This window comes from Haemaphysalis longicornis, unplaced genomic scaffold (assembly GCF_048455015.1).
Source record: "Haemaphysalis longicornis isolate Haplotype H1 unplaced genomic scaffold, Haemaphysalis longicornis Haplotype H1 scaffold_7, whole genome shotgun sequence".
Taxonomy (NCBI): domain Eukaryota; kingdom Metazoa; phylum Arthropoda; class Arachnida; order Ixodida; family Ixodidae; genus Haemaphysalis; species Haemaphysalis longicornis.
This window is the reverse complement of record NW_027526422.1, coordinates 31711279-31825091: the sequence shown is the minus strand read 5'-3', so window position 1 is coordinate 31825091 and position 113813 is coordinate 31711279. Positions and strand designations below refer to the sequence as shown.

Genomic DNA, 113813 nt, shown 5'->3' with positions numbered 1-113813 from the left:
GGCTACGGGGCACGCCTTAGTGGAGTGCTGGGAAATTGCACTGTTCTATGAATTCTACTTTTGACCATGATGCATTGACTATATCTTTGCTAAAACAGGTTCACATTTTTCTGCCGAGGTTTTAATAATTACGTTCGGTTAGTCCATTTAATTAAGTGTAAATGATGCTTTTCAGAGTGTTTAAACAGTAAACAATTCTGTATGAAGTTTCCCACTTGTCGCACACCATTCATACTCCCCTTTAGTTGGACACGTTTGAGGACACTGCAGGTTTTCTGCTAACAGTTGCAGTCTGCATTATTCTCTTCCCACCTGGGCCAACAGGAAATTGAACACAAGAACTCTATTTGTCCCAAGGACTTCACTTAAACCCGCGTATCACCAGCCATTTGTAGCATGGTGCAAACCTAAGTGATGAATGCAAGTCAGCACGTTGTTTAGAAGGAACAGTGCACTGAAAATTGCACTTAATGATGGGAGCAAGATGCGTCTTTTTAATTCAGTCATTTTCATTGTAGTTTTTCTTTTTTTTTTTTTTCGAGTAAACCGTGACTGTTATTTTTTTCTTGCATGCATGGCTACATAATCAGTGGTCGCAGGTTTGTAAGGAAAATAAATACACACAGCTGTCAAAAGATGTGGACACAATTTATTATTAAGTGTACATGGGTACTAGGTTTGTACCTTAAAATTTATTTATATAGTACTCAAAAAAGAATGATTTTACGTGGTGTTATCCTCTTACAGGCAATAGTTCATTGTATCGTTGTCTGCACAACACAATCACAGCGTAGGCCTGTCTGCACACCCTCCCATCATGCTGCAAACCTGCAACGCTGAAAAGAAACAAAATAAAGAAACAAAGAGTTTTTTAACGATAAGTTTATCATTTATTTGACAAGGAAATTTCAGCATGGGTTGCTAAGGCATTTTGCTACAAAAGGCACTGAAACAGGGCAGATGTTTCATGCAGTGTTACTGTGGATCGACCTTTAGAGCACCTTGTGTGAGAAGAGCTGGGTAGTCATGTATACGATGCACACCAACAGCTAGTGGGAAATAGCTGTGTATTCTTTCAAGACATGCCAGGCAGACAGGACGAGAAATAATCGAAGCGTTTCACATTTGAAAACTGGGAGACTATTGTGTTAGCCAAACGATGATAGCGCTTTGCCTTCTTAAACCAGCACATGCCGTGAAATGCGAGTGCAGCGTCGAACTTGATGTTCTTCCTTTATGCAACTCTGTTATCAGCTCGGCTGTGGTCCGTAGTTGAAGCTTCATGTGTGTCAAGTAAAAGGCTTTACGAGTGTTCCCTATGGGGGGGGGAGGGAGTGTGTTCAAGTGGAATCGGAATGCTGTGTTCTCTCTCTTCCCGTCTCTTGATGCCCACGTTTAAATTCCATGCAAATTCCATGATTAAACTAGCTGTGAGTCAGCGTGCTCGTCTCATCTGCTTCCTTTGTCCCCGCTTTTTCGTGCTTTAAGATGACACCACAGCACCCTGTAGCAAACAATATTTTTCAATGGAGCCAAGCATTCATCGTATTGTGCGATAGTGAGCTTGGGCAAGCCAAACAACAATGTGCATAGTGAAGCTAATAAGACTCGAGCCTAGAGGTTGGCTATGCTATGGCTAGCAAAAAATTAGCAACTGCAGGTGAAGCTGTGTGATGAAAAAGCTTTCAAAGTGGGACTTACTGCAATAACTTCTTGTGTCAGAAGTTACTGTGGTAAGCACTCGGAACTATAAAAACCAACTTGATGTTGGCCACTTAAGTCCTACCGTAGTGCGGTTGCTTGGGCAAGAAGTTTTCGGCAGCAGGCACGCAGACTTAGGCGGCACCGGGCTGCGACTCATCGCCGACATGGTGACAGCGCTAGAGCACACCCCGACTACCACGCAGGTGGCAGCCCTGGTGCTACTTGACGTCAACGGTGCCTTCAACAACCTCCAGCACCCCACCATATCCCTGGCCATGGAGGAGGCCAGCATTGCGGGCGAGCTGTGGGGCTTCGTCGAGGCGTTCCTCATGGGCGGTGCAGATGCAGGTGGGCAATGCACTGTCGGCACCCCGGCCACTAGATATGGGCACCCTGCAGGGCTCAGTCATTAGCCCCTTCCTCTTCAAACTGGTCACAGTGGCGCCGTCAGACTGCCTGCCCAGGGTAGAGTGGGCACAGGGTGTACATGTCTGTGTGCACCGACGATGTGGCCATGTAGGTGCTGGGCCCCAAGGCGGGCTGCCGAGGCGTCATGCTGCAGCTGCAGGCAGCCCTGGGCGCAGTGCGGGCCAAGCTCGCCAATGTCGGCCTGCAGCTGTCGGCCCCCAAGATGGAGGCGATGCTTCTTCACCCAGACACCCAGGGCGCTGCAGAGTCACATGCCAGCAAATCGACAGCGAGCAGCTCGGGTGGAAGACCAGGATGCACTACCTGGGGCTCTTGCTGGACCACCGAGATGACTTCTGCCAGGCCGCCAAGCTGCAGGGCCAGGATGGCCACCCCGGCTTTGCGAAAGATGGCTGGCCAAGAACACGGCTGCTCCCAAAAGACAGCCCTGTGGCTGTACAATGCCTCGGGCGTGGGTCTGCTGATGTATGTGCTGCGCTGGTCACCTTGCGGAAACCAAACTGGTAGCAGCTGGAGGGTGACCACTGCAAGGTCGTCCGTCCTGTCACCAGAACGAACTGCAGGAAAGCCAACTTTACACAATGTGTTTCACAAAATGATGGTGATGATAAGTGAAGGCACATCAAGCGCCTCAAGAAAAAAAATTGGCTCCAATCCATTCTGTGAAGGTGGTTGGAAATCAAAGCTTTAAATGACACCCACAACAATCGCCCGTGCGACGTGACTTGATATCGAAGTAAACCCTGGACCCAATACAAAAGTGTTGCTGAAAGAACTTTGTGAAGGACAGAAAGCCATACAATCAGACCTTGGGAAACTAAATGACAGGCTTACGAAGTTAGAAGAAGTCATAGAGCTTGCAGAAATCAAGCAAATAGTATAACTAAGTTGCAAAAGACAGTTAGCGATATGAACAAAGCTTTGGAAAAACAAGAAGACTGAATAATTTAGAGGATAGATGCAGGTGGAATAGCCTAATAGTCTTCGGTATTCCAGAGAGTGAAAAAGAAACCCCAGGTGACCTCAACCGGAAGGTCATAACAGAAATTTTTGAGCAAAAACTTGGTGTTACTATAACATCACTTGAACAAATTGGAAAACCACCCAGGAAATGAGCTTCTGCAGAGAACACACGACCACGTCCAGTCATATTAAAGCTTTACGATTACAACGAAAAGCATAAAATATTTTCGAACTGTAAGAAATGAAAAGGTACGAGTTTGTCTGTTGCTGATGACTTCTCTAAGAAAACTTTGTGCAAGTGCAAGCTTCTCTGGCAATCTGCGTTGCAAAAAAAAGAGAAGGGAAAGAAAGTGCACCTAGAGCGTGATTACTCATCGACAATGATCTCTACTGCCGGTACTTTGCTAAGGACACTCGAGTGAAAATTCGCCATGTCAAGAAAGATTTTTCCCACAGCAGACGAAGATTGACCTGATCCCCTCCCACGAGCAATGGATCTGACGCTTATCAATTTTAGCGCGAGAAGTGTAGTAAACAAAATTGCACAAACAGAGCATATACTACTCAGTCATGATTTGCAAATAGTTGTGGTTATGGAAACCTGGTTATGGCCAGAAATTTTGGACCACGAGCTGGTACCACCGGGTCATAATGTAATACGTACTGATCGTGGATCTAGAGGAGCTGGAGTGGCGATAATATTTAAAGAAAATATCGAGTTCATCCAGCTACCGGCATCCCAAACTATGAAAGCGCTTGGTGTGAAATTAACTTTGGAAACACGCTCATTTTACTAGGTGAAATATACAGACCACTTAACTACGTAACTCTTCCATCAAGTACCTTGAGGAACTTCGGTAGTACTTGGATAGCGCTAAAATGCGCAGCCAGCGACTAATACTGGCTAAAGATTTCAACTTGCCACAAATAAATTGGGGCACACTTAGCATTAATTCATACCAACGGGCGGATAGTGAACTTCTTCTCGATTTGGCTTTCTGTCATGACCTAACCCAAATCGTAAGAGACAGCACACGTGTAACAGAAGTTGTGCAATCTGTCCTAGATTTAGTATTTCTTGATGGCCGATTTGCAGATTATGATGCTGTATTAGAAAACGGAGTGTCTGACCATAGACTTGTGTCTTACCATGTCTCTGTTCTACTGAAGACCGATGTACAACAACCAAAAGTTAAAAAAAAAGTATCGCATATGTTCTGGACTTTCAAAATGCAGATGACATGAGTATTATTGATTACCTATCCTTTCACTTGGATAGTATTTGTTCAGGGGATGACGTCGACACTTTATGGTCAAGGTTCAAAAATATAGCATTGCACTGCGTCAGGGCGTTTGTGCCTGTATGGAAGAAAGCAAGAAACAAACAAAACCCACGGATTACTCGTCAGCTCATACAACTTAAGGGTAAAATAAGGCGCCTAAGAAGGAAACCACTAAGGGATCGTCAAAAGATAACTGAGCTTTCTTCGTTACTAAAAACCCAGCTTAAAGAAGCTAAATTAAAATATTATGAAGACACGCTAACAAAATATGAAATCTTCTCCTCCACAGTTTTGGCGTCATCTATCACAGACTGACAAAGCACAGAAAAATATTGTTGTTAACAATGAGGTAATATCTGACTATGCAACAATAACGTCTTGTTACAACAAATACTTTCAATCTGTGTTCTCACAAGAATCACAGCTCAACGGCTGCGCATCAACATTAAGCTTTTCATGTATGTCAGACAAGCCTGAGGTCGAGATAAGCTATGAAGGTATCGTATCGCTTCTACTAAACATCAATAATAAAAAGTCTGTCGGGCCAGATGGCATACCAAATGCATTCTTGCAGAGATATGCAGAGTGTGTTGCTCGGTATCTCGAAATCTTTTATTGCGCATCACTTTCCCAATCTTCGGTGCCGAAAGACTGGCTTGTGGCGAAAGTTGTCCCGGTGCATAAGTCAGGTGACCGCCACAAAATTGAAAACTATAGGCTCGTTTCACTAACGTGCGTGTGTTGCAAGCTTTTTGAACATATAATATCAAGATCCATTGCTATGTATCTTGAAAACACTGGTGCCTTTTTCCAAAATCAACATGGTTTCTGGCAAAAGCTTTCGACTATCACACAACTTACCGAGGTAATAAATGACTTTTCTCTAGCCCTAAATAATAAAAAGAATTCATACACGTGCCTCTACAAAGAGTGGAACGAGAGATTCTGCCAGCCGTTACTTGGAATTTGTGGGGGCGGCATCCCGAACGCAGAAGCATCGGCTGTGGTCGGGCTCGAGCGGCGGACGCCGCTGCTGTAGCCCAGCCATGCGTCGGAAGAAAGAAAATGGATAGGAGCGTGTTTCAAAGGGTCAGACAGAGGAATCTAGCCATCCTGATGTGCTAGCTTGGGGATACACCACCGCGTGACACAAGCGTAGACACCGAAACAATTCGGCATGTGAGCTTAGTGATTCCCATTTATACCAATTTAAACTAGTTAGTTTAGTAAGTTTGAGAATTGTGAAAAAGCTGAACAAACTTTTGTAATCACTATTTATCAGGACCAATTGCTCCTTCCACCTTTTGTAATACCTCCTAAAACACAACCAAATTGGTATTCATCAGGAGTCCCATTCATTGATTGATTGATTGTGGGGTTTAATGCGCCGACGCAACGCAGGAGATGAGGCGCGCCGTAGTGGGGGGCTCCGGATTAATTTTGACCACCCGGGGATCTTTAACGTGCACCGAAATCTCGTACACACGGGCGTTTTTGCTTTTCGCCTCCATCAGAAAAGCGGCCGCCGCGGCCGGGAATCGAACCTGCGACCTCGTGCTCAGCAGCGCAACGCCTTAGCCACTGAGCCACCGCGGCGGGTAGGAGTCCCATTCATGGCAAGCAGTGCACAAAAGGTAGCGTCTTTCTAGCGGCCACATCTAGTGGTCTCCACATTTTGTTTTCCCACCCTTCAAACCCATCTTCAACGTATCTTTGCCGTACGACCACTTAATTCCGTCGGGTCCAGGGTACCCAGGAGGTGCTGTTGAATAAGTTAATCAAGCCGTGCGAAGGAAGTGCACAACAGACGCGAAGCTGCGCCAAAACAGGCCCAAAACAACAAAGCCGTACCACTGACGAGCAGGTACCTCCGCGTGGGGAACGCTGGGTAAATCTGCTGCGCCATCTACAGTGTGCTCCGTGAGTGAAAGCCCCCCGCCCCCGCTGCGTTGGGAGTTTATTGTCCTGCACGCTGCGAAAGAACCGTTGGCTGGTAGAGGCAGAAAGCTTTGCTTTAAAAATGCTTCCCGTGGCAGGCGTCAAACCTGGGTGCTTCGCATTATGAAGCCGACGCCTATCCTATTGCGCCATTCTGACACGGTTGAAGTTGAAGAAGTTTGGATTTTGGGCTTTGACTTTGGCTCAGGTTGTATGGGAGAAAGCTTTGCGTTTTAACCATCTTTTTTTTTTAAGAAAAGGGGCTTTGATTTTTTGAGGAACTCCTTCCCAAGTTTGCATCCTGACTTCACGGGTGATACAACCTATCATTTGTCTCTCTCTCACATGGCAAATAAATTTTACTTGACAGGTCTGTCTTGATTTGGTGCATTTACGTGCACCATAATCTACAAGAAGAAATACCCGACATCAGTATCATGGGGCATGCTAAAAATTTGTGTCCAACTTTGTGAAATGCTCTGGTCTTATGTTTTTGCTCTTATGTACTGTACTTGTTAGTCCTTGACACGTACCGCCCAGGTTTGTATATGAAGGGGATGCGGGACCATTCCTGCCACCCAAGGACGGTGTCCCCATCGAAGGCGCCCGACTGCTGAGCGGTACCTATGGCATTGTTGAGCGGGGCCCCCGTTCGATGAGTGGGAGAAGACTGACGCGCAACACATGTTCTTCATTCGAGGGTGACTGCAGCAGCAGCAGTGTTATCCAGTGTTTGACGCAAGTCTTCTTCCTGCGGGCAGTCAGAAGCTGTAACAAGTCTGTATAGTGTATATATGGAATAAAATTATTGTGCAGAATGTGCTTTGCGTGCTCTTTTTTTTTTCTTCTTATATACGAGGCACCCGTCTTCCTGTAAGCAAATCGTAGCATACTGGAGCATGAAGGATATTTCTTGCCATTTCGCAGCTATTACTGTTACTTGGGTTTGGAGCCACGGGTGCTTAGGGAGGTTTGATTCGGGTTCGCAAAAGCCCGACAGGGGAGGGGGGTGAGGAGCAGCAGCAGTACTGCGGAGAAATTTAAACATTACAAAGAGGCAGTCCCCCTCCTAGCATCCTTGCTGTTACTCACGATTGGGGGCAGCTTTGCTAGTGCACTCGTCTCCAGGTGTAGGCCAGGTGAAAAACATGATGTGTGCATTATACACACAAGGAACTTAAGGTTATTGATTTGTGTTGAGTTGTATTCTGTGAACGTGCAGCTGGGGCGAAATTTTCAGTTTTGTTTGGGCCACGTTCGTGTCAAAATGTCCATTTTGAGGAAGCCCGGATTGGCTGAAAGCAGACGATCTGGATTTAATGCAGCTCAAGCAAGGCAGCAGGGCGTCGGTTTATGCACATGTCATTGGTCAGAGGCCTTGCCAGTGCGCTACGTCACGATTGAAATGAATGTACGATGGACATTTTCGAAAGGGGCACAGCTCAGAATTGAATATTTTAAAGTGAAGGTGCTTTCAGTAGCGTGGAGTTCACATTGGAATAAAAATTTCAGTGAGAAGCGATTCCAAAAATGGTTCGCAGGGGGAGGGTCTTAAATATGCAAGTTCTTAATCCTTGTGGGACTGTCGCGTGGCAGGGATTCAAATAACCTTGCACGTGGGTGGGGTGTACAGATACAAGCTTCAACAGGTGGAGAAAATTTCACAGCAAAGCTAACTCTGAGTGGCGCTTCAACTGGAATCTACTACTACTACTACTACAGTGTAGCCCGGTTATAACGAAGTTGGCGGGAACCTGAAATTTCTTCGCTATAACCGCTTTTTCGCTATATCTGGACTATTATAAGACCGTTATAATTGGGACGGGAAATCAAGATCACTTCGTTATAACCGCTATTTCGCTGTAAGTGGGTTCGTTATAAATGGGCTACACTGTACTACTAGGTGATTTGGGTGAAAAGGAAAGGAAGTGCACTGGGGATATTATTGAGCCCAACTGGGGGCTCACCTGCATACAACCCAGTTCCGGTGGGAGGAGGAGGAGGGGGGATGAAAGATCCGAGAGGAGAAAGGGGGTGATAAAAGAGATAGGTAAGCTAGAAAAGGAAAAGCGTGGAGCCTCTACGTAAAGCTGAGCGACGGACAGCAGACTGCCGTATACAGGTGCTGGCTGAGCCCGGCGACCTCCAGAGCAGGAGGTGGGGGAAGACGTCACGGCGGGCGCCATCAGAGCCCGTCGGGAAGAGCAGTTCATCGAGGCGCTGGTGGGGCAGCCAAAGACGCTGGAGCGAAGTCTGCAGCACTCCTCGCTGTGCTGCAAACTCTGGGCAGGAGCAGATCAGGTGCTCCAGCATCTCGGGCTCGGGACAGTGGGCACAGGTGGGGGAGGCGCAGCAGCTATGGCAGTGCAGCCGGGCTGCCGCGTCACGACAGTTGAGGCACAGCCGGAGCAGCAGGCTGCGGGCGTCTCTGCTCAGACGCCCCGGGAGGACCCGACGGGCCTGGCCACTCACCACTCGGCGGTCTGGGTGCATGGTCAGGGCCAATCGGGTCAGCTGCTGGCGTGCGGCGTCAAAAGCTGTGACGTCCCGGGAGACGGGGGTGTCCTGCTGGTGGGCACCCTTGGCCAGGGCGTTGGCCTCCTCGTTCACCGGGATGCCCATGTGGGACGGCAGCCACTGCAGTCAGACGCTGCAGCCGCCAGAGGCCGCTGCGCGCAGCTTGGCCGCCAACGAAGTCTCCACGTACCCGCTGGAGCTGGATGGCTGGTCTGCCGCCCGCAGTCGCAGCATAGCTGGCCGGGAGTCCGTCAGGACCAGGGCCTCGCTGTCCTGGCCCGCCCGCTCGAGCAGCAGGTCCTCAACTGCATCTTTTCTGGGAATTTCGTCGTCGATGTAGGGAAAAAAAAAAAAAAAATCCTTCCTCTCCAACCCCTCTTGACGTTAGTAGAGGCATTTCTTTTGCACAGCTTCACTTAATGGTGCATCGAGGGTGCCGCAACTAAAAATTACCGTTTGTTGCATTAGACACAGCATCTAATTAAGTAGCATTAACATTTTCATTTTTCCTGTTTTGCTGCTGCCGCGAGTTAGCACATTTGAATTACTAATAAATGATAATAATGCATTGTTATACACGATTTTTAACCTCGATTCTGAACATCACTTCTGTTTTCTCCCTATTTATTTTTAATAAAGCTTTTCGAGTGCAGTTTCTTAAAAGCAAGACAATGTCGGCAGACCTTCGATTGTAATAACTATACTAGAAGAGCGAAAAGTTTCCGCTGAGAAATTGGAAGTGAGGCTACATAATTATTTACAGCAACTGTCTCGTGGGGGTGGGTATTGAGAAGTATGCTCCCCTACGAGACAGTTGCTGTAAATAATTCTGTAGATACGTTTCCTTGCCACACTTCCGATTTTTCAGCGGAAACTTTTCGCTCTTCTAGCATAGTTATTACAATTAATCGAAGTAGCCGCGACAAACGGTAGACTTCCGCTAACGGGACGCCACGAAAGCCAGACCAGCTGACCTACAGCGGCGGCGCCGGCACAATCCGTGCCACCGCCCGTGTCGTCTTTGACCCAGAGAGGAGCACGCGGCCGCACTGCCCGCAACGTTGGCCCGCACCACCTCGAGCCCTTGTCATTCGCCTACTGCTCTACATCCACCTGCGGTCTATTTCAAGAGCGAGCTCCAGACCTGCGTCTCGTTTCGGTGTCGCGGCACGCTTGTTTGGAGAGAGGAAGAGTACATAACGTGTGAGGCTCGCCGACTGTCGCTTGCCGCTGTCCCGCTCCCGTGCTCCGTCTGCTTCGGCCAGCCCCACTCTACCGTATTTTAGAGAAGCAAAGGTCTAGCTTTGCCTGTAGTGCCAGAAAAAGCGTAGTGGCGGCGTCGTGAACTACCCAGTACGCCCGCTTGATGGCGCTGTAAACACGGCTTTGTAAACATGGCGGATGCTTTTTGCACAGGCCGCTTGAGCTCCTTAATAACATGGCTGCCCTCGCACGGCGGCCGCCGGCTCGCTGCTCCACGGCCGGACTCGACTCTCCTCCTCCCGCGCGCGAAAGGGGCGTCGGGTCCGGCCGTGGCTGCTCCTGCTGGCTCCTGGCTGGCACGCTGGTCGCGTGTTTACTTGCGCCGCGCTAGTGAAGTGATGTTACGCCAGGTGACCAGATGGCCTCGACTGGCACAGACCACAGTGAGCAGCAAGTGAGAACAAATCGTTTATTGACATCCGCAAGTTTACAGGGGCCAGGACATCATTTCATTTCGATCGCTGCAATTGTACGTCGCTTTCGTGACAACATTTTTTTTTTTTTTTGCCATAACAACTCGTTCACTTGCGCTAAGATTTCGAACGAAGGGCACAAATGAAGTATTGACGGCGACAACGGTTTCCTTTGCACCGTCTTTCTAGCGGAGTGCATAACACTCACCTTCTGTTGGAAGAATCGAATATTCTGGCCTCGACAGCTGCCTTCCGATGCGGAATTTCCCACATTTGTCATTCCACAAGCACTCAATTCCCGTGTTTTGCCAGTCCTCTCAACAACTGATGGACGCAAAAGCACATAACAGCAATAACAGTCACGAAACCGGTGCTCCGCGCACATTGAAACGGTCGGCCGTTGCAGCGGTTTCAATTTGAATTGGCGGCTTTGTGGTTGCGAATTCAGAAACGAGGTGGTGCACCAGTCGGCTGTTCGTAAAAAGTTGCGTACATTTTTGCTCAACGGATGTTTGATGCGGAACTTGTTAATAGTATTTTTAAATAACACATTGTAAGCGAACTGTGTGGGCTCTTTGAGTCACGGAATGAATGTTTTGTATTCTATACTAAAAGTAACATTTTGCCTGCGCCGTCTGGTGGGCTTGATGGTCGAAAACAGCGCTTTAGGTTGGTCACGTGGGGCGTCGATTTTTACGCCGCCTATAGGGAAGACAGGGAACGTCCAAGCTTGAGAGGCCGACTCTACCCCCGCTCTGTTTGAGAGTGCTCGCGTATTCGCCAGGGGACGCTACCGACGCTACGTTGCCGGCCGTGAAGTCGGAGTCTCCCTTTCCTCTTTTCTCCCCTCTCCTTGTTCTCGAACGCTGTGCGCGGAGCCAGAGCTGGCAGAGCAGCGGCAGTTCGATTTTTCGTCGTCTGCTATGTAGGCCTAACAAAGACACCGTCCGTTCGCCGCTCAGCAGCCAAGCTCCATCGCTCACTCGCGCCATGGCAGGTCGCGTGCTGTCAGCGTTGCAGGAGGCGTGAATCTCGGCGCTCCGTGTGCGGAATTTCGCGATTTTCCATGCGTTTGCGGTTGGTCACCCCTTCTCCGTGGTTCTTCACACGCATCTACTATTCGCAATCGACGTGTTCCGGCGTCATGAAGTGTGCTAACCGCAACGGCAAAGTACGTGCCTTTGCAGCTTTCTGTCTGGTCACCTGCGCCGCTCTCGTGTGCTTCTACTACTACTCGAAAAACGCGCAGGAGTCGTCTGAGCTTCATCTGCGCCAAAAATTGTATGGCGATGCTCGGCGGCAGCGCGATTCGTCGGACGTTGTGGACACCAAGGCGTCGAAGTCGACTTTCGCGTGGCCCTGGGCCAAGAAGGAGGCGGCGTGGTCTGCAGCCGGCGACTGCAGTGCTGTGAAAATGCGACGCGATGTGGATATTTACACGCCCGACGTGTACCCTACACTTAACTTCAAGCCGCAATCGAGGACCTATTGGAACCAGACCTTCGAAGACCGCTATTACGAAACGAGGAGCCAGTGGGCCAAGCTACCGCTAGAGGTGAGAAACCAAACTCTTCAGTTGGATTTTTGTCTTGCAGCGGCGCGTCAAATTGATGCACGATCAAGCAGCCGGGTCTTTCCCGCCGCGCTGTCGCTATCTCTCCCCGCTAGCGGAAGATGCAGCTGCTTGCCTGCTGCGCGAGAAGACGACGGTGCACACATCGCGATATCTCTCTCGAAGGAGAGACGGTGAAATTTCCGCGTACTGATATGGGGATGAGTTAACTGATAATGCAGCACGCAGAAGTAATACCGTAGCTTTTGCGAGCTCGTATGTAGAATGCCGTGTACTTAAGAGCGTCACAAACTTTAAAATTGAAGGCGTCAAAAAAAAAAAAAAAAAAAAAAGGAACGCGGTAGTGCCACTTAAAATGACAATATCGAGTGTCTTATCCTTCCGTTTTACCATATAAACTGTGTTCTTCGGGCGACTGTTTCGACTGGGGATCGGGAACCATTGAGCCGTCACTCACCAGCTGATGGCTGAGTTGAGTGGCAAAGCGGTTGTTTTTCGGCGATATTCTGAGATGTTTGTGTGGCAGCGGCGGATCGTCGTGGGATTCGATTTGGTCAATGTGCATCGGCTGTCGGACCGTGAAAAAGTACACTGCAGTCCTCGAGAGAATGTGGTGGTGGAAGCATCGCTGAAGGCACTTGTGGAGATGGTCCGTGTGCCCTGACCTGTGCGTTGTCGGTGGAGAGGAGCCACGGCACCACGATGGTGGTTCATAACAAAAATGTGAGAAAACCTAAGCACCTCACATGAATTGTCAAAGCGAAATGTCCGATTGAATTCACGCCACGGAGTTCTGCTTGTGATTAAATCGGTGCAGGTTTCTTTCTTTTTTTCTCTTCGCATGTCGGCTGCAGATCGGAATCGTTTCGACCATATTGCTGGGAAATTCTGCTGCAACCCAGAGCGGCCTGACTCTCTGGTGACTGTTGCGCCGGTGGGCGAGGCTAGCGAAAGTAGTGCTTGACGTGTCGCTGCCGCCGAAGGAGGAGGAGGAGCAAAACTCCATTATCAGTGAAGTCGAGCGAGTTCGTTGACGCCGGTCTCTTTTCCACGTGGCTCTGCGCGTGCCCAGGCGTTGAATATCAGCGCAGTCTTTTTCAGTGGTGTGAAACACGCGCTATAAGACGCATCGCAGTCACGTGGTTTTCGGGGCCGTTTTGCTGTCACAGACGCCGTCGACGCCGGCATTTTGCCTTCCGTTTCGATACTTCCGCCTCGAAACTTGAGCTTGAGACTTCATGATGCACACTTGTATGAAACATAGTACTGTTAAACCTGGATATAACGGAGTTGACAAAAATTCCCATTTTTTCGTTGCTTGCAGCTTTCGAGTTAAAGCTCACGGGAATGAAGCAGAAACGAAACCAATATGCCAGGCATAATTGATGCTGAACTCACCCTTGTTCAAGGATATATTTCACGCTGAAAACCGTGATTTGCGCTTGCTGCTACTACATGGCCCCCGAATTCACAAATGTAGCTATATCACATTTGCTTTTTGATATTTTTCGACGCCTTAACGCGTTTCAAGAACCAAACTTCTGCTGAAAGGGCGCCTTTTCGCGAACAATATGCTCTTTTCTGCAGTCAGAATTGTTGAAGGGATGCTAGCTGGGACACTGTACCGGGCGCTGACGTTCTTCTTTCTAGCCGGTGGAGACGGCATTTAAAATTGCGAGCTTGTCTTGAACAGACAAATATTTTCGTATTCAGGCAGCAGAAATCGTCCACAAACCCATACCGCAGATATCAGAGGTCGCACGCGACTATACACGCCGACAGGCAAGCCTAGCACCTAACCTACACCGCACTCACACGTGGAAACGCACGAGAGATTGCGGTACGGGCGAAATTCGCTAAATTAGTGCATTTCACCAGCCGATTTTTCAGAACGTAGGGCAAAAAACCTTTACTCATCAGCGTAGCGAATTCGTTACATCCAGATTAATCGTCGAAACTCATTCGTTACATAGAGGTCGCAAACACGTGGGCTTCAATGAAGGTGGACATGGGGAATCGAAAAACTTCGTTAAATCTAGGAATTCGTTACATAGAGGTTTGTTACATCCAGGTTAAACTGTAAATTCAAGTGCTGTCACGCGATAGATCGGTCCACTGTGTTGGCAAGCTTTGAGCGCAGCAATATTTCCATTCTGGTCGGTAAAGTAATAAAATATGGCGGAAGATGGGTGAATCTTTCAAATGGCAGGGCATAGCCTCCTTGGCAGAGTTACTACCGTAGCGTCTTGCAGAATGCACCAGAGCTAACGAAACACCTTGTGAACACATGTTCCGCTATGCGCTTGATTTTAACATTTGAGCTACTGTCACTCGCTTTGCTCGTCACACTTACAGCGCATACTTGCAAGCCGCTGTCATTACCAGCGCGCCCAAGGCCGCAATTTCTTCCCGCCGCTTCGGGGGGTACTCAGTCGGGTGTCGTTTCCGACACGAGCTGCTTTCTTTGTTTCTTCGCGCCAATTCCCACACCATTGTTCGCAAGTGTTGAACGTCTAATTACCGGCCTGCATTTAGGCCACTTGCTGCTCCCGGGACTGTTACGACAGTAACGTTTTAACCAAGCGGACGCCGCTCCAGCCTCTTTCGAACGACCTTGATGCATACCAGGGCCTCACTCTCGGGCGCAGCTGGAGCGAGTCTGTTCGAATGCATTATCGCCGTACGCAGCTGCTGCTTGACTGGTGGGCACTCGATATCTGTCGGGGCGGTTTTCGTGGGAAAAGTTCCACCGAAGAGCGTTGAATGAGATATGTGCAGTCATGACACGAGAAGCGCGGACTTCAAGCCGGTTGCAAGGGAATGGATGTATGCACGTTTCTGCTTTCCTGCGCATCTTTCTGCTTCGCAGAGAATGGAAAAAAAAAACTGGGGCTGGTTGATAGAAATCGACACTGATTTGTAGCGCGGTCAGATATGAACTCAGTCTGGTAGCAATCCCTCCGAACGTGTACCGCAGAACACGCACGGTGCCAGAGAGAACGAACGCAACGCGGCCGCTACGCTTGTGCCCGTTGTGTTGTGTCCAGCTGTGAACGTTCACTGCAGAGGAATGGTTTCAGAGCGAACGGTCTACTACGCCATGTCTCTCGCAACGTAATTCATCGCGTCGCAATGACCTTGAGTCGCCCAAGCGCAAGTGTGGCTGGTGTGACGTAACGCCACGTGATCCGCAACGCAGAGGGACAAGGGGTCGCAGATGCGGTACCACGTGGTTAGGCGAGGGTCTAAAGGCTGCTTCGCCGGCGCTGATAAGCAATGATAATCGCACTCAACACCTTCCCCGTGGTTCAGCACGTCCATTTTCTCGATTCCCGACCTTGTAAACTATACAATACAGTTCCGCAGAATCTGGTGTTACTGATGGCGACGCACTGCCAAGGCCCGCACTGCGATTTAAGGTGTAGTGCTCTGCGCATGCGATCGGTTAACACAACGAAAACGCCGCCTCCTCCTTGGAGTTGAAGTTTCTGCGCACTAAAAGTGAAAAAAAAAAAAAAAAAGAAAAGGGTGGGGGAAGGTGGGCGGGTGTTTAGCGCGCCGAAGCTACACCTGCGATATGGTTCCGGATTAATTTGGACCACCTGACGGTTTTTACCGTGCGCCGAAATGTCGACACACGGGCGTCCTCGCTTTTCGCCTTCATTAGAAAAGCAGCCTTCGCGGCCAGGATCGAACTCGCGTGCTTGGGCTCAGCAGCACAACGCCACAGCCACTGCAGCCGCCACGGCGGGTAGTTGGAAGCTAATGCAAATGCGTTACCCGAACTCATTCGCGTGGGACGTTATTCGGCATTCTCGTGTAGCGCCAAAGTAATGACATTAACATTTGCTCTAAATGACATCAGAAGGTGATTTGTTTCAGAAATTAAAGCGCATAAAACATTATAGACGCATTTACATTTTTATGCTGCGGTTATGCGAGCTTTCTAATCGTCGCTGTTGTCATTATGCGATGAAATTTCTCTCACCCTGTAAGCTCGCACGGCCATACCGAATTTCATTAACAGGTAATGTCTTTCGCTTTTTTTCCGTGTGACAGGGCTATTCGCCGTGTGAACCCGTGCGGCCGTACCGATCGATTGTCATTAATATCTAAGTTCATTCGCTTTGAATGACGTTTTTATCGCCGCGCAGTTCTCTTGCAGGGTCAAAGCAAATGTCATTAACAACTAATGTCATTCGCTTTCATTGATGTGTTTGCCTTGCGATAGGAGTATCTGTCCCCGGCAAATACATGCCTTTCAAACCGAACGACATTAGTTGTTAATGACACTTGATTTGAACTGCACGGGGAAAGAAATGCCATATGAGAATGATTAATAATAGCAGGGACGATTAAAAAAAAATCTCGAAAAATGGCAAAATGCGTCCATCATGTTTTTATAGGCTTAAAATTTCAAAAACAGATCACCTTTTTCGGAGTAAAAAATGTATCCCTGTTCTGCAAGTGACATCAGTAGGCTTCGCAGGCTGAGACAAGCGGCACATCCGTATTTTGCTAGCCGCGAATACGGGAGAGCGTTTGCGAAGGTGATGTTGGCCTTCTTTTCTGTGTAATTGAAACGCGGGGGGAAATGCTGATTTATTGATCGATTGATTGTAGGGTTTAACGCGCCGACGCAACGCAGGCGATGAGGCGTGCCGTAGTGGGGGGCCCCGGATTAATTTTGACCACATGGGGATCTTTAACGTGCGCCGGAATCTCGCACGCACGGTCGTTTTTGCTTCTTGCCTCCATCAGAAAAGCGGCCGCCGCGTCCGGGAATCGAACTCGCGTCCTGAATGCTGATTTATATGTAGTGCTCTTCGGTTCATTATTAAACTCCCTGTTTAGTGTCGGGCATGCAGCTGCGTGCTAGAAACGACTCATGCGAAACTGAAAATTAATTGCTTCCGACCACAACTGCAGTGCTGCTGCTGCAAAAAAGCGCACGCAGCAACCTCAACACAGCCTTGTCTGAAATCTTTCGCATCAACTTAGTCTGTCAAATTTATTTTTAGCATGGATAAGCATGTTTATTTTGAGATTTCGCGGCATAACTATTACAAAGTAAAGTAGACAAATCTCCTCGCTTTGGTCGCACTGATGGGACATTTCAAGGCAGCATTTTAAATCCGTTTCTCTACATTTGTGTCTCCACCGACTTTTCCAGTATCTTGTCGAGGAACGTAACTACTGTAGGATCAGCGTAAAGTTGCGCATATTTTTCTCATTAAAAGTCGTGTGCGTACGATGCGGTGCCCGTTGGGCAGATTTTGTTGCCACTCTCGCTGCTGTACGGTATTATCTGCTTTTTGTGGTGAAAATTACGTATTTCGTACAAGCGCAGCGACAGCAATGGAAATACTTTTGCGTATTCAGTCCGGCGTGAAGACCGACTTTGGACTTTGACTCGCGCGCAGTTTGCACTTTTGATAGCTGCGGCTTTGACCCTTCGCCATTTGATTTCGCACGAAGAAAGCCTTGCGTTCAACCGTCGTCGTCGTTAGACTGAGGGTCGTATAATTTTGCGTATCCATGCAACCCTCTCCAAATCCAAACTGCTTCAACCGTGCCGGAATGGCGCGGTCAGATCGACGTCGGCTTCATAACGCGATGGACCTAAGTTCGCTTCCGACCTCACGAGGCGTTCTTTTTTTTTTTTTTTTTTCTCTGGAGGTGCTTCCACGATCACCATCATCGTCAGATAAAGTTGGCTTTTCTGTCGGGCGTTTTAGGCACTCATGTACGAATCAGTGAGACATAGAAGCTTCGCTTCAAAACACCGCACCGCCCTCCCCTGTTTTCTTTTCGTTCGGGATTTTGTTTGGGCTCTTTTCCCGGTCGCCTCAAAATATTGGAGACCAAGGCACACTTCGGGAGGCGGAACTGGTGTTCGAAACGAAACTCGCTCGAGGCGGGCAAAAAGTCGAGGCTTCACTTAATCGCTTTATTGTAGTCTCTTGAAGGCAGCGTGCAGGAAAGCAGGTGTATGTATACAGACGGCGTGCCTAGAAAGGCACGAGCTGCAGTTCATAACTCATTTTCCAGCCTTTTTTTTTTCCTTTTTGAAAACGCGTCAGTGCGACGTCACCCTTCGTGACAGTGCCTGTCACGAAGGGTGACGTCGAACGCGCGCGTTTGGCGTGACGTGGACAGACCTATGTTAGCCTGAGCTGTCGCTTGGGCTGTGTGCAAAAGGTGTCAACTTGTACAGCCGTGGATAAAGTAAAAGCGAGCACAAAAATACGAGCATGCAAAATCGAAGAATGGGGCTCGTAGAGGTCACATAATGACGCGGTTGCGGTATGATTGGAAAGTGACATTCCCAACCTTTCGTACTGTTATGAAGCCATTAAGAATTGCGTGAAAAGAAATTTTACAGTTTGGGTGTCCTGGTTCATATTTTGGCGTTCGCATTTCAGTTGTCCATGACTGTACATGGGTGTCTAATGAGAAGTGCCGGTGGATTTGTCGGGAACCGCTGTAATTTTGGTTTACCTGATCAACCACAGGGAACCCCCATGATGCTTCGCATCCTCATCAGGGTTCCCCACGGGAAGATGGTGTAATTTCTTACCGTAGTGACACCTTCTAGTAGGGGTTGAAAACTATACAGGAGACCCTCGTAAAGACGGACTCGGTTAAGACGAACAACACTTTTGCTCTCTTGTAACATGCACAATGCGTACTTTGTTGAATTGGATAATCCGCTTTACTCGACTTTGTTTCGCGCTTCCGCTAATGTTGAATGAAAGAAAATCGAATAGTGAGGAGACACGTTTCGTTGCGTTTGTTCAGTTTTCCAGGGATGGTATACAAAACTTCACATCTTTGTTGATGCTGCCTTCGTAGCCTCATTGACCTAATCTAAGAACACACTTAAGTTGATCGAGCAACTGTGTTTTTTTAGGAGTACTCGAAAGATGCTGGAATAACACCCACTCGTGTATTCAAGCTTTATGAAACGCGAAAAACAAACTTAGTTATTCGTTGCTTTTAATCTGTAGTCACACCTGACGCATCGCTCACATATACGCCTCGAGCTTCGCGATCGCTGCGTTGCCTGCCGCCGCTTCTCCGCGGCGTTGACGGGATTTGCGCTGCGTGGCTGGTAGGGGCTCGTGCAGTGTTTTGGTTCTGTTTTAATTCTTTTCGCCTTTCCACGCACTAAAAAAACCTGTTATGGTGACGTCTATAGGCAAAGAGTACATTTAGGTCACTTAAAAAGCAGCTGCGTCTTCGTAGAGTACCCGATCGCCTGCAAGAGCTACCCGGGGACGCGGTTCTGCGCGCTTCGTCGCCGCTCTTCCGGGCGTCGGCGACGGCAGCAGCATATCACCCATGCCACCTCCAAAACATCACGCACAAATGAATTCTACTGTCGCCTCGTTTAGACCTGATACTGGCGCAATGAGAGGTTGGCTTCATTTTGCAGCGTGGACAACGAACGCGGCTTCGTTTCGAATATATACGTCGCAGAAAAATGTGTTTCGGGGATGTGATTACCCAATCCCGGACAATAACTAATGCCTATATATAAAAAAATAAACCATGCAAAAATGTTAAATAAATTCCAAGCCTGTGCGTCCTTAAATATGTGCCCACACACGCCATATAGCAAGAACCAAGGCAAGTTAATGAAACCACGGGAAAAAATGCTGTGCAAGTGCGGAATTAAGAAACATAATAGCTCTATACGGAAATGAAAAAAAAAAAAACAGTGCTGCTTCTGCCATGCTAAAGACGTTCGTCGAAACTAAAGCCAGGTAGGGTTCACTAGACCAACTATACGCGAAATGCACTGCTTTTTCGCGAGACATCGGTGGGGGGGGGGGGGGGGGGCACGCTGTGTACAAATGCGAAAATGCGAAGCGGAATCAAGCAATGAACGGTTTAGTTTTCCAACACACAAATTTCGCGTTCACTTTCCTTTTGTTTTTCTTCTTAAACGAAGAGCTGTTCGTACTGCGGACGCATTTTTGGAAGTATACAGGGTAGGCTGTTCAACAGTTAAGCGATGAAAGGTGTCGTTGGAAGAGTGTGGTATGGAATAAGGCCCTCTGATTTCCGTTTCTGTTTTATTCTGCAGGCTCCCTGTGCCATATGACGATATTTAGAAGGAGCATTTAGTCGCGGACGCGGATTATATTCTAAGCCTGTCTCCGCGCTGCTCGCAGAGGATATATATGTAGCAGATGAATGTTTGCGGGCGCTCACCTCCCGACAAGACGACTCTGTCGTGTGTTGATCCCCGAGTATAATTATGCATTGTCCATCGTACTTTTGTTTAATATTTCCGAAATTAACACAGACTGGCTTGTAAATGGTGGTGATCAATATATGAGGTATAATATTGGCAAACGTAACTGGCATGGTGTCAGGTATGAGTGCCGGCGGCTGATTATGTAAGCGCACAAAACCGATTTAAATCGTAGTGTATAGCCGTAGCATGAACAACTGAGGAACCGGTGGTTACGGAGACACGGCTAGTAAATTCAGGTCACTGTAACTACAATCGGCTCCATCATACGCCGGTTCCGCGACGCTGGCCTGTGGCACGCACCTGGCGCCTATACAGACCGAATATACCACACTAAGATCGTGTCAGAAACATTTACACTCTCGTAAACACACCCCATTTGCGAACAGAGGGACTGCTCCACATAAATATGGATTTCAAACGCCCTGAAACGGTAAATCTCAGTCGTGAACGTGCCGCAAAAGCAGCGGCGGCACTGGGGATCGAGCGAGCGCGGACTCCCGCGGCTGCTTTCGAAACGGGCCGCTAGGGAGATTTCAGTGGCGCCCCTACAGGCCGCGCTCGAGGCGTATAGCCAGAACATTAATCGACTCTTTTCACTGCTGTAACTTTTGCGCAACTTTAGACGGAGACAGATACAAAAAGGGACACGAAGACCAGCGCAGTCTTTTTGTATATGTCTCTGTCTAAAGTTGCGCAAAAGTTACAGCCATGGATTCAGAATACCAACTAGCCCGCCTAACCGTGTTATTGCAGTTCTTTTCACTGCCTCCCTCATTTCTGCACGCCCCAGCCGTGTTTTTCCGCAGCCTTTTCTCCACTACCGTATGCGCAGATCTATGCACAAGCTATTCCCCAGTGCAGCGGTGGTGTACGAAACCTTTTGAGAATCGCTAGTTTTCCGCACTGCATAAGTGGGTGGTTTCGTGTTCCGGCCGGTGCACGTCTCACGTGGCTGTCGTCGTTTGACGAAGCTTGTACGCGTGCATCGTGTGCCAGCCGCCCAAGCCGTCGCCCAGCGTTTCGAGCGGGCTCATCGGGGCGAAAGGGCTGCGGTCTTCTTCGGGGCGCCGGAACTGTTCCGGCGTGTTGAGTTCTCACTACTACTAAGTGGTTCACGCGGCCTCACGCGATTGGCTGCGCGCGCGAAACGTCACGGATGACTGCGCGCAGAGAGAGAGAGAGAGAGAGAGAGAGAGAGAGAGAGAGAGAGAGAGAGAGAGAGAGAGAGAGAGAGAGAGAGAGAGAGAGAGAGAGAGAGAGAGAGAGAGAGAGAGAGAGAACAGACTTTATTGTCATCCCTTTTAAGACGAATGTACCGTGCGGAAAAGTCCGGTATCTTCGTCCCATTAGACGGCGGTCAGGAACCCGTGGTCCCTGGCGGCGTCCTCTGCCAGCCAATCACATGTAATACCTGTGCCACACGTACACGAAAAATGGCATTAAGTGTTTAAGGCCTTAAAGGGACACTGAAGTGATTTGTAAACAATGCGGGATTACGAGCGCAAATTGTAGTCCGGAGTCCCTAGGCCCTGTTTCGACCACTCTGAGCGCGTTTACGCGAATTTATTTAGTAGAAAAATCAATTCGAAAATGCTGTCCTCCTCTCTTTACGCTCGCCCATTTTCTGTGGCGTTTTCGTGTGACGTCAGCAGGAGAGGAGCTGGCAATTGACTGCGCTACTGCACGGCTCGCCGACCTTCCGCGAACGAGCCCAGCGTTTAGTCCGCCGGCCGCCGACGGGTCGTCGCAATTCGCTCGATCAGTTGAAACTAAGCCACAACACGTTTGGGAATAGAAGAATGTGCCTTTCTTTACTTCGTTAGTTTGTACACTGTATCTAGCTCCAAGTCAAGGTCGCTTCACACAAGCGCTGCACAAGCGCACATGCGACGCTTCGCTGACTGGTACGCCAGTAGGAAAATATAAGGCCTCTTGAAGGGGGAGAAGAGTCAGCGAAGTCAATATAGGTACTAAGGAAATAAAATCAACTGATATTTTTATCGTACAGCGTAAAACTAGTGTGCGGGAAGCACTTTTTTGCGCTGGGCGAACAAGCACAGCGGTCAGCAGCACGACTACGCATCTGCGAACGCTTTTCCGTCTACGAAATGCAATTGCTAGACGTGAGCTATTGTGGAAACTCGGGGGACGCTTACTGCACGAGCGCTATACAACAAATAGTCGCCTAAGCTGCTTGAAATATTAAAAATAAAAGTGTAAACTGGTGATACATTATATAGCTTATATTTCCGTTATCGGCATCGTCCGCCCGTAGCCTAGTGGTCTGGAGCGCTAGGCATATCACCGGAATTGTTTTGCAAGTCACAAGTTCGAATCCCCGCGGGTACATGCTTTTTTTTTATATAAGTTAACTTTTCCGTATTTCGCCGATGTTTTCTATACTGGGTTCACCTTTTTTTGGGCCGCAACATTCATTGCTCCACGAACTAGTCCGCAGAACTCGCGCAGGCTGGCACTGGCGCGCTAGCGAGTTCTCGTTGGCGTGCTGTTGCCATATGCACCGACTGCATGCAGGCAGTGGGCCCAGGCCAGAATCAACAGACCCTTGGACTGGTGCGAACACGCTTTTTACGATACAGGCATGAGTGAGGCAAGCTCCAAATATGGGGGAAAAGCGCATGCATTTGAGCGTCTGCGGGGACGCGGAGGGCGTTCATGCACTGCGTGGGGCTCAGCTAATGAATGCTACGATTCCAAGCCGTCCTGGGAGGCTTATCTTGTGCATTTTACAGTCGACAACATGGCAGAAGCGCGGTACTACGATTACTGTGATATTGAGAATGCCCATCCAACGATGCCATCGGATGTCAAATATGTTGTTTTACAGAACCGAAGCCGAAACTTGTTTGATTGTTACCTTGGGCATCGTCCAATCACGGTGGCCCCTCCTCCCAACGTCACAGCTTAGTTGGTGCGGCCGCCGCAAACCGCGCATGGTATTTTTTCTTCTTTCGCGCTTTCTAAAATAATTACCGATTAGTCAACTGGATAAACGATTAAAAGTGTGCTAATTTGAGCCAGTCTACGCAGTGCAAGCAAAAACGGGAGCTTGACAAATTCACTTCAGTGTCCCTTTAAGATACCGAATGACATTATTTGGGCGGGCCGTGCTACACGCGAAAACGCGAAGGCACTAAATGTGGTCATGATGGTGATCATGACCAAAAAGAGAGATTCACTCATATTTTAGAAGTCTTTAACATTGAGGAAACGTATTACAAGGGTCAAAACTGTTTTTTTGTGAAAGAAAATGTTCTGAGAAATAGTGTTTTAAAAAAACAGTGTGAGCCATTTCTAAAAGTGGCTTCAGCAGCTGCCGTCACCTGCCAGCGGTAGCCAAATCCGTAAATTTTGGAACACCGAGCAACACGATGTTTTGCCTTTTGCTGCTGTTTTAGTGAACTTGGTCTTCTTCAGAACTTCGCCACCAAGAGAGCAGAAAAAATCGTCTTATTTCAAAGTTCAGCCACGTTTCCGCGTCAACACTCTGGTGCTGAGAGTTTCGTTGGTTTCATTTGGTGCTCATCGCGTTCTAGAGTAGGCAGATTTAAGGTGTTCGTCGAGGCGAATGAATTGTGCGGAACTCCTTAAACAAACAAACAAAAAAATACATTAGAGCGAATGGCATTAGATTTTCGCGTATAGCAGCGAATTAATGGCATTAAAACTTAAGGAATTAAGCACTTAATATCATTTTTCGTGTGCGTGTGGCACGGGTAAGACACCATGCCAGAATTGAACGCCGCCAGAACCGTTCCCCGCACCGCTCCCGAAGGGCCGGCCGGGGAAGCGACTTGCTTGTTTGAAACTGCGGCGTGTTCGTCCGGGGCGCACTCGCCATAGTTCAACGTCACTGAAAAATCAGAAACTACGCCAAGCACAACACCACCCGCGGAAAACCGTCTCACTCCAGTTCCTTTCGACCCAGCTGTGGTACAATGAAGGCTTCGCGTTGCCTCGATTCACCACCTATGCGTTGAATCCGCGCCATTTTTTTTTCCTGTGTAATATTTATATGGCGGCGCGCAGGTTCTTGGTACCATCCGCTGTTCACATCGCCGAAATTTGCGCCAAGTAATCTGTATTCATCATCCACTGCCTTATTAGGACCACGGCAGGACGGCGACCTCTCCCATTGACCTCCAACCGCTCCTGTCCTGCGTTTCTCGAGCCCATTCTTGGCCTCCGAACTTCCTTATTTCGTCCCCCCATCGAGCTATTGGCCTATCCCCTTTTACACCCGTCTCTCGGTATATCCACTCTGGTAGCCCCTGGTGGTCCACCAGTTGTCGTTTCGCCTAGCTCAAGTCCAAGTCCATTTTTTTTTCTTGGGGTTCTGTCGGACGCCCAGAAACTCTAGTTGGAATAAACTAAATAACGTTTTCTGCTCTCTTCTTTCTTTACTTGAACTATGATATCATCTACTACTCGAGTCTGTTCCCTGATCCAGGAAGCTCGTTAGGCGCTTGTATTTCGCCGTGCTCGTCAGGCCTGGGTTTTCTCCCGCGTTTCGGAGCGCGTCCAAAGGCTGCTTTGCAGCGGAAGGGAAGGGGTAAGCTGCATTGCTGCCGTTGCAGCGGCTGCATAGAGCAAGCTGAGCCCGCGCGCTTCTGCAATTTGGCACGGGCCTGTCGTGTGGGCCCGTAATATCCATTCTCCGAGTGCGGGTCCCTCCCATGTCCCTGGTAGGCGACGCGGGCGTCCTCGCATTCCGCGACCGCCCACAGATGTCCACAGCCGCAAGTGTGATGACCATGGCTGCGAGGCAGGCCGCCGCCTGGTCGACCGTCGCTAGCCGCATCCGTCTCCAGTGCTCGCGACATGTCTGTGTGGGTGTTGTGCTCAGGCGGAAGGGGCTGCTAATGATGGTGTGTGTGCACGTCCGGTTGGTTTTGCGGCGGGAAGTGCGCCGAGAAAGATTTGCATTCTTCGTGTGTTTGTCCCGTCTTGTCCTTTCTTGTGTCAGCGCTAAGATTATGTCTTGAGTATCATATAACCAAGCAGCCCGACTTTCCGCCCCTAATCCTTCGTGCGCTCGATTATGTAGTCCATGCCATTTCGTCTAATTGACCTGCGCATGTCAAACACTATAATATACGTTTGTTGCTTGCTGCTGCAAGTTCCCGTGATGCACTGTCGTGGAGTGCTTGTACGAAATACGTTAATGGGGGCAAGCTGCTCAAATTAAAGGTTAGACCTAAGTATGTAATCGTGTTACCGTTCGTTAATTCGATGTATACTTTTTATTGCACAATATTTTTACACAAGCGCGGGAATTTTGGAAACTTGTTCTCGTGGACGATGCATGCACATTAATTGTATGGCCTCTAAAACTGCCAACTTTTTATTGCTCAACTCACTTGTACGCACCTGTTCGAGTGCGCTTTACGTTCATGCTCGGAACACTTGAAACGCATAAAACAGCTCTACGTTTATGAGGCGCTTATTTTGGGCCTTTTTTTCAGCTCTTCAACTGTTCTGTCTAACCTGGCACATAGGCAGATTTGATTGCTATCGTTTATCCAGTGCTTATACAATTCTTTGCCCCTATATTTTGTTTTATAGCGAAGCTGTTAGCCTCTAGATGGTCGGAAAATGTCGTGTCAGGTCCCAGCAGTTCTCGCTTAAGGCGCCGAGTGCATGCGTCAAGCTAATCAGGCATGCAGCATAAGCTCAGAATTAGTTTAACGAAACTACAAAACAAGCATCGAAACCTCATGATGGATGATGATAGGGCGTCTGTGAACAATGGGACCCCCTCCCTCCCCATGTGTTCCTGGTAAAGATTATGTTTGCAGGTTATATTTGAAGGCTAGGCAGGACTAGTGTCACTAAATAGAGCAGTTCTTGCCCAAGACGCCGAGAGCACGCGTCAGGCTAGGCACGGCCCAGCATTTGCCGCCAGAGAAGCCGAGCGCAAGCGGCAAGCCCGCCGAGATGACGAGAAACATTTCATACCCACCCCCATCAGCATTTGTAGTGGTTCGCTGGGCATGTACTCTCGCAGGGCGGGATGGCGACCATTTTTTTTTTTTGGTAGACCAGTTACCACGTCAACTTCATCGTATCACCTCTCGCCATGTACACAACGCGTTGAAATAATTCACCCCCCCCCTCCTCCTCTAACTCCACGCGTCTTTGAACTTTCGAATTCACCAAACGGTAAAGGCCCGTTCACACTTGTGGGCATCATCCCATCCTATTCTTAACCCTTTCCACTAAGCAATAGAATAGAATAGAATAATAGAACAACGCGCCGTCGTTATTCTCACTGCTCTCGCGCAGCACCGAACTGCCCTGCCGAGAGACTCTGCCCACAACGGGTTCGAGAGCGAGCCACGACTCTCGCCGCGAGTGTACGTTTTCAATCACTTCACCGGGAAGCGATACATTTCATAGTACAGGGGTTTATTACGCGGAAAACCACGATACAAACACTACACTGCACTACGCACCTAGCCCCTGGGGCATACAGCCGTCAGCGTGTGCCCAGCCCGTAGTCGGGCAGCAGTTATAATCCGCCGGCGTTGGCCGGCCGCAACGCTCGCTGACGTAGGGGAAGGGGGCTCTCTGTGGCCGCTACACATTTCCAAGCCACTGGACTCGACCGCTCGTCCGCTGAGCTCAGACGGCGCAAGCCGTCACATCGCGGATGCGGGGGCAACCCACCAATGAGTGGAATATGCCCGCGGAGACTCGCCGGGCATCCTAGATAAACGCACTGACGCAAATCGAGGCATGCGCTAATCGACACAGTGGGTGCCGTGACCCACGCAAGTGGGAAACAACGGTCAATGCAAGAAACGGCCAGAAGTGGCCGAAGGGCATTTACGTACCGTGCGATCGCTGCGCGTCCCAAGGGCGGTCTCTCCGGGGAGTCTCCTCGCCCCGATATGGGGTGGTTGGCCCCCACACACTTGAAAGCGAGCGAAAGCGACGGAAATTCGGTCGCGCGACGAAAATTGGTCCCGACCATTCGACAAAAACGATCGTCACGCGGCAAAGCGACGGAATTCCCGTCGCTTTCGTCGCAAGTGTGAACGGGCCTTAAAACCTGTCACTCTTTGGTGGGGGATATTTCCAGCTGTTACTACGCGTACGCATAAACCAAGCATACGCGTACCTCGTCCGCTTTCGCTTTTTCTTTCCCCTTGTACATTTTATCGTCACTCGCTAGCTGTGTTTCTCTCGTCCTTGCAAATCGCCATATGTGTGATTCGAACGAGCTACCCCTATATATCGCTGCGTGCGCTCCCGCGTCCCGACTTGCACACACTGCGCGCGGGTGCCGACCTTGCAACGCCCGAGAGGTGCGATAGCTTTGCAAGCATGCGACGATAAGCGCGTGCTGCCGGAAAGATACACTGTAAACGGAAATACTTTGGATGGGGAGTAGATGGCTTGTCCTCTAGCGCACTCCGTATACGTAGTTTTATTTACTCCCCTAATAGGGACTATTTTAAAAACTCCCCTAAGGGATAGAGATTTATAGTGATCCAGTGACTCCCCACACATCACTTGTCACATTCGCATGTCGCCTTGTACAGGTGCCGTAATAAGTAATTAAGCAAGGATTTGTGAATATCACAAAATATTTGTCTTACTGGCTTTATGACAGCCGTTACCGGTTTACGGGAAGCTTTTTTTTCTATTAGGGAGGACTCCTTTAAACGCGCACCAATGCAGCCAGGCAGTTCCCCGAAGAAGAAATTCCTGCATATCTACGAGACCGTGTTCCAATTACTTTTGGTCGCACCTCGACAAATGAAATGAAAGCACGAAAATATGAACCAGAATACCCAAAATCAAAGAATATGAACAGTGGGGATAAAATCATGGGTCGCTGGTGGTATATTTGAAAAGGCGTACGCTTTCAATATTTGTTACTGTAATAAAGCCACGCGACAATATCACCTACACGGAAAGAAGTCGCATTTTTTTGTGCGTTCTGGCTCATGTTTGCTTTCCTGTTTCATGCGTCCATGACTGTACAAATAGTATATAAATAAATGTTTGACTAACAGGAGTATTTAAAGAGCTGCCGAGCAGAACCTACAGTTTCGGCGGACGCATTTTGCAGATTTCAGTTTTCAAATTTACGCACTATAATCACGACGCCCTTATTTGCCCCTGCCGGACAAATTTCGCGAACATCAACGCATGCTGTGCCGGTTGCGAACAGCGGTCATCTGCGACAGTTCAAGAACTTTACAAGTTTGCAGAGCAAATTTAGATAGGAGAGTTGATGGCTGTGAGTCCGTTCGGAAAGCAGCACAAGAACAGAACCGTGCGAAAGACGTCATCTCGCTCTCCGCTTATTTCCTATTCACCACTGTGTTTTCGTGCGGGATTGTGTTTTCCCGGTTTTCCCCGCAAATCTCTAAGCAGGGAAGAAGCTGTACACCTCGCCTCCAAACTGCGTCGGTGCTCACACCGGCGCTCCTCCATCACATGTACTATCCCAGCGCACAGTGCGACATCTGCAAACAAGGCTCGCCATTTTTCGTAATTATTTTATATTTTTATTTTTTCTTTAGTTTTTCTAAACTTCGTTCGACCAACAATGTCCATTTACGCTATTATAACGATTACAGGTAGAACTTTCCCGAAATCTGCAATATTGTGTATATGGCATGCGGTCTACGTTTTGACATTCTCCGTATTTTTAAGTATCTTTCTTAATTTCTAGTTTTTCAAAATTTCGTTCCACCAATTATCTCCATTTACGTTACTATAACGATTACAGGCGGAACTATCGCGAAATCTGCATTTTTTGGGAAATGCAGGGCGTTACACGGTCCTGGCTGTGGGGGTACTCGGCAAAGAATGCTATACGCATCAAAAGTGTCTGCTGCAGGGCAGCTTGTCAAGTGTCGCTGTCGAAACAGACGACCCGAATCACGGGGGCACGCCCCAGAGGCTATAAAAAGCGCGCCTACTTTTCTCGAAAAAAAAAAAAAAAAGCTGGTGAGATTTGAGGCTGCCTGAATGCAGCGTCCCGCTTACCCGGTTTTCGGGGGCGAGAAATGTCGCCCGAATGTGCTCATTCCGCATCTCTCTTTCTCGCTCCTATTTATTTTCTTACTTTATACGCGCGACGTTGCCCCGCGCACCCTGCGACTCCACCGCGATTCTAATTTATCCCGCGGTTCGGGGCGCGGTATACTTTCTACGCGGAATGCGGAAACGCTCCGGCGTGTATGAATTCGCTGCTTTACGTTTCACGCATCGCTGACGGCGCTGCTTTTCCCGAAAGCTTTGCAAGAGAAGAATAACATCTTTGGAGAACGTCGTACGGGTTTAGTCATCTCTTCGTGGCGTATTATTAATGTATGCAATCGAGCTTACTCGCGCAAAAAAAAAAAAAAAAGGGGGGGGGGGAGGGGGGTAAAAAAGGAAGTAGCGGCATGCTCTGTGCGGAGAGAAACAGTTCTTCCCCTTCGCTCTTCCGCGCAATAAGCGTTTTCTCGAGCGGGAATTGGATCAGGGTCCGTGTTGCACTGCAGTGTCGGGTACCGAACCGATGGACTGAGGGGTGTGCTTGTAACGAGCAGAAACAGGCGCACGGATGCAATTGGAGGAAATGCAATGTCGGTGTGCCAAGCGTTTCGTGCGCGACATTTAAAACGATAGATTTTCTCGGAGGTTTTCTGCTGATAGAACTGACTCGATTTGAACGTGCATGCTTTGTTTGACGAAAACTATATTTGGCGCGAAATTCAAACGGGTATGCTCATTACTGCATCGCGGGCTGTCAACAGCACGTCTCGGAGTTTTGCTGTGTCCGCATGCGTTTTTTATATATCATCATTCCTTGTGCATCAGGGGCCTGATTGGCGCCAAATTAGAATAGTTCTGTGTCGCGCCAAATGCGTGGAAACCGTGCCATAAAAGTAGCTTCCGTGTCATCATCGTATAGCCGTCAAGTCGCTGCGCAGCGCTAATGAACACAAGGGAAGTGTCACATATGTAGGCGGCCTTTTATCAATCAATCAATCAATCAATCAATCAATCAATCAATCAATCAATCAATCAATCAATCAATCAATCAATCAATCAATCAATCAATCAATGCTAATGTGTATTCCCCTGCATTCCTGTAACCAAGCGTACTTTAAGAGAAACCAATGTGACTCTCGTATGCACGTGAGCGGGCGTTGTTTCAGGTACAGTTAGGCTTTGAGGAAGTCGTCGCAGAATGTGATGTGCGCCTAACTTTGGTAGAACATTCGTCCGTGTGTACGTAGGGGGTACGGATCGATCGATATACCCTCCGTGTGGGCGTAGTGGCTACAGCAAAAATCAGAGCAAAATACGATTTCCACAAGCTTCTCGGGAATCTCAGATCTGCCCCTAAGTACAGTAAATTTTCGTTGTGCATAGTGTTTCGTAGTACCCGCCGCATTGTATAGAGATCAAGTCATCTATGCTTTTAACGAAGTATCGCTTATAACGAAGCCAGCTTTCTGCCCCGAAAAGTTGGTTCTAGGGAGAGTTCACTGACGTAACGTTCTTGGTGAAGCTCTTTTATCATGGCCGTCTCAGAATTGTTCTCACTAGCTCCTTCCAAAAATAAATTCCCTGTGTTGTAGTTTCTTTTGCAGAATCTCTACTCTCTTGAATTGCGTTAATTCTCCATACCGCCTTTCATTCGCCGCTGGCAGCTGGCGAAAAACGATCCGCGCCGAACTCTACTATACCCTCCTCCAAAAACGAAGGGTAGATTAGGAAATAGCGTGTCGATGGGTTCTTTTTTCTTTTTTCGAACGCCGCGGTCCGGACAGCGGACTTTGCCAGGCCGGCGAAGTCCGCTGCCGGGAGGGCGTGCATTGTACCTGCGCTGTCGTTTTCAGCGCGCTCGAGCCGCGGTCAGCGACCTGAGAGCGGCGGAGCCCAGTGGTGGGGAACGGCAAACGTTTTCCCCCGAAAGGACTTTTCTGGCTTCCAGCTCACGTGGCTCGAGACGAATCGATGACGCCGCCGGCGAGTCTGACTGCGCGCTGCCGGCGCGCAGCGCTTTCGACGTCGTAGACGCGTAGCGGCCTTGTGTGCGCTTGGATGCACGCTGCAGTAGGGCTTTCCCCGCCGTATAATCCACTCTTGGCGCGCTTTCTTTCCGCCGCCGTGACGTAATATGCGAAACCAGAGCTTCTCGGAAGGCGAGGCGAGCGGGGCCCGGCTTATTGTCCCCGCCCTGGACAGGGAACTCCGGCCCCGTATGATCGCGCCACTACGCAAACGGCAGTGTTAAGAGGAGATAAGCGTAAAATTTACGCTTCAAAGCCGCACCGTGTCCTGAGGGGGTTTCATAAGTCCTCAGGAACAATTTAAACCACTCGGAATTGTTATGTTCACCATAAATACGGTAGTCGCCGGAATTGTACCCGCAACTTGGTCCTCAGCTATACCGAAACTTCTGGCTGTTCTAGAAGTGTGCAGTAGCAGCTGCAACGCGGGGAGAGAGCGATATCAGCTTGTTGTCAATCGCAAATATTGCCCTGGGCAGGTCCCGTATATATGCTTGCGGCTAACCGACGATACGCTTTCAGATGTCTGTGGGCACTCGGTCATTGCCGCCAAGTGTTTCCAGAGGACTTCTGTATCGCAAAGCCGCCTGAGGTACAACCGTATATTTCCTGTTCGGGTCAGTAGGACAAGGACCTTGCTTTTTTCCTCGGTGTCGCCTGAGATAACATTGTTATGAAACTGCAAGGAAGCTCCGTAGCAGGTATACCGGCATCCCAGTTGCGTTGTGCTGATAACTTTATCATTTTGTACTCTTAAAAACCAATCAAGGTTTAACGCACCGTATAGCGCTCGGGAGCATTTTAGACCACGCGTGGGTTCTTCGTATAGGGAAGGAATTGTAAGGACGTATACCCGAAATGATGCGTCATGCTGTCCCTAGAGAGGAACCAGAAAGCTGTCGTTCAAATCCATGTGGTACAAAAAACGAACTACAAGCGCTGGGGGCTAAACGGTGATTGGAGAGCATTTGAGCCTGCCTCTAGTGACAGTGCTAGAAGTAAAACGGCAGTATTATGTACACTCATTAGCTTTTATGACGAAATGACACACGCACAAGGAAGTGCCAAAAACATCATCACATCATCATCTTCCCATGCGCTCTTGCATAATCCCGTCGACGGAGTACTGCGTGTGACTGTTTCGTACACCGCCATGATCATTGCGGCTCAGCCAGCTCGTGACACGTACGGGACGTGCCAACATTCTTAATGAGTTGGCTCGTACATCTTTATTTATTTATTTATTTATTTATTTATTTATTTATGAAATACTGCAGGCCATAAAAATGGCCCAAGCAGGAGTGGGAGGTGGTACAACGATAACGATATGACCAATTACACAGTCGTACAGGTGTAGAGAAAAAAAGAAAAAAAAAACGGAAAAAACAGACAGGTGTACAAAATATTCACAAGTAACATTAATCACACTTCAAAGTAATTTTCCAAAGATTTTAGTACATTTCCAGACTCAAAAATATGGTGCGGCAGTTCGTTCCAGTCTGTTATTGTGCGAGGGAAAAAAGAGTACTTGAAGTTGCTAGTGCGTGCAAAGATAGGTGTGAATTTGTAAGAATGGTATCCTCTAGTAGGACATGAAGATAACGGAGTGAGGACGTGCGAAAGTTCCACGATGCTGTTTTTCCTGGATAGTTGAAAAAGAAATTTAAGTCTCGCTAGTTTCCTTCGGGATTCTAAAGTTGGAATTTTGTTATTAATTATTAGTTCTGTCGGGGAGTCAGTCTGGCGGAAGCGATTGTAGATAAACCGAACAGCTAATCTTTGGACTCTATCAAGATTGTTAATATCTTTTTTAGTGTGCGGATCCCAGACTTCAGAGGCGTACTCTAAACAAGGCCGGACTATTGTGTTAAATGCGAGGAGTTTAGTTTTAGCGGGAGAGCTTTTGAGGGTGTGCCTTAGTAACCCTAATTTTCTACGAGCAGATGAGCAAATCTTTTCAATGTGGCAGGACCAAATTAAATTGTTGGTGATTGTGACGCCAAGATATTTATAACTTTGTGTAAGTAAAATGGGAGTTCCTTTTATACTGTACGAGTAAATTAGTGGTTGCTTTTTGTTATAATGCGCATAGATACAGTTTTCTCGGGGTTTATGTCAAGGAGGTTGTATTATACAACCTCCTTGGTTTATGTGCATGTCCCAGCACTCACACCAGTTATTAACTGCATCAATACTTTGGTTCAATAACACTTGGTCATCTGTGGATTTGACTGAACGAAACAGAAGGCAATCATCGGCAAACAGTCGCATTTCAACACCATGTTTGGCACAGGATGTAATATCATTGATGTAGATTAAAAACAGTAGTGGTCCCAGGACGCTACCCTGGGGAACTCCGGAGTTAACAGGAAGAGGATTGGAGTAGGTACCATTTATATCAACAAACTGTGTGCGAGAAGATAGATACGATGTTACCCATTTAACAATGGTCGATGAGGAGAGAGGCAAAGGAGTAAAGTATGCATATATATATATATATATATATATATATATATATATATATATATTACTGTTATTTAGGTTACGAGTCATGTTCTGATAACGAGGTGACAAGCATGAGCGAACTAAGTATTTTGTTGTGCAATCAGTTGACGATGGGGGTAATGTAAAGATGAAACAGACGAAGATTCCCTCCACGCAGCTTGACACTCGCCGCGTAAAATAAACGCGCTGCCGCGGTCACGCAGCCGTAGACTTCAGAGCCAACCCAATACTGATGTGGGGCACATCACATCGTGCGTTCTTCAGGCGCATGCTGACTGCCAGCGTCACACGATCCGGGCCTGCATGCGACGTATGCGCGCCGGCGCCGTCGCAGCCTTTTCTTTCGGCTCGTTGCCCCGCCGGACGGAGGAGGCGGCGCTCTTGTAATTGAACCGTCCGGCCAGCGCGCCTGATCGGAATTTCCCGCAGCCTCCCCCCCACGGCCTCTCCGCTGACCGCTTTTCGCTCCTTGCGTTGAACGAGGGCGCCGGAAGGGTTTCCGTTCGTGTGGCCGCACTTGTCTCTGCTGTCTGCCCGAAGCGGAACAGTTAGTTTCACTTCGATCTGCCGACTGCATTTAAAGGGGCCACGAAGACAAAATGCAAGTTTGGTTCGTTAAAAAAAAAAAAAAAAGGACTGCTTTGTGCCGATAACAACGATACGGATTTTATCGCAAACCTAAATCATTTAAATAATAGAGATATTAAGAAAAAAGAGAGAAGGCAGCGGCGGCTCTCCAACCACTTTCCGCGGTGTCTCTGTGACGTCACAGAATCTCTTTGGTGCTATTGGCGGCCACCGACCTGAACGACCGCCAAGAAAAAGGACTGGCAATTGCAGAGGGGCCTCTAGTTTCGTTTGATCGTATCGCTTGAATGCTAAGGTGTGGTTAGCACACCGATAACAATGCACGTTTTCAGTGCTGGTTTATATATTACGTTACTTGTGCCTATATTACATCACTGTAGCGCGAAATTTGAATTTTTTTTCGATATTTTTGGTGTTTTTTTTTTTTCGGTTACAAAAACTTCTTTCGTGGTTGCAATAGAACTGAGCGAGTTACCAAAGGCTAGACCTTTCAAGTTGAACAAAGTTGGCCTTGAGCGAGTGGTCGCGGGGGGCTGCATGCAGAGAGCAGTGTTGAGCGAAGCTTGTGTCCATTGACACTATCCCGTTAGCAGTGACGTACTTTCTGCAATGCAAGCGTGGTTTATGCGGTATGGGCGTTGGAAATTTCAGGTTTTGTATAGGTGGTATTCATTGAAAAGTTTAGCTGTTAATTCCTTCGCTTGGCAACACTAAAAACTGCCACGGACAGGGCACAGCCACATCACCATCACCATGGCCGATGGCTTAACTGCTCCACTGCGCCCGCACGCCGAAGAAGAAAAAAACACCGGCGTGCGCCGTCTGCTCCGTTTCAACCCGATTCTCAATGGGGGTGTCAACAGAGACGTTATTAATCGCACTCACATTGGACTCGAGGCATTACTTTGCGTTCGGTGGGGTAGAGTTTGGAATGTCCAACACAAATCATGTGCTTAACACGGACAAGCACCGCCATCCCGCGCAGCCTGACGTAAACAGTAACGGCGCACTCACATAGTTGCCTGCATGCGCGCCTCGCCAGTGAATAGAAGCTATTGGTTGTGGGGTTTAACGCGCCGACGCTACTCAGGCGATGAGGCGCGTCGTAGTGGAGAGCTCTGGATTACTTGCGACCACCTGGGGATTTTTGACGTGCGCCTAAATCTCGACACACGGGCGTTTTTGCTTTTCGCCTCCATCAGATCGAGAAGCATTCACCGCGGCTGGATCGAACCCGCGACCTTGGGCTCAGAAGCACACCGCCATCAGGTTTTGTGTTGTCGAATCCCCAATGTGACTTGGTGTATGCGCTTTGGTGTAGCAGAGGATTCATTTGTCGGTTAAACAGCGCATGGTTATTTTAAAGCTGCCGCAACGCAGTCACGCAATGCCCTTGAGAATAATGTCAAACTTAGTGCGTTAATTAGGCACTATCTACTTCACGCGGAGCTTGCGTAAGTCATTTAAACAGTGTATGAGTCTTTCAATGCTGTGCACTCTGTAACCGATTAAAGTAAAAATTCGTGCGTAGACGGTTGCGGAGCTTGTGTAAGTCATTTAAACAGCGTATGAGCATTTTAATAATGCCAACGCAGTGACTTTGTAACCTTGAAGGTTTGATTAATGACACGCTTCGTGCCTTAGGCGATTATCTATTTCACGCGTGCATGTTTTTGTTGCAAAGCGGAGCTTGTGTAAAACAGCGAACAGCAAATAAGTGTTGCAAATCCTACTGAACGCGGGTTCAGTCAACTTTTTGAAGTGCGCGTGCGTCCATGATGTACGCTGGCCGTTTCTAGCTTATTCAATCCGCTGCGGGGGCTGCTCTTCTAATGGGGACGAAATAATTAATGCGCTCACGCATACCAGATGGCTGCGCGCTTTAAAGGTTACCAGCGGGGCTATTGTCTGCATAAAGCGGATGTTTGGGGCGGAAATTCGTTGCCCAAAGCCCCTTTCTTTAATGGCTCTAAAGTTTTGTAACAGCTGCTTTCGGCTTACAAACGGGAATAGTAGAGAACACAGTTGCATAACTTCGAGTATAGAGGAGTAATTTGAGCGAGCTGATTTCAAAAGTTGCAAGGCACGTGTACGCTAATAGCGTATATGTAGGACTAACAAGGGCGATTGGCCGGTCCTCTTATTCATAGTACGACGCATAGAGAAGAAAATGACGCAATTGGAAAAGGATCGGGACGATGGTAATGAGAGGACACAATCACGCCACTGGACGCGTTTCTGCTGCCGGTGTTGCCTCTATACTGCGATGAATTATGAAGCGGCTACATCAGCAGCAGCGTGGTTGCCCGTGGAAATACGCCTCAAAAAGGAAAAAAAAAAAAAGAGTGCGCCAATCCACGCCGTGAAGGTGTTTGTAAAGCAAACCTGTACACGACGCCCACAGTGATTACCCATGTGACGTCACTTGAATTCACACACGTTGCTTTACAAAGAGTGAAACCAGACACAAGTGAAATGCACTTAACCACACTCCTTATTGCTTCATGAGATATTCTTTCTAACGTTAAATCAATGCATGATTCATGAACGGTTGTTGGTTGAGCTGTATTGATGAAGCACATGAGTGGAAACTCTTTTTTTTAATTAAATTAAAGAAAGCTCACACCCGGTGTTAGGCGAACTCGCTTCTCCGTCTTTGCCGCCGATCTCGTCGCCTCCTTTCGGCGGCGGCAGAGACGAAGTGCGATGCCATGCGTTGGTGTGAGCTTCCTTTAATTTTCATAACTCATAGCGCATGCGCAAGGCGCGCACACGGCCGTTACATGTGTCGTGGGTGGAGCGCACAGCGGCGCGAGAGGTCGCGTGACGCTATCACGTGGCCTTCAACGAGAACGCAGGGGGTAAACCCTCAGATGTGCTCGGTGAGTGCACCGGCTGCCTCCCCCGTCTCCGCGTGGGCTCGTAGCTCAATCGGTGAGACAACCGACTCTCGCACCGTTTCTAGCTTCGATTCCTGGCGGTGTCAGTAACATGCTTTATTTGTTCGCGGGAGTTTTCTGTTGACGCCAACGGTAGCGACAGAACCCTTGGGGGGGGGTAAGGTAAAAAGCTTCGCTTTAAAAAGGCCTAGGCACGTCGGGAAAAGGGGCAGGCGCTGTAGGCTGCAGCTAAAAACCACCACCGTGCCAACACCACCGCGAACGTTAATCGACGTGGAGACTACACGCCGGACACGTGTAAGACGAAGTCAATGGTCGCAACAGGAGATGACATAGTCACCATAGTTCTGCTATTAGAGATAGAAGATCACAACAAAAACGGGCGCGTTGATTTTGGCACGTTTACGCCGTTCATGTCGGCGAGAGCAATGCTGCGCATCTAGACGGAAGTGCTTGGCCCGTTCATCGTCTGCAACTATTGCGAGACTATAGGAGGGATAGAAGCGATACGCTATGAAAACACTATGAAATAAGGAAGTATAAGCCGGAACCCAGCCATGTATTACGCCAACCTCCTCTCCGTACTCTCGTCCCCTGTGCATCCTGTGCCGCTGGTCTGTGCCTAGCGGCTGCTAGCTACGCCCGACGCCCCTTGTCGGCGCCTAGCAACAGTCTTTCTTGCTCGCTCTGCATTCTTTCGCTCCGTGACTTTGATTAGAGCACCGCTGTGTTTAGCCACGGCCCCTGTTTAGCACTCCCGACGCCCTTGGCGGTGTGTATACCAACGCGCGCTCTCTACTGCTCGAGCGGTAATCTTTGGCTCCGTGATGTCTTCACACTCCGACGGAAAAAAAGGCGCGATTTGACGAGGTAATGCACCTCTTGATATCGCGCTAAACATCAGCTACGGTTTGGTCGACATTTTGAGTAAAAAAGAAAAAGTAAAAGGGTGTGATAATTGAGAGCACTGACTCATAGATGGTAAACGGGCCGCTAAGACAAAAACAAGTCTGGTTGATTAAAATACACAAACTTCAAATGATGGAGATATTAAAAAAATATTAAGCATTTTACGGCGATTTCTTTATGACGCCACTTAATTTTGTTTGAGGAGTGTTAGGCGGGCGACGACGTAAGCCGCCGCCAAGAATCCTGATTGGGCGACTTTATACAGTTCAATTTAGGGTTGCCACCTCTTCAATGAAGGAAGTCCGGGCGAGGGGGTGGTAACCTAACATAGGGAGGCAACAAGATCTGTTTTCTTTATTGTGGTATATGCAGGCCTCACAGGCAGCCCTCGACTTACGCCAAGAACGCCTGCTTTCCTGATTGATGACGACAGTACTGACGATTAAACCGAAACTTTATGATAAACTGAATAAGAATACACATGGTGGTTAAGGTCAACAGTCCATGCCGTAAAAAGGCAGTGGTGTGCGACCAGCTGCCACACCTTGGCTCATTGTCTCTGAAGTGGGCTGCCACACCCGGGTTCATAGTCGAAGCAGGGCCAATGGGGGGAACACGCCAGATGGCGGCAGACAGCCGGAAGGTGGTTTCGGTTTCGTTTGTAGGATTCGGGTGCCCTTCGTAGCGATGGGCAGCACATGGTATCTTCCGGACAAATCCGATATTCCTTTATTGTTGCGGCCTCTTGAAGTGGTAGCGTACTTCAGCTTGCTACATGCTGCTCGCAGCAGTTGCTTTTGCTGGAGAATGTACTGGTAAAAGTCGCATTTCACGTGGAAGTTCAGCTTTTGCTGCAGCTCTGCCTGGACAAGTTCGTTCTAACTTTGTGCTCCGTAGCGCGACGCACGCCTTTTTGAGCGTGCGTTGGATCGCATAAAAAGCGCTACCTGTATACGGTAAGAAACAAATCCGGGACATATAGTTGTCCCGGTAGGGACGGCTCGGGACTCGAGACGCTGTATTAAAAGTCGGAACAGTCTCGCAAAATCCGGGATGGTTGGTAAGCCTAGTTCCGTTTGATCGTATCACTTGAATGCTACCGTGCAGTTAACGCACTGACAACCATGTTTGTAGCTCCGGCCCATATTAGTTACTGTAGCGCGAAATTTGAAAGTTCTTCAACATATGGTTCGTTTTTCTCGATTGAAAAAAAAAAAAAACGCACTTCGGTACTGAAATGAAGCTGAGTGAGTTACCAAAGGCTGGTTCTTTCGAATTAGTTGTCTTCATGGCCCATTTAAGCTGGCAGTGAAAACCCGTGTGCTGGAATGCAGGCGTTTTCGTTATTGTTTCCGTTCCGTTCGTTTTGGCGCGCTTTTGCGTCCTGGCGACTGAACGAAGCCCTGCCAGAACAGCGGCAGCGGAGAAAGGACCCTTCCGTCGTGAGGTCGCTTCGTGAGCGCAGGGTCCATGTCGGCGGCGTGCGTGAAGAGCTCCGTACGTGTGCGCTGTGTACGGAAACGTGCGAATGAAGTCTCACGACGGAAGGGCCGCGCTGACGCCCCCCTCCCCCCTTTTTTCTCTTCGAGAAAGTAACCGGCCTACCGAGAGCGCATACGCGTGAAAACTGACCTCGTGCTGGAGCGCCTGCATGTGCGTCGAGAATGCGCACGCGGAAGACGTAGGAACGAGCTGCGGCGCCTCATGTTTATTCGCCAAGGTGTTGCGACACTGCGCCAAACAGGGTGAACGAAATCGAAACGCATAGGATTTGGGCGTAGTTTCACGGCCGGCCCGTCGTGGGTGTGGCCAAGGAGCAAGGGAGTGCGTGCGCCGCTGCTGTTCACTATAGCTTGGCTCTTCTGGAGTGAAGTCGTGCCCCCGTGTGGTGCGGATCGATCTGATACATGTTCAAAGCGGATTGATTCATACGTCGGGCGCATACATACATACCCTAGTACAATCCGACCGTGTTTCTCTCTAATTTCTTGCGTTAAATTATCCTTTCACTGTCGTGCGCTGCGGGCTTACCTTATTCATTGCTTATGCGGCATCCTCGCGGCTTGGCTTGGTGCATACCCTATATGCTTGTAGTGCCGTTAACTCGAAGCTTCTATTTGGCTTTATCACAACGGCCGTGACCGCTAATGCTGTGAAATCTGATATCTTACCATACTCCTTCCTATCTCGATTCCCCCGCTGTTCTTCTGATATCGCTTAATCGTGTGATATCCGATGTTGTCTGATATCTCGTGTAATAACCACAGCCTTCATTCGACAGAAGCCTTGCGAAGTTGAAATTTCAGTGGCGGTAATTGTCCCGACCCAGAGGTTTTTAGCACCCCCTTCTGTATCGGCGCCATGACGCGCGCGCGCGTGCGTCTTGGTCCGATGCTCTTGCTGTAGACTGAGGGCCTAAAGTTCAGTCCTCAGTTCGCGTGGAGGCCGTGGCTGAGAAGTACGGCCGGGTGCACCAGATTCTGTGCTGGTGACGGAGCGCTCGTTGCGGTTTCGTGAACTTTTCTAACGTGGTTGTGGCTATGTAGTGTATAGCCTCATTTGTATCCGGGGATGGTGCGTTCTACCGTGTGGGGCATGCCTCCGAGTTCTCCGCAGTGTGCCATGGAGTGTTCAGACAGTGCGTGCTGGCAGAGGAGCGGAAGGCGTGGAAACGACGGCGAAAAAATGCCGACACTGGTAGGCAACAGAAAGAGCGACGGGCACCAAGTGCCACTGCTAAAGCGAGCAAACGTAGCCACTGAGGTGATTGTAGTGCAAAGCACGATCGGCGCGATGTGCGACGAACGTGCGAAAAACGCCGCGCTAAGCCGGAGCAAGGCGGGTGCGTCGGGCCGAATCGCGTTCGCGAGGAAGGGTTGACATGCTCACGCATTCGCTCACCACGAAGGAAGAAAGAGCGTCGAGACGCCTCCAGACGAACGCTAATTATCCCAATCCAGGACTCCACAGGTACTTGCATCCGGAAATACGGGACGGCGGAAGTAAACAACAGAAGTAGACGGCGGAAGTAAACACTGCCCCGAGCTTGCAAGCCTGCAGCTCATGCTGCAGGCAATGTCCAATACAGACGCAAGACTTCAGAAAATGAAGGAAGCTCACACTAACGCGTAAGACTTGAAGGTAGCGAAGCTTTACGCAACCTTCACGACCATCAAGTCGGTTTAAGTCCACGATTGCAGCCGATGTGCTGCTTCTTCGCTGCCGCGACGACCTTTACTCCACCGTTGTTGCTGTGAGCGTGAGCTTCCTTCATTTTTTTTGGAAGTGAGAATCATTGAACATCACCTTAGAGGGGCGTATGCTATGACGTGCACGTCTTTCTCGTTCCGAGCAAGTGTTGCCACGATTACGGCGAACGCTGGAGTTCTTTTTTTTTTTTTTTTGCCAATCTTCCTGTGTTGGCCAATCTCCCTCACTGGGTATGCTTAGCTTGACGAACGTGCGCTCGAGATACGCGTGCACAAACTCTCGGCATTTTCTTGGTATTTTTAACTGCGGACACCATACACAAATAATTTGCTTAACAGCTTCGCTGTTACAAATTCGCAAGGATCATTTATTATCACTAGTAAAGAGCAATGGGTGACCGTGCTACACAGAGAAAACCCTGAAATACTTATATGGGTAGCGCCCTGGGCACGTTGGTACTCCATTGCTAAATAAATTAATTGCACTTAATTAATTAATTAATTAACTTCCGTTTTTAGCGCAACTAATTTATTTAACCTGAAATACTGCAGTGGGGCGTCCGAACCGCCGAAGACGCCTCCAGGAGCCAAGGCATCTTGGCCGTCGTCTTACTAAACTAAACGTGGTTTAGTTTGGACCCTTTTGGACAGAATAAATTTATTTCCCCCGTGTCATGCATTCTTATCCCGGTGTTCTGAGTCCTTCCTCCACTCGAGCCTCCAGTAGAGGAGATCCTTGAAATCGATTTCCCCATGCATAAGCATTGCGGAATCCTCCGCGCAGCCGAGTGGATCGAGGGAGCAAATGGAGTGCAGGAGGCACTCGGAATACGGCCCCTGGAGATCCACCAAGTGGATCTAGAAATTATTTGTTTCCGAGGCATTTCTAAGGCGTTGCGCTGCTGAGCACGAGGTCGCGGGTTCGATTCCCGGCCGCGGCGGCCGCTTTTCTGATGGAGGCGAAAAGCAAAAACGCCCGTGTGTACGCGATTTCGGCGCACGTTAAAGATCCCCAGGTGGTCAAAATTAATCCGGAGCCCTCCACTACGGCGCGCCTCATCGCCTGCGTCGCGCCGGCTCGTTAAACCCTACAATCAATCAATTTCTGAGTCATTTAAAGTTGCGCGTCAAAACTGGCTCGGTGCTGACGTGGCAGTTTTTCGAAGAAGAACGGAACTCGAATATGCTCCCTTTAAATGCCACCCAGCGATTCTGTCGTCACTGTCGATGTCACCAAATTGCTCAGCGAGGATTGTGAAAGGGAATCGCCAGTTTTGAACGCAGTTACCACCTGAAGACCTGAAACATATGCATTACGTACCCTTGAGGTATAACATGAACATTGGGCGCACGTTAAAAAAAAAAAAAAAGCAACTCCGGCTGGTTTTAAGATTATTCGGTACGGGACACGTATATACGGCATGGTTCGCGGTGCGTTGGAAAAAAAAAAAAGAAATGCGAAATCATATTGTTCCAGTAAGAAAGGAAGTCCGTCCATAGAGGATACTGCAAGCTCGCAATCACATGCGTTGCTAAAGCCTTTTGCTGCAGCGTGTTCACAACGCATTCCACAAAAGCCTGCGTTTTTCTGAGCGCCTATTCTGCGTTCAGCCTGTGTGCTCTTTCTGTGTCGGCAATGTTCACCGGGGAGCCGACCCTTCGGCGCTCATATCGACCCCGCTCGCATGCGTCTAGCATCGCCGCCGACGCTACCTCCGCATACCAAGGAGCAGCGCGGCCTATTTCGAGCTTGCGCGCTCGCGGGCGCAGAAACACACCGTGGTGTGTCGGCCGAACGTTGCCATCGACGCGGGGCCTCGCCGTTCACGTAAGGGGCCCTTTCACCGGCCTTTTGTGATGGCGGGGTAAAAGCACGTGCGCGGTATCACCACACGTTTCCTGGGCTTTTATTCGCTGCGAATTCGAATGTTGCGCACGGGTACCGTTTCGCTCAACCACGCCTTTAGCGTGGGAATAAGGGCTCTCCCGTCGCACCGCTTAGCAAATAGGCACAACCGAAAGCATGCTTTAGAAATCTGCGGTAAAGTATAGCCCCCAATCCCCCTCTTTCCTTTCCAGCGCCCTTACTGCGTGCGTGATTTAGCGCTAAGCGAGTAGCCAGCTCCCGAAAGCTCCGGACTCAGATTTCTTCCGCTGCGATAACGGCTGATATTCGGCAAACGTTTGTATCAATGGAAATGCATTTTTCTTTTGTATGCGGCCTTGCTGCCTCGGTTTTCCCCCTGTCTTATCTGCTGGCCACTTACTGTTCGGTTGTACGAAACAGTGCCTGCACAATCGGACACTAGATCTCCTGAATCCTTTCCTCTCGGCAGAGTCGTTTAGTGCCTTGGACAGCCAAAGCCGTATATATCCGTTGTCCGTTTTTGTGCATGCGTTATTCCGTGCTGTGCGGACGCCTATGCACGGCTCATGTACACGCGTAAGGGCCGCTTATATGCGGGAATATATCGACGGCGATTGGCGGGGCTTTCGGCCTCGTCGTGGGGCGCGCCTCGAGCTTTGCATACGTAAGCGCGCAACGGGTATTGGCCTGGGTGCACCGAGCTGACGCGGTTGTCTCGCTCGAATAACGGCGGCTTACGTGCGTTCTTATGCGCGGACGGTTTAGCGCCGTTGGAAACTGAGGAGCAATGTACAGGCGTGCACTACGCTGGCTTGTATTACGGCTCCTGTTTCAAAAGTCGCTGAACGGTGCGAGTTAGGAGCGCTGCTCCTGCGGCGGTCGGCCAAGTGCGGTATTTTTTTGCGGACACTCTCTGGGGGGAGAGGCAAGGACACTGCATACCCCCCCCCCCCCCTTTTTTTTTTTTTTTCAGCCGTTCTCGAGCAGGCGAGATTCCAGCTACTGTATAGATGGCGAAAGTTTGTGGTTTTTTATGATTTCGTTTGTGACTGTGGCAACGCAATTTCTTAGCCGAAGATCGGCCACCGCACAGCTAATCATTTTCTGCCTCCAGATTGCGCGTTTTGGGGAACAATGAATGGCTAATCCTAAACCATCTGGCGAATGAACATTCCCAACATTACCATGGATGAATTTGTTGTGAGGTCGAAACGCAAAAATAGAAATAAGAGAGGAGAGAGAGAGAGAGCGATTCCTCTGAGGTTACTCTTGGATCCCGGAGCACATAATGGCTTTATTCGTGTAAAACGCATGCCGTTAGTGATCGTTTGTACACCACGGTGAAAGAATAGCCTATTCATCTAACGTGGTTTGTGCCGTGTGAAATCAAGCCAGCCAGTATGAAGGGCATGTACGTAGTGTGGCGGCGTTTTCATTTCGTAGGGTCCAGGGCAACGTAGATGTCAAACTGCCACTAAATGCATTTCTATTAAACGAAATTGAATTTCGCGGGCTTGTAGAACATTTCCTGTCGAAAGGATGTAAGTTCATATGCGTGCAATCTGTCGCTGTCTTCGGGAAACCACAGGCACCACTGCGCCTCATTTTGCAAGGCTGAATAAACCCGCAGAACTTTCCTCGATGGGCACCTGTCCGAAACGGTGACGCACCTGCCGGCTTTTCCGGCCTGAAGCTGCAGTTACCTCTGACGAGGTGCGTCTATTAAAACTTCGATCTCATGCTTAAATTGTCACCGTAAGTCGGCCGATGCCACGAGCGAAATTCAGCTTCAAGATTCCGCCGCAAGAAAATTGACGCGAAAAAAAAAAAAAAAAAAAAAATCTGCGGCGTTCGCGAAGGCATACCTTGCATGAAAAAATATTGGCTGACTGGTAGACATGTATTGACGGGCTCTCCGTACATATTTTGAGGAAACGCGTGTCATCTCATAAATAACTACAGTGAAACCTCGTTAAACCGTACCTGACGGGGACGCGAAAAAAGTACGTACTAACAGGCACTACTGTTTATCCGGATGCATTAGGTTAAAGGGAAACAGAGACGGGGATTCGGCTTAACTACGTTCAAAAAGAAACTACGGCTTATGCGGGTACGGTTCAACGAGATTCCACGTACGTGAAAAGATTAACCATGCAATCCCGAAGGTGTCTTCAAGCGCTGAATAGATTTAACTTGACCTTTAACCGGCTTTGGAGCCATGATTTATCATGTCGGGCTGTGTCACCTATAAGTTTCTCCGTACAAACCCTGTCTATGCTTCGAAGATGAGCAGGTGCCTTGAAAGAAACAAACGATTTATTTAAACGAGGCGTTCTACTGCCGTACGCCAAGACATATGTTTATTTTACATGCGTGGCGGCGTCACATGTAAAGTAACCGCAGCAGAGAACAGGGCAGATAATGGCACTTACTGAGCGCGCGCATGCGCAGGGACCCGCGTTGCAAATGACACAACAGGCTCAGTCCAATAAGTGCACGAAACTAACGCGTTGCTTGTAATGCGCGATTGATACTTCCCAGTTAATTAACTAGACGAGACTTGGAAGCTCCAGAGATTTTTTTCTAGCGGATAAACATGGGGCTGTCCATTTTCCTCCCGTAGAGGGCCATTTGTTGACAGCAGACGGAAATTCTGTAACCCTTACAACTTCGCTGTGAACTAATTGTGACAAGAAAATAAAATTCGGCATAATGGTAGAGTCGTCTTTTTAGCGGCTTATTTTCACCTAATTTGTTTCGGAATAGTTTCGGTAAAAAACAGTTACAGCCGCCTTCTGTAACCATACTTCTTCCGCAGATGGTGGTGTATTGACAGCGTGCGGGAATGCTGTAACGTTTACAGCTTTACTGTAAACTAGCGATTGAACTCGGTGTAAGTCGTCCTAGCGGCCAATTCTAATATAATTTTTTCTCAAGATACCTACGCCAGATTGAGAACGGCAGAGCGTTCACCGGAAAGTAGGCTTTGCCACATGCCACAAGATTAGATTTTCTCGACGCCCTGTAGACGACAGCAGTTTTGGTCAGACCCCAGCCTATAACAGCTCCACTGTGAAACTGCAACGTGATCCGTGTATCCAGCAGATTAAACGGACTGCCAACGTCCGGAGACAGCTCTTTCGTCATCCCCATCGAAGGAGTACATCTCGCCGACAAGGCTCGCGCAAGCAACCCTTCTCGAAAGCCCTCCCTCCGGGCCTGTCGTCGGTCGAAGCGTCGCGTTTCCTCGTCGTCGCAGCGTTGCGCCTGTCGTCCTTGCGTCAGGCCGTGGTTGCGTTATTTCTGATTGCGCGCAGCCGTCGCCGCCGCGCGGTTTCGGTGCTGCTGTGTTTTTTTTGGTATTTGTTGTTTTTATTTGTGGTTGCATATTTAGCACGCTTCCTTCAGGGACACCGAGCGTGCTGGTCGCGCGATAATCCGGCTCGGGGAAAATTGCGAGTTTGGAAAAGGGAGTGGCGGGGTAGGTTATGTATATATATCCCTGCGCCACAATTAAAAAAAAAGTTTGCCGTTATGTAAGAGACGGTGTTTCACCGGTCACTTCGCGGCCGTTCTGGATTAGACGCGCGTACTCCGGATTGGCGTGGTCACGTGAAGGAAAATGGATATATGGCTTCAAGTTACTACTTGTTACGGCCTACCCGCCCCGGGTGGCTCAGTGGCTAAGGCGTTGTGCTGCTGAGCTCAAGGGCGCGGGTTGCTGGAGGCGAAAAGCGAAAACGCCCGTGTGTCGAGATTTCGGCGCACGTTGAAGACCCCCGGGTGGTCGAAATTGATCCGGCCCAGGCGTAACTTGGTCGCGTAAAGTCCCCAAAATTAAATTGTCAGGACATAGTAAAGTAGGAGTCGCCAGGAGGTCTTCCATACATGTCACGTCCTGTCTTGCGTTGCGGCGTCACAGCCATATACGTAGCACAATCGTGTGAGCCGGGGCACGGCCGTGGCCGGGGCCTCAAACGCTACGTGTTGACGACCGGCCACCGGGAAAGCAATAAAGTTCCTCGCCACATTTTTATTTGCCTCCCAGCCCGATGCGCGGGGATTTGACCCAGTTCGAAGCGACGGCATTTTAAGTGCACCCGCGACTTCCTCCTCTCCCGCGGCTCAATTAAAAAATAAAATCGAGCGACATTTCGCTCCGATCAAGGGTCCGCACAGGCGGAACTGTGAAGGGTGCAGTTGTTCGCGACGGAAACGCAATGTCAGCGCGGCCTCTGTGGAGAGTGTATACCGCGCTTGGAGTCCTACCGCCCCAGTTTTTCGGCTGGCCCAATTTCGAGCCCGGGTGGGGACGGAAGCATCAAAAAGGGGGTGGCCTTTCGTATATTCGCGGTAGCAACAGTCACCACGGCCGCCCTCAGTGCTGCCAGATGAATGGTGCACGCTCGGGTGTCTAGAGCTCTGTCGGCGACCTTGGTCGCGTGCGTGTGCACGCGCCGTGAGCCTTTGTGCCAGCGTGGAAGCCGCTCCGCTGCCAGCTGTGCATACTCGAGCGGGCGTGCAAGGTACGGCGAGGAATTGTCCTCCCTTATAATGGCGCTCGCACGCGCGGCCGTGTGGAGAACGTGTGGCCTATTCCGGTACGTTCGTGCGTGCGTGTGTATGTATGTGTTTGTGTATACATACGTGCAGTACAAACCCCGTTTATAAGGACACCGCTTTATTCAGAGTGCTTCGTGGTCGTAGTGTGCATAGTACTCTCTTTGAACGAAGTATCGCATATAACGAATCCAGTTTGCTGTTCCGAGGGCTAATAAGGCGGTGCCTGTTCCAAGGCAGTCGGGGCACAGCGCCAAGCGAAGACCTTGCGGAGAACTGACCCGCACAGAAGCAGGCAGATTGGCCGATCGCCTGGCTGCGCTACTCCTAGTGAGTTCGTGGTTTTCGCAATGAAGTCAAATTGGCTGCCGCGCCGTTAATATCCAACTCGCGTACAGTTGCCGTCATAAGTAATTGGAACGAGGATTTGTGAGCGTCGCAAAATATTTGTGTTACTGGCTTTATGATACCATTACCAGTTTACATGGCATGAAGCTTTTTATATCAAGGAGGGCTCCTTTAAACGCACACCAATGCAGCCAGGCAGTTTCCAGTGAAAATTCCTGTACATTTCCGAGACCGTGTTCTGATTACTTTTGACGGCACCTGTACTTGCACACATTCCACCGAGCGATCGGGACGTAAGACGCGTAATAGTTTAGCCTCCGCAGGCTGATGCAGCGTAATTCCAACATAGTTTCCCTGGTGCAGCTGCGAGCTCGCGCGATTATCCGCCGTCTCGTATGGTTAGCGTATACGGAAGATGCTAAGTAGAGAAGTGGTTTCAAGGAACGAAATATGGCTACGCCGGTGACGTCACGATGCTTAATCTTCTGACATGTCTGATCACTTCTATTTGGTTGTCCGAATATGTGAAACACTTCGAAGACTTCATGGTGAGCCGAAAGGCGTCATTAAAATAGGAGCCGCCAGCACAAAGCTTCGGGAGGCTCGTAGTGGCACAGGGAAGCTGTAGGAGGTATTGTTGTTCGGAAGGTCGTGCTTTATGAGCCCCCCTCCCCCCCCCCCCTTTTTTTTTTGTTGCTGTGATTTCCCTAATCTCAGTAATGAACTGCATGCATCGGATTAGCACGACTTAGATTATTGATTACTCCGGACAGTCTGACGCCCCCCGTGATACTTGGTTTAGTTATTATGTTCTGCGTTTTTGTATGTCATGTTGTGCACTCTGTCGAAATATTTTTGTGTCCGCTTGGGTGTGGATATATCCGCGTTCGATTGTTCGATTGTGGTTCGACATATATATGCGTTGCCGAGCTGTGCTTCTGTTTTAAAGTGGCGCTTGGCGAAAAAAAGAGCCCAACAAAACGTTTTTACGGGTATATTTCGCGCGCGTACGTTTACCTATACACCTAATGAAGCAGGGAGTTCGATCCTACCTGCATTGTCGCGGAAATTGAATTGAGTAAGGTACTTGATTCCATTCCTGGATTTCTGGTTCAATTCGCGTTCGCATTTGAAGCTGACGGTGACAGCCCTAGCAGCATTTGCGTCTCTGGCATTGATTCACCGCAAGCAAAGAAAGAAAGAAAGAAAGAAAGAAAGAAAGAAAGAAAGAAAGAAAGAAAGAAAGAAAGAAGGCGAATCTAGGACCCTCCGCGGGAACCAGGGGCGGAGAACCCCTAGATTCAATGGTGACGTTCCACACCTACGCAGGAAATATTTTTGTAGCTATCAGATTTTTTTTTTTTCTCTTATATGCACGGATGAGTGGTATACTGGTACAGCTAGAGAGACATCTACCAACTCCGAGCTGCTTAGGCCGTCTCTTTGTCAGAAGGAAGCAATACAATCAAGCGAAAATAGTGCGGTATTACACGTAAGGGAAGTGGAACAGGAGGCTCTCCACGTGGGACAAAGAACAATGGGCAATCATGTGCACAGGAGGGTCAGGACAAAAGGTTTTTTTGTTGTTGTTTTCTTTCTGACCGTACTTCAGTGTGCCTTGCTTTTGTAGTTGTCTATCTTGGCCCGTCCTATGTGCCTGCCTGTCTATTGTCCGTGTGCGAACGCTCATCACAGCTATGGGCGGCCGTCTGAAAGCCACGTTGCGGGATAAGATACGTGCCAGCTCTTCTTTCACATATATCTCGTGTACGTTGCGTACACTTACGAAACAAATTGGGCTTGCTTAGTAAGAGGGTAGAAAAAAGCACTCGCAAAAATGGGTACTTCGGGGAGTGTAGTGTAACAATAAAGCATTGACAAATTCGGAATGCTACATTAATTGCTGTGCGAGCGGCCTGTATACCTACCGTATTATCTCGCCTAGAGCCAGTAAGAATTTTAGAAATTTTTGAGTGGGCATTGTCTTACAGTCCGTATACGCAGTTTTTTCAGGTGCTCGTCTCCGCACGTATACAACTCTGCGTAACTGTGGCTCGGGGGCCCTGTAGTACCTAGGGCATAGGGAATTTTATGTAATAGCGCTTTTGTTAAATAAAGTGTTTTCTATTAATAAAATATCCTAGAACCTTCCGCTAAGCGCTCCGTGCGACGGTCACGACCCATGTGTACCTGTGGAGCGGATTACGTCGCGCTACGGACAGACGAACAGACTTCGGTGGGTAGTCGCTTAACAATGCTTACGCATTAAAAATTCTCCGTTTCCCTTGTTTGCAGCAGTGACTACGCAACGGAGGGTGGGGTCGACGTGGGCTGCCAGGCGTCGCGTGGTTATAGCATAGCGGTGCGTCGTTTCCCGATGGCGGACGAAGCCGTGCCATGACTGTTGTGCACGATTCCCGGTGCCTGCTCGCGGTGCCGCTCGCCTCACACTAATTTCCTCATCCGTAACACCAACTGTTAGTTTGCGCTGCAGAAGTAGCTGGCGTATCAGCTCGTCCCCTTAGCTTTCGTTTCTCAGCTACGCCGTTGTCGCGGCATCCATTCCCACGGTACTGCTGTGCCTGCACGTGCCATGAGCTTTCGGACATCTATCCGTTATCTCGGTTTTTTGCTTGTCCCTCCTATACGCTTTCTTTTTTCGATCGGGTTCGAGGCTATACCGCGAATAGCGGGGGGTAAATACTCGCCGGAGGAGAAAAAGGTTCTTGATTGACAGAGAGGCAAGGAGTTGCCGCGCGTTGCATGTCCAGCGCAAACAAAGAGCCCTGCCCGAGTTCTAAGCGGCTGCCCAGCACATAAGCGTCCATATATAGGACAATTTATGGCAGTGATCAATGTCGGGATGCGCGGCGTTTGTTGAAAGGCCTGTCCGATTGTCAGCGGGAGTCGTGATCGAGCACCGTCTTCATTGTCCGCCGGGCAGTCTGCACCCTTCCTTTGTGTCTGCTTGCGCATCGTAGACTCTTTTGTGACGCGGCAATTCGTTTCTCTTCCGCATCTGGTACGCGAGGCCGTCGCGTATATCATACTCGTGTCGGTACACGAATTCTGTTTTCGTGCGGAAAAAGTAGAACATTTATGGTTGCGAAGTGCAGTTAAAATAACCCAGTTTGAAAATGCCTGTGCCTATTTTTTGCTGAAAAATGTTGGCTTACGTTGCGGGAACGCGTGCCAGCTGTTGTTAGCGCTGGCTTTCTACACCACTCCCCAGACCTCCTTATCTGCTTCGTTTTCGTTGTAATCACGCTCGACTGTCCCTTGGTGCTGCGATTTGTATCACCCAGCGAGGGAAATTGTACTGACAATTCCATTCGAGCCATGTCTGGTAAACGGGCACTCAAAGTAGACTTTCTGAGTGTAGGATTCTTTGCATGCTATCGCATTTGTAATGGGCAAATCAAGCTTTAGCGCATTTATCGCGGCATCAGCGGTACCTCCCAAATCCGGCATGATAGAAGGAGAACAGCCTCTCCTCCCCTACCACTATGTCTACTGCATACTACTGCCAGGCCGCGTCCTAGTGGATGCGTGCTCACGGAGAGTTAGTTGCATGCAGTACAGGACGGAGCGGCGACGGGCGCGCGTGTACGCTCTCGTATACCACCGCGTTCTGTTTTGCACTACACCGGCGCACTGCAGAGACCAGTCTCCACGCTTTCGTTGGCGCCGTTCCAGTCTCGCCTCGCTGATTGTATAATACGGCGACGAGTCTCCGGTCGAATCGGGCGCTCCTCGCTCGGGCTCGACCGCTTGGCCCAAATAGGATCGGAGATCTGCGATGGCCGCAGCACGCATGCACCAGAGCGTGCAGAGGTTCCGTCGCCCCGTTGGTTTCGGCTGCTTCGCGGCTGCTTGGCGTCAGCCGGGGACGAGACCGCGGCTCGAACGACTCCGCATGTCGGATGACGCGAACGTCTACACCGACGCCTTCTCGGCGGACTCGTTCCCGCGCCCCGCATCTATTCACTTCCTTGGGGTGCGTTGCTTGTCTTTTGTTTTTTATCAGCCTCGCTCATATACCGCCAGCCCTTCCGTGGCTCCGTCGCGGAAACGTTTGGAGATAAGCGAAGCATTGCGCGCGCCAGGAAAACGTGCTTGCGATTGTAGCACGATTTCGGGATCTCTACCCGAACCAGCCGCTGGCACTCCGTCAACTCTTCTTGCTTCCTCTTTGGTAGGTCAGATAAAAGTGTGCAGTGGGCGGTTTTTGGAACGTGATTTCTTCTCTTCCGTCCGCCTTCTTCTCCCTGTTTTTCTCTCTTGCGTGTCTACAAGGCTAATACACTGTAAATGCGCCCTTAGCACGCCATGTACACAATCGTGTATCGGAAAAGGGTCATTGGTTTCATTGTTACCCCGTTTGTGCGGTTTATTGCGCTTGGTTATTGGACGCGCCATCGTCCCACTACGGCGGATAGTCGCGTCACGGCTGAGCGTGCAACACGGTGGAGAGTCTCACTACGGCGAAAAGTGCGTTAAGGCTGAACGTCGCAACACGGCGGAAGGGGTACAGTTTCAGCCGTTCAGCAGTTCAAATGATCTGCAGCTAGTTTCATTCGGCATGGTCGCAGCTGCGCGTTAACTGCAAGAGCCTGCATATATATGTTGACGCGTCCTTCCCGCATTTTTATTGTTTTCGGGCACTTGTTTTATTTTTTTGCGTGTTAATTGATAGCTCTCAAGTATATATATATATATATATATATATATATATATATATATATACACCTTGTGGAAACCAGAACAATGTTCAGCGAGTCCGGCGCTATTGTGCGGTACACCTAGAACCATCCCAGTTCCCTCCTCCGGCACAAAAAAAAAATGCCTTGAAATGGTAGAATAAGTGGAATCAACATCAATTTGGAGGGAACAAGGTCAGAAGAACAGGAGGGGACTATTATGTCTTTAACCTTGTATTTAAAACAGTCTCTGAAAGCCCTGTTCTTACTAGGCGTATACTCTGGCGAATTGGAAATTGAAAAGGCTCTCGTAAAATATCCAAAGCTATCTGCAATGTCTTCTGGATCCTACGTAGATATATTTTTTGCCAGGACCGTTCGCTTGTGATTCTCAGCGTTCTGCCGGAAATTATCATAATTTGGTGGGGTTTTATTCCAATCAGAGAAAAGCAGCACCCCATCATCAGTTTTTTTAAAGACGATATTCTTTCTTAGGCTCATTAAACGCGGAAATTTTGATCTGTCTATCTGTCTGTCTGTCTGTCTGTCTGTCTGTCTGTCTGTCTGTCTGTCTGTCTGTCTGTCTGTCTGTCTGTCTGTCTGTCTGTCTGTCTGTCTGTCTCCGTCCGTCCGTCGGTCCGTCCGTCCCAATGCAGAGGTTGAAAGGTAAACCTTTATATACCCAGAGCCATTTCTAAACATCCAAGTCCAGTGGCAATGTCAATGATGTCAATACTTGTCATCATTGTTGAGCCAAACAAGACATTACGCATATTTGGGGCAAAACATCAATACATAACAGATATTTGCATTGTTCTTTTATTAAAAATATATGGATGCTAGATCTTCTGAAAAATACGCCAAGGAAACTACAAAGCGGTCGCCCGCGGAACTCCTAGCGGCATTCAAGAAGTGAAATGACAACGGTTATGAAAGGTTTTTAACCGCACACAATCACTTATGAAAATGAAGTTCGCAGAAGCAGGTGTCGCGAGGTACCCAGATGGTCAAATTCAATCCGGAGCCTTCACTACAGCGCGCCTCATCGCCTATAGCTGCGTTGCGTCGGCGCGTTACAACCTACAATCACAATGTTTCAAGCGTCGTGTTTCTCGGCCTGTCTTGTCGGCCGACGAACGGGCCTGTGCCGCCGACAGCCGAACAACTCCCGTCTTCGTAGAAGCCGCCGGTGGCCACCCGCCGAGCACAGAGATCCGCTCCCCCGCTGCTCTGTTCATCCCTGTCGGCGGTCGCGCTTCGTTCGGCGCGCGCGCGCGCTCCGTCAGCTGTTCGGTACACCGCCGTGGCATCGTCTTCCAGCCCCCGGAACGTTTTGTCTTCACGGCCGCGACAAAGGCCCTTTCCTGCTTGCGCTACAATGGCGTGGTCACGTTCGGCCGCGTCGCCTGTTCACCCGTTCTGTCGCCGGCCAGCGGACCGCGAAGCCGCCCGCAGCCTCTGTGAATCATGAATGGTACGAGAGGCAGCACGCGCAGCCCGCACGCACGAGCCCTGGCTGAGTGAATTATTGCCACCTGCCGCGTATATACAGAGCTCGACGAGTGAATGACCGCATCTGTCTGCTTAGAGAGGGCGTGCTTTAGAGTCAGCTTAGAGAGGGCGCACCCTCCACGATGCTGCTTTTGTCGAACTCGTTTGCGGTGGCGACGAACTCGACAAACTTGATAATGGGCATCCTGTTGTCGTTGCGCCGCGCGTAGGCCCTTGCTCGGTACACCCTTTCGATATCTATCTTTTGCCAGACGGAACACGTATCAAATTTTGGGGCGTTTAACGCATGGTTTCCTCCATGGTTTAACGCGCCGAATCTGGGCTGTGAGGCGCGCCGTAGTGGAGGACTCCGGAGTAATTTCGACCACCTGGGGAACTCTCCATCAGAAGAGCAACCATTGCGGGCGGGGTCGAGCCCGCGTCCGTGGGCTCAGCAGCACAACGCCCTAGCCACCGCGGCGGGCACTGAACACGTTTCCTCAGCCAGTGGGAGGACGGAGGGGAAGAATTTGATTGATCGCCGCCGGAACCTGTTGAAATGCGAATGAAAATGGTACTGCGAAAGGTGTTACAAACGCAATTTGAATCATAAATGCGTATATAGAGGGTGGTGCGACGATAATTGGAACACTTTAAAATTTTTTCCTGGGCGAACCGCCGCTCTGTTCGCGCGCAAACTTGCCGCGAAGGTCGCATTTTGTGGTCTATTTTGTTTAACACCGGGAACAACAACGGTACTTACCTGTTTATCCAGAAAATAAATAAAAACGATTTTCGATTATGGGAAAATGGCGGCTGATTTGGACGTGCGAGCCCGAAAACCGGGTTCTCTGATCGTCTGCTAGCTCATTCCTAGGTGCATTTTCTGATCGTCTGCTGCACTATTTGGCTCCTTCCCACCGTGAATCCCAAACGTGCGTTTCGCTCTGCATACCCCAAGTGGTTCCGTCGTTCCAACATCAACTTGCGCTGGCTCGCACGTCTAAATCAGCCGCCATTTTCCCATAGGCGAAAATTGTTTTTATTTATTTTCCGAATACACAGGCAAGTACCATCGTTGTTCCCGGTATCAAACAAATAGACCACAAAATGCGACCTTCGTGGCAAGTTTGAGCGCGAACAGAGCGGCGGTTCGCTCAGGAAAAATTTATAAAGTGTTCCAATTATCGTCGCAACACCCTGTATACAGAGACTCCCGTTAAGACGAACTCGAAGTGACCGTGAAAATTTGTTTGTATTAGAAATTGGTCTTAAGTGGAGGTTTTTTGCATTGCAGACATTACAAGAGGGCAGAAGTCTTGTTCATTTTAACCATACAGTTCGTCTTAACCAGTCTACTATATGCATGTATGCATGTATGTATGTACGTAGGTACATACATACATACGTACGTACGTACGTACGTACGTACGTACATACATACATACATACATACATACATACATACATACATACATACATACATACATACATACATACATACATACATACATACATACATACATACATACATACATACATACATACATACATACATACATACATACATACATACATACATACATACATACATACATACATACATACATACATACATACATACATACATACATACATACATACATACATACATACATACATACATACATACATACATACATACATACATACATACATACATACATACATACATACATACATTCAGTTAAAAACTCGATCTAATGAAGTCACCGGGAACCGCAAATTATTTGTTAAACCGGGACATTCCATAACGTGGATGTCGGGAAGGATTCGCGTCCCAGCAGCTACTATGACATCGTAATTGCGGCGGCCGCGCGGCGCTCGCCTGCCGATAAATTAGCGATGCTCTAAAAGTCCCCAGGAAGAATAATAAGCCAGCCAGAGCTCATCCTGAAGTCTTCGCAGCCCAGAAGATGCGCGAAACCCGGCGCTTTTTGTTGCACCACTTCCCCGCTGAGCGGAACACTCTTGCTTCTCATATCCTTGAACCACGTAAACAGGGCATGTTCCAACTTCTCGTTTTGGGGTGGTCGTGAGGTTCTTTTCTTCTACGCAATTTAAGACGAAGCGGCATGAATGATCGAGTCTTTTCTCTTCAAGATTGTGGAAAGCGTGCTTGGCGGAATGCCGTAGTTTGCGGCCACGGGACTGTCGAGTTTATCTCGCAGAGCTCCGTAGAAACAAAAACAGATGCCTCGTTTTTTTTCTGACATGGCACAAAAATCTTCGTGACATTCTAACGAAACACATTCGAAGGTGTTCCTTTTTTTTTTTAGTGTTTGTTTCTCGAAAATCTTCGTTAACCCGGAAGGGGTGCTGAATTTATTTCGTTCGAGTTCATAAACCGAGCATTGAGCCGTGTAGGTGGTATTCAACTGAAAAGTTTAGCTGTCAATTTCTTCGCTTGGCCACACTGGAAACGGCCACGGACATGGCGCAGCTTGTGCCACTGTGCCCGCACGCCGAAGAAAAAGAAACACCGGCGTGCGCCGTCTGCTCCGTTTCAACCCGATTCTCAAAGGTGGTGTCAACAGGGATGTTATTAATCGCACTCACATTGGACTAGAGGCATTACTTTGCGTTCGGTGAGGTAGAGTTTGGAACGTCCATCACAAATCATGTGCTTTTCACGGACAAGTACCGCAATCCCGCAGAGCCCGACGTAACCAGTGACGGCGCACTCACATGGTTGCCTGCATGAGCGCCTCGCCTGTGAATACAAGCTATAGGAACCTGCGGGGAAATCAAAATTCCTTCGTTATATCGGGAAATTCGTAATATTGGGTTTCGCAGGTCGAGTGTTTTCCTGTATTGTTTACACGTACCCTGCCAGCGAGACTAATCTAACTTAATCTAACTGAAGCCTAAGCAAAGACCACCGAAGCCGATGCCTGTGTTTGTTGTAGGCACGGGAAAGCGCGCCTTTGTGCGGCTTTTTCTTCGGCAGGAAGTTGCGGCCAGCGTTCTGCCTGCTGTTATTCTATAGCGCGGGACGGTGCCTTCAATCGAAATCGAAACGCGGCACTGCCGAGGCCTGTTTACTCGCAAGATGGGGCTGGCGCATCCGCTTCCTGGAATGAAGCCTCCACCCCCCCCCCCCCCCCCCCCTTCTGGCGCAGGCAGGGGCTGCCGCGTATGGAATATCAGCCGGCCGTTATTCACGTGTGCACGAATCCGAGCAGGATGTTTACAACACCCTGGCCTACGTAATAATAGCTCGGGGGAAATGGCTTTAGGAGCGGTGCTTTTCTTGTTTATTTGTTTTCCTTTCCCCCGGCCGGCAGCAGCACAATAGCCGTCTGACACAGATGAAAGAAGCAGCGCGGAATAAAAGAAAGGGGTAGTAGGACAGCGCCTGCGTCTATACGTTACCCGCTTCGATGCAGAGGCAGCCTATCGCTATACCGGTCCTTTCACCCTCTTCCATGCTTGTTTCGGTATCATTTCTCTTCGTTTGCGGGGTTGTCGCGTTTCCGTATATTGAGGGAGGAAAAAAGAACTGAGCTTGATTCCTCTGTCATAGTAATCGGCAAAATACAAAAGTGAATTGTGCAGCGAAATCTGCGGCTGAGCATGATTTGCGGGTCGACGGCTGTATTGTGGATGTGCTTGGCGAGCGACGTCCTGCTACCGGGTCGCTTCGGCAATGGTGCACTGGCGTCATTTCCGTGACGGATATGATGTCATTGAAATCTTGGCGAATCTCGGCATAAAACACTTTCTTGCTAAAATATAAAACCCGAAAACGAACAACCCTAAGTATAACATACTCTTTAGTACTAAAGGTTGCTTCCCCGCAAGGAGACCCTGTGTGCAGGGGTGCACCCTTTACAGGCCGCTTGCTGCGTTGTACTGGCGTCATATCCGTGACGGATATGACGTCATTGAAATCTTTGTGTATCCGGCAATAAAACACTTTCGTGTTAAAAAAAAAAAGAAACGTGCAATCCTCCGCACCGTTTCGCGCTTGAAGAGTTGATACGGAAGCACATTACACACCAGAGGACCAGTGTTTTGTACGCGTACGATCGATTTGCATTCCTGAGTATTTATTTGCGCGCGGTACGCGCAGTTCCCCGTGCAAGGAAGGCAACGATGGAGTGAATTTGGCGGCATAACTGCTGTCGGTCAAAGGAGAGAGGTTCACGACCGCCACTGACGTTATTACAGTTAATTATAAAATTCACCGACGTTTCCTCGGCGAAGAAGCAGGGGTGTAATCGCGGACTAATCCGAATGTGCAGAATGCTTAGATAGATAAAAATTACTTAGGGTTACCTAGATAAACCACCCAAATAAAAATGAAAGAAAATGCTCTCTGTTGTCGTTCTTATTCTTATTTTTTCTTCTCCTTCGTCTTCTTATTGATGTATTATATAAACTATTGATTGATTGATTGATTGATTGATTGATTGATTGATTGATTGATTGATTGATTGATTGATTGATTGTTGCAGCTAGACGCATGATGTTTACTGCCCTAAATAATGTGGGCGCTGGACGTTCCAGAGGTGACCTACACAAACGCCGATGCGCACAAACGGTTTCTGGGGCCGGTCTCTGCAGTTTCTGGACGTTTTATAGCTGCACTGTTGCTGCGGTGCTTTCAGCCTGGCAGGAGGTGGCTCGTAGAACGCCGATCGCCGCCTTCGCCTAACACGAACAGGTCGCCCTAACCACGAAATGTGGTTCGCAAAGTGACGATCATGGCAAGTATATATACGTGATTGCCTGAACAAGTTCTTGGAAAGAAAAAAAAAAAAATGTTCGTCGTCTCTCCTCTTAATCAGATTACATTTAGCGGTGATTTCTTGTTAACTCCGTCGTCGACGTCGTTAGGTCGAACTGTCAGCGCGCTAACGAACGTGGCTAACCCGTGGTAACGGCCAACGTGGAAGCGCAAAGTATCGACTCCGAGGGGCGAGACTAGATTTGAAAGGGCCCCTTTAGTGCGGCGTGGCGTCCGTCAGCGCGCGAGTGCTTCCACAAAGCCCGCTCTGTCTACAATGGACTGCCCTTTTTTTTTCTTCTTTTATTTTCGGCGAGGACATATGGGCCTTCTGCCTTTGTACTTGCTCTTGTCGGGCGATGACAGCGAAGCGGCGTATATAGCTCGGCTCGGGGATTCCTTTGTTGGGCCTTTTTTTTTGTCCACGCTAAAGCATTTGCGCTGGATTTCGTGTTGTGTGTGGACGTTTATTTTTTCTTACGCGTACACATATAAATGACGGTGACAAGTCCGTGCTTATTATAGTGTACGTGTGGTTGGGCCAGCTTTGCGGGCGGGCCTGCGGTTATTTAGTGCGGACGTTTGTGTTGCCGCGCAATCGACCCGCATGCGTTGCGCGGGGAGGGATATCTCAGGGCAGCAGTCTTTGCCCGTGTTTACTCTCCGCGGTGCTCGTAAATACGCCCAGTTGGGGACCCGCCGGAACGATGAATGGCTCGATCCGTCGTCGAGCCTGTCGTATACCGTCCTGCGGTTGTTTACACCGCCTTGTATAGCTCAACTGGCCGGACAAGTAGACGCGTTTAATCCGTTGCTATGGCATATCACACTCTCTCTCTCTTGCTCACTCGCTCACCCAAATTTAAGTGAGTTGCTCTAACAATTTAATTGTATGCTATAGTAAAGGACTATTCAAAACCAATGTTTACATGTGTGTGCGTGCGTGCGGGCGGGCGTACGGACGGACGGACGTACGTATAGACTGGCCGGGAGGCAGACAGAATCGCTGTGTAGAGAACTACGAGATATGAAGAGAGCGAGAGAAAGAGAAATCTTGTGTGGATAGCAAAAAACCACACAAGCATTAGTTGCTCCTGTTTTGTTGCCTTTGTTTCTTGCTTTATTTAAGCGATCTTGCGGGTGGAAGTAAGCACACGGTTTGCTATGGGTGACGTTCGTGTCACTTCCTTAATTGGTACTGCACACCCGATGCACACGGCCCGCCGATGTGAGCGCCGTTAATTTGGGCCGCGTATTAACGCGGGCAATTATAGCGCTCCAGCGCAAATTGGCCCCAGGCCCTCGGATCGGCCGCCTGTATTTTTCTACTTTTCTTTCTTTGGAATTCCTTATGCATCGTCTCGCACTACCACGCGCCGCCGCAAAATAACTATGACGACTTTGCACAGAACACGAGCCCATCCAGGTCACTTCCCAGAATAACCGAGGATGCGATAGTGTACGGTTCCAACCACTTTCAGGCTTCAGCCTCGTCTCCTCCTCCACCTCACCCCTCTCAGTTTCTTTCCCTGTGAACCTTTTTGAGCAGACCAGGGAATAAGTTGTATCCTGCTTGTGGTGTGCCGCATGCCTTAGTGCCTGCGTGCACGCTTGTATAGCTTTGATAAAAAATGAAAGCAGTGTTTATTCGGCAGCGTTTAAAAACCCAAAAAAGCGTTTTGCCTTGAAGCAATATTTTTCTTGACAATGCTGCGACCGATTTTTCTTGACAATGCTGCGACTGACAAGCGGTACTGCCATTGTATCGAAATCGCTTAACTAAGCGGCATTTTCGTAGAAGGTCAGCTTAATTAAAAGCCCGTGTGTCGATAAACGCCTGCTTCCTTCCCGGCCGGAGACGGTGCGGAGTAAAATGCCATTTTAGTGGAATGAGCGAGCAGCGAAAGCGATTTTCAAATAAAGCGCCAAGTCTGTGTGTAGCTGAGACACTTGGATTCATTTCTTGCGCACGTGCGCAGGTGATCGTGATTCCGCACTCGCACAATGACCCGGGCTGGCTGAAGACGTTCGAGGGCTACTTCCTCGGCAACACAGCGCAGATCTTGAACAACATGGTGGACTTCCTGCAGAAGCACAAGGACTTCTCCTTCGTCTGGGCCGAGATGTGCTTCTTTTCGCGCTGGTGGCGAAGGTGAGTGGCTTGCGGGCACGCGCACGCCTCGTGTGGGGTGACGTTGCCTGTATTTCGGGCTTTCCTGCGCAACTGGCGTGCTGTGCGGGAAAGTTCTCGATTTTCTCAGGATAGGGCGGGGCTGCAGGTTTCGCTTCGTGCGTTGAATTCACGCGTAGCGGCGGCGATTGACCTCCCTGAATATCAGGTTGGTGGAGGCCTATGGTGGTTTTGTCTTTTACAGCTGCCTGTCTTCCCCTCGAAAGCTTACTTGTAGTACTGTTTTTAATCGTGAAAAAATATGCGTGTCCTAGAAAGCGTTCGTAAGCGCTGAGTAATCTCGGCAAAAAGTCCAGATAACCATTTTAACATGATGTCAATCTGTTCTATGCTGGCGTAGTGGGACACTACCCATAGGCCGTTGTATACTACGTTTTCGTCTTTCCATTGGGTGTATTGTGCGGCTGATAGCTCCGAGCTGCACGGCTAACATGATGTGCGCGTCAGCCACGTTCCGCAAGCTGTGCTCACTTTGGCAAATTCGACCCTTGAAAATTTCAGGTAGGCCTTGAAAACAACACGTTGGCCAAAACACCTTAAAAGAACCATGCAGCACTCTTTGAGCAGTGAAAATAGTACAAACAGCGCGACGTTTAGATTAGGCTGCCAGGAATACCCGAGTCAAGTATTGCACGTGCACGTGAAGCGGTAAGCTCGCAAATCTCTGTGAAAGATGCCGGAAAACCAACCGCGCACTCTTCGATTTCCCTCATCATGCACCGCTTTAAACGTCTTTTTGATTTTTATAAATATGCATGGTTGGTGTCAGTTTTTAATTGTTGTCACGCTTTAATTTCCTCTTAGCTGTTGCTGGTCTACGCTACGGTTTATTTCTCGCATGTCTGGTTGCGATCTGCCGTCGTCGGCGCTGTGCACCAACCTCTTTACGCCTGAGCCTGCACGTACAGTTTTGGCGTTTGTGTATGTTTCGAGCGCGCGCGGAGTTGAGTGACGAACTCAGTGCTTTGCTGAGAACCAGACCACTCGTCAACAAACGTTTATTGCCGAGAAAACGCCCTACCAGCCTGAGCGCTTGATAGCGAGCAAGCACCAATGCCTGCTTTGCTTGGCACCACACCGGAAATAGAATACAACACATTGTCGAGAAAGTGGAAAAATTTACCCGCCCTGTGAAATGTCGAAGGCCGCAAAAGGGAATGTCACGAGCCGCTCCCCTCTCCTGGAGAGAGCGCGTTGTGTTCGTCCAACACCACCTAAAGTCTAGGTGGTGTTGGTTCGTCACGTAGCCCACGGTCGAGTTGAGAGGGAACAATTATGCGCGATTTTTCATTGCGCGTAGCTACGGTGATACTGGACGAGTTTTATAATTCTTGCGGGAGGAGGCTGCTGGGACACTGTATCTCAAAATGCATTCCAAATAGTCGGCGGTAAGTGCTGCAGGATCCCTTTAAGAAGACGACTATATAAATCAACTTAAATAAGGCAGAATTAGTGTTTCTTTGATAGCAAAAATCTAACGGCACCGGATGCCCGCGTGGAAAATTTTAGTTGGTTGTATCGCATACACGTGCCGTTTTAAACTGCGTGTTTCTCCTCTTTTTCTTGCACAAATAAAAACGACAGCAAAACCCAACGCATTCAATATTCGCTCCCATTGTGTGTCCATCGGTGCTTGCGATTGTATTGTGGACGAGCATAATAATTTTCCACCTCATTTTTTCCTTTCCGTTTCGACAATGCTATTATTTGAATGGCGCTGTTCGTAAAAACAAAGAGACGAACAGCCGTAAAAATGCCTCTTTTTTTTTTTTTTTTCCTCCATTGGAGCTCTTTGCCGATTCGAAGTACAATGTGCTGCAAGCGGGCTTCACCGTCCGGACGGCATGTGCTGCCACGAAGCTAGCTTTTCTGCTATGCAAAGAAGCCTCCTTGTGCGGCAGATAGCTCGGTCTTCGCTTCGGGGGAAGAATTTTGCGCCGCAATGCAAATGAAAGTTCGTGTTACGAATGGAAAGCAATTAGGATGCGGCTGTCTGACAACAATAGGAAATTCCTCGTTCGTCTTGACGCGCTAGTGGAATATGAGCATTAGGTCCGGAGGGAAGGAATCTCTTGTAGAAACTTGAGTCGCTGCCTTCAAGCATGCCATTACCGCAAGGAAAAATGATACGCTGAATCGATATTCATTTGCAAATTAAACGGGGTGGTCTTGGCACAGCGGCGGAGACAACGGCAGATGCATTTCATATTCAGAGACGCACAGGCAGGCTCACATGCCAGCCTGTCTGTCGCTGAATATGAAATGTGCCATTTACAACGTAGCTGCAAATTTGAAACTCTGTCATTGTTTGTGATCTTTTGTCAGCGAAAACAAGCATTCTTTGGGAACGAAATGGAGTTGAGCAAGCTGTCAGAGGTTAGGTTCTTTCAAATACAACAAGATGCGCATTGTCTTTATGGCCGTTCGGATTGATTGCCGAGCTGTGTTCACTACACTCGCAGACTTGTCATTACCTTTGCTATGCTGGGGCTCGTTGATTACCAGCTGACGTGGAGGAAAGCTTTTCTTTCTTCCATGACCAGTTGGAGACTCGCTGCCGACCCCCTGAGTAGCTAACCACCAGGACGATGCAGAGGCCACGTCGCGCCGCGTAAAAACGTCGTTCTGCCGGCTTAAATAGAGTTTATTGTGTCAAATCAATCCAATTCCAATACGCAATCTGATATTCGTTTTTCACATATATTTTGGTGCCATGGAGGATTCTCACGCCACCTGCGAGCCGTCCACCGTGAGGCCGGGACTCTAAATTGAAGAGCCCTCAGAACAGGGAGCTGGGTCAGTTGGACTACGTTTATCTTTGGAAATGCACAAAAAAGGGCACTGACGAAGGTTGAGGTATGGACAAGCAAGGTGGCAGGATTGTTCATCCCTCAACCTTTGTCCGGGTCTTCCTTTTGCGCCTTTTCCAAGATAAACGAAGATACATGGTATGCAGTGCACGGAATGTGGACGAATTCGTTCCTCCTCGTCCCGCTTTGAAACACTATTAGTACTTGGTCCACAAGAGAACATGACGGGAGAACAACACTCTTGTGCTGTGTTCTTCTTCCTTCCTGTTCTCTTGTGAGGTAAGTAATAATGTCTCACAACTGTAACCAACTAGCCCGCACCGACGCTCTGACGAGGCGCCCTCTTTGAACGTGCAGCCTGCAGAACCGACCACACCTGCGCGACGCCGTGCGGCACCTGGTGCGGCGGGGCCAGCTGGAGATGCTGACCGGCGGCTGGGTGATGAGCGACGAGGCGGCCGTCCACTACCACGCCATGGTGGACCAGCTGGTGGAGGGCCACCAGTGGCTGCGCTCGACGCTGGGCGTGGTGCCCCGGACGGGCTGGTCTATCGACCCCTTCGGCCACGGGGCCGCCATGCCCTACCTGCTCCAGGCGGCCGGCATCCACAGCACCTTTGTCCAGCGCACGCACTTCGCCTGGAAGGCGTACCTGGCCGCCAGGCGGTACGTTTTGTCCCTACGTTTTGTCCGCCCCCCCCCCCCCCCCCCTAATTCTGGCGACCAGGGGTGGAATCCTTGGTTTTGTCCGTCCCCTGCCTGTTTCGGAGTGTTCATTTTGAGCGACCCCTGATTGACAGAAAGAAGACAACCCAGATGCGATGCATGTACATGCCATCGGTCATAGTCCTTGTCGGGAATAGAATGGACACAAAACCAACATTTTCGAAGCGTGCAGAACTCAAAATTTCGCCCCTTCTCGATCTCGCTTTAGAATAGTCTAGAAACTGATAGTTTAGGTGAGTAAAGGGAGGGCTCTGTGACAGATGGCACGTCACGCTAATTGGTTGCTCCTGCAGAAGAGATTGCGATGGTTTACAGCCGAGGTGACAACGAAAAGGAGTGATGAGTTGTAAAACAAAATGCGGAATTCGTTCTTGTTTTCAAGGAGTTGGTAAAGGTAGGTGATATGATGACAGGTGATGTGTGTACCTAGTATGCATGAATGCTAGAGGTGTGCAAATATCAAATTTTGGACTGCGAATTGAATTTTTTTATTTATATATTGATACTGCAATCCCACATTGGGATTTTAGCAGGAGGGTACAAATTATGAGAAGATCACAAAAGGGCAAGCAACAAATACATAGGTACATATATAAAAAAATAAATGGCATAATGTCAGCACTAAGATAAACACGCTGTGAACAAGGTAAGTGAAGGCTGCTGTACTTGGGTGTTAGTAAGTTGCTTCCATTCAGTATTGGTCCGCGGAAAGAAGGAATATTTAAGGGTATTGTTGCGTACATGATAATATGAATAGCGATACGTAATATAATTAGCGAAAACTGACTGCGAACCGAACGAAGTATTTTTGAAATAGTAAAAACTGACTGTTAATCAAATACAAATATTTTTGCTTTCTGTGTATAGAGCTTCTAAATCATAGCTAAAAAAGGAAGATAACGTGAGCCGTCCGGACTTACCTCATCCGAGTATTCATGTACTAGAGTCTAATCATAAAAATGGTAGAAAAACATTACAAATAGGAAGTTAAGGCGGCATGGCGACGCTGTGGAACAATAGTTTAAATAAGTTTCCATAAAGAAATCTGAATTTCTCAGTATGCTATGAATATATTAAATGCGTATGTTTTATTAGTGCCTCCATTCATTGAAAAGAGGCTACTCGCTATATGGTAGTGGCGGGTATGGGCAAACCAAGTAATAATTCTGGATTCCTTATTCATGCTACTATACTGACAAAAACTTTTTTTCGACTTACAAATTTTGCAGAAGTAGCGTTCCAGTTTAGCTAACATACGCTAGTTAGCATACGCTTGTTTCGCGCAAGTCTTACAGTTGTTTGGCTTATTGCATGGTTTTGGCGTCGTGCAGAAAAGCCAACTCAGTGCGCTATGCCGTGCTGTGAAGCTTGAAAGTTGGCATGCCGTGTGGCAGAGCAAAGTCTACTAGCATTGTTTGTGAATTTCGAACTATTTAAAGGGGCCCTGAAAGGCGTTTTGAGCACACTAAATGAACTAGCGCAATCGTTAGATTGGGTTGTCAATGTCATCTGTGCCAAATATTACTCTTTTACGTGCAGCGGAAAGCTCACACTTTTGTTGCAAAGTTTGTCGATTTTTTCTCACCCTTCCCTTCGTGTTTTTGGACGCCGCCATCTTCACATGTCTACGTCATCGATTCCCAGATGTTCATTTCATCTCTATAATCTGTCTCTTTTCTCTATGAATCTGTCATCCTCTGCCCCAACTCCCACACCAGCAGGCGTTCTGGTGTCCACCCCTAGGTGTGACAATTTACGCCTGCTGGTGGTCTTTCCTTTCCTTTTTCTTGACAATAAATTCATTCATTCATTCATGAGCTAGACACCCTGCTATTGGGCGGCTTTTTCACGCACTTCCGTCAAAGAGATGAGGCATCTGCTCAGCGTCGGCTCGCCGGCTGATCTGCCAGCGGAGTGCCGGAGTGCTTGGACATTTTACGACAAACGAAACAAGTGTAAACAAACGCTTAACCGCTTAACCGTTTGTATTGAATGCAACGCGGCCATAACACGACATGGATATTCTCTTACCTGAGTACGTTCCATAAAGAAAGCGTTGAAGCGCTGTGCCACTTCTTTCGTGCAATCGCAGAGAAGGCCCTGAGCCGAATGCCCGGGTTTGACGCATACATTTTATTCAACTTCAAAACAATCCAGAGATGTGTTTCGAATGAACACGACGTCACAACATGCGTTGCAAGTCTGAACCACGACTGACAGACGATGGGTTGCCTCATTGTGCCCGTCGTAAATTCGGCACTCACCTCGCGCACGATTTGCGGGGACGAACAGCAAGTCACTTAACTCTGGCGCACAAGCAGAGATGGCTTTTAGCCACGAACACTGCACATACCCTATGCGAGGTTGAGGCGTACGTCGCTCGAGAAAGATAATCCAGACCATGGGAAGCACTATCCACCCGCAGAAGCACAACGTCGCATTTCATAGCGAAACAAAGGCGTCCACAACACACACCATCGCCTCCTGTAATGCCAAATGCATCTCGCACTTCCCAATGGGAGTGAGTGGTATGCCTGCAGTGCCCACATGTCGCGAGGTGGGGCCCTGAGCTGAACCGGGATCACGCAACCGTAACTAACTTCTGGAGCAGTTTGTGCCTTGTTGCCAAGGCAACCGATGTTTGAGATTGTCAAAGAAATGGTGCTCGCTCCAGCGCTAGAAAGCTCAGAGCCGCGGCGGAGCATGTTTTGCCAACGTTGCCACTCTCCACCATGCGTCACCCCAAGCTGAACTGGTCATATGATTGAAGCGTTTAATGCACGAGTTCTGTATCGGTTTAAAATGTCTTTTTAACATGCCGCCGGCAGAAATTACCACCGCTGCAAAATAGGACCCAGCACCAGTGGGGCTGCATCTGATACGGCGCTTTTTGGATAAACAGTGAGCGGTGCATCAAAGGGAACGAGTGCACGATCCTCCCCGTGCGGCTGCGAGTTCTCCGCCGATAAGAAGTCACATGCCGCCGATAGCAACTGCAGCAACGTACACCGCGAAAGGGCGAGGCCAGGCCGCCGCACACATGTGGCCAGACTTTTTGTTCGCTTTTCCAGCCTTGAGTGGAGTGCGGTATTCATGGTGTCAACAAAGCTTGCCCCTAGCAGACGGCAGTCTAAGGAGCGCAGTTGCGGAAATACGTCACCGCTGAGGAGCGCAGCATCATGGGTAGGAAGGCTCGCGCGCCATCAACAGCGAAGAATAAGTTGAAAGGAAAAGGAAACGCAGCGCGATGATAATGCGCGGTTTTTGATTTACGATTTCTCAGCTAATACTCATCGCTTTAACAAAATTTTTGCGGGAGGAGATTGTTAATACATTGCTTTATTTGGTTACATGTACATCCATGCATCGGTGGAAGGTATTTCAGGACCCCTTTAAGGTTTTCAGATATTCGAAAACTTCTAATGCTACGAAGAATAATACTGCACGGTGAATCCAGCCGAATAGCAAACACTAATCACCAGGTATTCAAATTTTCGAATATTTTCACACACCTAACAAATGCACAGTCACCAGCTATACAATATACTATATAATTTAAATAACTTAATAATGGTTATGATGAGGTGTGGAAGTGAGAACATCGAAAACTATCAAATAGGAGGTGATGTAGCACTGATTGCTTGCAGGTGCTGCCTGAAAATAATCAGTGCATCAGATGTGCCTTTCTGTATGGCAAGCGATAAAGGGAAAAACTTACACAACCTCGGAAACTCCACGCAACAAAAATTGTTCCATGATATTGTGGAGTGCGCATGCTTTTGGATGGCTATAAACGGAAGTGTCGAAATGGAGAGCATGGAAATACCCTTGTCATAGCTGTTAGAAATTTGTGAAGCGATATCTTGCAGTCAACTTTCACTGTAGTCCTGAAGTGTAGCCTGTAATTCTTTTTTCTCTTTGGGTGGGGCACTGGAGTGCAGGTAATATGTAGGGGCAGCTTATGGGGATGGAAATACAGTGTGTGCACGTGCTTGTGTGTGTGCCTGTGTGTCCTAGCTGTACTGAACAACGTGCCACCGTGAGAGGAGTAAGGTATTATGGCGAAAGTGGTGATGCGAACTTACTAGCGGGCAACCTTTTGATTGAAACGCGGCATTATGTGGAACCATGTAGAACATGGCAGTCTGCATTGTCGCGTGATTGGGACCAAAAGATTGGCTAGTCCCAATGGATATGAGTGGACCCGTTGGAAGAGATAAGGTTTTCACTTTAAGTGACCATAGGAAATGTCCTCAACCTTGAGACAAAAATGGGCATGGGATTAAGGAAACATGTTTGACGTGCAAATTCTATGTACACATGCTCAGCATGAACACCTCTTGCACGTTTGTTTATTTGAAAGAGCGTGACAATGGCATGACTTCATTTCTCGAAAGAAAGTTACTTGCACAGTGGCTTCCAAACCTGATCGGAACATCCCAAGCAGCACACTGTGCGCGTACTGCGATAATTAGCTCCTGCACAGTTTGGCATTACATTAAAAGAAAAGTTGCTGAATGAACAAATAAGAAGAAACAAAAACTTTTAGGGTTTGTTTCTCACAAATGCTAAACTTTTCTATGCTACAGGGATCTTGAGTTCCTGTGGAAGACTCCGTTCCCGACGACGTACTTCAATGACTCCGGTGTGCTGACCCACATGGCGCCATTCGAATTATACAGCATCAAACACACCTGTGGACCCAACACAGAAGTGTGCCTCAAGTTTGACTTCCGACGGCTCGCTGGCGAGTACACCGAGAGCCGGTCCACCCAGGTGGCCGAGCACAACGTGGCCACCCTGGCGGAACTGTTGCTCGGCCAGTATGGCCGCATCGGATCGCTCTTCCCACACAATGTGGCCCTGGTACCCTTGGGGGACGACTTCCGCTTCGATCACGAGATCGAGTGGGAGCAGCAGTACGTCAACTACCGCAAGCTGTTCGACTACATCAACAAGAGCAAGCGGCTGCACGCACACGTTCGCTTCGGTACGCTGAGTGACTACTTCGAAGAGGTCTACACACGCATGGAGAAGGGTGTGGCCCGCGAGCACCCGTTCGCCAAGCTCACGGGAGACTTTCATTCGTACGGTGACATGTACGCCGAAGGGAAGCCGTCCTACTGGACGGGCTACTTCACTACACGGCCGTACATGAAGCACTTCTGCCGCGAACTCGAGCACTGGCTCCGTGCAGCCGAAATCCTCTTCAGCGTCGCACGACCTTACCTTAACGAGAGCGGCCAAGAGGACCTCGCGCGGAGGCTGGACGCCGACTACGTCTTCCTCGTGCAGACCAGGGACGCTCTGGGCCTCTTTCAGCACCATGACGCCATCACGGGCACATCCAAGGAAGGCGTCATGGCCGACTATGGTTCCCGAATGTACAACGGCATGAAGGAGGCGATGGGCGTCATTGCGCACGCGGCCCAGTACCTCATGCTCATCGAGCAACCAAAAGTGAACGACGCCATCCACTCGCCCCGGCCGGTGGCATCGTACCTGTTCCCGGATGTGCAGAGGCCCTCGTACGATGTCCTCCCCATCAAGCTGCCGCTCACCGTGCCCCCTCTGCACGGCCGCAAGGTCGTTCTCTACAACTCGCACGCACAGGCACGCCAGGAGGTAGTCCGTTTGCATGTCTACGATGCAGTTGCCAGAGTGCTTGGTCCGAGCGGCGAAGATGTATTGTTTCAGCTCAATCCCGTCTGGACGGAAACGGCGGCTGTCTCCACTGATGTGTTTGAATTGGTCCTCCTGGTAAAGCTCGCTGCGTTGTCACTGAGCACATACACACTACTCCTGGAGCCCGGACAACTGACGACTCCCAAGACAAGGGTATCAATGTTTGTTGCTGACACGTGGTCTGGTGCCAGTGCGCAGTCCGTCTTCAACTTTGAAAGTCCGCACACAAAGCCCATTGTCCTGTTGACACCGTACCTGGAGGCAACCTTCTCGCACGAGACAGGTCTGCTACGTTCTGTCAAAATTCTCCAGAACGGCCTCGAGAGTAAAGTAAATGTGTCCTTTTCTGCATACCGCTCACTCGAGTTTCACAGTGGTGCGTACCTCTTCGAGCCAGACGCCACCGACCCATTTGTGAATGTGACCGGACGTTTCCCTATCGTGCGCGTGGTACAGGGGCCGATCACTTCGGAGCTCGTCACTGCCTATGCAGACGGTCTGACGCACACATTCCGCGTCTACCACGTCGAAGGTCTCCTCGGAGGTGGACTCGAGATGAGTGCCGTGTTTGACTTGTCCAGGCGCTCTGATTACAATGTTGAGATGTTCATGAAACTGGACACAGACGTGAATAATGAGGACCGCACTTTCTACACGGACTCGTCGGGCCTCCAGATGATGAAGCGGGTCACCGACGTGCGGCTTCCTGTGGAGGCTAACTACTACCCGGTCACGACTGCCGCCTACCTCGAGGATGAACGCTCAAGGGTGACGTTGCTTGTGTCGCATGCCCATGGTGCCGCAAGCGTCCAGCCTGGATCGCTAGAGGTCATGCTTGACCGCAAGCTGCGCTACGATGACAGCCGCGGACTGGGCGAGGGTGTCCTCGACGTGCGAGAGACGCAGGCCAATTTTTGGCTACTGCTGGAGTCGAGGGTTCCTGGAGGGACCGGTAAAGAGGGGAAGGGCACCAACGAGGTGCCCAACCTGTCCGCGCTTGCGCACTCTCTGTCGGAGCGTCTCCTCTACCCAGTCGTAGTGCTGGCCACCGAGGGGCAACAGAACCGCGCTCTTCGCCCGGCCCTGTCCTTCCTCCAGGGCAGCTACCCTTGCGCCACGTGGATGATGAATCTTCGCACAGCGCCGCTCGAGGACGACTTCGACCGGCCGTCCAAGAACAGTCTGCTGCTGCTTCACCGCAAGGCAGGCTCGTGCCGTGTGGCAGGTGTCGGTCCAGCTACCTGCTTGCTTGAGATGGCACCTTCTCTGGGCCGTGCCGGTCGTGCCACCAAGGCACCGCCTTCGCCACTGGCGTCGGCACGACTGCAGAACTTTAGGCTTGTCAAGGTCCAGCAGGTGCACAGGACTACACTGACGGGCACCAGGAATGGAGCCAGGCTGCACAGTGTGCACATGGTTGACATACCTCCCATGGAGATTGTGACGCTGAATGTTACCTTTGGGCCGTAAAGGGGACGCCGTGTGCAGGCACTGTCGCAGGCAATGTCGCAGGCATCTGTCGGAGTCGCAGTGCAGCGCTGCAGCAGGCATCTGTATGCAAGCGATGAGGCACAGCGGCAACTTCTGGTCGGCAGTGCCACCTGAACAGCCCTGTTTTTGCTTTTTATGCTCCGACCACAGCGTGTTTCAGCAAGGAAGGACAGCGAAACGACAGAGACAGCGGAGGACAGCCGAAGCTGAGTATTTACCTTCACGGCTTTTTCTCGTTTTGTCGAATTTACCGCCGAGATGACGAACACGCGTAGAAAACTGGTACAGTGTGGTAGCTGTCCGTGGCAAGTAAATGCAGAGGAGCTTCATCAGGGTGGCAGCAAGGCAGACAAAGGGGCAGTTACGTGTCGTTTATGCTTAGTGGTGTCGTGGCTAGATTGCGTAGAAGCGGATAACTTGAGGTTAGCTAAGCGGTTCGCAGAACTGGAGGCAGCGCTAAGTAATGAATGCGACGGATGAAAAGCCATTGACGGAAAGTTAGAAGCAGCTGAGAGGAAGCTGGAAAGGAGCGTCATTTCGCCAACAAATGACGAACACCTTTGCCCATGCAGCGAAGCGGAGGCATGCACCGAGGTGACACATGGAGTGGAAGGTACGAAAGGCAATAGCTAGTCCCACGTGCTGCAAGATAGGCCAGCAAAGCCAGTCGATAAGCCGGGTACCAGTAAAAAGCAGCACGTGGCATGGTAAAAGCAGCATGTGGCGTGATAGCATGGTAATCATTGTGGGAGATTCTAACATGAAGAGGAGCAACGCTGCCATAGTGGAAAGGGTAGAGGGGGATAAGCGTGTGAAGGTGGGGTGTTTCCCTGGGCAAACGATGCAGACGGTGATGACACAAGTGAAGGGGCAGCTGGCCTTGTCCAGTAAAGCTAGAAACCTTGTGGTGATTGCCGCGGGGCTTAACGATGTTCTCAAGGGGGAGGAGGGAAAGCTTGGCCAGGAGATAGCGAAGGGGGTAAAGGACCTGCAGGCGACGGCCCCGAATGTGCTCATTGCAGTCTGCACCGTGCCCAAAGTAGGGCGTGCACACTGGACGGACAGTACTTGCTGCTCACAGCGAGATTGTGAGGCACGGCAGGGAACTTGGGTTTGAAGTGATAGACATGCACAGGGTCGTGGAAAGCATTGGATATAGGCAAGCTTTTCAGTTGGACGGGATTTACTTCAGCTCCAGGCTAGGAAACAAGGTGGGGTGGTGCTTAGGTGGGAGAGCATTAGTTTTTTAGGGGACCCCGCTGAGCTAAGGAAGGCAAACTACGCAACAAAGGGGAAGCGAGGGGCACATGCACACTCAACGCTGGGAGGCAGCCAGGCCTAGAGCTAAACGGAGAACCTACAGACATAACTGAGAACGTTGTCAGAAGTGATTTAAGTGGAAACAATAGAGCGAACAATTTCGTAAAAGACAAAAATAGACCCCGTAAGCGGAAAGAGAAAAACAAATGCAATAAATATTTAATCAGCTACATAAATATGCAGGGAGGCAGAAAGCCAGAGAAGTGGGTGGAAATTCAAAAGCAACTTGAACGGGAAGGAATAGACGTGTACGCTTTAGCCGAGACTCACCTCCGGGACCTAGAAGCCCCACCTATCATAGACAATTATGTCTGGGAAGGTTGCAACAGGACCACAGGAATGAAGAAAGGGGGAGGTGTTGGCATGCCCATTAAACAAGGGACCGACTGGCAGAGAGTGCATGAAAGGTGTAAAGAGCATCTATGGGTTAGAGGCACCATAGAGGGGAAAAATACATGGTTAGGAGTGGTGTATCTGTGGACCGGAAGTAGTGCTAGGAAGGAAAATGAGGAAATGGTAAACTGTTTGAGAAGAGATATAAACGAGTTCAAAGATTCGGGCGAAATAATCATAGTTGGAGATATGAATGCCCATATAGAAGGTTTGGATGGATACACAGACCACAACGGTTCCCTAGTGATATCTCTGTCAGGAAAACCGGCTTGTCATAGTAAACACGGAAAGCAAGTGTGATGGACAAATAACATGGGAAAGCGGTAACAGACAGTCCAGCATAGACTATAGTCTAGTCTCCGAAACAGTATACGAAAGGTTGCGGGAAATGAGGATAGATGGAAACAGAACAGGCAGCTTAGGAAGCGACCACAAGCGACTTACCTTGCACTTTGGAGGCACAACCCAGACAAATTTAGAAATTGGTACAACCGGAGAAACGAATTTGAACAATGAACAGTTAAAGATCATCGCTGATATGATGGAAGACGAAATCAATGAAGACCCAGACAAAGATAGGGAGTACGACGAAATGATCATGGTTATAAGGCATAAGATGAATGAAGCCAAGCAACAAAACTGGTGGGAAGGGAAGGGAAAGCCGAGAAGCTGGTATAATAAGGAAATAAAGGAGGCTATCGACCAGCGAAAAAATGCGTCGAGAGAACATAGAGAGGCAAAAAGAACTGGTATGGAACCGCAGGAAGTGAAGGAAAAAATGGGATATCTACCGGGAAAAGAAACTAGAAGTGCAGAAAATGGTACAACCAAAGATCAAGCAGAAAAGCGAACAATGGATGGCAGAAATACGGAAGAAGGGCAAAAGCGCATCCAAAAAATTTTGGAAGCATGTAAAATTACTAAGCTCAAAAAACGATATCCATCAAAAACTCTTGATTGATGAGAAGGAGAAACATGTAGAAGGAGGGCACGCATTGGCACATATTCATTGAGTGATTAGTGAAATGTTGAGGGAAAATGAGGTAGGGAAGCATGCACCAATAACATCAGCGCCACAGAAGACTGCGGAAAGGAAAGTAAGTTTGAGCAACCTTGATTAGAAGAAAGCAGAGCAAAAGGTTTCCCCCCAAACAGCACTGGGCCCGAATGGAATACCAATACGGCTGATAAACCTGCCTGGACCTAAAAGTAAGGCATCGTTTATGAGGGCAATAAATAAGGTTGTCCAAACCAAATACCGGAGGATTGGCTATAAAGTAGGATGAATTTAATATATAAAGGCAGAGGCAACAAAGCCAGTATTGATTCATACAGACCACTCGCAGTAATGTCAGTGGTGTATAGATTCGTAATGCAGGCGATAAAATCAGAAATTCAAGCATTGATGGAAGAAAAAGAAATCCTTGGGGAACTGCAGAATGGATTTAGACAAGACAGGCAATTTGATGGTAATTTGTTCATAACACAGTATATTGAAATTGTGAAAGTGCAGAATAGACCATTATGGATTACATTCTTGGACATTAAAGGGGCATAGGTATAACAACGTAAACAGAGAACTGCTGTGGAGAATGCTGAATTTCCAAGGATTAAAATGACGAGTTAAAACAGTTCCTTATAGTGATCTATAAATATAGAGTGCAGCTGATATGGGAAGGGCAGAAATGCGCCTAGCAGGTCAACACCCATCGGGGACTGAAACAGGGATGCCCTTTGAGCCCAATACTGTTTTTGCTTTACATGGCAGGGTTAGAAAAGAAAGTAGAAGAAAGTCAATTAGGGTTAAATCTAGCGCATATGTTGCAAGGCGAAGTGGTTCAACAACGTATTCCGGGAATGCTATACGCAGACGACATTGTTCTTTTAGCTGATAACCATGCAGACCGATATGTGATGGCTCATAAATATTAGTGGTCAGGAAGCCACAGGCCTCAGGTTATATTGTAGCGCAGGAAAATCGGGAATAATGGTTTTCAATGACACTAGCACTGACGCAGTGTCAATCCAGCATGTTGAATTACCCGGAGTCAAGCAATATAAATATTTGGGAGTGTGGATAAACGAAGGCCTTGAACAAAAACTTAGGAACTTACGAGGAGCAACTTAAGGGTAAGGAAAAGCGAAACGCAGCTTTAATGAAGTATAGAGCTCTTTGGGGGTATAACAAATATGAAGTAGTGAGAAGAATGTAGAACGGTGTAATGGTTCCGGGTCTCGCATTTGCAAATGCAGTACTCTGCTTAAAATCAGATGCTCTAGCAGGCCTTGAAGTGAACCAGAGAACGGTACGCCGTTTGGGCTTAGGAGCGCATGGAAAAACAACTAACGAAGCAGTGCAGGGAGATATGGACTGGGCGTCGTTTGAAGTTCGAGAAGTGCAGAGTAAAATATGTTTTGAGAGGAGGTTGAGCGCAATGGATTAACGTAAGTGGACAGCTAAAGTTTTTAGGTACTTATACATTTAAAGCGTGGACATGCAGTGGCTAAGGAAGACTGGAAGGCTAGCGTTGAAATACGGAAAGAACAGTGGAGAATCCAAGACAGCCAAAGTAAACGAAAAAGAGGCAAGGTAGATAGAAACGAATAAATGGAGAGAAAAAATGGAAGCTAAAATTTCGTTAGAGATGTACAGGGCTGATAAATTAAACATCAGAAAGGAAAATTTCTACGATAATTCCAAAGGCAGTGCTTTGCTTTCTGAGGCTAGAGCAGGTTACTTGCGAAATAAAAGCTTTGTGGTGAAGTATAGACAAAATTATTGGGTATGCGTGGTCTGCGGGAAAGAAACAAATTATGCGGCACATAGTGTTAGAATGCGAGGGTATCCATCCAAACTTAGAGGGAAATATTCGGCTTCCAGAAGCCCTAGGCATTAAGGGTAGCACAGTGCTAGTTAACTTCAGGGCAGTCGAGGCGATGAAAAGAAGATTCGAATGCTGGTGGATGAAAAGCAGAGAGGGGAATATTGCCTAGGACAGCTACCACCTGTAACAGAAAGTATTTTGTGCCTAATAAGTTTTTTTTTGTACCTGCACTAAGAGCAGCGCTAGTAATAAACGAAGAGTGTAAAACATAGGTATATTAATTTCTTTGTAGTTTTTTTTTCTGGTAAGATATCACGTCATCACCCCGCTACAAAAGCGATACCACTATCGATCATCATCATCATCATCATCGAGATGGGTACGTTAGGGCGGACGTATTTATCTACAAATGTGCACGCTTATTTATGAGCGTACGAATTATAACTTGGCGGCCATGTTGCATTGATCTTAACAGGATTACTTATAGACTATCACGACATTGCCCCCATGTATATTTTAAGGAATGGGGAAACCTAGGAACAGGCATTTATTCCTCTCATTTGAGTAAATATTTCTGGGAATGCTTAGATAAAACTCGCAATAAGAGGCTCCAACCTCAAGGAAGCTGGCTCGGGTTTTGTTTGTGACTATGGGCATTGCTTGAGGGTAAGCAGACGTGTTTCCTGGTTGGTGCAAGTGTGATTGCTTGCACATTTGGAGATGTGCAGTGTGTACGTTGGTTTATAAGTAGATCAGCTTTGACATACGAGGGCTGATTCTGACCCACTCGTGCACGGTGTTGCGGGGCACTGTTTGTTGGGCGGGGCACTGGAGCACGTGTGTTGGCGCCAAGAGTGCCAGGCTGGAACATAAATGAAAGATAGCACAGATCTCGTAACCCAACAATCTTTACAGTAACAATGAAACCACACATAAGAAAAATGTAGACCACGTAAGTTGTTTCAGACCAGTTGAACATATCGAGTGTGTCAGTCCGTGGATTCACAAGTACTTGAATCAGCCCTGCATATGTGTTCTGATTCGTATACGAGCGCTAGTATACTGTGTTCGGGGCGATGAGATTTGGATAACTTTATTGATGTGATTTTGCGGGTGATGCCACCAGGAATAGTTACATGCCATCCAGTCGCCAATGTTTTTGCCAGTGTTTTGCAAAAAATTGACCAATATTGATATTCCAAATTTAAGGGAAAAGAGGTTTATCCACTGGTTGAGGCCATGCTAGTGTGTTCAATGCCCTGCCTTGGGCTAATCAACTGGAGAAAACAGAACGGCTTACTTTACATGGTAATTTGTGTGATCAACCTGATACATTGTCTAATCTAGAATATCGTGACTTGAAATTAGGGGGACAGTGAGGTGAATAATGAGAGAAAGGATGCCCTCGTTACAACCAATGTTGCTTTTTCACATTTTATCGTACCATGGAGCATTATCTGGAGAACTTTTTAAAACCCTAGCGTGACCATGTTCATTGTTACAGATCTGATGACCTGAACTCACTGGTGATAGTTTTGTGAATAATTTACACCTGTGCCGGTTTTCAGTGTATTGAAGTGAGGTACACTATTAGTTCTTAGGAGTTACGTTTGTCACTGACAGTTTATGTAGAGTTGGGATATTAATGATATCTTGATGACTTACGCAAGGAATTTCGTATAATGCAGAATGTGACTCCACCTTTTTTTTTGAAGTTGTCTTTTTTGCGCACGTATGCGCTAATCGGCGTGCACTGTCGATTTTGTAATAGCTAGAGCACTTTACCTAAAAGCAAACATATGTCCTGCATTTTATGAAAGCCTTTCTGCTGAAGTGTTCAGCTGTAGGCCACTGTGATGCAAGATGACAAAGACGGCTAGAGTTAGCTGTTAGCTGCTTCATGACAATGAGAATGGCCAAGGAAGGCCATTGTTGTTCTATAGTGGCTGAACTTTTTTTATCTGAGAGGCAAGACGGCGTTTGTGGCTTCTGAATGTACATCTGTGCCGCAAAGGCAAAACTCATTTGTAAAAATGGTATTTTTAGTGCTTAGACTTCGTCATCAGGGGCACAAAAGTGCAATCGATAGAGCTACTAACAGTGCAAGATTTATTTTCACCCAAAATGAGACCCCTCCTCGCGGTGTACTGATTGCTTTGGTTGACAGGTATATGTTGAAGCGTCTTTGTAGTTTGTGTTCTTGGTTCAGCCCATTAACAGCCCCGGCTGTGGTTACTGCAACTGTCTTCCATGTTGCTATATCTGCCGCTGACCACCCGAAGTTCTGCGTCAGAGCTCATAGATGTACATACCTCTATGTTGTGGATCGCCCTGATGTCTTCAAAGCTATATAGCCATGTGTTTAATATAATTAACGGGACTTTGCTATGTTGTGGCTGTCACCAAAGACGTGTGATGCACTGTGGCAGATCGGCACAGTATACCCCTCCTTCCAATCTTCTCAAAGCTGGGTACGGGTTATTTATTGCCAGAAGCAATATGGCGCCATAGGCAGGGGAGTGCACCGCTGAAAGTAAACAGCCGTATCCTGAGCTCTTTTGCTTTCAGTTTGTGCTGTACTTATGTTGAATTCAGCGTATTGTCATGGAATGAGAGCATGGTTGCATCGTGGGAGGCCTGTTTGATTTTTCTCGAAGCGTTCACTTCTCTTGAGTGGTGTGATTACATCTTCAGTTCTGCACTGTTGAGCAACAGATGCAATCGCTCTCTAGCACAAGCAACAATACCAGTAACTGTGCCCTATCATCTGCAAGCTTTGGACGTGAGGAGTTAACCATTTCAATTACAGGTGGCCTAGATAGCTACTCAGTGAATTGCTTATTAAAGTGCTTTTTAGTGATCCACTGTGCAAACTGAAAGCACTGATGAACAGCAACAGCTTTGGTTTCGCGGATGAGTTGAGTTACATTTTTCATCACTTCTACAATACAACCAAATTGCTAGTCAGGGTTTTCTCTCTCTCTGTATTTTTTTTGTACAGGTTTGGGGCATTTTGTTGCTGGGAGCTAGCAACATACTAGGTAGCAATGGCTGTCATCCTCACCTTTTGGCCTTTGGATTGTTGCCACAAGGCTACATGTCTGCATGTGTAATGCAGGGATGGATGAGGAGAGACCTTGCATGTTACGCTGCTTGCACAGCGTTTTGTGGAGCTGAAACCCCAAAAGCGGTGTGGCCTAACCGCTCCACACTGATTCACTAACAGGCTATGTGAGTTATCGCCTTGCAGTGCCAGTGCTCGTGCATTTTGGTTGAGAAGCCATGCTCACAGGAGCAGGAAGCAGAGCTAACGAGTGGAGAGGTGCGAAGTGCTGTCATTGTACTTGTAAATTTCACGCACGCAACACTAGTGCCTAGCTATCGCTATAGATTTTTCATCACAAATAGCTATGATATTAAAATCCAGCTATAATTGGGGTCACAGTTTAGGATCTGGATCACACTTAATTTAGAAATTTAATCGTAAAAATTCCTTGACGAGGTGTTGTCTCAGATAGTTTAGATGTTTTTACATGGCTGTTTCTCAGGGCCATTGAACTGAAGACAAGGAAAGCTATTTTCTGGTGGTGTGAGAGTAGCCTTTTTTGTTCAGTGATGCTTGTAGTTGCGTATGCTTGCTGAATGAGCAGTCATTTTCTAATGCTTGTGCAAATGCACATCTAACCTGCAGTGTTAACGCAAGCACTGTAATGGAGCATGCTATAGTTGTCCTCAAGAATCGCAGGAATAGTGGGCACCAATGAGTGGTGCAACTCGGCCGCCTGCTTTTGATGCTGTCATGTGTAGACACTTGTTTCACACTGCTCAGAAAAGCCCACAAGTGAAGATTTCCTTTCTTCCTCTAAGTGCCGATTTCAGAATTCACAAGTTCTTGTTTTTGCTTTCTCTTGGGAAGGGGTTAGGGGCACTGGCAATGATATCGGCACACCCACTTTGCGCTTATGGCTTCACCACATGTTGTAAACAAGCTGCAAAGTCGTACATGTCCTGATCAGGGTGCAACTGAGTTCCTTGTTCTGCTGTCAAGTCGCTATGTGTAATTTTTCACGTTTATCTGTGTGTCAATGTTCATAGATGTGATCCCCAGAAGTAATAATGGTGATAATATATTCATGGCGGTAAAGTAATATATTTTTTTGTTTTGAAGATAAGAGTATTCTAAATGTCTTTGTAAAGTGGTTCGTTGTTGTCTCAAAGCACGCGCACAGGACTTGTGTGTGTGCTTGTGTGTGTTGAGCTCGTGAAGCAATAACGACAAGGCACATGGATGTACTACCCATCTTTGCTCGGCCGGAAACAAGCGCTCGTATCGAGCGTGCAGTGGAACCATTTTTATTTTTCTTGAATCCATGCCAAAACCACTGAAGTGTACCTGTGTTTTATCGTCGTAAAAAAGTAATAAAAGCTCACAGTGATCAACTGTTAACTTATTTTGTCTCAGTGTCCCATTCATGCTGTACATTGCTGCATGAGAAAGCATCGCGTAGTGAGCCACAGTTCAAACGGACGGACCAAGACTTTTCAAGCAAAATGTAGCAGTGCATACTCTGTCATTGAGGATTTATTCAGGAAGCTGCTGTTGTCTAGTGCTTCCAGTGGCCACTTATTTCAGACTACCTAATACTGCTTCTTGCAGTGTAATCACTCGGGACCAAACGCTCCAAACAGTTTAAGTGGTGCTGCATTAGTTCATCAAATCCACTCGAAAACATGATTCCCATTTCTGGGCTACTAACTTTTGATTTTTGAAGGCGATATGTTTTCTCGGGGAATTTTTGTCGCAGCATTCAGGTGTACTGCCCCTTAAAATTCATTTGAAGCACATCTCGCCGCACATTTAGTAATGGAACGCTCCTGCCTGATCAAAATTGTTGTGGCCATTGCAAAGGTGAAGGGTGCTGTTGCCATAGCAACGAGGAGAGCAGCTGCTTTTGGAGAACATTTGGAACAGTGTTACCATGGCAACACGTAAGTGACTGAACTGTCACATTGTAGCCTGTGTGGCTGTTGCAAAAGTAAGTGTCATTTGCAGGCTAGCGCATGCATATAGCAGAACCAATTGCGAAGGCTCCTTGCAGCTCGTTTGAGCTCAAACAAGGTACTGTGTCCTAGAAGCAACGCGTACATAAACTACTTCCAGCTGCTGCTGCATGCTTGCAGCTTTTGCACAATGCAAATTGTGGTGCGTGTGTTATTGAGTGTCTACTGTTATGCTTCAGGGAAGCTCAGCTGTACACAGTGGGACGAAAGCTTTCAGCACTTACAGAATAGGCAGTTAAACAGCATCTGGGCGCCTTGATCGTTCTGTTAAACTTACTCCACTTTGTATAAAGAGTTGTTTTTATTGTGAATGATACATGGTTTAACAGCTGCAACCACTCAATTATGTGAAGCACCATCTGATGGATTTTAACAATTTAATGACAAGCTAGGTAGTTAACATACGAAATTGTAATATAGAAAGGATTTAAAAAAAAGGCAGGAAGGTAAGAAATGACGTGTTTAATTGATCTGAGATTTATATGTCATACTGCTACTCATTATCTTGGGACCATAATAAAGAGCAGAATCATGACGCTGCTCTAATGTGATGAACAGTGGTGTTTAATACCAATGACTTAGCATGCGATGAGTGAGAACCTCTTCTCAACATCAAATAGGAAGAATCTGAGTCAGTTACATGTTGAATTCTGCGACAGTCAGCCTGAAGACTCAGACAAAAGGAGAAGAACACAGAGACAAGACATGGTGCGTATCATCCCTTCATTTTCTTGTCTTGTGTTTGTTATCTGAGGCGACCATTGAAGAGTTGGACTGCTCCTCATGATGGACATTGCAATTTACCCAGCTCCTTGCTAGTATGATCAGGGAAAGAACTGAGAAGCAGGATCTTACTTTTTGTGGTAGACAGTGGTGCTTCATCTTGTTCCTCACTTATGTGAAGAGGGGAATTCTCGTGATGTTTCTCATCGGAAGTGTGAAGAACGGAATAAGGAGAGAGATCATGACCCTTCTCTTATGAGGCACAGAGATCATTCGGTGTGGTAGTGCAATACTCATGTAAAGAACGGGATGATCTCCCTTCTGGTTTGGGGCACGTGCGGATGCGGAGGCATGAATTGAATGAAACCTTTTATAAGCACCATACCCATAAATTCTTCAGCGTCACAAGAGGAAAAAAAAGTCTCAGGTTGTGCATGCTATGTTGAGACAAGTCACTTTAGCCTCTTCGACTGTCTCAACTGTCTACAGTGAAATCTCGATGTAACGAACTTCAGGGGACCGTGGAAAATTGCTCGTTATTCTGAAAGGTCGTTATAGTGAAAATCGCAAAATGTAAGAAAACAAATAGTATTTCAATGCCTAAAACGACCTACGTGTACAGCAGTGCACCCTTGGAGTCATTTTTCACAAAAAAATGCACTAGTGATCATGAAACAATGCACGTTCATTTAAAGTGGTTGGCGATTTTCATCTAGCGCGAGTAGCACAAGCTTCCTAGCACGAAGGACTCAAACTCTTACACATTCCTGGGGAGTGAATCAGTGGCCCTGCGGTTTTTCCCCGGCATGTGCGGAGTTTTTGTATGCTGTCCACCACATGCACAGTCGTCGCGTGCTCGCCGTAGTCTTCGAGTGCTGCTGCGGCACCCTCAGAGGCATCGTTGTTCATGCCATCCTCACTGTCATCTTCACTTCTTCATCCTGAACGCTCACGGTCTGGGCAATGTCCTCTGTTGTCAGCTCCGCTGATGTCCGTGAAGATCCAGCAAGCCACGTGAGCAGCGGCGGAACGTAGAAAAAGTTGGGGTGAGCGCGAATAGCGCGGCCGCGGCTTTCGGGACGGAGAAGGCTACCCGTGCTTCATTTTTTCTCTTCTCCTCACCTTTTTTCTCCCTCTTGCATCGGCTGCCGCATTCCGCGGAGCAAGTTGCAAGACGTCCTCTTCTTCGCTGCGCTTTGCCGTGTCGTCTACTAGCACACTGCTCCGGTTGCCACGATTGTTTAACGGACTTCTAAGAGTCTCCGGCCTTGAAAATATGAGTTCGTAGTACTGAGGTGTTGTTAACATAGCACGTAACTAAATAAAACGATCGTTATTTTGAAACGTTCGCTATTCTGAAGTACGTTGTAGTGAAATAATTTTACATTAAAACTATAAGCAGTCGGCGTGGGATTTCTTAAACGCTCGTTAATCTGAAAAGTTCGTTAATGTGGTGTTCGTTGTACCGAGGTTTGACTGTATAGCTGTGTGAGAAGGCGTTTTTTTACCGGCAAACGATTCCACGGGGGAAGTTCCAAAATCAGCTGTATTGGATTTAAAGGATGTAAAAAAGAAATGGGAAGATTCCCCTTCACATCGCCAAAACTGGTGTTCCTTTCACTTCTTTATGTATTTATTCATCCCTATACAGTCAAAGGGAGCCAAGCAAAAAGCATTCATTGATGGCTTGAGGGGTGTTTGACCCTTCTTCTCATAGACAGCAGTCATGCAAAAAGTCTCCTCGCCGTTCAAGATGCAGAAAGCAAAAAAGGAAAGAAATGCGCACAAAATGCGCATGTTCAATAACTTGAGGATGAAAGCATCTGGAACAAAAATTAGAAGTAAATGTGCCTTCTCGGAATTCCTGTTCCCTCACTTTCGCTCGTATAAAATAGTTTTTATTTGATAATTGCACTCAATTAGCATCAGCCATGGAGCATGTGTCTTACAATGCATCTGTTGTGTGTTTTATTGTCTGAGCACATCTAGAAGCAAACATCCAGCTTCAGTACTGCTTTCACGCTTGAAGGTACAGTTGACTCACGTTAATACAAAGTCCACAGGAATCGCAAAAAACGTTGAATAAACCGGACTTCCAATTGAGCAAAAAGCACCGGAACAGCATTGTCATTAGACCGCAACTTCATTGCCTCTCCATTTCATTTCGTTCATAATCTTGACTTTTGTTGTGAAGTCGAGCTTATATGACATGGGTTGTCGTGATAGTAGACTAATCGCAAAAATAAATTTAAGCCTGAAACGTGCTCACACAGAGCTGTGAGCGAGAAAGAAGGTTGAGGGCCTCACAAGAGAGTACACTGGCGCGAGTCTGCACTAGCCCGCTGCTTTTTCAACTGTGCACTGGCTCAGTTGCAATGGTGCCGACATCAGTAGAGAACAAGTTACAAGGCGATGTTCTGAAAAAAAATGACGGTCACCATGATGTTTTTTATTCAAAATAACTTCTAATTAACCGATTAAATGGTTTTTTTGCTTCAAGCTATCAACAAAGTTCTTCCATTGAATTTCACGTAAAATTGCCGGGACTAGCACACCACTTCCAATAAACCAAAAATTCCAATTAAGCGGCTTCGAATTATCGAGAGCCGACTGTACTCAGTGACTAGACATGTCTGCTTGGGCGTTCAGTATCACCCAAAACTGCTTTTAATTGCTCTATAATTACTGTAGGTGTAGGACTGCAGCGTTATGTTTCAGTATGCATCAACATTAGCTTTAATTGCCAAAAGTACCATCTAACAGCAGCCACTGCTCAACCGTGAATGTGCAAGGAATCCAATTTGTGATGCCGCAAAAAATTTACATTGATGCCTAGCATTCAGTTCTCACAGCATTTGAAGAGTGCAGTAAATGTACCGTATTGATCGACCTTTTCAGAGTGTGCAAGATAACATAAATATGCCCTTGTTGGGGCATGGTGCCTGAAAATGTGCCAGCATCAATGAAAACACGAGACATGAAGGAGGGCGTTGACTACTCAGCATTTTAACATTGATGATGAGGAAGAGGAGATCTTAGGTTATAGTGCGGATGCAAGCCTTCTGGCTAAAAATGCTCCTTTACAAATAATAGAATACACATTCACACATTTCTATAGTTGATGGCAGGTCATTTCTCGGAAAGCTTCACAAAAAGAATTGTTATAACACAAAGCTTCCAAACTCAATGTCAAGCAGTGCTGCCGTGGAACGTTGCCAGTTATGTACTAGTGTACTACATAAACTGATCCAAGGATTTGTGTTTAAGGCATCAGTTCAATAACCACACGGTACAAGGTTGTATGACATGCACTTTGTGACTGATCATGTATGTGTTGTGGCTGACGTAGCCCGCACGTCTGTGCACCAAGATGAAGTTTTTAGGTCTTTCAAGGTACCACACAAGTTTGGGTGAGTAGATCGCAACATAAGAGAATTTTAACAAAAACCTCTATTCATCTAGACAAGAACTTAGATGAAAGAAGGGAGGCGCGTGCCAGCTACTTTTTCAGGCTGTGCTCGTGACGTCTCAATTGCAGCCAACAAAAGGTACCACCAACAAATGTGATTACATGGTTGCAGCGGCGCATCTGGTTCTATTTGATAGCACTGCTTTAACGTTCGCACTATACCTGCAACCCTATTGACATCCTTCTGTGCCAGAATAAAGTACAGCTGGGATTTTTATTTGACATAGGTTTGACATATTTGACTTAGGTCGGCTGGTGGCAATGCAATAGAAACATAAATGCAGTAGTTTGCTGACATGATAGAATAACATACAAATAAAAGCATTGCAGCAGCTCATAGGTTCTCGCAGGAGGGAACTGCATCTCGAGACAGTCATAATTCTACGTGGAGCATATGAACACCCAGCGGGGTGTTCATATGCTCCATCACAGAAGAGACCACAGATAAACACTTGACAGATTTATTGCTAAGTACACCAAACAAGCAAACAAAAATCCATTTAGACACCTCTATTATGCTGATGTGCATCAGTTAATAACCAGGACAATATGCCGAAATCATCATGGTATTCGTGCCTTTGTAGTTCCACGTACTTGGCTTCCAGGGAAGCCAGAAGGGAGTTCAGGTCCTCTGGTGCTAGCACACCCTAATTGCCCATTCTCGTGTAATTGTTCTGTGAACGCGTCAAAAAGAGGTGCCAACTTCATGTAAATCGCCATTTTCCAGCTACCGAGCATGAAATTTGTACAATTCTCTTAAGTTCCGAATTTGTCATAGGCGGACGACGACTGAGCAATTTTTCTGTGGTCGCCCCAAACAAAAGTGCCACTTCGTGCAAACCGGTTTTCAGCCTGTTTTCCAGAATTTTGTGGCGCGTACGTAATACTAGTCGATGGGGTGCTAGCTGTGTGTGCTCCAGGTGGCACCTTGAAAAGAAAGAAAAACAATAAAAAATCACGCCATATCCACGGAATGAATGATGATAAGTGGGGCGAAGCTCGAGAGGGGGAGATCATCGGTAACTGTAACTCTCCCGTGAAAGTTCGCCCATTACATCATTAAGAAAGACGTAAGACTGTGTGCGTACATTGTACAAATCAACTTTTATTTTCGGAGTCAATGCTCCCAGGCCCAGACCTGGTGAAAGACCCCGCGCCATCGAGGACTACCCCGCACCTCCACCACAATTTGTCACGTAGGATGGGACACAACGGTAAAGAAAGAACTTTTATTTAGGGCGAACGTGTGCCCGAACAAGACGAGAGGAAACGAGCAAAGGTCCTTGCGTCTCGTTCGATCTCCGAGAACGAATGCCTGCGTTCGTGGCGTGATCTCTTGCGTGATCTCCCCCTCGCAGTGCACGTGCGCTCGCGCCTCCGTTGGCGAACACAGACAAGCTCGCGCTCCCGGTGCCGAGTTTGCGCTGCCGGTTGCAGCCGGTTCTTGCGCGTGCAACGCGGCCCACTTTGCGACATCTCCGAAAGCATGCGGCGGTCACGTACCACGAGACACAAGGGATGGACAGACCCATGACTTAAGGAGCTTCGCCCCTAAAAGAAAAACAATACTTCGTACACATGAGTGTGAGTGAGTGATTATTGAAATAGGAAGTGGAAAAGAAGTGGACCGGCAATATTTTGAACTCATCAGGGAGTTCACCAGCACACAACCCAGTCCGGAGGAAGGGGAGAGGAATGAATGAAAGGGTATAAGTGAGAACAAATGGGGACAGAGAAATAGGGAGAAAGGGAGAGAACGTGCGTTGCTACAACAAAGGCGTAAGGCTGCCCGGCAGGCGTTGGGCTATAGACGTTACGTTTGTTGAAGTACTTCGTACATAATAAGCAGTTTGCAGCAGCTAAGGCGTTGCGCTGCTGAGCACGAGGTCGCGGGTTCGCTTCGCGGCCGCGGCGGTCGCTTTTCTGGTGGAGGCGAAAAGCAAAAATGCCCGTGTGTACGAGATTTCGGCGCACGTTAAAGATCCCCAGGTGGTCAAAATTAATCCGGAGCCCTCCACTACGGCGCGCCTCATCGCCTGCGTTGCGTCGGCGCGTTAAACCCTACAATCAATCAATCAATCAAGTTTGCAGCAGCGGAGGCCGTTAGCGTGCCTTACCTTGGTTTTCAGATTCTTGCGGTCCCCTGGGCCGTCAAGGGAATGCCACGCGTGACATCCTGAAAAGAACAAATCAATCACCACCACCAGCTTCAAGCATAATGCCTATTTTGAGCAAATCGCTGCTGCGCATGCTTTATTTTACCTCCGTCCTTGCGGGTGCGCTGGGGTGCTAGCCATGGATACTCCGAAGGCACCTTGGAAGGGAAGAAAAAGAAACAACACTTTGTTCACAGCTGACAGTTTGCAGCAGCCCGCGCTGCTAGCGTGCCTTACCTTGGTTTTTATATTCTTAATTGCGGTCGTCAAGGGGACGCCGAGCGGCCGCTGAGGGAACGACACGTGCTACACCTTAAAAAGAACAAGTGCAAAACACCCAAATTATGCAAGTAGCAAAACCATTTCGCCAGGAAGATGCACATTACATACTTTGAGATTGTTGTGCATTTCCTGAAGAACCGCAATTTCATCCCGACAGTGATGACAAAGCAATTTTCATGCCAACAAAAGGGCGCCACTGTCGAGCTGCAGGTCCAGCGCTCACGCGCTGCAAGCAACGGAGCCGAATGAATGGACCGGCCAGATCGGCTGGCTAGCAGCTAGCAGTGCTAGCAGCTCGGCCGTAGCGCTCCCAGATAACGTGAAACGTCCTGAGGACGTCCTCAAATGGTCCAAACGTCCTGGATCCTATTCTGGGCTTCCGGGGGACATCCACAGGATTAGACATCGTAAATGATCCCTCAATGGTCCATCCTAGAGCTTATTTTGGATCACAATGAATTGCGAATGATCCCTAAATGATCCGTTGTATTACTTCTTTTGTATCGCAATCCATATGGCCGTCTGACGCTGCTGTTACCGTGGAGGCTATTGCAGTAATAAATTATGCTAATTTCTTACCAGTGAGGTACAAAACACCCCCCGCTTGTAGAAAATGTTCAGTCCACCTGTGTAAACAGGTAAAAATGTCTCCAAAGTTGGAGGTCTCTTCACCCTTTAGTTGGCGGTCTTTTCTTACACCCTTTTTTAGGCCCTTTTTCTCAGTTTCGAACACCCTAATTTGTAGCTTTACACACTTCTGGGAAAAAAGGGGTTGAAATAATGAATACCCTTTTTGAAGGGTGTTGAGGTGGCGTTAAAGATTTGTTTGAATTTAATAAAATTCTACAAGTTATGGAACACAAAAACTACCTCGTGATCAAAGAGTTTTTGCAAATCCGCGTGTTAATTTGTATATTCTCATAGTAAAATCCATAGTACCAAAATTAGCGCTAAAATTTAGTCTGTCTTTTCGACAAGCCCACCGACTCGACCGGGGCGCTTTCGTCTGCTGGATATAAAAGCAAGAACAGCCCATGTATTACTAAGTAAGTGTGCACTCCCTGTTCCGCTTGCATCCCCATGGTTTTCTTGCTCAGTTCGTTTGTGTTCCAAGTGTAACTTTTGTGTATTGACTGTTTGTGTTGATTGCTGCGCGCTCCGCCGATTCACATTGCCACGCGTAGTTGCTCCCTGGCCACACCCTTATTTTAGGGTGTTAAGCAACCTTACACCCTTTTTTAGGGTGTTCACACGAACACCCTTTTTTCATCTATAGCCGGTATTCACTGAAACGTTTAGCTGTCAATTTCTTCATTTGGCAACACTGAAATGGCCACGGACATGGCCGAAGCGCCACAAATATGGCGCGGCTTATGCCACTACGGCCGCAAGCCGAAGAACACAAATAACACCGGCATGCGTCGTCTGCTCCGTTTCAACCCGATTCTCAACGGTGGTGCCAACAGACTTGTTATTTATCGCACTCACATTTGACTCGAGGTTATAATTTGGGTTCGGCGGGCTAGAGGTTGGAATGTTCAACCCATATCATGCGTTTAGCACGGAAACGGACAAGTACCGCCATCTCGCGGAGCCTGACGTAACCAGTGACGGCGCATTCACATGGTTGCCTGCATGCGCGCCTCGCTATTGAATACCGGCCATACACCTTTTTTTCGCCAAAACACGTTTTAAAGTTGTTCGACATGGGACAAGAATACACAAGATTCTTACACCCTTTTCTGCCAAAAAGGGTACAAGAAAGTTTAGTGTGTAGTGAGGCCTGTTGCCTTAGCTTGTAGGTAACTTCAGACTAAGAAAAGTGGAAGTATACGAAAATTGTCCAGCGGCATCATTTTGACGACGTTCTGAGGATGTACGCTGGACGGACAAACGGACCCCGATTGGACTGGGTGTGGATAAGATCTGGACAACCTGAGGATGCTGAAATGTCCAGAGTCGGACATCCTGAGGATTTACCCAGGTTTGTTTCGCGTTATTTGGGCGATGGTCCCTAGAAATATTTTCAAATATTTATAGGGACCACAGTAGCGCGTTGGCGCCATCGTACAACCAGGGACCTTTCCGGGGACCTCCTTTGGCTCCCTAGGTCGCCTAGGCAGACGGATCGTGACGTCCGCCATCTTGAGCTCATGGCGAATTGGCATTTTCTTGTGTTCTCGGTGATGTGTCGGGGACCATGTACTCCTGTACGCTTGGCAGATTTTCAGATAAAACCAAGATTAAAATTATAGTTAAACCCGGATGTAACCTCTATGTAACGAATTCCTGGATTTAACAAAGTTTTTTAATTCCCCATGTCCACACCCATCGAATCCCATGTTTTTGCAACAAACGCATGTGTTGTGGTGGTTAACCTTGATGTAACGAATTTGCAACGCTGATGAGTCATGACTTTTTGCACTTTGTAGGGTGAGTTCAACCGTCACTGATGTCTATCATGTTGATTTCAGTTCTGCTTCATTCACGCAAGCCTTAAATGGAAAGCTGCATGTAACGAAAAATTGCGAGTTTTTGCCATCTTTGTCATATTCACGTTTAACTGTACTCTAAAAGAAAAATGGTGGGAGAAACTAAGGGCCGTAGTCCCTCCTCCACTTCATTTGCTCCCTCCACTCGGCTGAGGGGAAGATTCCGCAATGCTTATGAATGGGGAAATCGCTCCCAAGGGCCTCCTTCACTCCATGGGGGCTCGAGTGGAGGAGGGACTCATAGTACCGGGGTAAGACTCGAGGAGAGAGGTGACTGATGGAACGAAGAATTATAAAACAGACGAAAGTAAGCTTGAAAGCATGAAATGAAGGTTGGTATGCACGGGCGAACTGTACAGATTCAGCCCGTGTGTGCGGGGACACACACACACACACACCACTCAGATGTACTGTAATGGGTGTGGCTGCTGGGCCATCACAGCTTTCCTCGGTTGCACTAACCAAACAATTCGCTAACCCAACAAACGCGAAGGATCTAAAATCGGGTGTTGATGGCTCATGTTTGCTAAGTTGAATTTTTCATCTTGCGATGACGCAGAGCATGACGCTTGCACAAAGATGGAGAGAAATGAAAAAGACATATCTTGTGCGGCCCTGTGTAATAAAACAATAAAAATAAATGGTGTGTAGCTTGTTTAACAAATATGCGAAAAAAGCAAACAGTTATGTAGGCCTTTATTTTATTTACTGGCTGTTAATCAGGTAGATCTATGCCTTTCTGTTTCGTGCTTGTGTTAATTTAAACAAAAAAATCTATGCATATTTGTGTGTTTTCTGCGTTGCGTGCCTAAATAAGGCAGATAGCCTTCTCATTTTATTTTATCACAGTCTTCGCGTGGGGGCCCCATGTAGCTCTAAGAAAAATGAATATTAGAAGCTGATGACCTCAATATTTTGCTTTGGTACGTGCATTTTTGAAAGGCAGAGGACGAGTAAAAAATGACATAGCAACAAAATTAACCGCATTACAAAACCTAAACACTTTGTAATACACCCCATTTCCTTCCATTAAGGTACACAGGGTGCGGCCCACATTTTAGATGTTCATAGGGTCTACGATGATTCAGGTTGTGGAAAGGGGCAGTTTCTGTGCCAGGCGAAGTGTGCTGCAGGGCGCTTTTTGAACATATTACTAGAAAACATTTTACAGAGGTCTATCAAATGAAAAAGGCCGAGCGAAAAGGACAGGACACCCGGTGCCACACGCAAGATTCTTTCCGCTCTGTGCCCCTCCCTATGCATTGGGAGACGAAAAATATACAGGAATGATTTAGGCACCCAAAGAGGGACCTTCCGAATACAAAACTAAGAGCAAAGCGCCGTCGCCCATCCAGTACTCCAAAACTACAGACCACAAAAGGGACTTCGGTGGAACGTCCATATCAGAAAGCGTGACTAACTGTAGAAAAAGACTCCTGCTTCAGTCACACATATTCAGAAAACTGCAAGAGATAAATCCTTCCCTCTGAACACACACAGACTGTGCTCTAGAGTGAGGCGCTCTATGAGTGACCACCGCAGCACCTTTACAACGTGACGCTAGTCACCCCCCAGGAAGAAACAGTGCTGGTTCAAAAAATGTCGGGTTCTTTTGATTGCAGATTGCAATGTTATTTCCTCGGCTACCAGGCAAAGGTTGATTCATCTAGGGGCGTCTTGAGCTAGTCGGTCGCATAACGACGTGAATGAAATCGTCAACAAAATATTAGGAGAGGCGTGACCGAAAGGTCATTTATCCCTCATCATATATCGAGCTGCATGGCTCTCAAGTCACGGCTGCTATCCAGTGTAAGACAGGTGACTCTTAACTCGTGCGGCCTCTCCTCCATTGCTTCGGAAGCTCCTTCAATCCGCATTTGTTCCATTGGTTGGCGGCAGCCGGTGGTGCTGCACCTGACCTCGACAACCCATTCCTACCCCCTTCACCGGTACGCCCAAACTTCAGATTTTATACTGTGTTAATTTTCACAAAATAGTAATGTCAACTTAGCTGCAAATATGTAATGGAACACTTAAAGTGACTATGCAAAACTTCCGACAAAAATTTTCACTCTTTCCTTCACATCTTGAAGCATTGTGAAAGCTATAGTCATCAGTAAGACAGAGTGGCACGGCCTGATTCGTGTGTTGCAGAATATCCGCCTTCTGTTTCTGCCTTGACTTTGTGGCTCTTTTTATCAAGGGGCTATCGAGGGCGTTTATCGTTTCAACTGAAGGAAAGCCGGCCAATAGCCGTTACATCGCTGTAATGAGGTAATTAGAGCGTTTGATGAACGCCAAGAACCGAAAGCGGAGAGAATGATCTTTTGAGCAAGTTTCTAAGTTATCTGATGTTCAAGAGCAGTAATTTTTTGGCTGAGGTACTTTGCGACCCACTATTCTAAGTATTGGATGTGTTGGTTGACTACGTTATGAAAGCACTCAAAATTTAGAAGAAAAAAATTGCAGGCCTCCTTTACCTATAATGTGCAAAAGGAAATGACGACATCGTTGCAGATAAACGCTCTCATGACCAGCCGTACACTGGTCATAGTGTACATGTGTTCGCCCAGTCGTCGCTTTCCGCGTTAAATGCCATATATCTATCTCGTCCTATTCTCGATAAATAGGTAGCTATAATTGAAGAGATAAAGAGAGCTTACAATTTATCTATTTCAAACAATACTCACAGTAAAGCAGATGCTGGCTTCTAGAAGCCCAGCATTTTAGATGGGCATTCTAGAAGCCACCTTCTAGAATGCCCATCTACAACTAGAAGAATTTCCAGCAACACGGATTGTCGGTGGGCCAGTTGGTACATAACTAAGGTACAAACAGTACAGGAACAGGACGATAGGAGGATCACACAAGCACTGCGCTGACAGGTCACAGTGTTGTGTTTTGATAGGACGATAGGAGGATCACACAGGGTCACAGCGCCGTGTTTGTGTGATCCTCCTGTCATCCTGTTCCTGCGCTGCTTGTAGCCCAGGAATTTCCAGCTTGTGGTTGCTTCCAACGACGCTGTTTTTAGGGACAAACCAGCATAATGCAGGTGTCCTTTTATCTGGGGCGCTCATTTTCTCTCACCTTTTAAACCACCCACCACGCACAATATTTCGAAATAGCCTTGTTCTTAAAGGAGCCATGAAGACAAAATAAAAGTTGGTTTTATTAGAAAGACTGCTTAGTCTCGATAACAATGATACAAATATCATCGCAATCTTCGAACAAATAACGGAGATATTAAAGAAAACGTGTGAAGCAGCGCGACCCCCTAGCCAATTTCCCGCAACTTTTCTATGACGTCACGGAACCTTGTTTGTGCGATGGGCGGCCGCCTAACTGACCTGTTGCGACAACACATGACTGGACGTCTGTAATAGGACCTCTAGTTCCATTTGACCGCATCACTTGAATGCTAACGTGCAGTTAACGCACTGAAAATTATGTTTTATTGTTGGCCCGTATGACGTCATTCTTGCTCATAAGACGTCACTGTGGCGCAAAATTTGAAAGTTTTTAAATACTTCTTGCTTTTCTTTCTTTAAAAAAACATCTTTTGTGGCTGTAATCGAGCTGAGTAAGATACTGAATCTATAGTTCTTTCAAATTAAACGAAGTTGTATTTTCTCTTCATGGCTCCTTTAAAATCCAGTCACAATTGCGTTTAGTTGCTGCGACAACTTTTATTTCTCCCCCAGCGTTCCTTCTCCAGGCCTCCGTCTGTGGCTGCAAAGCTTTTCTAATGCCTACGCCTGCCATAAACATAAGTGCCGTTGCCTGACAGGGCTTGAGAGTCTCTCTCTCATCAACAGTGCTCTTGCAAGCGTATCTCTCGCTGCCACGTACCGCCTTCAGTTTTCACCTACCCTGCTCTGGTCTGCCACATTACGCCTTGTGCCACCATAAGGAGCTCTTGTCCACTTGTTGCTCGGCTGATAATGCATTTTTTCGCGCTCTCGAGCGACATATTGTAGCGTAAACGTAGCAACTGGTCAACAGTAAGGGGTATAGTTTAATAAGAAAGAGACCAAAAACCCTAGAGCAGACTAATGGCGTCTCTGCTTGTTGAGGGAAGCCGGCGCGAGAGAGAAAAAGTCCTCTTCCTCCTTTAGCCGGGGTGTTCCCGTGCACACCCAATCTCGCGCGAACGAGGGATTGACGGCACCGCCCTGCGCTTCTTGAGTACCTCAGAGTTGCCTTCTAATGACTTGACTGTGGCATTGCCCCCCTCTTCGGAAGATGCATCGTCTCGATGCTCGAAGTGCGGGTCACCAAGAAGTAATAGATGACGGCCCCGGAACGAGATAATGCAGTGCTTCATCGCCGAAGGGTAACCATCACAGGGATTCGGCAGGGAAAACGTTCAGTCCATCAGCACTGTAGAAGACATGGCTAGTCTCTGTCGTAGTACGGTTTCATTCGGACCACGTGCACAACCTCTGGAGTTAGCCTGACGCGTCGGGAGCAGGGTGCCCTTCCATAAGGTGCCACTTCATAGTTGACGTCGCTAAGGCGGCGAATAACTTTATATGGCCCGAAGTACCGACGAAGCAGTTTCTCAGAACGTCCACGCTGTCGAACTGGTGTCCAAACCCAAACCGCGTCCCCTGGTTCGTAGAACACGGCCCGCCTGTGCTCGTTGTAGCGAGCAGCATCGGAACTTTGCTGACGTTGAATTCGCTCCCGTGCTAGCTGGCGTGCTTCCTCGGCTCTTTGCACGAAATAGTCGGCGTCGCCGTCTTCATCCTCATGGACCGGAAGCATGCTATCAAGTGTCGTAGTGGCAGTGCGACCATAAACCAGCTGAAATGGAGTCATGGCTGTGGTCTCCTGAACTGCGGTGTTGTACGCGAAAGTTGCGTATGGCAAGATCTCATCCCACGTTTTATGCTCGACGTCGACATACATTGAGAGCATGTCGGTGAGGGTCCTGTTAAGTCGCTCAGTCAAGCCATTCGTCTGCGCATGGTAAGCAGTTGTCCGCCTGTGAGATGTGTGAGTTAGTACCATGACGGACTGCATGAGGTCAGCTGTGAAAGCAGTGCCCCTGTCCGTTATGACAATCTGGGGAGCTCCATGTCGTAAAACGATGTTGTGGACGAAGAACTGAGCTACCTCAGCCGCAGTTGCCCTTGGTACAGACGCTGTCTCCGCGTACCGCGTGAGGTAGTCGGTCGCCACCACGATCCACCTGTTCCCCTTCGTGGAGGTAGGAAATGGGCCCAGGAGATCCATGCCTACTTGCTGGAAAGGGGACATCGGTGGTTGTATTGGCTGAAGAAGCCCTGCTGGTTTCAAAGGCGGAACCTTCCTCCTCTGGCAGTCGCGGCAGCTCTTGACGTAGTGCTGAACTGTTCGCAATAGCTTCGGCCAATAGTATTTCTGGCGTATCCTCGCCAGTGTACGGCTGACACCCAGGTGCCCCGCCGACGTTTCGTCGTGGCAGGCGTATAGAATTTCCTGCCGCATCGCTGTTGGTACAACGAGTAAAAACGCGTCCGAGCTATTTCCGAAATTCCGCTTGTACAACACTCCGTGCCGGAGGCTAAAGGACGAGATGTTGCGGGCAAAGGCCTTCGGAATTTGGGCATTGAGACCTTCCAAATACTGGATGACAAGAAGCAATTCAGGGTCCTCTCGTTGTAGTTGGGCCATTTCAGCAGGAGTAACGACTCCGAGAAAGGGGAAGTCTTCGTCGGTGTCTGGGCTTGCCGACTCGACAGGTGCCCGTGACAAGCAATCAGCATCGCTATGCTTCCGCCCGGACCTGTAAACGACCGCCATGTCGTACTCTTGTAGGCGGAGACTCCATCTGGCGAGGCGTCCAGATGGGTCTTTTAGGTTTGCCAGCCAACACAAGGAATGGTGGTCACTGACGACATTAAACCGCCTGCCATAAAGGTACGGCCGGAACTTGTTGATGGCCCAGACGACGGCAAGACACTCTTTTTCAGTGGTGGAGTAATTCATCTCTGCCTTTGATAGAGTGCGGCTGGCATAGGCTAGAACTCGCTCGGCTCCGTCCTGCCACTGAACGAGGAGTGCGCCAAGACCGACGTTACTGGCATCGGTGTGGATCTCCGTATGTGCGTGTTCGTCAAAATGAGCTAGTACTGGCGCTTTTTGTAGCCGGTCCCGCAGGTGATTGAAGGCGACTTCTTGCTCTTCTTGCCATGCGAAAGGTACGTCGTCTTTTGTCAGTCGCGTCAATGGTTCCGCCAGGTCAGAAAAATTCTCTACAAAGCGTCTGTAATAGGCGCAGAGGCCTAGGAAGCGCCTAACAGCTTTTTTATCGGCTGGTCGGGGGAAGGCTGCTACGGCTGCCGTCTTCTCAGGGTCTGGTGCGACACCGTCTGAACTGATGACATGTCCTAGGAACCGCAGCTGTTTGTAGCCGAAGTTGCACTTTTCGGGTTTTATAGTCAGACCAGCTGACTTTATAGCGTCGAGAACTAGTCGAAGTCGTTGTAGGTGGTCATCAAAGGTGGCAGAAAACACGACGACATCGTCCAGGTAAACCAGACACGTCTGCCACTTTAAACCGGACAAGACAGTGTCCATCATTCGCTGGAACGTCGCGGGTGCCGAGCAGAGACCAAACGGAAGTACTTTAAACTCATAAAGCCCATCGGGTGTGACAAACGCAGTCTTCTCGCGGTCTCGCTCGTCAACCTCAATCTGCCAGTACCCACTTTTGAGATCCAGAGAGGAGAAGTACTTTGCATTACGCAGTCGGTCTAAGGCGTCGTCTATTCGTGGAAGAGGGTATACGTCTCGTTTTGTTACACGATTTAGCTTCCTGTAATCGACGCAAAATCGTAAGGTTTTGTCTTTCTTTTGGACCAGCACAACAGGGGATGCCCACGGACTTGTCGACGGTTGAATCACGTCGTCTCGTAACATTTCCGTTACTTGGGTCCGGATGGCTTCTCTTTCCTTATAGGACACGCGGTAGGGATGCTGGTAGACTGGCTTGGTCGTTTCGTCGACGATGATGCGATGTTTGGCCACAGGCGTTTGTCGAACTTTCGATGAAGTAGAGAAACATTCGCGGAAATCCTCGAGGAGGGCTGTCAGCTGCCGTTGCTGCTCTGCCGACAGGGCAGGGCTGATGTGGATTAACCCGACAAAGTCTTTCGGAGCCGATGCGTCATGCCCACCTTCTCCCACAGTGCAAACTTGTGCCGCTTGAACGAATTCATGCGAGGAGGCGATGGCGGTGCCTTTTGGGACGTGTTGAAGCTCGTTCCCGAAGTTTGTCAGCACCACATTCGCACAGCCGTTATGCAGGTGGATAAGGCTCCTTGCGACACAAATTTTTCGTTCTAAAAGCAAATTCATGTTGCCTTCCACTAGCCGTTCGCAACTTTCAGCCACGTCCCCCTTAACAAGGATCAGTACGCTGCTTCGTGGCGGTACCACCACGCTGTCGTCCACTACGCGGAGGGCACAGAATTGCCCTGCTTCTGAATCGTTTCTGGCGATGGCTCGTTCGGTGGAGAATGTAACGGTCGATGTCTGTAGGTCGATGATGGCGCCGTTCGTTTGCAGGAAGTTCATACCCAGTATGACGTCCCTCGAGCATTCCGGAAGTACGATGAAATCGCCCACGTAGGTGTACCCCCGTATAGTAACCCTAACCGTGCATTGGCCTGTAGGGGTAACCAGGTGACCGCCTGCCGTGCGAATGTGAGGCCCAGTCCACTGCGTCAGTACCTTCCTCAGCTCTCTTGCCAGATTGCTACTAATTACCGAGTAATCTGCACCTGTGTCCACCAGCGCAGTCACGTCGTAGTCGTCGATACTAACGGCAAGGTCACATGTGGCTCTTTTCCCATAACGTTCTAGATGCGTCGGTTCCGATGTACGTCGTCGTAAACACGATGGAGGATCTTCGCTGACGGTCTTTTCAGCGGCCCCACCTCCAGAGGTCGCTGGTTTCAGTTTTCCCGATTGGGGCTGGGCGAGCGCCGCCCAGGCGAGCTAGAGGAGAGACGAGGGCTCGGCGACCTGTAACGTCGGAACGATGCTGGCGTAGTTTCCGGGCGAGAGGGAGCGCGCTGCGCGAACAGATACTGTTGGATTTCGGCTGGTCTTTCACCGTTCCGAGGGCAGGGCGCGTTTGGAGGGAAACCTCGAAGGCCAGCACGGCGGTAGGGGCACGACCTGTACAGATGACCAGCCTCCCCGCAGTGGAAACACAGTGGTAGCCCGCCCGGCGCACGCCACACGTCCGTCTTGCGTACGGCGCTCCGTCCAGCAGGAGGGGCTGGGCAGTTTCCAGGCTGGCGACGAATAAAGACACCAGCAGACGACGGGGCGTACGCGTCGGTAGTAGCAACGGCGACGTTCGAAGCAGCGTACGTAGGGGCTTCTTGCAGAACCGTGGAGTATGTCATCGCGCTCTCCGAGATGCGTGAGGGCGGTGGCATGTCGAGGTTCACCGGTGGTTGAACCGCTTGTTTAACCTCCTCTTTCACGAGTTGGGTCAGAGAAGCGTACGTCGGTGAGGCCTGAGGCAGTTGTAGGAGGTGAAGTTCCTCCCTAATCACTGAGCGATGAGCTCCCGCAACGTGTCACGACTGGTCCCCGAGGCCGAAGCAAACACGTCCACCGACGCGCAAGCAGGGTGGCGGTCGTATTGTCTGGCACGCTGTTCTAGCGCCCTTTCCATCGTCGTCGCTTCCGTAAGAAACTCAGTCACGGTACGTGGGGGATTGCGCACAAGCCCAGCGAAAAGCTCCTGTTTCACACCTCGCATAAGGTGACGAAGCTTTTTATCCTCAGCCATGCTCGGGTCTGCACGTCGGAAAAGACGGGACATCTCCTCGTAGTACATCGAAACGCTTTCATTGGGGCCCTGGTTTTTGGAGCGCAAAGCGGCTTCAGCCTTTTCTTTGCGGTCACCCCGGGCAAAGGTCTTCAGAAATCTGCGCCGGAATTCATCCCAGCTTGTAAAATCTGCTTCGTGGTTTTCGCACCACGTCCTCGCACCGTCTTCCAAGGTGAAGTGCACGTCATGCAGCTTCCGCGCTTGATCCCATCCATTAAATCTCGCGACCCGCTCATACAGCTCAAGCCAATCCTCCGCGTCTTCGAAGGCGTCTCCATGAAAACTTGGAGCCTTTCGCGGCTGTTGGAACACGCACTGACATGGCGTAAGGTTGTCGCTTGCCATTGTTGGGGCCGTAGGGTGTGCCGCTGCTGCCCTGGATGTCACCGCTGCTGCCTTGGATGTCGCCGCTGCTGCCCTGGATGTCGCGGGCAGAAGTCCGTACTCAGGCGATGCACCTCGAATCCGACGACTGGTGCGTTGATGAACGGGCGTCAGCTCTGTTTCACGCGCCCGGTCTTCAGAGGCGGTGTCCTCGCTGTGCATGCGAGATTCGCGGCTGGTACCCCGCACCTCCACCAAAAATGTAGCGTAAACGTAGCAACTGGTCAACAGTAAGGGGTATAGTTTAATAAGAAAGAGACCAAAAACCCTAGAGCAGACTAATGGCGTCTCTGCTTGTTGAGGGAAGCCCGCGCGAGAGAGAAAAAGTCCTCTTCCTCCTTTAGCCGGGGTGTTCCCGTGCACACCCAATCTCGCGCGAACGAGGGATTGACGGCACCGCCCTGCGCTTCTTGAGTGCCTCAGAGTTGCCTTCTAATGACTTGACTGTGGCAATATCACGGAGATCTTTAGCTTGAATGCTTATCTATACCTAATTGGCCTTTATTTCAGGTGCTGCATATTTCATTCAAGGAGAGAGTGTTCCATCATTTCTCTTTTTCTAAACCGGGAGTCTGCCACTTGGGGTCACAGAAACTTAAATATCGTCGCGAAGGCCGTACACATGCAAATTATTTTGTGTTAGCTTTTCATAGCTTTTCAAAAGCATGATAGCTTTTCTGTTGTGCCTATAGTTTCTGCTCTCTTCGTAACTTTTTCTGCATGGAAATAGTGTAGACAGGAAGAATCCCGTTTCCAATTTCTTCCTTTTTGCTATCCACATTTGCAGTTAGTCAACGCTTCCCAATTTTGACTAGTAGGAAAGAGCAAGATTCTTTTACAGCGAGTTTTGTGGGGGAAACATGGTGTTGGAGATTCACGACTACGAAGACTACTCAAAGCCTATGACATGCATCAGCATGGAAAAAAGTCTTCGGACTGTACTAAACTTCCCATAGTATGCTGCTAAATGAAATATTCGAGTCTCCTAAACCTAAGCGTTATCACTAGATTGTTTTACAATATTTGCATCGGTGGCATCTCGCGAAATAAGGTTCTGTAAAGTTAAGGAAATTATCTCTGTGACCTAACATGACTGACAATTCTTACCTGCCATTACTGTCGATAGAAAGGCATGACATAAAAATAAATTTTGACGTTATAGCAAAAAATAACTTGCTGAAATAAAGACGCACAGGTGCAAGCAGGTCAATTTTGGCTTTCGTTGCACCACAAATCACGTTTTGTTTGTTTCCATTGAAAACCCTGTAGCCTTTAGCTCTCCCGTTACCTCTTTACCCTTTTTTATTGTAGTGGTAAAAGCAAGTTTTGACATGTTTTTAAAATCTCCATTACGCATTCTCCATTTTAGCGTTCGAACGTTAAAATTTTAAACATGCCAATTTTATGTTTCCATCAAACAGTTACCGGTGGTAGTCCTGTGGTATCGGCATGCGACCTCTCTTTGTCTTTACTCACCACCAAAAAGGTGTTCAACAACCGCTACGACTAAGGTCGCCGGTACATTTTTTTTATTTGGTGCAATAATATGCTGGTTTACGTGCCAAACTAATCTCTTTTTTTCTTTTCAGCACCGTGCCATTTCGGTGGGTGCGGCCATGTCTTGTTTATTTTCAATGCTAAGTCACCCATCATGCCTATACAGATATACAATGATACAATGATATGTAGTTCCAAACCTCTTGCTCAGAAAGTCTGATTTGTACTATGTACCACATTGTACGTTATTGTCTCAAAATACCCACTTGATAAATAAACGAACCATAAAGAATATTATCCACTGAAAACGTCCGTACTCGTGTATTGGTGACTTACACCCCAGCCGGCCTCTGGAATTCTCTAAATCGAGCTCGTGTAGCTAATATAGTATATATAGCCTGCATAAATTATACATGGCTTCGTATTCTGTTACTTCATTTTCTGATATACTGCGCATTGTTTATAGATCACCAATACATCATTTCTTATCTTGAAATTTTATTTCGCGTCGCATGTTGTATATTATGTATGCTTGCATTGACATTTCGAAACCCACGCACATTTTCAACGCCTGTGAATAGTCGTTCGCACGTCTGAATACGCATTTCTTCATCCCTGCCCTGTTTTCTTTGATATAATAGTAATAATACAGTAACAATACAATACATTACAATTAGGTAATAGTGATAGTAATAACAACAATAATAATTTAATTTAAAATTACACCATCTTCCCGTGGGGAACCCTGATGAGGATGCGAAGCATCATGTGAGTTCCGTGTGGTTCCATTGTGTTGCCGTTATGTTGAGTGATCTGGTGTTTAGTAGCGCCAGAGGGAATTCCGCGTCCGGGTACACACCGGTGGCAAAGGCACGCAAGTACTGTGTTACGGTGAGTAGGTGGTGGTTCTCGAGGCGCCGAAACTCGTCCATCATGTTCTGGTCGATGTTGTCGTCTCTGTGATAGAATCGGTAGTCTCCGCCAGCGTTGGTGAGGTAAAGGTTGTTGACGTTGGTGCACCGGCTGAGGTGGTGGTGGTGGTGGCCCGAAAAATGGCGCATACCCACTTAAAGGAGCCATGAAGAGAAAACACAAGTTTGGTTCATTCGAAAGATTGCCTCGTTAGAATCATAACGACACCACTTATAACGCAAACTTCGCTCAAATAAGCTACATAATTAGGAAAAACGGGAATGGTCATGCGACCCACCAGCTCATTTCCCGCAACAGAACCTATGCCGTCACATGGGCTAAGCTCTGCGATTGGCGGAGGCCGGCAAAAGCAAACGCATGTTAGGCAGGGCTTACAGCTTGCATAGCGAGCTAAATGCCCGTGAAACATACTGCACATTCTTTTTATGACAAAGAACGGTGGAGTAAACGGTTGAAGGTCCGAACGAACTCGCAAGCGTGTGCGCCAATGCGTACGAAACTAGCGCGCCGGCCGAGCTCGACATCTCGCCGTCGCGCAGACGAATTTTCGGGTTCGAGGCTCTTCGGGGCCAACGAACCGTTCCAGCACGCACAGCCGCGACCTTGCTTCGTATCGTAATCCCTTCACAGGAGGTTGGCCGTCATATCGCCAACCAGCAAAGGTAAAAATAGAAACGAGGGGTGTAAGGAACAGCAAGAAGCGACGAGATAGTGCCAGTCGTCGCGTAAGTTTCGAATGGTGTTGGTTTGCTGCTGTCGTTACGAGCTCGTTTCCAGTTTACAACCACTGAAAACTTCAGTTTGTTCAGTTACGGCAGGGACCCTTACGTTAGCTCACTCCTGGAACATGCTGGCGCTCGTTGCCGACTTCGTCAAATCGCTCTGACCTTGGGGAAAAAAAATGCCGTAAACACCGCGCATTGACGCTCGTATCTTTCTGGTCGAAGCAGAGAGCTCGCGCGAACGGCTTTCCATACACGACACCGGCCAACTGGCATAAGTGATACTGCTACTGAAATTGAACTATTATTAACCGTAATCAAAATACGGCACATACGTACCAGTCTATATTCGTCCGTCGCGACGGGGCTGACGAGGCAGCGGTGCCGACGGCTGGGCGTTCGTCTGTTGTGGCTATCGCGGAATGGTCGCTTTCCCGTCCACCGCGTATCCCACAACTCTTGCCGCTCGTGCACTTAGAAGCATTGAGCGTTATTGTGGTGTGAGGTTGTTAAATGCAAGCCCGAGCTCCTCGGCGAGAGTTTTGTTCTCCGGATCAGGCGATTCCATGACTAGGGCTGCGGGTGCACTAGGTTTTACTAGTATTTTTAAAATGGCCGCCGTCTCGATCGACTCCCGCGTGTGGGTGCTATATGGAGTCGACATACTAAGTATCTGTTTCATGGACCGGCTCTATGACGCCATTGTACACGTCACGGAATGTTCAATTTTAGCGGGAGATTTAAAATTTTGGCTTAAATTGCCTTATTTATCAGTGAATAAAGCATCATTTGCTTCCGGGAAAGCGCTTGGGGTACTATGAAACACCTAATCTTTCGAATAAAACAAACTTTTGTTTTCTCTTCATGGCTCCTTTAAGGGGATTGGCAAAGAAGAATTATGTTACAATCAGTTATGCGAGGCAAAATAATGGAGCAGAAGAAAGAATTTCGTCTAGGTTAATGGGTGAGAGAGAAAAAACACAAAAAAAAAGAAAACAACAGAGAGAAGAGTATGAAAACTATAGTAAAAGTCAGCCTAATCGGAATGTTTTTAACTCTGCAGACGAGCTGTCTCCGAAATGAAGGAGTGGATGGCGTTCCACACGTCCTTATGGCATCGACCCAGCCTAGTCCCCCCAAACGACAAAAGCACCGGTACAGTCAAAGGAAGTCCAAGACGTAGCAGGGGAATCTCCAGCAGCCTTCTCCGATGGCTAGAAAATCGGCGGCAAAAAAGAAAGAAATGCTCTTCAGCAACGTACACGCCCTCCTCTTCGCAGCTTTGTCTTCTTCAGCGGTTCCCCTACGAGAAGATGACGACGGTGGTTGAACGCGAAGTTTTCTCGTGATGGATTCTTTGGTTGGCCAATCCCTAGGGGCATCCTGCCACAACCATCATCAGAGGTGCTGTGGACGGGGCGAGAGCAACGTACACGCCCTCCTCTTCGCAGCTTTGTCTTCTTCTCCTTCTTCTTCAGCGGTTCCCGTACGGGAAGATGACGACGGTGGTTGAACGCGAAGCTACCTCGCGATGAATTCTTTGGTTGGCCAATCCCTAGGGGCATCCTGCCACAATCATCATCAGAGGCGCTGCGGACGGGACACGGAAGCGGGACATCCCCCGGGGCAAGAGATGCTTCGCATCTAATAACATCAATAATTGTAATATTAGTAGTAATCGTGTCGTGTTTGGGGGGGGGGGGGGCGGCAGGTGCAAATTGTTTTGAGCCACAGGTGGAAGTTGTGGGGATCGCGACTTTCACGCGAACCCTGTTCTGGCCAGTTTTTCATCATGGCTGGCGTTGCACAGCACGCCTCGCTCGCGCGACAGGGTTTGTTGTCGCCGGGGTGGAGTCGACCCTTTACCCCTCTGCCTTACCCGAGAACCAGTTCACCCTCTTAGTTCTTCCTCCTCACTAGCGCCACCATTTGGCGAGGTCTGCAGGATGTAGCATGACGAGAGGACGCTCTATTGTCTATGCTCTTGTCTTGGGGATGCGGTATCGCACGGACGTTTTGACGCGCTGGTCCGGACCTGGGGAATACGCCACAAATGGAGTGCAGTCTCCGGGTGAGCTCGGAGACTGCACTCACGGAGACTGCCCCTCGGAGACTGCCTGCCCCGCTTCTCCGGCATTCCATTGGTGAGTCGAACCATCTCGATCTCTAGCGTTGTTTAATGCCTCGCTCCAAATGTTACCATTATGGCCTACGATTAGTCTGTATGCAGTATATTTGATTTGCACGTTGCAATAAATGCTGCCATTGATGTTCTGCCCTTGTCACCTACTGCCTTTGTCTGTCTCCGCACGTGATGGACCCATCCACAGCCGGCGTTTGCAAGGCATGTTTGCTGAGTGCGGATGGCTGCGGGCTGGGGAATAAGTAGTGTGTGAAATGTAGAATCCCAGGAAGTTTAGCCAGCAACGCCACTGCGTTGAAGTAAGCCCCATTGCAAATTTCTAACAAACGTGTTCCGTTTCGCGCGCTAGTCTTGAACTGCGTCCAGTTTTGCTGGTAATCCTTCTTTACAAAATGGAAGGGCACCGTCACTTAATTATTTCCCCTTCACTTGAGCGCACCCACTTTCTTCGGCAACCTGTTTGCCTCTGGCGCTTCATATTTTGATGCAAGATGGCTTATTCTGCACACGAAAGATGTCTTCCGAGAAATGCACTTGTGTTTAAAAGCGAAGCCGACAAGCGAATACGCTTGTAGCGCCCCTTCGTCGGCACTCTCAGCCGGCCCCTTGGCGCCGGCCACGAAAGATGAGGAAAATAAAGAGGCAATCGGTGTGCCAGAATTTCTTACTATTCTTCTTGCCGTCCTGAAACTTGATTTGGCGCAATCTTCAGTGATGGTACTCACGGATTCCCTTCCCATGTGCAGGGCCCTTTCCTCAAAAAATTGTCAGTTCTATACGTAAAACTTCTTATTTCTGCGTCCCCACTCATGTGCGGGCAATTAGACTTGTTTGGCTGCCTGGCCAGTGTGGATTAGCCCTTAATGAAGCCGCTGATATGTTAGCAAAAATGGCACTGGCTTTGCCGATTGTAGAGGTGCTTCCCCCTTCTCTTGCATCTTGCTAGCCTCTTATCGCCAATGCCTGTTGACCCAAGATGTGCCTGATCACGGGCTGCACACTTCTCCTGAATTCAAACACCTTAGGTTCCGGTGGAAAATAAGTCTCTGCCAAACTCGCTCGTGCGAAGTGTCGCTGACCCCTTTTCGCTGTGGTGTGCCTCCACTTAATCTATGCTATATCATGCAGATCTAACAAGCTCTCCCTTGTGCTACTTTTATAGAGAAATCGAATCTGAAGAGCATTTCTTCCTTTTTTGCCGTCGATTTTCTAATCATCGAAGAAGGTTGCTGGAGACTCCCCTGCAATATATTGACTTTTTCAGCGCTTTTATCTTTTGGGGGCCCAAAGTTGGGCCACTGCCATGAAGATGTTTGCCATGCCATCCATTCATTCATTTCGGAGATGTCTCGTCTGCCGTGCTAAAATTATTCCCACCAGGCTGACTTTGGTTTTGCTTTCTCGTTCCTCTTTCTTTGTTTTATCGCTGTCTCTCGTGAATATACATACTAAATCATTTCTTCTGCTCCCCTATTTTGCCTTATCTGATTCTTTTTCATGAAAAAAAAACTCTTATTGGTCAATCCCCCTAAGTGGGTATGCACGCCAGTTTTATGGGCCACCACCACCATCACAGCACGGGCAGTTCAATTCTGAAAGCGTGCCAAGCTAGTTCTCTGTCTCAGGCGCTGCGCTGTGACCCCACGATTCCCGACAAGCTGCTGTTGATGATGATTGCTATTGCTATCCCTTTTGTAGTGGGGTGATACCGTGTCTTAATACCAAAAAAATGCATACACCCATGTTTTATACTCTTCGTGTAATTCTAGTGCTGCTCTTAGGGCAGGCACAAAATACTTATTGTGCACAAAATACTTACTTTTTCTGTTACAGGCGGGACGGTCGGGATTCTCAAAGTGACCCTGGGTCCAAACTGATGGAGGCACAGACACATGGAAGTTTTTATATATTTAGTAGGATCAACTGGCTCGATCTCGCTTACGGTTCGGCATCACTGGGCTGCTTCGGCGTGTTGCGGCACGGGCTTGTAGGAATTAAGTGCCGGACGTTCGCCGCAACCAAGGAGGTTAAGCCGCACCCAAGCTGCTGCGGCGCGGGCTTGAACGGTGGCCTGGAGTGACTCCGGCTCAAACGAAGGGCCCGCCACGATGAGGCCGCTGTTGCGCGGGTTAGAATGAAGAGGTGGCGTACGCAGCGATCAGGCTGCTCCGGCTCGGGCTCAAACGAAGGGGCAGAGGTCCACCGCATTGAGGCTGCTGCTCCGCGGGTTCGAATGGTGGCTGGAAGTCGGTTGGAGGCGAGTGATCAGATAACGCACTTGAGCCATGGCTAGACTCCGGAACCCGAAACCCCCTGGGATCTTTAACGTGCTCCAAAATCTTGTAGACATCGGCATTTTTGCTTGTCGCCTCCACTAGAAAAGCGGCCGCCACGGCCGGGAATCGGGCCCGCCACCTCGTGCTCAGTAGCGCAACGCCTTAAACACTGAGCCACCACGGCGGGTTCTGCACTTCCCATGTCAGGTGCACTCTATATCTTTATAGATTGCTTTAAGGAACTGTATTAACTCATCATCTAATTTCTAGAGTTCCAGAATTCTCCACAGCAGTTCTCTATTTACGTTGTCATATGCCCCTTAAATTTCCAAGAACGTAATCCATAATTGCCTATTATAAGCTTTCGCAATCTGAATGCACTGTGTTATCCCGAACAAATTATCATCCAAGCGCCTGTCTTGTCTAATCTTATCTAAGCTTAATCTTTGTAAACTACCTTTCTTTCCCACGTTGTGTGTTTCGCAGTGATGCCCACTCAAAAAAAAAAAAAAAAAAACACGTGGCAATAGGCACGGCCCGTTCTGCATGGTGCGAATTTCGTCTGCGTATTCGCAGCTGCGACGCCGCTCATGCAGCAAAACTATCTGTTCTTGTTGCTGTGACAAACTGCCAAATGTTTGGAACAGTCGAAATTTTCTTGCGAACGTCGCTCGGCATTTGGCCATTTGTCGCAGCACTAAAAATAAGAGAATGGATCGTTTTACCGCATAAGAGGTGCTGCAGCTCCAAATTCTCTGTCAAAATTCGCAATAAAGAGACCACCGATGACGACCGGACCCCACACGCCGTCGGTGCTCATTGGGACTGCGAATACCGCGAGGCAAAAACCCAAGACGTGGCTACAATCCTGCTGAGTGCTTCCCCGGCGTCGGTGCGATTTTAGGAGGAGTTTGGTTAGCCAATAACCCACAAGAAGCTTTGATGGTCATTCACCTTGTAGAGTGGGAGAGGAAGTCTTTTTTGGAGTCACGGCAGGCTCTAGGCGTGTCGGAGAATCGGTTTAAGTATAACGTAAGATGAAGTGGCTTCTTGAATCAGGGGATCTTCGTCTTGCTGCGAGTATTCTGGGTGTGAAATGCACTATTAGTCGCAAAATGTCAGAATATATACCCTCATTACACTAAAACTGAAGCACCTGTGGTTGAGGTCTCATAAGACAAAAGACTGCCCCAATAGAAAATATACTATCAACAGCCTGGCCCAAGCCCAGACCGGCCCCATGCAGTGCACTACCTTGGGGTACTGTCGATGAAGCCTTTTGGTCTCCTCACCTAGCTATTTCGATCAGTGTGGTATACTTTCTTCTCGGTCATGAACAAGTCTTCGCTCCTGTATCTCCTTGCCGGTAAACACCTTGCAAGGAGCTTTCATGAGCGGGAGGACAGATCAGTACCAAAGAATGATCTATCCTCTCGTTCATGAATCTCTAACCAAAGGGCAGGAGCAGCTGCCTCTGGGCTCTTCAAACAAATACCTTTCCTCATCTGACCAAGCTCTACTTGCTTCATCCAACGCAGTACTTCCCGCTGTGCAAATTTTGCGCTGCCCTGGGCACCCTGTAACCACATGGTATGGAGTGTTCAGCAAACCCCAAAATTCAAAGAATCGCGCACCCTTCCCGTAAGCAGTGGGAGAAGGAGCTGTCCAGCTCTGGTCTCGATTCCCAGCTTAGGCTCGTGGAAAGGGCCGTGGCGGCAGGGGTTTCTAATGGAGTCCTGGACTGAGGGCCCCACACCACGTTACGATGCTCTTAATAAAGTTTATCCTCCTCCTCGCAATTGATTATGTTATGCACATGCGTGCTAGCCTGCCAATGACACTTCCATTTGCAACGCTCACACAGGCTACAATTACACAGTTCAGTCACTTATGTGTTACCGTAGTAACAGCGCTCCAAATGCGTTCCAAAAGCAGCTGCTCTCCTTGTTACTATGGCAATAGCGCCACTCACCTCTGCAATAGCCACAGCAGTTTTGTTCAGGCAAGAGCTCACCGTTACTCAATGTGCGGTGAGATGTGTTTCAAATGCATTTTATGGGGCAGACAGACACACCTGAATTCCTCAACAAAAATTCCCCAAGAAAACGTATCGTCTTCAAAAATCAAAAGTTATTGGCCCAGAAATGGGAATCATGTTTTCGGGAGGCTTTGATGAAATAATGCAGCACCACTTGGTCCTGAGTGATTACACTGTTTGGTCCTGAGTGATTACAGTGCAAGAAGCAGTAGTAGTCTGAAATAAGCAGTCACTCGAAGCACACAACAGCAGCTTCCTGAATAAATCCTCAATGACGGAGCATGCACTGCTACATTTTGCTTGAAAAGTCTTGCTCATGGATGGGGCACAGAGACAAAATAAGGTAACAGTTGATCACTGTGAGCTTTTATTACTTTTTTTGCGATGATAAAACACAGATACACTTCGGTGGTTCTGGCATGGATTCAAGATAAATAAATCTGATGATGATGATTGTTGATTTTTTTTGCCGCAAGGCCAGCTAGGTGAAAGAGAGAGAGAGAGAGAGAGAAACTCTTTATTAAAGAGGAAAGTGCAGAGAGGTTTGCCGACATCAGTTCGCCGGCATGCTACTCTGCGGGGAAAGGAGGAGAGGGAAAAAGGTAGTAGGTGTAGTGAAGAAAAGGAGAGTAGTAGCAGTGAAAAAAAAATAAAATATGATCCTTCTTCAGGGTATTGAGTTTAAAGGCTCTTGAGATGGAGGAACGACTACAATTTCGTCGACACACCAATGTCCTGGAGGAATTCGAATAGCGCGGACAAGATTTTGCGCTGAGCGGAGGGAGAGGGCCATGGTCCAAGTACCAATCTTAATGTCAACGGTCCAGGGTGGAGGCAATCAATTTTATGTTGTAAACGGCACCTTGAGTCGGCATAGGCAGAGCATTCCAGTAATATGTGTTCAACAGTTTCAAGTGAACCACAATTGTCGCAATATGGGCTTGAAGTCTGGCCGATCCGATGTAGATAGGAATTTGCTAGTGCTGCATTAAGACGAAGTCTATGCAGCAACGTCTCCAAGTGGCGGGGTAGACGCTCTGGCAGCCGCATTCTGACATATGGGTCTATGGAATATAAAAAGCCGTAATGATGCTGCTGCAAGGACCATAAACGGTTTCTTTCCGACAGAGCTAGTGCCTTCGTCATTGTGGCGGCATCATGCTTCGTGAAGAAAATCTTCTTTCTTTTTCTCATTTGTAGGCCCCTGCGGGCAGCCTCGTCCGCTTTCTCATTTCCCATGATGCCGCTGTGGCCTGGGAGCCATTGGAAGGTAACGCGATGTCCAGCGACGTATGCCAGATGGTGCAAATACTTTACATCGCGCTGGACATGTTCGTGAAAGCTGAAACAGCTAGCACGTTGTAAGCTTTGAAGTGCTGCTCTCGAATCAGAGAAAACGGTCCAACATGTCGGCGGCTGGCGTAGAATATATTGAAGTGCTTCTTTAATCCCGTAGAGCTCCGCCGACGCAGGCGAAGTCGGTCGCTCAAGCCGATATGAAAATGCTTTTTCATTTGATGGAATGAAAATTCCCGAGGAGCTGCACTCAGGTGTTGCCGATCCATCGGTATAAATGTGAGTAGTTGCCGAGTAAAATCTGTTAATGTGTGCAAGCGTCATCTGTAGCAGGCCAATTTGAGGGATATGTTTTTTTGAATCAATTCCGGGTATGAATGATTTTATCCGTAGAGGCGTCAGATTCCAGGGCGGGAAGTTCCGTGGCATGGTCGGCGGTGCTTGAGATGGAATTGGGGCATTAATACTTTTTATTGTTTGTCCAAAGCTAGAATTCGGATTTTGAACCGCAATACGGGACAGGAAATGGGTTCGTGCATGTAGCGTATGTCTCAAATGAACGCGGAGCGTTTCTTGGAGCCGTAGCACGTCCAAGGGGAGGCAACCTGCTTCAGCAGTTGTCCCAGAACATGACGAGCCTTTCGGAAGTCCGAGGCATTTTCTGGGGCAGTTATTTCTCGCCGCCTCCAGCTGTCTTTTGCTTGTAGGTGTCAGTTGCTGCAGGACAGGAAGGCTATAGCGCAACAGGCCATCCACATACGCCTTGAACAGCAAAACCATGGAGCGGCAATCGCTACCCCAGTGGCTGCCAGCAAGATACCCAATAATTTGCGATGCTGTTGATATTCGCTTCCGTAGCCTCTGCACTTCAGGGGCCCAGGAGAGGTTTCTGTCTAAGAGAATACCAAGATATCTTTGGGTCCATCTGTAATGCAGAGGCCGACCACCCAGGATTAAGGGATATCTATCCATGCATTTGCGAGTGAATGCCATGGCGACGCTTTTTTCTGAGGAAAGATGGAGTCCTTTAGGCGCCAGGTACGCAGATATATTTGCAAGCGCCTTCTGAAGTTTGTTTTGCGTTACCCTCCGGGATTTTGATGCACTCCAAATACAGATGTCGTCCGCATAGAGTGATCTTGACGCCACGGGGGAGAACACGCTTCAGGTGGATGAGCGTGAGAGTAAAAAGTAAAGGGCTTAATACAGCTCCTTGAGGTACTCCTCTTTTTATTTCATGATGTGATGTTGGGCCTTCTGCCGTGCACATGAAGAGTTTTCGTCCTTCAAGGTAATTTGAAATCCATACGTATAATCTTCCGCCTAGTCCAAGTGCAATAAGGGATGATAGTATGGCATCGTGATAAACGGAGTCGAACGCTGATTTAACGTCTAGAAACACTGCGACGGGTACATCTCCAGAATGTAGTTCTTCTTCAACAGACGATACAAGAGCAATGATGTTGTCAATAGCCGATCTGTTTTGCCAAAATCCATTCATTTGAGGTGGATAAAGCTTTTTGGTTTCCATGTACCAAGTGACCCTCTTAAAAATCATTTTTTCCATTAATTTTCCAACACAGCTGAGCAGGGCTATCGGTCGAAAGGAGTTGTAGCTTGTCGGTGGTTTTCCAGGTTTTAAGACAGCAGTGATTTTCGCCAGTTTCCAACCAGAGGGGACGATGCCATGTAGCCATGCTCTATTGTAATATTCTAGAAGACGTAGACGGGAGTGCTGAGATAGATGAGAGATTGCGTCGTAGGTGATTTCGTCATAACCAGGAGAGGAGCGTTTTCTGACGTCGAAAATCGCTGCGTTGAGCTCCTCTATTGTAAACGGAAGGTCCAAGGCAGGTGAAGCAGCTGGCGGAGGAGCGATATCGTTGAACTGCGAGCGCATGTGCGTCGACGAGGTTGCCGAAAGGAGCTTGCAATACTGTTCAGCTGCTTCCATCTGAGAAATGTTTTCGTGCAGCGATAGCGCCCTGAATGGGTGCAGCTGCGAGATATTGTTGCGCATGCCCTTTACAACGCGCCAGATGTGCGACGAAGGTTTGTGAATGTCTAAATTTGCGCAGAAGTCTTGCCATCGCTGCCTTCGTAACTTTTCTAAATGGCGCCTCACATGTCTCTGTGCCTTGCGGGCTGGTTGCAGGTCTTTTAAAGTTCTGGTGCGCCGCGCCTTGCGCTCCGCACGCCTGCGAATGGCTCGTAACCTCTCATATTCCTCATCTGTCTTGATGTTGCAGATGATAGGGCACAGTTACTGGTATTGTTGCTTGTGCTAGAGAGCAATTGCATCTGTTGCTCAACAGTGCAGAACTGAAGATGTAATCACACCACTCAAGAGAAGTGAACGCTTCGAGAAAAATCAAACAGGCCTCCCACGATGCAACCATGCTCTCATTCCATGACAATACGCTGAATTCAACATAAGTACAGCACAAACTGAAAGCAAAAGAGCTCAGGATACGGCTGTTTACTTTCAGCGGTGCACACCCCTGCCTATGGCGCCATATTGCTTCTGGCAATAAATAACCCGTACCCAGCTTTGAGAAGATTGGAAGGAGGGGTATACTGTGCCGATCTGCCACAGTTCATCACACGTCTTTGGTGACAGTCGCTACACAGCCAAGTCCCGTTAATTATATTAAACACATGGCTATCTAGCTTTGAAGACATCAGGGCGATCCACAACATAGAGGTATGTACATCTATGAGCTCTGACGCAGAACTTCGGGTGGTCAGCGGCAGATATAGCAACATGGAAGACAGTTGCAGCAACCACAGCCGGGGCTGTTAATGGGCTGAACCGA

General features: G+C 48.4%; 2 protein-coding genes across 10 annotated transcripts; one reads left to right on the top strand and one right to left on the bottom strand.

The window, feature by feature from the left end:
- Positions 1 to 629: 629 nt before the first annotated feature.
- On the bottom strand, positions 630 to 9609 carry LOC144145105 (uncharacterized). Of its 9 annotated transcripts, XM_077676599.1 has the most exons (4): positions 8790 to 9609; positions 6851 to 7068; positions 2437 to 2690; positions 630 to 2372 (listed from the first exon to the last, which is right to left on the bottom strand). In XM_077676599.1, the coding sequence occupies exons 2-4, from the start codon at positions 7010 to 7012 to the stop codon at positions 2138 to 2140; spliced, it is 651 nt and encodes a 216-aa protein (XP_077532725.1). In that variant the 5' UTR covers positions 7013 to 7068; positions 8790 to 9609; the 3' UTR covers positions 630 to 2137. The 9 variants fall into 9 exon arrangements, 8 of the variants coding, with proteins under 8 accessions (XP_077532725.1, XP_077532728.1, XP_077532730.1 ...); XM_077676602.1 differs by having other exon boundaries at positions 630 to 836; positions 2437 to 5412; positions 6851 to 9609; XM_077676604.1 differs by having other exon boundaries at positions 630 to 836; positions 6851 to 9609.
- Positions 9610 to 11309: 1700 nt separating this feature from the next.
- LOC144145104 (alpha-mannosidase 2-like) lies at positions 11310 to 73725 on the top strand. The gene is made up of 4 exons (XM_077676598.1): positions 11310 to 12065; positions 61225 to 61397; positions 64604 to 64912; positions 69562 to 73725. Exons 1-4 carry the CDS (start codon positions 11577 to 11579, stop codon positions 72125 to 72127), a joined length of 3537 nt encoding a protein of 1178 aa, XP_077532724.1. The 5' UTR covers positions 11310 to 11576; the 3' UTR covers positions 72128 to 73725.
- Positions 73726 to 113813: the final 40088 nt, after the last annotated feature.

Coding starts and splice junctions, on each gene's coding strand:
- LOC144145104 (XM_077676598.1), top strand. CDS start 11,577: ATGCGTTTGCGGTTGGTCACCCCTTCTCCGTGGTTCTTCACACGCATC. Junction 12,066..61,224: donor GGGCCAAGCTACCGCTAGAG/GTGAGAAACCAA, acceptor GCACGTGCGCAG/GTGATCGTGATTCCGCACTC. Junction 64,913..69,561: donor GCGTACCTGGCCGCCAGGCG/GTACGTTTTGTC, acceptor TCTATGCTACAG/GGATCTTGAGTTCCTGTGGA.
- LOC144145105 (XM_077676599.1), bottom strand. CDS start 7,012: ATGAAGAACATGTGTTGCGCGTCAGTCTTCTCCCACTCATCGAACGGG. Junction 2,691..6,850: donor TTCATATACAAACCTGGGCG/GTACGTGTCAAG, acceptor GCTTTCCTGCAG/TTCGTTCTGGTGACAGGACG. Junction 2,373..2,436: donor TGGTCCAGCAAGAGCCCCAG/GTAGTGCATCCT, acceptor GTGACTCTGCAG/CGCCCTGGGTGTCTGGGTGA.